At 53.7% G+C, this 140053-nt stretch overlaps 2 protein-coding genes across 5 annotated transcripts; one reads left to right on the top strand and one right to left on the bottom strand.

Annotated features, from left to right (window-relative positions):
- Positions 1-6334: 6334 nt before the first annotated feature.
- CSK (C-terminal Src kinase) lies at positions 6335-68711 on the bottom strand. Of its 3 annotated transcripts, none has more exons than XM_039492299.1 (13): positions 68327-68711; positions 22269-22346; positions 21526-21639; positions 19644-19756; positions 16257-16476; positions 12618-12711; positions 12439-12504; positions 11752-11851; positions 11289-11379; positions 10239-10312; positions 9034-9229; positions 8283-8369; positions 6335-7498 (listed from the first exon to the last, which is right to left on the bottom strand). In XM_039492299.1, the coding sequence occupies exons 2-13, from the start codon at positions 22281-22283 to the stop codon at positions 7316-7318; spliced, it is 1353 nt and encodes a 450-aa protein (XP_039348233.1). In that variant the 5' UTR covers positions 22284-22346; positions 68327-68711; the 3' UTR covers positions 6335-7315. The 3 variants fall into 3 exon arrangements, with proteins under 3 accessions (XP_039348233.1, XP_039348234.1, XP_039348235.1); XM_039492300.1 differs by lacking the exon at positions 68327-68711 and adding an exon at positions 27760-27937; XM_039492301.1 differs by lacking the exon at positions 68327-68711 and adding an exon at positions 25358-25382.
- A 15046-nt stretch (positions 68712-83757) lies between these two features.
- Positions 83758-118793, top strand: LOC120372863 (collagen and calcium-binding EGF domain-containing protein 1-like). Of its 2 annotated transcripts, XM_039490304.1 has the most exons (11): positions 83758-84235; positions 89560-89640; positions 108099-108151; positions 109168-109302; positions 109675-109812; positions 109974-110080; positions 111191-111311; positions 114058-114206; positions 114676-114711; positions 116471-116506; positions 117483-118793. In XM_039490304.1, exons 1-11 carry the CDS (start codon positions 84153-84155, stop codon positions 117690-117692), a joined length of 1149 nt encoding a protein of 382 aa, XP_039346238.1. In that variant the 5' UTR covers positions 83758-84152; the 3' UTR covers positions 117693-118793. The 2 variants fall into 2 exon arrangements, with proteins under 2 accessions (XP_039346238.1, XP_039346239.1); XM_039490305.1 differs by lacking the exon at positions 116471-116506.
- Positions 118794-140053: the final 21260 nt, after the last annotated feature.

Below are 140053 nucleotides of genomic sequence, written 5' to 3' on the forward strand. Positions count from 1 at the left end.
TAAAGAGGCAGGAATCCCCTCCCTGGAATTTACTAAACTAGTTTAACAAGGGGAATAATCTTGCGAGTTCAGGGCTGTTTGACTTGTAAGCAAGTGAGGGCCTGTGTGTGGCAGACACAGAAGGAGTGTGGGGACGTGCATACGCTGACTCAGCATTGCTGCTGTGCTAGAAAGCAGCAGCAGCACCCCAGGAGCCCTGCTCACCAACACCGGCAGGCACAGCGTACTTTGTAGCCCTTTGTTTCACTTGAAGGCCAGGCCCTTAGGCCAGTGCCTGGTCTGCCTCCAATCATGCTTAGCGCTTCCCATCCTCAAAGAGCTGGGCGGACACCGATGGAGTAATCCTCACAGCACCCCAGGATGGGACTTGGGGTGGGGAGCATTCTCAGCCCTCCTTTAGAGGGGGAAACTGAGGCATGGAGGAGTGAAAGCCCCAATCCTCAAAGGGCTTCAGGCTCCTAACTTCCATTGAAAGCAATAGACATTAGGAGCCTAAACCCCTATGAGGATCTGGGGCTAAATGACTTGGCCAAGGCCATTCAGTGAACTCAGGAGCTAGTCACCCCCAGCTAGTGCTGCAGCCCCCCCGGCAGTGATGTGCAGAGCTCGGGCGGGAAGGCAGGGTGCTTGTGCCGCAGTGCACTGTGGGAGAGCAAATGAGCCTGATGCAGCCCTTCATTTACCGCGATAACAGGGTCCTGGGGCTGGTGTGCTGAGGCTGGGCCTGCAGGCAGGTCACTATTAGTGCTAATTAGAGAAGGCCAAATTAGCCAGAGACTGGGGCTAGTGAGTCACTGAGCCAATGAGCCCATTCACAGGGAAGCTGGATAAGTGGTCACGGGCTGACATGAATGGGGGGAAGAGACAGACTGAACCAGAAGACTAGGAAAACCTGCCAAGGGGTCCTCGGAGTCGACACCTGCCCCGCTTTGGAGATACAGGGTGTAAAGGCATGGAGACGCTGCTCTGGATTGGTGGAGGGCTTAAAACCCTGTAAATAAACGACAGCGGGGTGTTTGCCAGCACATTGGCTCAGAGCAGTCTGTGCTCCTGGAAGAGGTGGGGGTGCAGCATGGCCGACCCCATCACCCCAAGTGCACAGAGCCAGGCTCCCTACCTGCAGCCAGCTCCAAGAGGATGGGAAAGTGCCCCATCATCCCTAAGGGCAGGAGAGCCCTCAGCATCCTCTTAGGGCCAGGGGCAGGGCTGGCTTGGCCAGCTGATGGAGTTCAAGCTCTGTCTGGGGAGAAAGCGGCCCTGGGCCTGTCTGTTCTTGCTCCAGCCAGGAGAATCAGCTCATCTCTGTCCATGAGCGATTCAGAATTGGGATCTAAAACAAACAGCTGCTAGGCCGGGGGCGGGAGAGAGGTGCATGTGGACAAGACAGGCCCACGGGCCTTCTGCATGGCTCACTTGCTGCAAGGATCCTACCGACACCTAAGTGAAAGGGGATTACTTGGGTCTCATAGGCAGCAGAAGGCAGCCCTGGCCCCAGCATGCAGCCACAGAGACACCCAGTGGTTACACTCATATTCCTCGCTGCCCTGCATGTCCTTCCAAAAGGCAGGTGATCATCCCCCAGTGAAGCGGCCCAGCTTCCGGCACAGCATCCCTGGGAGGCTCTTCCTCCGTTCTCTCAGCCCACCCCTTTCTACAGGGCTGTTTCTTCTCTTGCCCCCCCTGCTAGAACCTTGCCCCTCTCTCAAGCTGAGGGCTGGATTTTGAAACGACTGCAGCAGGTTCCAGCTTCCCAAAGGTGGTGCAGGGGAATGGCTGGGACTGGTTACATTCACCAGAGACAGACCTCAGCAGCACTGACTGTGGTAGGAACACGCTTGCTGCGACCACAGGCAGCTAGGCCAGCACTGGAGCAACCTGGCTGGCTTTTCCAGCAGCCCCAAGCACCCTGAAGCACGAGCTGTGAGGAGAACCCCAGGGCTTCTGAACCCCCTGGGTGCTGGAACCTGATGAAGATGCCAATGTCAGCTCAGCACCCAGCGATACTAAAATGTGACAGCTGCTGGCGTGCTGAGACCATTCGACTGCTCATGCTGATCAACAGTGTCTCATTGGGATCTGCCATCTTCTGTCTCCAACTGCTGCCTGGTCTCCTGGAGCGCTCGCTCTTCGGGGCAGGGACCTGTTCTGTGTTTGTTCTGTCATGACGGGGGTGCGGAGCTGCTACCACAATACAAATAAATAAAGACACCGGCACATTCAAAACCAGAAATTCGCCAAGCGTGGGAGCTGTTGCAGGGTGGTCAGGGATGACCCAGACCATGGCTTTTTAAGGCAGAAAACTTCTAAAAAAAAAAAATAGTTTGTCACAGCAGGCACAGCTGTGACCCAGCATCCTGAGAACACCCAGGCTAGAATTGTTCCTGCCTTGTATTCCTCTGGCTCAAGCAGATCTGGACCCTGCTATTATCCTACCTCAGGAGGGATCCACCTCAGCTCAGAGAGGACCCTCCCCATGGGTCCGGGGGAAGAACAGGGTTCCCTGCTTGATCTCCAGGAAAATACAAGCAAGCAAGTGGCCGCTGGAGGCCCCACGCTACCATTGGGCCAGCAGCGTACGTCTGCTCAGCCAGGGGACTGCTCAGCCAGGAGACTGAGCTGACTCCAGGCTCCCCCAAAGCCTCATGCCTTAGAAACCTGGTAGTGTCTCCACCCCCCACCAACATGGGCCCCAGGGGCATCTGTGCCAGTCCATCAGGCACATGGATTCTGCAGCCTTGAGTCCTCAATCCTGCCTCCACACCAGCCCTGCTTCCTCTCAGCCCAGAGAGCCTCCCGGCAGCACAGCTGACCCTGGCCTTTTCGTGAACCCCCAACTCCAGCAGCTCCCAACGCTCTCTTCCATCTCTCCTGCAGCTTCTAACTGAAGCCAACACGGCCACACAAAAACAGTGCCTTAGCCCAGATTTCCCAGCCCATCAGTGCATCTGCGCGGGAAGATCCCGACCTCACACACTGTTCTCTCAGAACCCAGCTGCAGGTAGAGATCTGCCTCAGCCTAGCTTTGCATTTCCCCTGGTTATGAGCTCAGCCTGAAGCAGCAGGAAAATGAGAGGAGAGGGGGAAGATCAAGAGTAGAGGCTACTAGGAGAGTGCATAGGAGGGAGGGATGGGGTTGGCTCAGGGTTTCAGCAAGGGGCTATGGTGCTGTTCATCACCCCTTGAGCTAAAGAACTTCTCTAGCTAGCACTAGTAGCAGTTCCTTTATCTTCTTTGTTGATCAGCCACTAGAGGGCACCATGACATCACAAACCAGAAGATCAAGCCGGGCTCCTCCTGAGTTTGCAACATAGCTGAGGAAACACTGGGAGGGTGTTATGTTATCCCTGCCCGGGCGGTGTTTGCCTTGTGTATAAAGGATGCCAGTTTCCAGGCGGGTTAGCTGTGTCCCTTTTATGATCACTAATGTACTTTGTATTTAAAACATAATTCAAGTGAAAAGCTGCAAGGAGACAAGCTAAAAAATGACTCAGGCGCAGGAGAGCCTGACGTAAGGCAGCTGCAAAAATAGAGGCTAGAATAGATGGTTAGCTTTCTCCATCCCCTCTCAGCCCCAGGACCTCGCAGTCCACCGCTCAAGCTGCCTGCAGCCAGAACGCTGCGGAGGCACCTGGTCAGGAATTTCCCAGCTAAACATTTTTCCATCAGAAAATGTCAATTTATACAAAACGGAACCCGCTTGGGAGAAAGGCGTGATGGTGCCAAATCTTCCCCTTCAGACATTTTTTTGGGGAAAATAACTGGGGCGGCCAATTTGAAAACTGCTACGTTTGGGTTTTGGTTTCAAAAGTTTAGTTCACCAATTATACTAAAAAGGTTAAAAAAAATAAATAGGTGAAAATTGAAAGGAAACATTTTGGTTGATCTGATCTGAATCCCCTCCACCTGGTTTATCAATTTGCAACACTTTTTGATCTGGACTCCCCCCCCTCCCCGCACGATTCAGAATGGGAACAAATTTCAGAATCTTGAAAACTGGTGGGACGAGAAAACCTTTCCCCATCCCGCCGTAGCTGCTGTTGGTCACTGTATCACTGCCACAAGGAAGCAGGGAAACCATAAGCCGAGACGTGGCTGGGGAGACGCACACAGGTAATTCCTGCAGAGACAGGGGAACTACAACCTTAGAAAGGATTGAGCAAAACTGGAGAGCTTAACCAGTCTTTAAACAGCCACCCTGTCTTGCACATGGGACTACGGTCCAAAGCCAGATCTGATCTAGGTGGGTTCAAACTCCCACAAGAATCTGGCTCAATCTCACTGCAGCCTTCGAAAGCTGGTGGAACAAGCTGGTCATAAAATGGCAAAGCTGTTCCGGTTTGTCCATTTACCTGGTGTGAGCAACGGGTGCAGCTGAGCTGGAGACGGACACATTTTCACTGCTCCCCGCAGCTAACCCCTTGCCTACACGTGCAGCTAAACCACATTCAGCCTTGATGCAGTTGCACCCATTGCTCAGGTAGTGTAAGAAACCGGTAACTTTATACCACAGACAAGGCATGAAAGCTTAAGAGCTGGCCTGGCTCAGTGGCTAGTGCACTGGACTAGTGCCTCAAAGCAGACCAGAGTTCTAGTCCCAACTCTGCCTATGACCTTGGGCACCCTGCAGAACACCTGTGGCCCTTATGAAAACCCCACTTTTAATGCAAAGACCACAGGCATGTCTCTGGCTCAGTTTGTCCAGCTGTGAAATAGGATTAATGACACTTAACTCCTTGGGAAAATACTTTGAGATCTAGGGCTGAGGAGAGCAAGGTGTTAATATTAATTCCCATCACACTTGCACTGGTCTATGCCCGGATTAACGCCAATGAGGTCAGCACTTACCCTGGTGGGAGAGAGACCAGAATCAGGCCCCAGGGCCACAGAAAGGGGCGAGTGCAGCAGAGAAGCAACTAACCAGGTGTAAAAATAAAAGCAACACTTCCCCACACACCTCTTCTTAATTGTGCCCTCAATATACCTGCAATATGGCCATTCCGTGGACAATCATCGTCACCCAGATGTGCCAGACAAGGGTAGATCTGCACAACTTCTAACCACAGATAACTCAGAAGGGAAACAGGCCTGGGCTTGTCAACGGAGCTCAAGGCACAGCCTTTTATCTGACTGTAGTTGGGGTGTTGATGTTCCCTACCTGGGAGACAGGCAGAGAAACACCGCCCAGACGGCTAAAGAAAACTAGACATCACAGAAGTATTTGAGCTAGAGCCCATCCCACCCAACAGGTGGGCTCCTAACGCAAACCCCTACAGCTTTGCCCATCTGCTCCTAGATGGCCCAAGTAATGGCCTGATCCGGCCATTGCCATCAGTGATCATCTCGACTAGCAAGTTTGATCGTTTCCCAGTTCAAATGGAGTCCTGTGCCACCTCTGCATCAGATTCCTTCAATGCTCATTCACTGGGGTTAGCTTCAGGGCTGCAACAAGATGCCTGTTCCATACACCTTGCCTGCCCCTCCTCTGAACATGTGGAGTATGGTACATTGCTGTGTGCTCTCTGCAAACCGCTGAAGAGCCAACCCACCCCACGCAGCCTGGCCCCCACTACCTGCGACGCCGTCTCCCCCTTTCCAGACCCCCTCTGGACCCCACTGGGGATTACACTGCGAGTCATTAGGTCTGACTTTTCAGGAGCCATTTTGCTTCCCCTTGCAGGACCGTTCGGATCCGAGGCTGAGGACGTCCCAGGGACAGTGCAACACCCAGCTGTTCACACAGGATTTTGCTTAACAAAGGAATGGCCTGGTGTTCAAAGTACCGGATCAGAACTCTAGAGCCCCGGGTTCAAGGGCCAGACCTGTCTTAGATGCCCTGAGCAACCAAGGGCAAGTCATTGGGAGGGGAGGGGAGGGCTAGCTCAGTGGTTTGAGCATTGGTCTGCTAAACCCAGGGTTGAGAGTTCAATCCTTGAGGGGGCTGTTTAGGGAACTGGGGTAAAAATTTGTCTGGGGATTGGCCCTGCTTTGAGCAGGGGTTGGACTAGATGACCTCCTGAGGTCCCTTTCAACCCTGCTATTCTATGATATCGCGTTGTGCCTCCATTCCCCATCTGTAACCCCCCACACAGAGATCTGCTGCTGAAAGGGGCTACGTAAGAGGCAGGTTTTTGTATACCTGGGTGTTCGTTATCGGATAAGCCATGCAGATGGCAGTTGGGTCCTGCGGGTGGTAAAATACCAGACGCGGGACACATCCCCATCATGACTCTCTGTCGACGTCTGGCAGTGCAGCGCCCTTCTCCCTGAGGCTGGCCTATGGCTGAGGTGCACCCCCTAGTAGGGAGGCAGAGAAAGACACCCGAGGAAGCATGGAGGTGTGTGTCCATATGGAATGGTTTTATTACAGTTTAATCTCACAGTTGGCAGCATTACATGAGAATAAAGCACTGGACAGGACTGGAAAAGGCCTCTGGAGACGGCATGCAAAACACTGCAACAAGTTAAAGCGAAACAATTCAACAATCGCCCTTGGTGTCTCAGTTACTTCACCCGGTCAGTTAGCAGACTTGGGATTTTCCTTCCTTTCGGGTGGGTCCATTTCTTTTTCTTTCTTTCTTTTTTAAACCTTTTTTTTAATATTTTTTTTTCAATTACATTAAAAAATAAGAGATTCGTACTTTAGTAAAACCCCAGCACTTGGCTGGCCCGTTTCCATTTGAAATAATAAAAAATAACCGAAAAAAACCCAGAGAAAACAACTGACTTGGAAGTTTTTAAGCAATCGCAGGACTCGTGTGAGGAGCAGGAAATACCCGCAGCAGTAGGGCACCCCCCATTTATCCTCTCCCCCCTTCTGCCCCCCCGGCTTCCCTCCTCAGTCGTCCCCACCCTGTCCCCTGCTGTCGCGATCCTGTGAGCTGGAGAAACAGAGATGTGATCCCAGGGAGAAATCAAGGAAGAGAAACTCTGTGGGGAAGGATCGGTGGTTGAGGGCAGGGAGGGAGTGTGGGGGTAACAACATGCCGCTAAAATAGTAGGATTCCCTTCCCGGTTTGGTTTCTACAGGGACAAGGCGGTGGGGGCAGCCTTGATCAATCCATCTCACTCCCGCATCTCCAGCCGGCCCAGCCTAAGGGACCCGGGGAGGGGGAGGCAGACCCAAGGGCGGGGATATGCACAAGTCCAATATGTCTCTCTAGGATAGTTCCATGGGTGGAGCAGGTCCAGCAGCTCGCTCAGTCCTTCTCCCCTCCCCCATCTGGCCCCTCCCCCACCCCCGCTACCTGAGCAGGGGGGTGGGGCAGGACCGAAGGGAGAAGGGGGGGGTGTCTTGAGGAAGCCCCGCCCCCCCGTCTCACAGGTAGAGCTCGTTGCCTTTGATATGCTCTAGCTGTTCCCGTAGTTGGTGGAAGGAAGGCCGGATGATGGGGTCCAGGGTCCAGCAGTTTTTCATCACCTCGTAGACGACCTGGGGGCAGCCGTCGGGGGCGTCCATCTTGTACCCCTTCTCCACGCGGGGAACGACATCCTTCAGAGGCTGCGAGGGAAAGGGAGGCTGGGAAGACGGCTCCTTAAGCCCCTGGCCCCATGGCCCCTACCTATCAGGATCAGGCCCCCGAGCGCTAGTGCTGGACACAGGCCATGTTCCCTGCCCTGGGAGCTCACACGCTTTCACCTCCTCCCCCACTTTGAGTCTCACCAGCGCAGACAGAGGGGTCAGGCCCCTCCCGGCTTAGCCCCCAGATCAACTCTCTTAGCCAGTCGTCCTCCTCCACCTTTGCCGGCTAACACTTCCAGCCCATCAGTCGGCTTCTCCCTCGGCTCCTAGGGACATTAACCCTCCCTGCTTCAGCCCTAAAGGCAACCTGACTAGAGCTCCGGATGGACCTCTGTGGGGGGCCGGTTGGGGCCCATCTCCTCCTGGGAGTTCTTAGGCCTTCCTCTGCAGCAGCAGCAGAGATGGGACGCTGCACTGGATGGACCTCGGAGCTGAGCCCAGCTGGCCACACCTAGGAAACCAACTCCTTTCTCCTCCTTCAGACACACCTCGGCCAGCCAGTAACAGCCCAGGGCGGGGGAACTACACCTAGTCAAGCTAGTCTACAGGAAAACATGCTTGTGGGGTAGATACCTTGGCCTCTCGACTCCTGCACTTCCACAGGACAGACACTGGGCTGCTCCGGCGAGCAGCACGTGGAAAAACCCAGAGCCTCCCCTCCGCCTGCCCCCTCTCCAAGATCAGGCCCAAGCGGGCTCAAGCAGCGGGGCTGGGGGAAGGGAGGGAGCTGGCAGCTGCCCCCCGGGGCGTTGCCCTCACTTACGATTCTCGGATAAGGCACTCGCCCGAAGGAGTAGATTTCCCAGAGGAGGATCCCGAAGCTCCACACGTCCGACTTGGTGGAGAATTTCTGCAGGGGAGAGAGCCGGCCGCAAAAGGGTCAGGAGGATGGCATGGGGTGTGGAGGGGCTGGCCAGCCTGGGGGCGGGAGGAGAGGAGCCACGACCAAAACAGGGAGGGCGTCAAACCTCCCCGGTTGATTCAGTGCTGCACTGCCCGCCTGCACATGCTGGAGAGACTGCCCTCTGCTGGGAGGAGAGGAGAATCCAGGCCCCACCCTGGCTTTCAGCTAACCGCCTTTGTTGCAGCCAGCAGCGGTGATTTATATCCCCATCGCAGCTCTCCAAGCAGCCTGGGCCTCCTGCAAATGCTGGAGTAGTTTCCCCAAATCCACAGAGGAGGGGGATTAAGAGACTGAGCCCCCATCTCCCTCCTGGGCAGCAGCGTCCATAACAAGGAGGAATATTTCTTTCCATGGACCCCTGCGCCCATGTCCTCTGAGCTGTGTGGGGGCAGAACAGTCCTGCCTGGCCCTGCAAGGGGAAGACACATCTTCCCAGCCGGGCACACCCAAGGAGGAGTAAGCCCCTGGGCAAGGCAGGTGACCAGCTCTCCTAGTCACTATGGCAGGCAGAATCTAGCCACTTATATAGAGCACAGGACCGTTGGCACTTCATCACTGGGGCAGCGCTTGGAGGGGGAGAGCTGGGGAGCCTGCCCCGTCCCCCACTCACCTTTTCTCTAAGTGCTTCCGGTGCCGTCCATTTCACCGGCAGCTTCCCCGTGTCCTGAGTGGACGACGCCTCCTTTGTCAGCCCGAAGTCGCTGACTTTGGCGATGTTGTCCTCTGAGACCAGCACGTTCCTCGCCGCCAGGTCCCGGTGGACAAAGTTGTTGGCTTCCAGGTACTCCATGGCTTCACAGACATCTCTGGGGGGTGGGGGAGAGCGCGTCAGGCTTAGGCACCCAGCGGGGCTCGGGGCTGATTGCTGGCTGTTTATCCACAGCAGTTACAGAGTGGGGGTGTCCCACCCCTGCTGGTGAGGCTGGAGGGACCCCCACCAATCATTCAATCCACAGCCTCCAAGGAAGCCAGTTCACGCCAATGACCGTGGCGGTTTGGTACCTTCTAGGAACTGGCCTGAGGCCCACGTCACTCATTTCACAGAAGCCACTGACCAGACATCCAATCATAACAACTAAGTCACTGGCTGGATATGAACCTGTGACCTAGGGGGGAATGTACATCAGAGTCCCATCAACCATCCCCACGTGGCACGGTCCCCCCGTTCGCTGTGAGCCCCACCTCTCCACCCATGGGTCTGCCAGTGAGTCACTCTACAGCACCAGAAACTCATCAGGCTGCTTGTGAAATACTCAGCCAGCTGGTGCCAGGGGGAGACGCTACCAAGGAGCAGCAAGCCCTGGGCAGGACTGGGCTAGCGGTGGAAAGGCAGACCTGGAACGTGACTGCAACGTCACGAGCTACCCTGCTGATGGAGGAGATGGGACAGAATGGGGCTGTACTGACTCTGCGGGGCCAGGAGGAGGATATTGCAGGACAGAAATCAGACTCCAGGATGCCCAGGGGGCAGATCTGCTGTGCAAGAAAGTGCCATTCACGCACAAGAGCTAGATCCTCACAGGGCAGAGTCAGGAGGGCTGGTCAGGATTCCTGGCGCTGCTACTGGATTCTTCGCGTGGCTGCGGGTCACCTACCTCCTGTTTGCCTGAGCTGCCCCATCACCCCCCACAGGAGGTGGGCTGGGAGGCTCAGCTCATAACACCTGTAAAGCGCTTTGAGATCCTCGCCGGGGAGGTGTGAGGAGAAGCACAGAGCGTTACCATCACCAGAGACTCAGGGGCATGCAGGGGCAGATCGTTGGTGAGAACCCCTGGCTACCCCACCATGCGCTCTGGGACCCAGCTGCGTACTTACAAGCAGAACTTCAGCAGGCAGTCGCCCCCCAGCACAGACCTCCCTCGGGATCGCAGGTAATCGACTAGGCTTCCCTGGCGAGAGAGTGAGACGGGACCATCAGAGCCCGCCTGCTAACCCCTGGCGCTGCCTCGACAGCCCCCTGGCGCCCTGCCCAAGTGGAGCAGAGCCTGGTTGGATCCGGAGGAGGATGGGAGACTCCTCGGCGGTGCTGGGCGGAGGAGGTGGCTTCTTTCAGTCAGTAACAGACCAACCCCCACAAAGCACCGGGGGCGCTTACTGTACGTGTCAAACAGGCAATTGCCCACGGGGCCTGTCCCAAGCTAGGGCCTCCCAGCTGAGTGCCCCCTGGGACGAAGGTGTCCTGCCGCCTCTCTGCATCGCCCCTGGTCTAAGCCGCTGTGGGGCGATGCTCAGTGGGGACCTACCCAAACCTGCCCCCAGTAGGTGCCCGTGCCGGGGCTTCCTGTTTGTGCCCAAGCACTAGTAACACCAGGCCCCACCCCCAAGCGCCTGTGGAGAGACGACTGCAGCCAGCGCTCCAGGGGGTCCCAACCTCCCACTGCAGGGGGGCTGCCGGCTCCATTCACAGGACCCATAATGCACCAGGAGGTGCCCGGGATTTGCCAGGAGTCCCTGAAGCATCTTTCCCAGTGCCGGACACAGACGCGTCCTGGGGCGTCAGCGACTCATGGCTGCGCTCGGCAGGCGGGCGTTACCGTGGCTGTTGTAGGGTGCCAGGGAAGCAGCTTGGTGGGGTGCTGCAGATGCAGGCACGTGCCAGGGTCGAGTGAAGGGGCAGCTAAAGGGAAGGAGGAATCCAAGCCTGGGCAGCTGCGCTGCTTCCCACGTGCACTGGCAAACTTCTTGGGGCAGGTTGGGAGGTGGGAGCAGGGACGGCCAGGTCTGCTGGTGCTCAGCAGGCGAGTTCTGCTCTCAGTGCCAGGGAGGAGGGCTGTTGTATTTAGCATGGAGCCTGTTTGATCCCTGCTGCCAGACCTCACACAGGCTCCCGGGGACAGGCTGGCTCCCCCGGCCGCAGGGCCTCACCTTTGCCATGTATTCAGTGACGATGTAGAGGCCACTCTTCTCCTCCACGATCACTCCCAGCAGCTGTACCAGGTTGCTGTGTCGGAGCTGCCTGCAAAGCCACAGGGCGCTAGCTCAGAGCCAGGCAGCAGCGGGCAGATCTGCACTGGCCCCAGCCAGTGCCCACCCCCCAGGGCACAGGGACATCGCTGCAGACACAGGCTCTGGGCAGCTTGCCATTACCACGTGCCATCCACCCAAACCCCAATCACACCAGAGGGCTCTCCCTCCCCCAGAGCCACCCCACTCCACTGCCCTAGGCCTGCTCTCCACACGCCCCCCAGCCCCGCTTCCGTCTCCTGTCACCACTGGATGAGGGCTCCCTGTCCCCTGCCCCGCTCTCCCATCCGGGGGGGGGGGGGAGGGGATTTTCTCTCTCTCTCCTCCGGGAGCGCACGACCTCCCAGCCCCCCGCGACACTCACGTCATCACCGAGGCCTCCGCCAGAAAGGCCTGCGCGGTGGCATCGTGTTTAATGCACTTCACGGCGACCTTGTTGCCACGGTAATCACCCAACATCACGTCTGAGAGGAGGAGACACGGACTGAAGGCGCCTAAGAACATCGGCGCCCCCTCCTCCCTACATGGGGAACCCCCCAGACTGCCCCCCGCCCAGCCCAGGCCTTGCAGATTTACTCGCTGGGGGAGAATCAGTTTGGGATTCAGGCTCAGATTAAGAAATCCCGAGTTCTAATCCCAACCATGCGACCTCAGCCAAGTCCCCCTCTGCACCTCACTCTGCCCCAACCCGTAACATGGAGACAAGAGCAGCCTCTGACCTCGGGGTGACGTGGGTGTAAGAGCTAAGCCAGCCAGCCAAGACGCTGAACTCATCACGGCCCCGAAGAGCTTCGGGAGCCTCAGCCGGAGGTGCCGGTAATGGGCAAAGGGGTCACTGCAACCAGAGCCAGGGAGCAGCTGGACACCGACTGGATTCCTGCTGCCCCCCAAGAGCATCACCCCCTCAGGGTGGGGAAGGAGCCGGAGGGAGCCCAGAGCTAGAATGGCATGAGACTGGATCCTTCCTCTAGGGGAGGGAGAGGGGTTGGGCTCAGCCCCCAGTTCCCCTCCCCACCCCCAAAGCAGAGTACAAGGCCTGAGCCCGACTGACCTCCAAACTCCCCTTTGCCGATGGTCTGCAGAAGCTTCAGGTCCTTCATGTTGAGGGCCCAGCCGCCTGGAAGGGGAAGGGAGAGGTGAGCCGGCAAACAGACCAGCTGGGATGGATTGGGGGGGCGGGGGGGGAGAGAGCTGCTGACGGTGCTGCGCCCCGCTCGGGGATGCACTCACTTCTGGAGAACTCGTCCTGAGCCGCTATCGTCCCCTCCATGAGTTTGGGTTTGATGAGGCGTGTGCAGAGCCCGTCGGCGTCCGTGGTGTAATGCTGCCGGGAGGAGAAGGCAGGAGGTGAGACCCCCACCCAGCCAGACCTCGCTTAGGAGACCTGGGCTCTGATTCCGGCTCTGCCACCAACTGGCTGTGTGATCCCAGACACCTTCGCCCCACCTGATGCACAGTTAATAGCGAGGCCCAGCTCCTGCCATCCCTACGCAGGGCTGAGGGGAGTGGATACCCCAGGCCAGGTCTGCGGCTCCAGGGGAGAGTCATAGAATCATAGAATCTCAGGGTTGGAAGGGACCTCAGGAGGTCATCTAGTCCAACCCCCTGCTCAAAGGAGGGCCAAACCCAACTAAATCATCCCAGCCAGGGCTTTGTCAAGCCTGACCTTAAAAACCTCGAAGGAAGGAGATTCCACCACCTCCCTAGGTAACCCATTCCAGTGCTTCACCACCCTACTAGTGAAAAAGTTTTTCCTAATGTCCAACCTAAACCTCCCCCTCTGCAACTTGAGACCATTACTCCTTGTTCTGTCATCTTCTACCACTGAGAACAGTCTAGATCCATCCTCTTTGGAACCCCCTATCAGGTAGTTGAAAGCAGTTATCAAATCCCCCCTCATTCTTCTCTTCTGCAGGCTAAACAAGCCCAGTTCCCTCAGAGTCCAACATGGGGAGGACGGGGGGAGGCCAAATGAGCCAGTGAGATCTCCAATTCCCCTTCCTACGTAAAGGATGGGCTGGCCCAGGCAGACTGATTTCCCAAGGAAAACCACCTGGGTTCCTTCCCCCGCTGGCCAGGGCAGCAGTGCTGGGCTGCAGGGGCTCACTGAGGGAGGCTCCCATTTAACCCAGCTCTGCTACCACAGAGTTTGTCTGATGTTCCCCCCACAGTGATTTTTAGTGCTCACAAAGGCAAAGGAGCGATACTGGGGGGTCTGTCAGAGAGTGCCATGGGGCAAATGCCTGATCCATCTCGTAGCTCTAAAATCCAGACTGACAGACCTCCCCCCCCCTCACCGGTCTGGTCCCAACCCCCAGCTCTGCCAACGCCCCCGAGTCCTGATCCGCAGCCCCTGCCCTGCCAACGCCCCCGAGTCCTGATCCGCAGCCTCTGCCCTGCCAACGCCCCCGAGTCCTGATCCGCAGCCTCTGCCCTGCCAACGCCCCCGAGTCCTGATCTGCAGCCCCTGCCCTGCCAACGCCCCCCAGTCCTGATCCGCAGCCCCTGCCCTGCCCACGCCCCCCAGTCCTGATCCGCAGCCCCTGCCCTGCCAACGCCCCCCAGTCCTGATCCGCAGTCCCTGTCCTGCCCACGCTCCCCAGTCCTGATCCGCAGCCCCTGCCCTGCCAACGCCCCCGAGTCCTGATCCGCAGCCCCTGCCCAGGCCTGCCCACGCTCCCCAGTCCTGATCCGCAGCCTCTGCCCTGCCAACGCCCCCCAGTCCTGATCCGCAGCCCCTGCCCTGCCCCTGCCAACGCCCCCCAGTCCTGATCCGCAGCCCCTGTCCTGCCCACGCTCCCCAGTCCTGATCTGCAGGCCCTGCCCTGCCCACGCTCCCCAGTCCTGATCCGCAGCCCCTGTCCTGCCCACGCTCCCCAGTCCTGATCTGCAGGCCCTGCCCTGCCCACGCTCCCCAGTCCTGATCCGCAGGCCCTGCCCTGCCCCTGCCAACGTCCCCCAGTCTCACCCTGCAGCCCTCCAGTATAGCTATTCCACCCCTTCCCCCAACATTTGTGCTAATGGCTCCTCATTTTGGACCTGCGTTTCCCTTGGCTATTTCAGCCAGGCTGGCCTGTGCTGAACAGCTGGGCTGGTTTCTGTGGCCTGGCCAAGCATTTGCAGCACACATGGGGCAGCACACATGGGGCAGCACACATGGGGCAGCACATTTCCAGGGACTGGGAGGGGGAGGACTTGGCAGAGATACCAGAGTGGGTTCCAGAGTGTTGATCAAACGGTGCAGTGGCACAGTCTGCCCACCGGGGGGTAGCACGAGGACAAGAAGAGACCAGCCGGCCTTAGCACAAGGGCCTGCAGAGCAGCTTGTCTTGCAGGCTCCCGTCTGAGCCCTGGAAACAAGGGTGAATTGGGGACACACACGCTGGGCAGACAACCCCTTGCTCCCCACGTGCACCCAGCCCAGAGCCGCCTCCTTCCTTTGCGGCACCAGGCGTTGGCTACAGCAAGGACTCTAGGCGAGGCTGATCTGCGGGGTCTGCTCCAGCCAGGAGACGGCCACATCCTCTCCCCGCCGCCCCCCAGGGCCGTCTCTGCCCCAGGGAGTTCCAATGGGCACTCTGCACGGATGCCAGCAGAGCCCAGCCCCCACCCCAGAGCTAAGCAGCTGGACAGGGGATCACAGACGGGTGGCCCTTCACCCCGGTCGGCGCTGAGCGCTGGCCTGCGTGAGCCCAATGGAGCCCTGGTGACCTCAGATCCTGCCATGCCCATTCTGACCTGGAGGGCATGGAGTTGTTCCTGGCTGTGAAAGACAGGGCCGGCTCCAGGCACCAGCCCAGCAAGCAGCAGCTTGGGGCGGCCAACGGTGAGGGGCGGCATGTCCGGGTCTTCAGCGGCAATTCAGCGGTGGGTCCCTCGGAGCAAAGGACCAGCCGCCGAATTGCCGCCGAAGACTGAAGTGGCGGCGGTAGAGCTGCAGATCGCAATCGCGGCTTTTTTTTTTTTCCTCCTTCTCTTTTTGCTGCTTGGGGCAGCAAACACCCTGGAGCCGGCCCTGGTGAAAGATCAGGGTGCACAGGGCACCAGGACCCTGCCCACCTCCCAGCCATGACGCTGGGGCCTTTCCCATCACCCTGGGAGATGTGCCGGAATCCCCCTATGCTCCCGAGCTGTGCGCAAGAGAGGAACCAATGCAAATCTCCCTGGGCTCCCCACCCCCTTGGAGCCAGCCCCCTGCCCCAGCGCGCTCAGCTCCCGAGAGAGGCACGAAACTTTTGGATTCCATCACACAGCGAGGAGCCTCTTCCTGCCCGGGCTGGGGGGTGTGGCCCTGAGAGGCAGGAAGTGCTCAGCAGGTTTGTCTGAATCATTATCAGGGCAGAGCCAGGCTGAGCCCGGCTAACCGCAGCCCCGCAGCCTGCCTCCAGCGAGCGCTGTGAGGGTGGGGAGGGGAGCTGGGCTCCTCGGCAGGGGGAGGGGAGGGCACAGCTACTTGAGTGCAGCTGAGAGGTATCTGGCCCAGCGTCGGAGAAACTGGTGGCCTGTGTTTGCCGCCAAGGCCGGTGCAGCAGGAACCTCCCCACAACCCACTACCATCCTGATACACCATCACCCTGAGTGGCAGATGTCCTCTCTAGGGCTGAAAGAGAGGAGTTGAGTCTCTGTGATCCCCTCTGCAGAGTCCTGCCAGCAGAGCTCACCATGTGCTGGGGGGATGGAGCGGGGTGCCCAGAGAACAAAGGATTTGGAATGCAAATCTTTATGCAAACTCAGTGTTGCTAAGTGGGTGACTTGTGATGGTGGCAGCAGGGAGCGGGTGCTGGGAGCTCAAGGCTGTGGGCCATTTCCATGGAGGGCTGGGAGACCTGGCCAGGCCGAGCTTTTGGGGAGCCCTCCCCCACAGCTCACCTCCACCAGCTGCATGAGGTTCTCGAAGTAGACCTCCTCGTCGATGCTGAGCTTGCTGGAGGAGTAGATGATGCGGTAATGCTCCACCTTCCCCTCGCAGCTCACGCACAGGGTGTAGTCGCCCGGGTAGTTGGTGCTCTCCCGCACCAGGAAGAGGCCAGTCTCCGGGGGGTACAGTAGCCGCTCCGCCTGCTCCCGCGTGATCTTCCCATGGAACCAGCTGGGGCAGGGGGAGAGAGAGCAAAGAGGTAAATTCACTGCCCCAGTGTGTGAGGGACACAAACCTGGGCACAGCCAAGACAAGGGTTCTTACGCACAGCTCTGCCAGTGCCCCTCAATCCCGACCTGCAGCCCCCCTGCGATCCCAGCCCGGCACCCCCACAGCTCTGCCAGTGCCCCTCAATCCCGACCTGCAGCCCCCCTGCGATCCCAGCCCGGCACCCCCACAGCTCTGCCAGTGCCCCTCAATCCCGACCTGCAGCCCCCCTGTGATCCCAGCCCGGCACCCCCACAGCTCTGCCAGTGCCCCTCAATCCCGACCTGCAGCCCCCCGGTGGTCCCCGCCCGGCACCCCACAGCTCTGCCAGTGCCCTCAATCCCAACCTGCAGCCCCCTGTGATCCCAGCCCGGCACCCCCACAGCTCTGCCAGTGCCCCTCAATCCCCCTGTGATCCCAGCCCGGCACCCCCACAGCTCTGCCAGTGCTCCTCAATCCTGACCTGCAGCCCCCCCGTGATCCCAGCCCGGCACCCCCACCGCTCTGCCAGTGCCCCTCAATCCTGACCTGCAGCCCCCCTGCGATCCCAGCCCGGCACCCCCACCGCTCGGCCAGTGCCCCTCAATCCTGACCTGCAGCCCCCCCGTGATCCCAGCCCAGCACCCCCACAGCTCTGCCAGTGCCCCTCAATCGCGACCTGCTGCCTCTCTGCTATCCCCAGGGCCAGTTCCAGGCACCAGCTCAGCAAGCAGGTGCTTGGGGCGATCAAGGGGAAGGGGTGGCAGGTCGGGCTCTTCGGCAGCGGGTCCCTCGGTCCCTCTCGGAGGGAAGGACCTGCCACCGAAATGCCACCGAAGAAGAAAGCGGCGAATTGCCGCCGATCGCTTGGGGCAGAAAAAACCCTGGAGCTGGCCCTGGGCTATCCCAGCCCGGTGCCCCCACAACTCTGCCAGTGCCCCTCAGTTCCGACCCTCAGCCCTCCTGATGTCCCAGTCCCAATCAGAAGCCATTTTCCAAGAGGGAATTGTTCAGGGGACACTGCCAGTGTGAGCATCACTCAAGCCTTGGGGAGGAGCTGGGGCTGAAGGAGGAGGGGCTTTAAGTGGAATGCAGGAGAGCGACAGCACAGCTGTTAGAGAACAGAAACAGCTTCCTGGGCACGCAGGGAAATGGCCCTGTCCCCATCCACTTTGGCCATGTCCCACCCTTGGTGCTGCCCGTGTGAACACGACTGATTGTGCCCGTCACACATGATCAGGAACGTGCATCTTCCTGTAAGGCCTCAGACCAGTTCAGCCTCCGACACCGAGCCTCCGCTGCAGGACAGGAGGTGCTGAGGTGAGCAGAATGAGCAAGCCAGGCAAAAGGCAGGAGATGATAAGAAAGGTGCGCACACAGGAAATCCTCTGAGAGAGTAGGAAAGGGAGCTAGCTCGCTGGCAGTGCAAGTTTCCTGCCGGGGACCAGAGCATGCACAGGCTCCCAGGCAAGGAAGCAAGCAGATGCATGGAGCCCAACAAAGGCCTTAGGGTGCTAGCACAGCGTGGAGGAGCACTCAGAGGCAGAGAGACTGCTGGCACCCAGACTGCACAAGATGAGCACAGATCGAGGGGGCAAAACACCTTTAGAGAATTGTAAGCCATACGGGATCAGGGTACTGCCCATCTGCACTCATCTAGTGCTGTCTAAAGCCCCACACGTCCCAGGCCTGTGGGTGCTTCCTCCATCTCCAGAGACTCGTATCTGCCTAGGATGGCGGGACCAGCTGCTGAAAAGTGACCCCAGCTGTGGGACATGGATCTTACTTCACAGCGCTCCGACGGGAGGAGAGGTCAGCATTTCTGGCTGAGAGACGTGTCTGCAGGGCACTGGGAGCAGGAGACCCAGGCACCCCGAACAGACGTCCCAACCCCACGTGCACTTCCCTCTGGGTGAGGCGCTCCCGATCAGGAGGCATCGGCCACCCACAGCACCTGCAGCCCTTACAACCAGAGCCTCTTGTAACAATCGGCCAGGCCACACACAAGCCCTGCTGTGCCCAGAGCCCCAGTGACTGAGGGGTTAACCAAGTTAACCAGGAAATACACCCCAGAACACACACACACACACACACGCTGCTGAGACCGACACAGCCCCAACAGGTGTAAGCACTAGGAAGTGCAGAAACGGAGTCACCAGAGCATGTGCAGCTCTCCTGGCTTCAGCTTTCACTGCTGACCCTCCCCTTATACAAAAGACACTGTCCCTCACTCCACCCCCCAGGATTTCCTCTGCCCTGTGTTTCACACACTGCCTGCTGTACCCAGCGTGAACTGGTCTGCGACAGCCATTTGCTGCAGGCACTGTCACTATTACATCTAAACTGCATCAGATCTTCTGGATTTAAGCCATCATTAATTGCTCTTGCTAACTGGCCTGAGCACCCTCTACTGGTGAATGAGAGTATAATCCACCTGCCAACGGCCCCCATGCACCCAAAGGAACACTGCTAGGCGCAAGTCCCACACAAGGTTGCACTCGAATTTGGCAGCTATGGGTTAAGCAAGCCTAGGATGAGGCCACTGGACTGGTGACCCATGAAATGGGATGTAGCAAGCATGAGGGGCAGCATCACAGAGGCGTTTTTCCCCACATACTTTGGGCATTAGGGGGAGAAGCGCTCAAAAATACCATGTGCCTTCTCTCTTCTGGTCGGTGAGAAGCCTTTATAGCTGCAAAAAAAAAACCCTTCTAAATGTGACCCTATGCTGCATTTGTCTTCCTTAGTCTGCAGACAGATAGCTCCAGTGCCTCTGTAGATGTTCATAGCTCTCAGAAGCAGCCACAGAACAAAGTTAACAAGACTCTGGTCAGTTTCTCTGCTGTTATTCAGAGCCTCAGCAGTGAAACTGACAGAAACCAGGTCAATTTCCCTCTGCTGCTGGGAAAGCCATGAACCCAGGTACTGATGCTGTTGTATCTCTACTGGCTCTCTCTCTGGTAGGGCAGCTTTGGCTCTCTGGTTTGCAGGTCTTCAGTAAGTTTTTCAAGCCCTGTGTTAGGCAGCACTTCAAATCATCAGTCCAGCCTTGCTACAGATCCACCATCCTGCTGCCCATGGCCACAACAAGCAGCATAGGATCTGGGTGGCAATTGGTAAGATGGGTCTTGTTCCTTCCTCTGGATACTCACGGCATCAGACTGAGTTTGGTTCCGGCTTTCACTCCTTCCCGCTTCTGAACATAGTTGGCAGGGATGATCCCCTCACGGCCCACCTTGTTTTTGGCTTTGTACCAGTTAGGATCCTGGGAAGGGAAAGCAGAAGTGAGCCAAGCCCCGCCGTGTGCCTATGCCACCCACAATGCTCTCCCCTCCATCCCACTGAGCAATGCACTGCCATAGAGAGACTTACATCTACACAGAGCCTGTTGTCTTGGGGAATCCTAAAGACATATTATGCATGCAGCTACCTCTGAGGTGTCACAAGGCAGTTGTTTAATAGCTCACAGTAACGCTACACAACGCTTTAGCTTGGGCACTGAAGATGACAAGAGTCCAATTAAGGGATCGTTTACATTTGCAGAATGTAATCCCCAGGCCTGGAATCTGATCAAGATAACAGGGTTAAGAAGCCCGTCCTTTTGCAAAACAGAAAGAAAAGAAAGGCTCTGACACCCCGAATGAGCTGCAGCGTTTAGTGCGTCAGCTTTTCATCCCATCTGTAGCAAGGCACTGTTAATAGCCCAGCACCTCTTAGCACTTCAAGGTACTGCTCTCCCACTGACGCAGGAAGAGAAGCACCTCCACTCCGACTGAATGCCTGCAGCACCTCTGGTTTTCCTGGATGTCCCCCACCCGAGCACTCACCCAGCCCAACCCTGTTTAGCTGATGAGACAAAACCAGAAAAGGCCCAGGCCTACGCAGCAAAGCACCCATCCTGGGTGCTGGGACCAGCGCTGCCTGCTCACTGCATGATCTAGCTCATGGCCAGCCTGCCAGCCTAGAGCTCTGAGCTTGGGAAACGCGACAGTGGCATGGCTGCACTTCTGTGTAGACACAGCCTACGCCGACGGAGCGAGACGTACGCCACCTCCCTGAGAGGCAGCAGCTAGGCCAATGGAAGAGTCCTTCCCTCGACCTAGCGCTGCCTGCACCGGGGGTTAGGTCGGCTTCACTATGTTGTTCAGGGCGTGGATTTTTCACACCCTTGAGTGACGTTGCTAAGTCAACCTAACTTTTGAGCGTACAGTCTGCCTGCAAGGCACATGCTGGCCAGGCCATAGCTCCGTCATTGATTACAGAGGCCCAGCTAGGGGGCAGCAGGCACTGGTCAGCCCCACCTTCCCTCATGAAAAAGGCCCCCTCAGATTTACCACCTGACTGCCATTAACTACAGACCAACCCCTGGTCTCCGGGTGTCACTGCTCAGTTCACAGACCGGGTCTAAACACTACGCCCAGGCCAGCTCTTTAACCAAACGCAGGGCATCTGTGTGCACGGGCGATGCTGCCACCCGTCAGAGTCACTCCTGGCAGAGTCTCACTTTAAACCCACGTGACTGTCTCCCTGGGACCCGCCTGAGCAACTTACATTTTGGAGAGGTTTAAATAACGATCACGTTAATTAAAAAGGCAGCTGGGTTTCCTGTCCCTTCTGCTCCCCTATGGGAGAGAATCCAGGCAGGGCTCCTGCATAATGAGCGTACCCCAGTGGGCACTGGTGGCATCGCATCTCTCTGCAGTGGGCCCCCCTGTGACCCCAGAGCCGGCAAGAGGGTCTCCCAGTTTTTCAATTCGTGGATCACTTTCTAAGAGGAAGATTTAATCACTTCCCTCCCCCCACCTCCTACTATTTGGGTTCCCAAAACTTTCTGTCCAGCAGCCCACACCCCTCCTCTGGGTGTCTGACCCGGGGGGGGAGGGGGGGGGGCTATTCCGCCCCTCCTCCCTGGACCACAAGCTGAGAACCAGCGCTGTGAGGGCACTCCAAGATGGGCTCCAGAGACGCAATCCCTCCAGCTGCCTTCGGGGTCGCCCCAGGGAAGGCAGCGACTCGCCAGGCGGGGTGGGTTACCTTGGTGACGGCGACGATGGTGAGCACGTCCCCTTTGCTGAACGGGAGGTCCTGCTCGGCGGTGCCATGGAAGTTATACTTGGCGATACATTCCGTACCGGACGGCCAAATGGCCTGCCAGAGGGACAGACAAACAGGGCCTCAGACACTGACCGTACGCTGCTCCCAAACCTCGGCTACAGCTACGGCCGCGGGGGTGGGAAGGTGGGATCCTGGGCCCGGTGAGCGGGCAAGACATGCTAGCGGAGGGGCGGGGGTTATGGGCTGGTTATACGTGCTGGTTAATACATGCAGCCACCTTAGCTGTGGGCTGGCCCTGGCCCCATCGCTTGCCTTGAGAACTCCCAGGGGCCCTCGGCTACTGGCCGGGAGGTTTCGTTAGCAAAGCCTTTCCGGGCCAGGGCAGGTGCCATGGCTGATTCCCAGGATGGAGGGCACAAAGGGGAGGGGACAAGCCCTGATTTAACCCTTCGGCTCCTGAGGCTGGGAGAACAGAACACACTGTGCTAGTGCCCTGGGGGTGTGCAGGCAGACTGGTGCCAAGCGATTTACACCGGCGTCCAGAAACCAGCGAGCGCTGCAGAAAGGAGTGTCCTGCACCCGACCCCCAGACATGGCCCCGCCAGCCAAAACAGGGCTCCAGCCTTCGCCTGTCTCTCCTCCCGCCCCACACAGGCCTCAAGCAAGCCTGGCCTTTCCCTGTCCCCGACCCCCCCCAAAGCACAAGTGGCTCTGGCTGTTACCTGCATTCCTGACATTGTCTCAGGCGGGTCTGGGGATCGAGTCTCACAGGAGCGACACGTCACTTGGTACCATGAGACCTGGAGGAGTGAATGAGAGAGGATGTGATGAGCCATGTCACGCACCCAGCCCCACGGGCAGTGCCAGAGGCCCCCGCCCACGCCAGGAATAGCCATCTCATTCTTCAACACACAAAGCAGGGCTCGAAAAATGTTGCCAGACACCTACTACCCCGAGGCAAGGCGGGGAGCGGCGTCCCCAGGGAGGTTTCAGAGCAACACCCTGGCGGAGAAGGCCAGTCCCCACCCTCCAGCTTCCAGGAAGGTGGTGTCTACACACCCTGCATGGGGAATTCCTTGTTTGGATCAGCCTCTGCCTGGCAGGCGTCTGATGAATCCAAAGGCCTGACCCTCCGGCTCCTGGGTTACTAGAAGGAAGAACCTTGTACTCTCTCCCTTCCCCCAGCCATCTCACACCCATAGCCCTGACTACTGTATGCACAGCAGCTTTCTGCTGTCCTACCCTGACACTGTCTCCTGCATGCTCTTTGGGGATAGCTATTCTGCCCTTGTTTCATGAGTCCTTCCCAGCGCAAACAGCTCTAGGGCCTGTCTCTGCACCTAGGAGCTGCAGCAGGGTGAAACTGACACAATTCTTCCACTGCTTCTCCCAGAGATGGGACAGCAGCCCTGAAACTGACCAGGCATGTCCATTACATGCTTCTACCTCTTGCTGGAAGGGCAGGGCTGCATCAGGACAGATTCTGACTGTGGCAAAGATCAAGAAGGGCTGGTTAAGTTCTGTAGGAATGGATGGCTTAAGCCCCGCCTCCCTCTTCTCCACACGTGCCAGGAAAGCACCTTGCTCACTGCCAGGGAGCAGGTGAGTGGATTTTCCAGCTTCTCCCACTGCGGTGACACTGGGGGGAAGCAAGGGCAGAAGCCGTAGCTTCATGCAGGCGTCTGAAGTCTCGGAAGCCAGCCACTAGCACCAAGCCCTCCCCCATCCCGTCTCTGTGCTGCTCTGGTGCTGTGAGGACCCCAGGGCACCAGTGTGATTTGACAGAACAAACAGGAAGTGGTTGGGGTAGGCGGATGAGGCTGCTGAGCGCCATTCAGAAATACAGAGACCCAATTTGCACCCAAGCGAGCTGCTGCTGCTGGGAAGAGGCCTCCCTTGTGTGCTAGCTGTGAAACAAACCGGGTTCTTCTCTGGAGCACAAACAGCCTGGTGGGGGTTTCTCCCCACTCCCTGGGATGCTGCAGGGGGACAGACAGGGTGGGGATCATGCACGTTTCACTGCCCCTTCCCCCGATCTAGGTCTCAGCCAGGCAAGGGCGGGGAGGAGCACGTCTGGGAATTAGCACTGTCCCCTGGCTCAAGCTTTCAGACCATCGCTGGCCTGATGGAGCTCTGGGAAGGGGCGTGGCATGGCCTGTCTCAGCCCAGCTCTGTTGCAGCAACTCCGTCTGGTGGGGGGAGGATCCAAACCTGAGAGAGGATTTTGGCTTCATCCACTTTGAGCTGCTGCAGGTCCGGGGAAAAAGGGACGTGGTTTCAGTCCCCTACCTCCCTGGCTATCCATTGGGGGTTGGGGGGTGAAGCCAAGCCCAGCATACACAGTAGGGGGGGGGTCTCAGCTCGACTTAACCTGCTTCTCATTCAGCTCTTGGGCCAATGAGATGAACAGCTGCCCCCCGCCCCCCGGAGAGATTCCTCCCCCAAAGCTGGGCAAAACAAACTGATCCACGCGTACCCTGCCCCTGCACTGGGAGAGGGCTAGAGAACACACTTTAAGGCAGGTCCGGAAGGGGAAGGACACCCCCCCACAAGGGGACACCACTTACACACTCATAAGAGGGCTTAAGTAGCAAAAAAAAAAATTTTTTTTTAACTAAGCCAGATACATCAATTAAATTCCAAATCATTCAAACACTCTATGAACTGCCACCTCCAGCTGACAGGTTGCTAGTCACCGAACTATAGTTTATGAAGGCTAAAGGGATTACTGCGATCCTCACTCTTCTGCACGGCACGGGCCAGAGAACCTTGCCTGGTCATTTCTGCACCAAGCCCGTAACTTCAGCACTTCTGTAGGAGCCAGCAATGCAATTCACAGCCCGCCCCTCTACGGGTGGCGGTGATTGGCATTCCCGGTTTGTGCACTGAGGGGATGCATTGTACCCACGGCACTCGAGTCCCTGCTTGAGCATCCACTCTGCATTTACAATTGCTGGACCCAGGTCTCCCAGCCGTGCTAACGCGTCCGTATTGCTCTACACCGACCTTCTGACTCGGATTTGCAGCTTGACCTGCCTCCACACTGCAAATGACAGGGCTTGAGCAGGTCTTGAGCTTGGCGCCCACACTCCAGGCGGGTGCTAGGACCCAAGTGCTGAGCGCTTGCAGACCCGAGTCAGAAAGATTTGTGTGGGGACAGTGGGAAGGGGGGTTGGGCTCAAACCGGAGTCTCAGCCCAGGTTTACAATGCAGTGTAGACAATCCCTTAAAGTAACAAGGTCACTGCTATGGGAAAACCTCGCTGGGGGAACTTTTGTGGGGACGTTGGCCCCGGTGGTGCAGCTTGGGAGGTAATTTTGCAGGTAGCTGGGTGTAAACAGCAGTTAGTTCTACTGTTTCCAGTGCAGCACAGTACCCACAGCCCCGTCTCCTGCTTCCTGGCAGTAACGGATCCCTGGGTTCCCCCAGAGCAGTGGTTCTCGACCTGCGGCCCACTTGTGGCCCAATCAGCACCCAGCTGCGGCCCCTGTGACAGCCTCAGGGCCACACAGGTAGCATTGGATGCGGCCCACAATGGTAAAGAGATTGAGAACCTCTGCCCCAGAGGGGACACACACACCCCTACAATTACCAAGCTTAGCCAATCCTCGGTGATACAACTGGTGCCGCTGGTTAGCGTCAACCAGCCACCATGTGGGCTTGGATCCTTCAGAAGCTAACGGCTGGCTCTTCCTTCCAAGCGAGGAGGAAAGAAACTGGCTGTGTGTGTCCCCTCCTCCCTGTCCCTGCTCGGGGACAGTTATTACAGCAGGGAAGGGCAGTTCTGGGGACCTTTCTCCCCAACCCCCACCTCAGTTGTGTCCAAGGAGTGGGGGTTGTTGGCGCAGTATCTAGGCCCCAGTACAAGCCTTCATGCTGTTTGCCAATTCCATCACTTCCTGGGCGTGTGGGTGGCTGAGTGATTATCATTTATGTAGCATTAAAGCATCATCCAGCCATCAAATCATGCCCCACAGCTCCTGCGAGGCAAGAAGGTATCAGCCCCATTGTTCACAAGGGGAAACTGAGGCACAGAGTCAGCGGCAGAGTCGGGCTCAGAACTCAGAACCTCCCAGTTTCTTACCCAATCCACTAGGTCACAACACTCCCTGGCCCACATCACACGCCAATCAACAGAGCTGGACTCCAAGCACAGCCCCTCATGCACTGTCAGCAGCTCCAATCAGGAAACTGCTCGCCCGCACGCTTACCACACACACTAATGCTATTCACTAGCTAAGGGCTCAGCTGACACAGGTACCTGTGCAGGCAAGAGGCATAGACAGCTACTAACAGGTGTGTAACTGGAGACCAGAACGGAGAACATTTCTCTGCATGCCCTGCTCCAGATCTGGCACCCAGTGTGGCAGAGGGCTGGTTGAGAGTCATCAGCCTGGGATATGGAGGAAACTGAGGGCACAGGCAGCCTTGGGGGGCGGGGGGGGGGCTGAGAACCGCCTTAGGTTCATGGCAGCTTTGTTGCCAGCCTGTTTTGTTTTTCCTCAGCATTTGCAGAGGACGTGCTGTTCTAAGCGATCACTCCCCCGGTTCACCAATTCACAGAGCCACACATGACACCTGTTAGGTGACCCCCTTCCATTCCATTGCCAATTGTTCACGTTGCAGCGGTAACTAGGGACTCCCTGATTGAGATCAGCACCCCTTGGTGCCAGGCACCGTACGGACACACAGGAAGAGACAGGTAGAAAGAGGAAGTGGCCTGCCCACACCGCTCAGTGGCAGAGCCCTGGTCTCCTGAGCAACAGACCAGTGTTTCATCCATTGGACCAATGCAGGATAGAACCCAGGAGTCCTGACTCCCAAATCCCATCTCCCACCCTGCTGGTGCTCTAACCACTAGATCCCGCTTCCCTCACGAAACCAGGAACAGAACCCAGGAGCCCTGACTACTAGTCCCTCCTGCTCTAACCACTAGACCGTGCTGCCTTCACAAAATCTCAGGTCGGTTTCCTGTGCTCCTTTTCTCACCATGCCTGCCTACCAGGGCTGTACGTCTATACTAACATCTCTGTCCTGTATGTCCCAAACTCCCCCTTCCGGCCCAATTCAGGGATGCCATAAGCCAGCCTGCATGGGGTTGCCATTTGGCTTAAAAAAAAGAAAGGAGACATTTGCTTTGGAAATGCAGTGACTGCTTCTGGACTCTCCCCCGACGTACGCTTTGTTTTATCGCGCCCAGAATGGTGTTCCTGGTTACAGATCAGCCCCTTTGGGAAGCCCTGAGGCTCGGCAAGAACAGATCCCGGCGAAAGCCAGACAGAGGAATCCTATAAGTCACTGCACCCTTGGTGAGAAGTGGGATTCCACAAGCTTTGCAGAGCAACATCTCCACGGAGGTGCGGCTGGAGTTTGCTACCAGCCAGCAAAGGAAAGAACAAAAGACTTGAAACACCTTATTGTTCTGGTCAGATGCTCATTCATTCCAACACCAAGTGGAAGAGAGAGAGGGGAATGATGGTCCAGTGGTCAGAACAGTAGCCTAGGAGACCCAGGTTCAAGTCACTGCTCTGCCACAGACTTCTTGTGTGACCTTGGGAAAATCTCTTAGTCTCTATCCGTCAGTTCCCCATCTGCTCAATGGCCCTACCCCATGGGGATGTTGCAAGGACAAACACATTACAGGTCAGGATGGGCTCAGATAAGAATTAAAACAGGGCTTTCAATTCAATGCTTTGGGCTGCAGTCACCCAGGCCAGTTCTCCATCCCAAGAGGAAGCACAAAGCCTGGTTGAATTCAGTTTCACAAGTCTAGGCTGATCACAGTTTGTTTGATATCTAAGCAAGAGTGGGACAGGGCCCTTTTCATACCTTGACCAGGGATCTTCACCTAAGCAAAGTCGGGCTAATTAATATTTAATTTATTAAAGCTTTTCTAAAACCCCGGAGATCATGTTTCTTTTCAACTCACGACCAGCCACTGGAAAAGTTCACTGGCCTAAAACCACATGTACTGATTCCTACCAGATCACCATTGTTAAATGTATTTATTTGTATGTTGGCAGCAGCTTGATTAACAGCTCTAGATGTGATGGTGCGAGGTATAGCACAAGAGACAGTCCCTGCCCAAAGAGCTCTCAGTGCAAACAGACACCACAGATGCACAGCGGGAGAAAAGCATTATCCTCCTTTTCCAGATGGGGCTCTGAAGCAGAGAGAGAGGACGATACTGAGTGCCGGAAACCTGGGCATTACCTTAATTGATTAAAGCTTCGTTACATGCTGAGGAGCGACTGTGATAATGCCCTTTTGTGAGTCGAGGGTTGTTTTCTCTAACCAAACAGCTCAGTTCCTTCTAAGTGCCAGCCCCGCACACTCAGCTTGGGTCAGGCTGGCCTCTTCCAGGCTCATGCGTCGCCAAGGATCCAGATTCTACAACTGGCATTTAGTGAACAATGTTGCAGCCGATGCAACAGAATCCAGAATTCTGCAACAGAAGAGAATTCTGGAGCCAGCGTAGAATCCAGCTCCCTCTCCCACTGCTGCGTCCGCTCTACACTCGGCACCAACGTCATTCATCACTCAAGTCAGCAAAGGGTGATTCTGAGTTGACACAGAGAGCAGATCTGGGGAGTGACAAATAAAGGGGGACAATTCTACTTTTAAAATCACATCCTTCTGGCTGCCATCTTGTTTCGCCAACTCCCACTTCAAAGCTGGCATCATTTTGGCAGCTGGTATCTTGTGACCACTCGAGTTGGAGATTGGAATTTAATACCACTTGAAAGCTATGAATCCCAGCTGCTTTCAGATGATATAAAACACCAGTTTCTAGTCCTATCTGTTCCCTAGATAACAGTTCCCACGTTCAAGCTGGAATTGAACTGGTGGAGAAATAACAGACAAGAAGATAACCCAGAGATCATTTAAGATCTCACATCTTACAGTACTGCAAGGGCTGTACCACTGAAAAGATAAGAATCCCAGATTTTCAATGCTGTACAGCGTTTGTTTCCAGCACTGGGGGGGGGGGGGGGGTCACTAGGTATCAGAGCTTGAACTGTCACTGGTCCCTCAGAAGGAGCAGTGCTATTTGGAACCAGTCCAGGACTTTTCATAGCAAGTCCCAGAACTCCGAGCCCCACCACTGTGATCCCTGCTAGAACTGATAAGTAGAAACCTTTTCATTATTAACAAGACACAAACCAAACCAAAATAAAAACAGAGGCGTTTACTCAATTCCTACAATGTCGGCAGAGATGGAGATCAGCCCTCCTTTCTCCCATCCTTTGTCTTGTCTATTTGGATTGCAAGCTCATCAAGGCAAGGACTGTCTCTTACTAGGGGTCCGTACAGCACCCAGCCTAGGTGGGGCCCCGATCTCGTTATAGCCTTGAGGGGCTACAAGCGCTAATAAGTCGTCATCATCACCACCACCCCCGCAAACCCTGCAGCACTCCGCTAGTGCACAGAACCGGGAAGTGTGGAACTGACCAGCTGGATGTCTCTGCTTGGAATGACTCAAGGACAAAGACTAAAGCAGCGCAAGTGATGAACTGCTCATTAAATGTTTTAAACCCTTTCGTTCCGTTTAAACCATCTCCGGCGTTGCCGCGGACAGGGCACACTAGGTTCCTTAAATATGACTTTACACCTGGCAGCGACACTTTACGAACATTTCGGAGCCTTTTACTTTCAGTTCAGGTGATGCCTTTAATGACTCAGGCTAATGCCGAGGGGCCAGAGCCACAGCTGCTGGAAACAGGGAACTAAGGTGATGTACACACGCCGAGAATACAGCCCGTGGTGTTTAACACCCTGGGGGCTAATCCATTTCCACTTTGGAGGCAGCTGCTGGAGGACGCCGAACTGGGGCGGAAGGACTGACAGCCTCATCTGCCCATGCTCCTGGCTTGACTGTGTCCCTCTGGCCATTGACCAGCAGGATGGGAGCAGGACCCAGAGCACAGAGGAAGCAGCCTCTGCTGGCAGCAGCGCAGAGGCAGACAAGGAAGACAAGCATAATGTAGGTGGTTAAGGGCTGGGAGTGCTGCAGTGGGTTTCAGCCTGTGCAGGCGGGCGTGTTTAACAGAGGTGTCAGACTCACAGAGGGCGGGAAGCAGGGCAGCGGGGTTTGTAAAGATCACTGGGGAAGGCAACCCGAATACACAGTTCCAGGAGTCACGCTACAGCCTGCTGAAGTGAAAGCTGGCGGGGGCGCCTCCAGCAGCACGGGGGCGTGCAGCTCTTCTGGCCATGGGAGAAGGAGCCTGTGTTCCCCCATCACTTGGTGGGGGTGGAAGAGCGCACACACAAGCCTGTGTTCTCCCACGCCAGCATCACTGCAGCAGACACAGTCAGTTCAAGCAGCCTGCGGGAGGCCAATATTTCAACAAGCTCTGGGGGTTGGATCCTTTTCTCCTCCTCCTCCATTTCTGGCAAAGAAGCAGCCAACAGGGCAGAGAACACCACCACCTACTCTTGCATAGCGCCTGCCCCTCAGTAGATCTCAGGGCACCTCACAGAAGAGGTCAGCTTCATTTGGCACATGAGGGCACAGGGTGCTGAAGCAATTTGCCTGAGGTCACCCAGCAGGCCAGTGGCAGAGCCCAGGTCTCCTGAGTCCCAGTCCAGCTCTCTTGCCACTAGGCCACACTGCCTGTACTGCTCACTCAAACGCAGGACTCGAACCCAGCAGCCTGAGAGTGAGTCTCATGCTCTGCTGACTGAGCCAGCCCGGTGGAAACTGAAATAGGCCAACAAAGCCCAAGCAGAAGTTTCTTCTGAGTTCTACCCACATAGTATGACTCCACCCTCACGTGCAAGGGGTGCTCTGTTCCAGCTGGGGGAACCCCTAGCACTCTATCTGGTGGGGCATTTCCCTTCCCTCCCGCAGAGTGGCATATTATCGGTATTTCCCTCCCTCGCAGCTACAGCTGGAGCATGAAGGTTGCCCGAGAGAGTTTCCATTATAACTCCCCTTTCTCAGTCACTCATAACTAACCCAAATTCTCATCTTTCGGGCTGACATTTTCCAGATCTGGTCTCTGACTGAGGGGGAACGGTCTTGGGAAGTTTGAGTTAAAACCTATCTGGCTTTTTGTGAGATCTAGACACAGGTGCCGACTCCGTGAGCGCTCCAGAAAAAAATTAGCGGGTGCTTAGCATCACCTGCAGCCAGCTCCCCCGTTGCCCCCAGCACCTCCTGCTTGCGGCCCCCCTGATCAATTCCTTCCCCTCCCTCCCAGCGCCTCCTGTACACCACAGAACAGCTGTCAGTGGTGCTGGGAAGGAAGGGAAGGAGCAGGGACGGGGTGTGCTCAGGGGCGGGAAGAGGCAGGGCAAGGGCGGGGGCTTGGAGGAAGGGGGAGTGGGGACAGGGTCTGTGCTGGAGGTGGGGGTCGAGCACCCCCCGGTCAAGAGGAAGTCAGCACCTATGGATCTAGCTGAGTTAGGATGGTGGGGAACACTAATTTTCCCATAAAAAAATTATCATCAGCTTTATAGGGCAGGGACTGTCTTTTTGTTTTGTGATGTACAGCGCCTAGCACAACAGGGGGCTAGTCCATGACTGTGGCTGCTGCAGTAACACAAAGAATAAATTCTAACAAATGATGGCAGCTCTGTCTATCCAGCCCTACGCACATGCTCAGGGAGCGACTGCTGTAACCAACGTGGCTCAAGGCTGTGTGGCCCGGACTCTCCACTCCTTAGATTCGCAGAGGATGCTCTCATGGCAGGAGAGCTCTGGAACTACTCCCGGGGGGGTGGCGGGGGTGTCACTGTGGGGGCGCTCCATCCTGGGAAGCAGCGACTAAGATTTGGGGGTCGTGGTAAATAATCGGCTGAAATGAGCTCCCAGTGCGACGCGGTAACCAAAAGGGCGGCTGCAATCCTGTGATGTGTAAACAGAGAAACTCGGGAAGCAACAGAGAGGTTACGTTACCTCTGGACTTGGCACTGTGGTGCCACTGCTGCTGGGATACTCGGTCTGCTTCTGGTGCCCACAATCCAAGAAGGATGGTGATAAATGGCAGAGGGGGTCAGAGAAGAGCCACGGGAATGATTAAAGGAATGGAAACCCTGCCTCGCAGTAAGCCTCGAGGAGCGCCATCTGTTTAGCTTAACAAAGAGGTTAAGGGGTGACTTCATTACAGTCTATAAGTATCTACATGGGAACTAATATTTAAACAGAGGGCTCTTCCATCTAGCAGAGAAAGGTCCAACACGATCCTATGGCTGGAAGCTGAAGCTAGACAAATTCAGACTGGAAATCAGATGTAAGTTTTTAACAGTGAGAGTCATTAACCACTGGAACAATTTACCAAAGGTCACGGTGAGTTTTCCACCACTGACAATGTTTAAATCCAGCCTGGCTGTTCTGCTAAAACCCTGCGCTAGGGATTATTGTGGGGCAGGTCTCTGGCCCGTGCTGTACAGGTCAGACTAGATGGCTCCTTCTGGCCTCGGAATCTGGGACTATGAATCTTGCTGCATCTCAGCTCACCAGCCTCCTCCTTCCTCTTCAAACCTCCTGAACCTGAAGTGAGCTGCTGGTGCAGGATTTCAGTGTAATTGGAAAGGGCTCCCCAGGGCACTGCAGTTAGTGCTGAAGTGCGGGGGAGAGATGTTAATGACAGCACCACATGGGCCATTAGAACAAAGGGAGGCAACTGCGCCCCTCCCTGCGGAAGGGCTCAGTGAGGGGAGAGGTCATGCACCCCCACGGAGAGGGATCTGGATCCCTTTCCACAGTCACTAGGGACTGGAGCTAGGATCTCCCTTTGCCCTGGGGCTGCAGCAAGCCACTTGTAACCAGGCAGCTGGAGGTGGGGTGGGGCTGGACAGGGGATTGGAAACTCATGCCCCCAGTCCAGCCACATGAATGTTACCCTCCCATCGCTATGTAGCACCCCTCCCCTCCCCTCCCCCCCGCAGCATGGGAGAACCCTCCCTCACAATCAGCTCAGTCCAGTCCTAAACCCACACAGGCCTGGCAGGGCCCCTCACATGTCGGGGCAGACACTCACCCCCAGCAGACCAGAGCTCCGGGCTGCCCGGCTGGAAGAAGCCATCAGCTGCTGCACGGGTAAAATGAGAGACTACCCCCTGCTGGTAGCAGCCAGAACTACAGCCTCCATCTTGCACCTTGATCCCACCATTGGCCACTCAGCACAATGGGGAGAAAGAGCCACCTCCTTCCAACCTCCTGCCTGAACCACGGCAGCTCAACAGAACCCGCCACTCATCAGGGCAGCTTCGGTGGTTCCCCCCGCTCTCCACTGTTAACACTAGTCTGTCTAGTCCTGACCCATGCTAGAGAGATCGCTCCTTGCTGGCACTTGGAATTCTTTGAGCTTGGTCCACCCACTGAATCTCCACTTGCACAGACTGGTGCATGGGCACGTGCGTGCGCAGAAGCAGCAGGCGCTCTTAGAGAATGCTCAATGCACTATGGAAGAGAAGAAAGGACAGACCAGGCAGAGAGGGTTTTCCCTCGCAAGCCCCAAGAGCAAGGATGGCCCAGCGATTTGGCCTGGGGCGAGTGCTCTGGCCACGTGGCCATCAGAAACCACAGCAGTGGGCTGAGATTATACTGGGGTGCGTATGTGGGTGGTGGTGGGGCACGGGGATCTCAGAGAGATTCCTTCAACACAGAACTCTGGGAGCTTCAGCAGGTGCGGGAACAGCCATGCAAACCGATTGGTTCCTATAAGGATCCTTCTCCCAGCCCCTTACACTCCGACTCCATGCCCTGGGACGCCCACCTGACGCCTCACCTCCCAGACACCCCCCATACGGACCCTTCCGCTGCAAAGCCCAGCAGGCAGTGGAATCCTGAGACTCCAGCTTGCTGGGTGTCAACTGTGCAGGGATTGAAACCAAACAGGTCGGGGGGCGGGGCACTCAATTCGGGATCCCTTCCCCCACCCCCAGAGCTCTGTGCAAGTGAGACATGCTACAGGCCTCACGCCCTTAGAGCTCCAGGGTACACGGTCCTTGGACTCAACCTCAGCTAGAAACGCACCCTGCAGCCTGGCTGGGGGAGGCCGAGGGGACGGTGACGTCAGCTGTGCTCCGGCAAGCCTTAGGCCAGCGCCTGCCAAATACAGATGGAGAAAAATCCACTCATAATAGAAGAAACAGCTGCAGGAACTGGAGGGAGGCGGCAGGGGTGGGGCTGATCCATCAGGGGAGGAGGCAACTCCCTATAACCCCTCCCCCAAAGCCTACTGGGGAAAGGAGGGTGAATCCACAGAGCATACCTCCCTTAGGCGAGAATTTCCTGGTCTCCTGAGCCCCTCACCCCACTACACTGACTGCCACCTCTGCACCAAAGAGGCGCCCCATAGATCCAATAACCAAAGCTCACAACACCCCAGGAAGGGGGTTGGGCTACCACAGATCAATGCCATTACCCCCGCCCCCATCAAGGAACCTGAGTCAGGCACTAGTCTGACTGACATTCTCTGCATGACCAGTCGCACAACTGGAAATAGAATCCAGGTGCCTCAATTCCTAGCTCCCAAATGGAAAGCAAAACCACGGGCCAGTCCTCTTTATGATGCCTAGAGGCAGCCTCGGGGAGGGTCCTCCAGCTCCACTGCTTCATTTTTAACCTCACACTACCTAGTCTGGTGGCCCTCCTCTTTGTCCTGGGAGACTCTGGAGGCAAGCACAGAGCCACCAGCGCTTGAGGTTGAAGCTGGAGACACAGCTGAGTGGGTCGCGAGTGGGGAGGGGCTGCTGCGGCCTCAACAGTTTGAAATCCCCTAAAAACGGGGGATCTCCTGAGACGGGGCCAGGTGTCAGCTGCTGGCTAGGTGTTTATCTGGCCCCCCCATCGCTGCTGTATCTGAGCACCTCAGATCTTTGCTGTGTTTCCCCTCACACAGCCCCGGGAGGGAGGGCACTTCTATTCCCCCCATTGTACAGATGGGGAGCTGAGCCGCGCCGCGCCGCAGGGAGCCAGTATGCTGCCTCACCTTGAACTCCCACACTGGCTGCTGGGGCAACTTCCCCTTCCCTCCTCTGCCTGTGCATATCCGATGGCACCTGCCCTCCTTTCGCATCTCTGAATCCAGAGGGTAGATCAAACTTGCCCTGCCATTGGCTGAAGGCCACCTGACCAGAAGGCACAACAGGCTTGCCAGCTGCTTCTCCCTTTCCCACCCACAGCACCCGTCCCTCTGCCCCCAGTGGCTATACTTAGTGTCTCTGCAGCACGGCTGCCGCTCATCCAGGGGAGGTCCCCGGCAGTCGAGCTAGAACCTGCTATAAATAAATGTGGTGCTAGCAGGCATCTGCTTCACCCCCCAGACAGCTGGGAGGAGAGCTCCCCACTGCGGCAGGTGCATCGGCCCTGGGGCCGGACGCCAAGTGCGACTGACAATCAAACAGCAGCACAATTGGCATCTCGAGCACGTGGAGCCACCGAGCTTCCCGAGTGAAATGGGACGCCCATGGAAATGCTGCTTCGTGCCTGGGAGATGAGGTGACTGCGGTTCACAATGCCATGGACAGCAACAGATGGGGCATCACCTTAGGCTAAATCAGCGCCTGGGCTGGACACTGGCTTGCTGTATTCTACTGCACCGAGCCAATGCACAGCTAAGGAAGAGGGGCCACTGGGGCAGGAGATTAAGAAGTCTCCGCTACCCAGCATATACCAGACGGGGACTTCTCACCATGTGGGATTTCTCCCTAAGCCAGACGGGCAGGCAGCCCTTCAGAGGGTCCTGACTCTGCATCGGGCTGAGAGAGGCCCCTGCTGCGTGGGACTCGTAACAAGCCTTGCTTTGTTCCTGCCATCTTGACCCCTGGAGATGCATGATGTCATTGGCCAAAGCATCAAACGAGCCTTTCTCGCTCAGAGCCTCAGCGTCAGGGCGGGCGAAACGTGGGTGCCGAGCGGCAGCCGTATTGACTTAACACTGCCAAGGGCCCTGGAGCAGGGAGGAAGGGAAGACAGACCCTCTCTGAAATCTCATTCCCGGGCTACAATGGGCACAGAAATTAAGAGTTTTAAGGATCTACTTTAATATGAATCCTGCTAATTAACGACATGCGCACACACCCCTCTCGCCGTTTCATATTTTTGAAGCACTTAGAGGCAGTGGCTTTGAAATGCTCAACTCCAGGATTCACGCCAACTCCCACAGCTGGCCACAGCATGCCAGGGACTTTGCCACAAAGAGGGGCAGCAGGCAGGCGGCCTGCCCGGGAGCTGGAGGGCTGGGCCTAATTTGCAAGTGCAAACAGAGGCGTTTTAGGCAAAACCAATCCTCAACATTTGCTTGTGCTCCTATCTTCCTGGAGAGAAGCCCAGGGATCAGCCTTTAGAACCAGGTGCAAAACTCTCTGTGGCATTCACACAGCTAGGAACAGCAACAAGCAGGACTGAACAGCAAAGGAGAAGGCAGAGAAGCAGTGTGGTCCAGTGGTTAGGGCACTGGACCGCGAGTCAGGGGTGGTGGGTTCTAAACTCAGCTCTGCCACTGGCTTGCTGGTGAGTCACTCTTTTCTGTGCGTCTCTTGCCCCTGTCACCCTTTGTCTGGGGACAGCAACACTTAATACAGCTGCATTGCTGTAGCATTTCAGCCTAGACACTACCTACGCTGACAGGAGGGGCTCTCCCATCACCGTAGGTAATCCAGCTCCCTGAGAGGTGGTAATTAGGTCGCTATAGCTTGGGATGCAGATTTTTCACACCCTAGAGACGTATAACAATGCTGAGGTAAATTCCTAGGGTAGCCCAGCCCTCGGCCTTGTCTAGATTGTAAACTCTTTGGGCCGGGGATTCTCTCTCATTATATACAGCGCCTAGCACGATGGGACCCTTACCTCAGCTGGGGCTCCAGGAATACACCTAAGAACAGGGTTGTGGCAGGAGGAAGGAGGGGGAAGAATATCAAAACCCTGGCGGGAGGAATATTAGGCCCTTGGCCTTTCTGGGTTCTGAACTCTGCCACACTCAGATACTGTAGCGATAGGTGCAACCTACAAACCCAGCTAGAGCGTGTGTGTGTGTCCCTGGGGCTTGCCTGCACTCAGTACAGCTCTGCGAGTCTAGACAAAGCCTGGTGTTTAGCCAAACACCTGTCAGGGCTGCTCGAGGTACACTCAGCCCTGCCTCAGCGCAGGGGGCTGGACTAGATGACCTCGCGAGGTCCCTCCCAGCTGTACATTTCTAGGCGTCTGAGGTCATCAGCTTCAGTGCCCACAGCCAGCAAAGCACCTCTGTACGGCCACTAGCCACCTTTTGCCGCCAGGGGGCAACAAACCCATCACCATAAGGGAAGATGCCAGTGTCCGGAGAAAGGCGGGGAGGAGAAGGAGCCGCCCAGGCCCAGAGAAAGAACCAGCAGCACCCAGGGAGCAGCCAGACGAAAGTCAGCTGCTGCGCGCCGCTATCAGAGGGGAAGAGGAAGCTTCCAGGCAAGTAAGGCAGAGGGGCACTCACTGTAGCCTCAGGCGTCACTTCCCCTCTGTGAGTCAGTTTCCCCCATCTATAAAACAGAGACGACTCTGCAAGCTGCTTTAAGAGCTAGGGTGAAGAGTGCTAGGCGGGTGCCATGCAGAGCTAATCTCCCAACTGCCTTTACGGGACCCTCCTCCCCATTGCATCAATCATCCCAACAGGGTGGCTCGTTACAGGCGAGAACACCACTGTGCAGTGCCACCCTCTGTCCCGCTAAGACCACTCAAAAGCCTGGCTCCTTTCCCTAGTGTTACATGCACACAGCTACCTCGCAGGTTGTGATCATGGCACACACATGCCCAAGGGGCAGGATTGAGACAGGTGCTTTAACAATACATTGCCCTCCCGCCCCACTTCATTGGTGGCTCTCCAAACACGGTCACAAATACTCACTACGGGCTTTTGGGCGTGGGAATACTGACTGGCTCTGGGAGAAGAACTATGTGAGCAGTGAAATTATTCCAGAATAGTGTGTCCACACAGGAAGTTATTCCTCTGTAGCTAGAGAGTTAATGACACTGACCTTTCACATGCCAGACTAGAGGATCATAATGGTCACTTCTGGCCTTAATCCATGGATAGTTATTCTACTACATCGAAATCAGTCACTTTCCCTCTGTAGACAAGCCCTAGTTCTCACAGCAGCTCTGGGACGTGGGGAGATAGCACCCTTCATTTTACAAAGAGGGAAACTGAGGCCAAGAGACTTGCCCATGGTCACACAGTGAGTGGGTGGCAAAGCTGGAAATAGAATCCAGGAGTCCTGGCTCCCGTGTCTATGCATTAGTCAGGTAACACCTCCTTCTCCGTCATTTGGCTTGAATTAAATGGAGTTTTTGGAATAAATGAGTTGAGAATTTAAAGATGTTTTTTACTGGGAAATAAAACGGAGACGGGTGGGGAAACGTGGATTCAGACAGCTTTGCCTGTCTGTCACAAGCTCACGTGGCTCGAGGTGCACACACAAGACTGACATGGAGAGCAGAGAGGCGTTGGGCTCTTGGGCAGCGTAGGTAATGGGGCGTGGAATTACCCCGAGGTTAAATACAAGCTAATTCCCTCTTCCCGGGTTCTGCTGACCTCAATGGGGCAAAGCTCAGTGCACGTCTTTCCATGGAATGGCAGGGCAACCCCAGGCTACAGAGGGGACAGGCCATGACAACCCCAACTGCCCCCGAAATGCAGACGCCCCCGTTCCCTTCATGCCGCCTGCTGCGGGACACTCCCCTCCGCCCCCCGAATGCTCTGGAAGCCAGCGAGATGGGGAACAAAGGGCAGCGGCTGCACAGAAATAGAAAAGTCTTTATTAATTTATAGGGCAGATTTAAGGCAGTATGAAGCCTCCAAAGCAGCAGCTCCTCACGGCCCCGACGACAGCTGCTCTTGAGGGCTAAAAATACTAGGGAAAGGGGAACTGAGACAAGGGTTGTGAGGGGGGGCCAACCGCAGGGAGGAAGAGACTGGAGCCAAGGTGCAGGCGTGTGACATAACAGCCCAGTGCCCAGCAGAGACATTGCTTCATTGCTTACCCTGTTCCCATGCAGCACCCAGCAGGGCCAACATGGGGCCCCCTCATGGCATGGCACCCAGGAGCCAGCAGCACCCAGACATGCTTCCTTCCTGCTATGGCAGACAGCCGCACCGAGATGCAACCCCATCCCCTACACCACTTCCCACGCTGTGTCACAGCGCCGCACCCAGGAACTGGCAGTGCCAAGAGGCGGCTTCATCACCCAGGCAACGGTGGCATCATCTGTGCTGCGGCTCAGTGCACTCCTCAGGACCGCAGCCTTCTGATCCGGCTGCAACTCCTCCTAGGAACACAGGAGCAAGCACAGCATGGGGACGCCAGCCCGGCGCAGGAGCAGCATGGGAAGGAGAGGCCTGGAGGTCTCTTTGCTTGTTGGGGTGGCCAGGCTCCAGCACGGAGAGCTGGAGCAGCAAGAGACGGAGCATTGAGAAGTGTGCTGGAGGACACGCTCCCCCTCCCTTCCCAGTGTCCCCTCTGTGTGAGGCAGTCCAGGTTGGCCCGGCCCATCAGATGCTGGTCGGGTGAACCAACCCCTCCCCATTCCAGTGGCTATTCTCAGGCTGCAGGCATGTCTCCGAGCCAGCCTGGGAGAAGGGCTGAACACACAGCTCCAGACCGAGAACCAGGCACCACAGGGCTGCCCAAGGGGGACCAGATTCTCGATTGTGGGTCGATCCCCAGGAAATGCTCCTCGCCCGCCCTGTACCAGTTTGGAGCCTGCAATTTACTGCCAGAACACTCAGAGCTAGTGCGGCATCAAAGCACTGAAATTTACCAACCTGGCAGTGCCCCTATGCAGGGCAGGGGCAAGTGTAATCATCCCCACTCTGCAGGCATGGAAACCAATGCACAGAGGGAGAAGCGGCTCCTCCTCAAGGCCCCAGGATCCTCGCACCCAGGGCTGTTCTCTCACCATTGTTCAACGCTGCCCTTCTGGGGAACAGCAATTTTGGCCATTTCCAATGTGCCTCCTGCCTTGGTCTCCAAGTGCCAAACGCAGGCAGCGTGGTCTACCCACGCCCCACGAGCTGGAAGGCTCCAGCCCAGCTGCCGCCAGACTCTGGGTGCATTTTGTGCTGCCGGCATCATTTTCACCCAGCCTGCGTCACTGCCCAGCGCTCTCCTCTGGAGATAAAATCGCGCCCGCCAGCTCTTGCCTGTTCACAGAGCCCACGTTCAGAGCCGGGGAAGGAGCCAAGCAGCAGCTTCACACCCACTCCTCTCAGCCCGTCTCCGCTTATAAATGGGCCACAGTTTAACACATCAGCCAGCAGCTCTCCCCCTCCCCCACTCCCCGGCTATCCTGGGCAGCCTGGCAGTGCTCACCTGGCCTAGTTTAGCCCTAAGGGTGGATTTTTTCAGAGGGGGGAGAAGGCGGGAGAGGAAATGGGAGAGGCTGGAATTTCTGTAACTGAGCAGCGAAGTTCTCAAGCTCCTCACCTCTCCAGAGCAGGGCAGGCTCTTCTCAGACACCAGCTTCCAGTTCCTACGGTTCCCTGTGGATCTCTCCCCACTATGGCCTGGAACCCCCAAGAGACAGCAGGGTTGGGAGTTTGGAGAGGGAGGGCAGGGGGGTGTCAATGTGGGGACACAACCCTGGTCTCGGCATGTGGAGGAGTCACCGCTCACAGCCCTTCACACAGATGAGGTGATTTTCCCCCACCCCAGGCCCTCTCTGCCCTTCTCCTCTCCCCAGCAGCGAGGAGCCATGCTACCGAACCACAGCAACTGATGCTAGCTGAGGCCAGCTTCCCCTGCCGTGCGATGGAGGGAGCAGGGAGCTCAGAGTCTGGGGGAGAGCAGGCAGGTTTCTGAAGGGATCCAGAGCACAGGGAAGGCGGCAAAGACCCCTTAGTGGTGGGTGTCCAAAAGAAATCCAGGAACAGAAGCAGCAGAAGATGCGGGGAGGAAAGGGATCAGCTGGAGGAAGGAAGGTCACAGCCACTGGGTGGGATGGGAAAGTCTAATGCAGAGGCCCAATGAAGCTTGTCAGACAAAATGGCAGCATCAAGCATGATGCGACCCCGACTGGGGCAATGCGGGGGAGCCATTAGTCACAGCTGGGAGGGCTCACGGGTGATGCCCTGCGACCTGACCCGAAGAGGAGAGAGAGCGTGTAACCAGCCAGGGAGAGGTGGGAAGAGGATGTGCTGTTCACAGGCACCGCCGACTGGAGAGCTGTGGCTCTGGAGGGCCCGTGACATGAGCCATGAGGGGCCAAAAGGCCCATGGAAAACGTGCCCCAAAGGAAGGAGCACAGCAGGGAGCCCCGCTGCTTCCTGGAGGGAGAAGGCAAGTGACGTGATCCGGGGCTGGGGGGAATTTATCAGAGAAGATTAAAAGAGCTGAATGTCTTAGCTGCATGCTGCCAGCTAAAGGGGGGGAGGGCAGGGAATCATTTACGGGGCTGCACAGGCATGTTACTTAGGTGCAATGTGATGGAATTTGTTGAATCTCGGGGAGGGGAGGGGGGAAGAGACACGACTTGCTAGCTGCTGTGGCGTGGAAGCCCCGTTGCTTGGGACTTCAAGCCCAGAACATACCCGGAGGGGGACGAACCCACACTGGCCCTGAGACACGGCCTGGCTGATCTGATGCCTCTCTTCTATAGGAAAGTCATGAGGATTTCAGCCCCCTTTCCCCATCTGAGCACAGTCCAGCTGCTGCTAGTCCTCTGGGAGCATTGCTCAGAAGGCTTTGCTTCTACCCTCCTCTCTGTCCAGTCTCTCGGCAGGGGCCAATATCAGCACAGAGAGACCATCGTTAACCTCCTACTGAGGCTGGGGCCATTGCAAGGGATCAGCTGCATCTGGAAGGCAAGATGGCAGCTGTGGGGACTCGCTGGAGCCACCAGTTGCTAGGTGCAGCAGCAGGTAGATAAAGGAGCCGTTCCCCCCGCTGGCTGGTCTGTTACGCTGCAGCCAGGCAGAGGATGGGACAACGGGAAATACCCAGGGATAACGGAGCAGGTCTTTCCAGGCTGATCAGCGTGGTTGGGGACAGGCTGGGGAGAAAGGAAGGACTCCTACTAGATAGAGAGAGAACATAAAAAGACTTCATTGAGCAATGTGTGCCTGGGAAACAGACACCGCCTCGGAGGGGCCATACCTCAGCCAGATCAGGAGACCCACTGTGCTCGGTGCTGTACAGACATACAGGAAGAAATACCCTTGCGTCAAAGAATTTGCAAGCTAAGGCCCCCATCCTGCAATCAGATCCAGGCCTCACACCCAGGCAGAGCTTCAGTGACCTAAGCTTGTCCATGTAACGTATAAACCCCAAGACCATGTTTACGCTAAAAAACAAAAAGATGCGTTAGTTAACCTGCCTTAAAACCTCAATGTAGACGGGCAAGATGTAGTTTTAACACATTAGCTAGTCAAGGAAAACCTTCGGCTCCCCTCTGGCATTGGCCCCTACCTGCTAACAAGTGCTAAAATACCAACCATCCTGATCACACTGCTAGCGAACACATGGTCAAAAATCCACCAGCTTTCCTAACGCAGACAAGCCCTAAGACTTGAAGAACCCGCAGGCTGCTAGTTTGGCAGGAATCTCTGTCACTTAATGAGACTAGAGGAAATTCCCTCTGCACTTCAGTGAGTGGGAGAAGACAGACTCAGAAGAGTTTGTTTTCATTGTGTATTTAAATCTCTCTCCCTCAAAAAAAGACAGCCACTGTCAGAGACAACCTGGGCCTGCCAATGGGGAGGTGGGGGGCGGACTGAGGGCGGCCCGCTTCAGCAGTGTTACGGACTGAGCATGCTCAATCTGTGTGAGCATGCTCAGTCCAAGCCAAGCAGCAAATCTAAGGGGGGGGGGCATGACCCTGCATGCCCCCCTCCCCATGCATCACCTCTGGCCACTGTCCCCATATAAATGGACTGCATTGCTTTTCTTTGCAGCCCATGGCCAGGATTTTTCAGCACTAATTCACTGACCAAAAGCCCTTCGTGAACAAAGAGGTAACGTTGCCCTACCACAGCATCCAGCTCAAACGTCGGAAAACAAGGAAATGAAGAGTTACGCTACACGCCCACACTGCTTTACCTCTGCCCCACCGGAGCTGGCAGTGCCACTGGGAATTATTTACATGCATTGCAGCTGCGACCGCTGTGTTAGGTGTAGCTAGACTGCAAGGAGGAGGAATTAGCTGGAGCAGCTTGGAAGAGCTGTGGCTGTGCCCCTCTAGGGGCGGTGAAAACCCCTCTCCCTGACACCTGTGTGTGTGATCATGGAGATGCATGTGTACCTTGAGAAATGCAGACTGCCCTTTCCAGCACTGTGCTGTGGAGAAGGCTGAAGGCTGCAGAGTGCAGTGGTTTGGGGATGTCACTGCAGGCTAAATGGACACAAGTCAGATATTAGGAATGGCAATATACAAAAACCTGTAGGAGAACATTTCAATCTCCCTGGACACACAATAGCAAATTTTAAGGCGGCCATCCTGCAGCAAAAAAACTTCAGGACCAGACTTCAAAGAGAAACTGCCGAGCTTCAGTTCATCTGCAAATTTGACACCATCAGCTCAGGATTAAACAAAGACTGTGAATGGCTAGCCAACTACAAAAGCAGTTTCTCCTCCCTTGGTGTTCACACCTCAACTGCTAGAAGAGGGCCTCATCCTCCCTGATTGAACTGGGCCTCATCCTCCCTGATTGAACTAACCTCGTTATCTCTAGCCTGCTTCTTGCTTGCATATTTATACCTGCCTCTGGAAATTTCCACTACATGCATCCGACGAAGTGGGTATTCACCCATGAAAGCTCATGCTCCAATACGTCTGTTAGTCTATAACAGTGGTCCCCAAACTTTTCCGGGGGGCGGGTGCCGGACAACTAGGCGCTGAGGACCGTGGCCGCCGGACAAGCGGCCACCAAAATGCCGCCGTGAAGCGGCAACGTCAAGAGACGTCGCCGCTGAAATGCCGCCATGAAGGAGCGTCATCACGAGGCGCCGCCACCAACATTCGGTGGGATTTAGGTGGTAGCGCTTCTTGACGTTGCCACTTATCGGCAGGATTTTGGTGGCTGCTTGTCCGGCGGCCAGTAGGCAGGCACACATAGATGCCATGGCGCCCGCGGGCACTACGTTGGGGACCCCTGGTCTATAAGGTGCCACGGGACTCTGCTGCTTTTACAGATCCAGACTAACATGGCTACCCCTCTGATACTTGACTGCAGGCTTGATAACTTAACAGGATGCTAACTTGGTAACTTCACAGGGTGCTAACAGTAGACAAACAGGGAGCACAAATGGTCTCCACCTTTTCCTATGTATTGAAAGCAAGCAGTGACAGAATAGCAGTGAACGTGACACTCAAAGTGTCCTGCCATTAGGCGACTACTAGCCAGTTAGTAATATACATGCTTGCCAGTTACTATCTTTGTACGCAGACATGTCGGTCCCAAGACATTAGAGACAAGGTGAGTGAGGCCGTAGCTTTTATTAAACCAACTTCTGCGGGTGGAAGGGACAAGCTTTCGAGCAACACAGAACTACTATTCTGGGAGAGAGCAACAGGGTGTGGGAATCTGTGGAATCAGACAGAAGTGAAATTCTTCCCTTCCGGCTCACGGGTGCCTTTTACATTAACGATCTCTGAACTCATCTCTTACACCTAATGTCAATCGTTTTCCTGAAGTTTCGTCTACATTCAATCTTGCACCTGTTTAACTTTCAGTTAGTTTAAAACCAGATTTTAGTTAAACCAGCCCCAAAACTCTATTGTGAACACTTAACTTTAACTGGACTTGAGCCGAATTAACTCAACAAGGAATCCATTTAACTCAAATCGATATATGCCAGGTTTAAATTAGAGTGTCCACAAAGGTCTTGCACTGGTTTAAATTAACTGGTTTAAAGCTCTGCCTTTAATTGAACTGGTGCAACTTTAGGCAGGGTCTTACTTGCCTCCATACTTCAAACACGGGTGTAAAGGAAATTAACTGCCCCAAAACTGCAGTAGACTCAGATCTACACACTGCTTTGGAAATATGCAGATTACAACCAGCTGTTCTCCAAACAATGCTATTTAAGGAGTTTTAAAAAAAAATTACCCACAGAAAATCTAAATAAAAGTCACTGGAGTTTCTCTATTTAAGTGTATCCCTGCAGCTATAGCAACCCAAACATTACAACACGATGAGACGCAGGAGGTAAAATTGACCAGTCTAGTGTCCCCACCCAAGCAGCAGCATGAATGCAAAAACCACCACATTATCATAAGTGCAAACACTAAGGGCTTGTCTCTGGCCTGGTCTACACCTAAAACTTAGGTTGATCTAGCTACATGGCTCAGGGCTGTGAAAAATGTAATGCTCTGTGCAACATAGTTAGGTCGACCTAACCCCCATGTCTGTAGATGCAGCTAGGTTGATGGCGGAATTCTTCCGTTGATCCCGCTATCACTTCTTGGAAAGCTCGATTAACTGCATTGATGGAGAAACCCTTCCGTCAATGGAGGAAGCTGTGCCGCTGTAGTACAGACACGCCCTCAACTTAAAATGTTTCACTAGAACAGCAATGTCAGTAGAGGGTGTGGGGGTTTTGCCAACACAGCGATGTCAGCAAAAGTCCTACTGTAGAGACAGTTATACTGGGATCAAAGCACTTTTGCTGATCTAGTTTATTTCACTCACCAAACTGGTAAAAGCTACACTAGCAAAAGCACTGATATGCTGGTACAACTGCAATGTTTAAAACTTATCACCAATTTATAAAAAAAACAACCCACCACATCCCCGAGTCAACAAAGCTATGCTGGCAAAACCCCCAGTGCAGACGCAGCTACACCAACAGAAGAGCGTTTGTGGCATAGTTAATGTCATTTGGAGAGGTGGGGTTAGAAAACGTGTCCACACTGGAGGGTTTGCCCCGTATAGCTACACGTGCAGAACTCAAGTGTAGACAAGGCCCAGAGTCAGAATCCAAGGACAGACGGGAACAGCAGATGATTCTGTCAGACCACAGGCCACCAATGCCAGGCCCAGCACCTGCACACAAAACCCAACACCGGAAATCAGACTGACATATTACATCCCACAGGAGACTAGACTATTCTGTACCACAGGCAGCGAGTAGGAGGGATCCAGGTACACCAGTCCCCGCAATGACAAGGAAATGATTATGTGAGAGATACTCAGATAATCCTGGCACGTGACTAGCACCCACACGCTGCAGAAAAAGGCAAAAGTCCCCAACGTCACTGCCATTCTGACCGGGAGGGAGGGAGGGAGAGAGATTCTCCAGTTTTAATCACTGCAGCCATCGGGGCACTTGAAAATAGGATTAACCCCGCAGGGTCCCTAGAACTACCCTGGGGCCTGCCCTCAGCAAGAGGGTCACTCAGTTCGACTTCCCCCTTATTATCTGCACTGCAGCAGCGCCTATCAGCTGCAGCCAGGGATTGGGATCGCATGGCACTCTCCAAACACAGACCACAAAGACAGTCCCTGCCCCAAAGAGTTTACAGTCGCGGAGGCTTTGTTCTTTCCATTAGCAGTGCTTAAATAATGTTGCCATTTAAATGCTCTCCCATCAGGTGTGGGCATTAACACTCGGAGGAGGCGCTCTATGCCCTCGACTCCTGCAGGCGTTGGGCACTCGGCACCTTGCAGGATCAGCACTGCTGCAAGTGAAGAAAGTAGAACATGGCGCATGCACGTCTGTTGCTGCTCATGTTTGGAGACAGTTTTCTACGTGGCCATCTCACCAAGCAACCATTACAACAGCCAGCTTTAGGGGAGACCAGCTCCTTGGCTAATAGAGCCACACACATTTGGGTGGCATTTACAGAAAGGTTCATTCCGTCAGAAGCAGAAAAAAAAATGCAAATATCTAAAAGATTTGGAATTTCTCCCCTCCCCCCATAGCCAGGACATTCCAACCACCAGGCTCTGTGTGCCCCTGTATGGTTACCATGCTCCTCAGCAGGTTTTCAGAATAGCTGTGCAGTGTTTGATTGCATGATATCTTCTCTACTGCTCTCATTCAGCTCCCATAAGTCCTTGCATCTGCAGTATCTGAGATCATGGCGTGGTGCAGGCCAAGAGCTGCCACTATTAAATGGGCCAGTCCCCATGACTTTTACACTGTGCTCATGGACAGCAAGGTGATGGTGTAAAACCAGCATTTTACTGAACAGGTCTGCTCCTTGCCTGGATTCAAGGTTACATCCAGTTACTGCTGTGCCCAAAGTAATTTTTAACAGCAAGCTGGACTGTTGACAAGCTTCTGTCTGCAGCATCTTTCTAACTAAAGACAGTGCACAAACTATAAAGATCACACCTTGAATTTGCAAGTTAAAAAAAAAAAAGTTTGTCTAACTGCAAGCCCTGCAAACTCAACCTGAGACCTCAAACCGAGCAAGCTTGATCTGAAATCACGTAGGCACGATCGCTGCGGAAGCCCACGGTGCCTTTTGCACAGAGCAAAACTGCTCTTTGAATGCAAAGATCTACGTTGAGTTTACAATCTGACCACACAGGCATCAGGAAATGAAAAGTTAAGTCTCCCATAGCAGCACTAACCTCATCCACGCTGCAAGTACTAAATATATTCAGGGTGTCCTGTTTGCAAGGGTTTCCCCCTGATTTTAGGCTAATTATGGCTCATTTTTATGAGTTAAAAAAAGCTTTTAATTAACAATTTTTAAAAAAGTTGGTTTCTTTAAAAGATTCCAAATCTGTCACTCAGCCCCCTCTGAAGACACCAATTCCCCCAGATGATCTCCTAGTGAAGGTGATTACAGGAGCATTACTATGGGCTAGTCTACACCGGCAGTGCGAAAGCACTGCCGCGGCAGCACTTTAACGTGCCTTGTGGCGCTCTAAAAAAAAAAAAAAAATCACTTCAACAAGGGGTGTGGCTCCCAGCACTGGGACACTGTTTACACTGGCACTTTATAGCGCTGCAACTTGCTGCGCTCAGGGGGGTGTTTTTTCACACCCCTGAGCGAGAAAGTTGCAGCGCTGTTAACTGCCAGTGTAGACAAGCCCTATGGCTTGGTCCACACTACAGAGTTAGGCTGATGTAAGGCACCTTACATTGATTTAATTATGTCAGCGTCTACACCAGAATGCTGCTTCTGCCAAAGTAAGTGGCCTGCTACACTGCCATAACTCCACCAGACCTTATGTCAGTGTAGTTAGGGCAATGCAGTGGCTTTGTAGAGACTGTTACTTACATCAGCTGTTGACTGTCATTCTTGTCAGTTTCACAGCTGCCTCTGGCTCAGAGCAGCAGGTGGGGCTCACAGCTGGAGCTGTGAAACTGACAAGAATGTCAATTTCACTACTGGTAGGCTCCCTGATGTGAAAATGGAGCTGCGGCTGGGCTCACAGCTATCCCCCCCGCAGCTGTCAGCTAGGCATGGGGCTCACAGCTGGAGCCCCCACCCTCCGCCCCGGGGTAAGAGCGCAAGCTCAAGAACTTACACAGAACAGAATCAGGTCACCAGTGCGTCCGGTTCTGCTCAAAACACAAAATAAAAGGCCAGTCAAACCACCGAGCCACCAGCCCCACCACAAAAAAACAACAATTTGTCCACACAGCAAAAAAATTGGAGATGTTGGGTATTTGATAAAAACCTTCTCTTGGTTTTTTGGTGTGTGGGGGGAGGGAGGGTGTGTATCCCTGTTTTAACATCAGAGTGAAAATCCTGGCTGGGCTTTTCAAAAGAAACCAGCAATTTTGGGGTGTGCAGCTTCAGACAGCATGAAGAGACCTGATTTTCAGGAAGCGCTACGCAGCTGTGGTCTGAAGTTCAAATCAGAAATAAGGCACAGAGTTTGGAAAGGGAGAGTGATTAGCCAGCAGAACTGACTCCCAAGGAAAGTAGTGGATTCTTTCTCTCTTGATGCCTTCAGATCAAGACTGAATGCCTTTCTACAAAATAGACTTCAGCCAAACACAAGTTATTGGGCTCAATATGGGGGTGAAATTCGATCCTTTGTTTAGGTCAGACTAGGTGATCTAATGGTCACTTCTGGCCTAAAAATCTATGATATTATAAATCTATGAAAATCAGATCCCTTTAAAGGTGCCACCAGTTGGGTGCCCAAAAAACGGAGACTCTCAAAATCACGGGTCACAGTGGAAAACCTCGAACTCTGCACACATTAAAGCAATACATTTAAGATGAGAGTTTCAAAAGCGCTCAGCATTGTGGGTTAACGGGGGTTTTACCACAGCCTTCAATGGGAGCAGAGTCTGGCCAGTCTCAATCACCTCTGAAAATCTAGTAATCTAACATTCACAGAGTGCACGTGTGTGCTGGACCCAGCACATATGGCTACAAGAACTTTCATTCTTGTGCGGGTGCTGTAGTGTAATTCATCACAAACTGTGCTTTTGGCATTTAATTTCCTTGTATTTTGTTACAACTGAAAGGACAAGCAGAAAAAAACCTCTGATAATTGCAGGAACCTGATGCTGTGGGATTGTGTCTCACCGATCACTGCAGCTTTCAAAGTACTCCACTCCTCAGAAAGGCACACAAACCCTCACTGTGGCTGACATCACAAACAGGGAAGCAGAATACAAATCTAAAAGCTTAACTATTGCCAAAACTTTGCTACCCATTCCACATTCAGGTTTAGACCTAGGCACGCAATCGTCACTAGCCTTTTAGGGCAGTGGTTTTTAAACTTTTTTTCTGGCGACCCAGTTGAAGAAAATTGTTGATGTCTGTGACCCAATGGAGCTGGTGACGAGGGGTTTGGGGCATGGGAGGGGGCTCAGGGCTGGGGTGCGGGAAGGGGTCAGGGCTCTGGGCTGGGTGTGCAGGCTCTGGGGTGGGGATGAGGGGTTTGAGGTGCAGGAGGGGGCTCAGGGCTGGGGCAGGTGTGGGGGCCGGGGTCCGGGCTCTGGGCTGGGGGTGTGGGCTCTGGGGTGGGGCCAGGGATGAGGGGTTGGGGTGCAGAAAGGGATTCTGGGGTGGGGCTGGGGTATGGGAGGGGTCAGGGCTTGGGGCTGGGGGTGTGGGCTCTGGGTTGGGGCCAGGGATGAGGGGTTGGGGTGCAGAAAGGGATTCTGGGGTGGGGCTGGGGTATGGGAGGTCAGGGCTCTGGGGTGGGGGTGAAGGCTCTGGGGTAGGGATGAGGGTTTGAGGTGCAGGAGGGGCTCAGGGCTGGGGCAGGTGTGTGGGACGGGGTCAGGGCTCTGGGCTGGGGTGTGGGCTCTGGGGTGGGGCCAGGGATAAGGGGTTTGAGGTGCAGGAGGGGCTCCAGGTTGGGGGCTCAGGGCTGGGGCAGGTGTGTGGGACGGGGTCAGGGCTCTGGGCTGGGGTGTGGGCTCTGGGGTGGGGCCAGGGATGAGGGGTTGGGGTGCAGAAAGGGATTCTGGGGTGGGGCTGGGGTAAGGGAGGGGGTCAGGGCTTTGGGCTGGGGGTGTGGGCTCTGGGGTGGGGCCCGGGATGCGGGGGTTGGGGGGCAGAAAGGGATTCTGGGGTGGGGCATGGGAGGGGTGGGGGTGTGGGCTCTGGGGTGGGGCCAGGGATGAGGGGTTGGGGTGCAGAAAGGGATTCTGGGGTGGGGCTGGGGTATGGGAGGGGGTCAGGGCTTTGGGCTGGGGGTGTGGGCTCTGGGGTGGGGCCAGGGATGAGGGGGTTGGGGTGCAGAAAGGGGTTTCAGGTTTGTGGGGGGGACTCAGGGCTGGGGCAGGGGATTTGGGGCATGCGGTTGGGGCGCGGGCTTACCTCCAACGGCTCCCGGTCAGTGGTGCAGCGGCAGGCTTCCCGCCTGTCCCAGCACCACGGACCGCGCTGCGCCCTGGAAGTGGCCAGCAGGTGCGGCTCCTAGGCGGAGGCGCGCAAGCGGCTCCACACTGCTCTCACCTGCAGGCACCCCACCACCACCACCTCCACCCCAGCTCCCATTGGCTGGGAACCGGCCAATGGGAGTATGGAGCTGGTGCTCAGGGCGGGGGCAGTGCCTACGAGCCGGACCTGCTGCTGGCTGCTTCCGGGTAGGGACTACTAGTTTTACTACTAGTTTTTACTGGCTGGCCGCCAGGGTCCCTGGGTGCTGAGCAAGGTGACTGGGTCATGACCCGAACTCTGAAAACCACTGTCTTGGGGTATGTCTACATTGCAATTAGACTCCCACGCAGGCCCGGGCCAGCTGACTTGGGCTAAGGGGCTGTTTAATTGCAGTGTAGCAATTCCGGCTCAGTCTGCAGCCCGAGTTCTGGGACCCTCCCATCCGAGCCTGAATTTCTGCCCTGCAATTAAACAGCCCTTGGCCCGAGCCCCAGTAGCCCGAGTCAGTCGCCACAAGCCAGTCACGAATTTTTAATTGCAGTGTAGACATACAGTCCCTTGGCATATTCTACAGAGGGTATTTCCCTCCCTTCCCCCACTCCTGCCGCTTTGAAGGCTGTAGAAGATGAGAGCACTGAAAACAGCTAGGATAGCTGGAAGTAACACAATCTGCCCAGATCCCCCGAGATTCTGAGTGCTTTCAACTACTGGATCTAATCTAATTTACTCCGCTATTTTCTGACATCCCTTCCCCCCAAAGCAGACTCTCTTCTCATCCCACTCATTGTGATCCACAAAGCAGCAGCTGCTTCTAGCTACTGCTAGGATGGTGGGGGGTGGGGAGAAAGGGATACAGAGGGCAGAGTGGTTGGATTACCAGTTTGATTAAAATTGAGACCGGCGACCCTGCAGCCCTTCTGACCAAGCTGCGAGCTAAGCAGGATCAGAGACCAAAATGCTGCTGGAAGTGCTGCTGATGATTTGTGGATAGCGCCCTGCTTTGTGAATAGGCACAGAAGCCAGTACACGAGGGAGCACTGTGCTGCCGGAGGTAATATCTTCTGAAGAAGACTTAAACCTACACTTCCTTGTGACTGCTAAGATCCCAGAGCGCTTTGTAGGAGAGTTCATCCATTCTGCCTGCTTAAAATGCCCCTTGCAGAGGAAGAGGAGGAGGAAGTAAAAGTGTTCTCAACGGAAACCCCCAGTGCTGCGTGCTTTTGCTGGCGCAAAACGACAGCTGCATTTCAGTGGCAGGCGATGCAATCCCGCCGCGCAGGGTCTTCAGATCGATCCCCTGGACTGAAAGTTATTACGGACAGGGAGTGAGCCCTCCCCATCCCCAGCCCGTCCTGATCCCCATCAGATCTCTCTGCTCTAGTCTAAATGCAGGTTTGGGGGTTTACAGATGGAGCAAGCTCAGAACGATCCAATGGCCATCTTCTGGGGGGCCGAGGAGGGGGGAAAGATACCCTGAAAGAAGCTGCTGCCAGCGGATCAGGGCTCAGCTAATTTGGGTGAACAGGGGGCATTAACTTGATCTGTGTTTTCTTAATAAGGGGACCCGAAAAGATAACAGAGGGATTTGGTGTGGGCAAGACAAAGAATGCAGTGAAAGCACCTGCACAAGTTCAAGGAAAGTGGTCTTAACCAACATCATCTTGTGACTAAGGCACTTGACTAGGTCTTAGGAGATCTGGCTTTGTTTCCTGCTCTATCACATCCCTAGGCAAGCCACTTACTCTCTCTCTGCCTAATAGCAATAACAGCACTCCCTTTCTCCCCCCCCCCCTTTGTCTGTCTTGTCTATTCAGACTGTAAGCTCACTGGGGCAGGGACGTGCTACGGATTGCAACAGCAACAGCACCCAATACAATGAGGCCCTGACCTCAGCTGGAGCTTTCAGGCATTACCCCAATGCAGAGCACAAACCACAGGGTGGAAAAAATTTTACTCCCTTGATTTATTTATTTTTAAATCATTGATCTGAGTCAGGTCGACACCTTGTAAAACCAATTTGAAAATCTGTGTTATCGCAATTCTTTTACTGCAAATTTATAATGAACTCACTTACAAATGCTTTATTTTTCTTTTTTTACCACCACTACTGTTGGGGTATCTTAACTGAATCTTACAAAAGCAGCATAGGTGGCACGTGAACCACCAGCTGGGGGAAGCTAGCCATCAGCCCCTGCCCCTGCCCCTTCTGTCTGAGACCTTGCCCCCTTTTGCACCCACCCACCCTGGATCCGAGAGCCCCGCCCCACCTCAGCCACTGGCCCTTGCCCCAGGCTAGTGCCCCACCATGGAGTACCTCCAGCCTCCGAGTGCTGGGAGAGCCCTGGGCCATCCCCAGGGAGACTGGACTCACTGGAGCTGGCTGAGCAGGAAGCGGGAGAGGGGGGGACCTGGGGGCGGAGTGTGGGCGGGGCCATACCTGGCTGTTTGGGGAGGCACAGCCTCTCCCAGCCTATGATACCCGCCACCCATGAAAACAGTATAATTATGTTACTGACATGACCCCCCCACTACCATAGTAACTGAACACCTCTCAACCTAACATATTTATCCTCACACACCCCTGGGCTGCAGGCCAGTGCTATTGTCCCCATTATACAGATGTGGGAAACTGAGGCACAGGCAGACTGAGGGCATGTCTACTTTGCAAGTGAAGGTGTGGACTGCAGCACAGATAGGCACATCTGTGCTAGCTTTCATCTAGCTAGCACCGGCGACAACAGTAGTGACAATGTGGCAGCTTGGGCTAGAAATCAGAGTACATACCCCTTGTCCCCAGTGGGTTTTTGCTCTGAGCATGTTCACTTGTGCTACAAGCATACCTTCACTTGCAGTGTAGACATACAGTAAGGGGTTCAGGCCCAACTTCTTAACAAGGAAGGGTGATTAACCACGGGAACAGACTACTAAGGGAACTGGCGAATTCTCCAGCTCTAGATGTCTCCAAATCCTGACTGGATGCTTTCCTGGAAGAGACAGTTTAGCCAAACACAAGTTACTGAGCTCAGTTCAAGGGTAACTGGGTGAATTCTCTGGCCAGTGTGTTATACGAGGTCAGACTAGATCTAATGGTCCCTCTGGCCTTAAACTCTATGAGTCTGAGTCACCCAGTCTGTGGAGTAGCAGGGAATAGAACCTGCGTCTTCCCAACAAAATCTTGACAGTAAAGGCCCTCATCCTATGAACACTTCAGCCTTTAGTCACATGAATTATCCCACTGATTTCAAAGGGAATACGCGGGTGCTTAAAATTAAGCACATGCATAAACATTGGAAGCATCAGGGGCTAAAATTGTATTTGTATTAACAGCTTCTTACAGCCACATAAAATCTTTGTCATTTTCAAAACAAAACTGAGCTATTTAGACTTTCCATTGGCACAATTACTGGGAACTGTTTTATACGCACAGGCTGAAATTTCAAAACCAAGAGCCTGAAGTTAGGATGTTACGCTCGTATTTAGGTTATCTATGTGCTTATGAAAATGTCACCTTACGTAGCGTGTTAGAACAAGAGGCCCATTGACTTCAGACTGCAAATCCTAATGGAGGAGCACAGCCCGATCAAAGCATTTCACCTTTCGCGGCTTGTGAAAATTCAGTGTCTCAGAAGATGATCTTGGTTACAAACATAGCAGGGGCTATTTGCTATCAGTTTTGTGCATTTGCATTTATGTAGTTCTCACACTAAGGCGGTTAATGAAGCTCTGGGCTTGTCTTTTTCAGCACAGTTGAGCAGGTAAAGTGTGAAACTTCATAGTAGAAAGAAAAACCTATGTAAAATCAAAAATCCCCACTCAACAGTTAGAAAACTAATTAAAGAATCAAATACAAAACTGATGTAATTTAAGACTATAAAATGGGAAGAAAGCAAAGACTTAGCAAGATGTACATTTTAAAAAAATCCGATTTAAAAAAAATAAAGAATTAAAAAAGAAATAACTTTAAAAAATTTAAATATTATCAATTATTTGTACCCACCCTGATCAACAGCAGCACCGCCTTGCCGCAGAGAGGGGGCTGTCACTTTTAGAGCTAGGTAAATACCAGGTAACATACCAGTGTGAGATCAAGTCTCTCTCATGGCTGCAGCATAAGCTGTCTCCTTATATTAACTTGCTTGGGCTACGAGCGTCGCTACCTTGCTCCCCACTAAAGGCTGAGATGTTTGTAAAGGTGTTACAAAAAGGTTTCAGCAGCTTTTTTATCTAAACTACTAATTGACTTCAGTTGCGCTCGCATTCGCTTTTCATTATTATACCCCGACCAAGTTTTACGAGCACAAATGCCTGAAGAAAGTGAATGTTAAGCTCACCTGCTCAGAGGCAATTGTAAAAATCACATTGTGTCCAGCATTTACAGCAGAAGCCTGGTTATAAGAATTACGCGGCCAGTGACTGATCAAGAACGATACAGCTCAAATAGCAAACCAGAGAATCAATGAAATTCAGTACACGTTTGGAATCTTTTCTAATACCTGTGAGAGAAATCATGATCTGCTTATTGATATTCTGTAAACAGAAGAGGTGGCAAAATGTATGGAATAAGCTCCTCAGTATGAATTATTTGCTCAGTTCAAGCTACTTTAACCCATCGGAACCCCCCCACATGTGCTCCTCACAGTGCCAGCTCCCAAAGCGCTTTGCACTGCGGATCACCTCAGCCATACTGAAATGCAGCCGCCTCACATGGAATACGGATGCTGTTTATAAGACCACACCAACACTGAGTGAACGGTTCAAGAGAAGGGGCCAACAAAACAGGGAATTTTAGCAGGCAGAATTTAATTACCCATTTTCTTACAAAAGTGCACAGGAACTCTTCGGGTATGTCTACATTGCAAAAAACAAACCCCCATGCTCTGAGTGTCCCCTAGCCTCTGTTGGCCACAAGCTGGGAGTGGACATGGGATGGATCATTAGATGATTGCCTGGTCTGTTCATTCCCTCTGAAGCACCTGGCATTGGCCACTGTCGGAAGACAGGATACTGGGCTAGATGGACCATTGGCCTGATCCAGTGTGGCCGTTCTTATGTTCTAACCCCAGGGCAACGAGTTTCGGAGTCCGGGTCTACAGACTCAGGGGATCATAGCAGCAGTGTAGACATTCCTGCTCAAACAGGAGCTCAACCTCTGAGATCCACCCCCACTTCTTGGGATTCAGAGCCCAAGCAGGAACATCTACCCTGCTATTTTTAGCCCTGTGGCAGGGACCCAAGTCTGGAGATCTGGGCTCTGAGAAAGACTTGCTGCGCTGGGGATTTTGAGAGGTTTTTTTTTTTTGTTTTTGTTTTTTTTTTTTTACAGTGGAGACAGCCTTAGGGTGACCAGATTTTCTAGGGACAGTCCCAATTTTTGGGTCTTTTTCTTATATAGGCTCCTATTACCCTCCCACCCACGTCCCGATTTTTCACACTTGCTGCCTGGTCACCTAGACAGCCTTGATAGGCAGAACGCGGCTTTTCCGGCTCATCTCTAAGATGGTGCCTCTAGCTGCACAGCACCCCCTGACACAACGCTAGGGAACTGCTTCTATACGGACAAAGGAAAGAGCGCCACCTGACTGACTGACTGCAGCAGCTCTGTTTTCCACCAATGTCTCCCCGGCAAGCAGCCCCCATAAATGATCCCATTTAGCTTAAAAGCACTGATGTGATCACAACTTGGCTGCAGGCAGATGCACCTTCCGCTGTGTCTCCAGCGGTTCTCTTTTCTTTTCTCTTCCAATTTTTATAATTGTTCTTCTTTCCTCCTTGCATTCATTTTCAGGATGCAGTTTGGCTCTAATCATTACTTAGCAATTTCATTTTCAACCCTGCGGCTCAGAAATTCAGGAGGGCAAAAGGGGGAAACACAGCAATTTAACCCTCAGATCAGAAAAGGTCGCAGCTCTGGGAGGGGTTAAATTGAAAGATCAGCCAACCATCAGCACCCTCTAAGAAAACTGAAGCCTCCCCAAGACACTGGAGCACAGACAGAATTCACAGGATAAAGGATCAGAGAGGGAAAGAGAATCCAGTTCAGCTCCACCACCGCTCTACAAGGCATATGTCCAAGACAGACCCTGCAACAATGGTTCTGAATTCCCCTGCTGGTAATGCAGCAGTGCCACTCGCGAGCACCATGTCACTCAGTCTCCTCTTTGAATCTCCATGAGGTCCTGCAGGTAAAATCCCCCAGTCAAATCAGACGTCACCCATTCTGCACTGAAGCTGTGAGAGCCACTTCCCCAAATGCAGAAATTGCAGTAAAAAAAAAGCCATGACTGGCTCAACCGCTCCTGTTCAGTGTGGTTGTGTCAGCTTTGGATACAAATTCCCCCACATATCTGGCCCTGCTATTCTTGGGCCTGCCTCCGTGGGAGATTCTGGAGCCGCGGATTCTGTCTGCGCTCATGTTGGAAACTCCTCTCCACTGAAACGCAGCTCTGCTGGATTCAGAGGAGGCAAACTCAACCCACAAGGCACTGCTGCAGAAGGAAGCAGAAATACAGCCGGAGCACGAAGAAGGAAACCATCGACCTTTTATCTTGCTGTGCCAAGGCTCAGCACCAGTTGCTTTCTCTCATCCACCCTGGGAGAACATGACGGGCAGTTTGATCCCAGAGGGCACAGTCCTGCCATAAATCTGTTGCATCCTTGCACTGGGGAGCAATCCACTCTATAGCACAGCAAATAGAGTATCTGCCAGGGAGCTCAGCAACCTAAAATCATTCCTTAAAACTCATTGGAAGTGGATTCCTTGCTAGCGAAAGATTGACAGCCCTGGAGGGCGAAGTCCCAAGAACAGGTGCAGCATGGAGACTGGCAGAGCAAGCATCCCCCCGAACCGTCCCCTGCCTGTATCCCTCACAGTCCTAACCTGTACAGGGGCACTCGGTCTCCACAGCCCATTCAAGGTCTTGGCCTGTATGAGACAGCTAGGCAGGAGGCCAGTTGTGACCTGGACACCATAGCTGGCTTTGATATAGAGACAAGACAAATCTCTTGCACGTGGGTGGCAACCAGGTTTAGAATGGGAAGCTAGTGCCACCCTTAACATGGAGAGATGATCCATCTCCACGATAAAGGGGATTCTATATAGAGGCTGAAGGACAGTGGTCAGCACCTGTGACTGTCCCTAGCTCCTTTGCTGTCTGCTCTCACCAGATGAGTCTAAGCTGTCGTGGAGCCAATAGGAACAGGACGTCAACTCACCAAATATCCCCACAGCCTCTCTAGCGGAGCTGAATGCCAGCATCGATACCAGCTGGCAGGACTGCCAAATGGTATTCTCTGTAGTGCACGATGGGCCCGATCCAAGGCCCAGTTAACAGAAAGCCCCCACTGATTTCAATGGGCATTGGATAAGGCCCTCTGACAGCAGAAGGAAGTGTGTGACTCCCATCAACACGGTTGAATTGAACAGAACTAGCTGCTCTTCAAGACTTGAAGCATCCCCCAGGGGCACCCAAATTCAACCCATCTTGCTTTGGCAGCTAAATCCCCCAGCTCTGCACCCCAGCACCTTCCATTCTTTAGGGCCCGCTCACCTATGTGGAAGAACCCTATAGGATCACCAGGTAGCAGACTGGGGCATTTTTCCTGGAAGCAATTTGAAATCTTTGTCAGTTTCACACCCTCACTCCCGCCCTCCCCCCCCCCCCACCAAGCAGGTCCCCTAGGAGAGCACTAATGCAGAAGAGCCCGGACCCAATCGCCTAGTACAGACATTTGGACATAAAGGAGACACAGACACAGGGAAGTGGGGAATGGGGGGAGAGAGGATGAGCAAAAACAGCTACCGGTGATAGAACTGGAGAGAAAACACCCTTCAAAATACAACCACCAGCAATTATTTTGGAGTCTCTAGGCCCCCATTAGGAAAGGGGATCTGCCAGACCAACCCAAAGAACAAAACCAACAGACACGGTCAAGATGAAAAAAAGGCAGCATGAACTAATGGACAGAGCACTGGACTGGAACTCAGGACACCTGGCTCGTATGCCTGGCTCTGCCACTGATTTGCTGTTTGGACACTGGGCAAGTCACTTCCCCTCTCTGTGTCTGTTTACTCACTCGTCCTTCGTTTTGTCTATGTAGACTGCATGATCATTGGGAAAGGGACTATCTCTCACTGTGTGTCCGTACAGCAACTGGCACAACAGAGGCCCAACCACTACTGTAGTATAAATATACTAAATCATTTACAAACTACCCCTCCCTTTTAATTCTGCGCCACAACCCAAGATAATTAAGATGGAATATTTCAGCTTTAACTTTTCACCTTTGGTGTTATTGGTTTACTGCTTGCGGTGGCTTGGAGACAGAGTAGGGCCATGACAATTTCACTGCTGGGTTCACACACCTTGGCCCGACACTATCCACTCAAATCTGGCCCAATGCTTTGATCTTTGTCCTCTGCAGAGGTCCCATCGCAAACACTGCAGAGCTGAGAACCTGACTATAAACAAGGGTGAAACTGATGGCATGGATTGGGTTGCCCAAGGTTGCCCACTGTCCCTCTCTGTGCCTCAGTTTCCCCACCTGTACAATAATACTACTGACCTCTTTTGCAAAGTGCTTTGAAAGCAGCTGATTAAAAGTGCTGCATGAGAGCAAGGTATTATGATGTATTGTCCAGCCGCTGCAGAAACGCAAACAAACTGCACAGAGTGCAACATGCACCGAGTTCTAAAAGGGTTTGCCGTTTTAATAGTCTCAACAGCCTTCAATAACACAGGAAATATGGTTATTTCTATTATTTTTATTAATATTTGGAGAGGCATGAAGACTTCCTGCCAGGTTAGATTTTACTACTCTCCTCCTCTCCCCCACTTTAAACCAAACTGTTCTAAAGCCGAAACTCAGCGGACAGTGCTCTGTCATGTCTTGGGGCCTGATTCTCCTCTCACTTACACTGCTATAAAGCAGGAACAGCACCACTGAAGTCAGTGAACTGCACGGATGTAACAGAGGAGGAAGAGGCCCACGGTGCGAGACCAGCACACCTTTGACACCAGGACGCTCCATAGACCAGTCACACCAGGTTTTGAGCCCTAAATAGCAGCAGCTGCATCAGGAATTTATAGTGCATGTCCTAGGCCATCCTCTGCCCTCCCCCGCACCTTATCAAGGTTCTTATACCACACCCACGGCCGGGATCTGCACATCGCCACCCTCAATTTTATCTCAAACGTTAGCAGCAGCTTTGTTTACATTTCCAGACTTTTCAGAGTTCCCACTGCACAGTCACTATTTATAATCATCTCACATTCATGCAGACAACACAAGCCTCCTTTGGAGTGGTACAGGTGGCTTTAAGCCACCTTTCTGCCATCTTGATTCTGGGCAGCTGTGGGGGCCCGGCTAGCCCCCAGCCTCCCCAAAGTTGCCTATGGATTGTATTTCAGCCGAGAATCCCCATAGCACTTAGTGCAATGAGCACATCCCCTATGCTGGGGCAACAGAGAGCTGCTTACATCAGCTCTCCGCTGCTAGGGGAATTCTGCCCTGGCATGCCACTGCAGCAGCATGCCAAGGTTGGGGCACGGCCCCGAATCAGCCCCGCCATACACACATCTGGACAAAATGGAGATCACATTGGAGGGTTGGGAGAAGCAGAGGGAAGAGCTGACTGAATTTAGATCACAGCCCGAGACAGCCATTTGCAATACAGGGATTTCTAGATCCTCAGCTATTCCTAGATGCCCAGGTAGCAGTTGCGGCCAAGAGCACATTTTCCACTTGCACCTAGACATCAAGGTGCAACCTCTTCTCTCCAATGCAGGGACCTGGCCACCACGACCTACGTCTACGTCACCTCAAGATTCGATTGCTGCTATGTGCTCTACACGGGCCTGCATGCTGAGGCCACCCTAACACTGTGGCAAGCGCATGGTGCCACTGCAGCCGTCTCGAGAGACGCTGCATGTCAGGACCACATTACCCCAGCGCTCTGGGAGCCGCACTGCCTGCCACCGGACGTCTATGTGGAACTCAAGGCATTGGCACTAAGCTATGAACCGCCGAACAATTTGGCACCCGTGACATCTCCTCTCTCTGCATGCCACGCTGCTGCGTCTCTGCAGATTGCAACTGACTGAGCTGGAGCGCCCAGCTGGCAGGACATTCCGAGAGGGATCCCTCAATTCACCCCAGCCCTCCAGGCGAGCGCTACCCTTTCTGTAGCATACATGGCCTCTTCCCCACCTCCCCGATTCTGAGCTACTTTCCCCAGCCCAGGGGGAGCTCCCTCGGATGGCAGTCTGCTCCGTAGGCATTACAATCGCAGCCTGGCCAGGCTTACACCTCGAGAACGGTGTGGCTGGTAGAATTTATGGGGCCCTCCCCAGCAAGCAGGCTGCCCCGGTGAAACCCCGCCAGCGGCTCCTTAACGCCGCGCACTGTCGCCGGGTGAAGGGATAGAGCTGGGGCTGTAAGGCCACAAGCGTCTGGTCTCCATTCAGTGCTGAGTCTCTGCAGCATGGGGCCCAGCCAGCAGCCTCTCAACAAGTGTCAATTATTTATGAATTTTAAAGATGAGGAGGGGAGAGGGGGGAAACTTACAAGACCGGAGCAGAAGCAAAGAAGCATCTTTCATTACATAACACCCCCTGCCCAGCCCCTTCTCGCTCATCCTCTCATCTTATCTCATGTGGTTCTTCCAGCCAGACGGGGAGGGGAACCAAAAGATGAAGAAGAGCTCAGTGCCTGCTGCAAGGGGAAATCCTGCAACAGCAGCCAAGGCTGCAGCAGAGGAGGCAGCAACCGCTTTCTCCTCAGTACATCAGCTTGTGTGCTTGGCATTCGGAGGCTATCAATTCCGAGCCCCACCACAAGGGCAGTGAGCGCAGAGGAAGTGGGGTGGAGAACGGCGCATTCTGATTTCAAACCCAATTAGCAACTTTGCTGCACACAAAAGGGAATTTGTTCCAACCATAAATGGTGCAGCCTTTGCTGAATCCACGGCCCCCGTTTCTAGAGACCTCCACTCAAGCTGATCCCTTGATTCCAGGAGAGGACAAAGTGCCAGCTTCTTCCATGTCAGGAGGATGGGGAAAGGTGGCACTGCATCTCACACAACTTGACTGGAAGCTGTGTGAGATCTCTGAAATTAAAACTAGATGAATCCTGGGGAATCATCTACAATCTACCCCCTTTGTCTGAAACAGCGTTGTACCCTACAATCTTTTGTCCAGCAATCTGTGCTACCTTTATAGACAGTCTACTTCTAAGTGTCCTGTAAACAGGAGCTCCCTCCCAGCTCCACTGGGAGAAACAGGCAGTAAAGATCTGTTAGCCAAAAAACCCACAGGCCAATTAAGAACATGAAGGGCAGCACTGCCAAGAAGTCCTAGGGTGATAAATCCAGTCCTCCTGCACCGCCAGTCACTCCCAACTTCTGGGAAGAGGGAAGGCGCTGGGATTCTTACTCAGGTGCTGTCCACAGACCCTGTTCAGCAGTGGATAAAACAGGAGAGGGCGCCAAGGAGAAGGGAGTGACACTTACCTAAGCCAGGGGGAGAGAACAGCTGATTCTTTGAACCATGAAGGTGGAGCTCTGCTCTCTCCCATTTACTTAACCTATTACACAGGAATCCATCTATTGTATCAGCCTCTGGCTAATGGGAGTCAATACATTTGATGTTCCCCCGCCCCAGGGCTGCTGGAATGAAGGAGCTCTCTCTCCCCCTTAGGCTACAGCCTCCTGCCACTCTGAATGGAGGGTTATCTGCTGCTCTATCCCTTGGCTGCTGCAAGGGGAGTGCTTCGCTCCTCTACTCATCTTCCAATAGCCATTTCTGAGTCCCCTCCGCCCAATCACTCCAGTGCCTGGCTCTGCTGCTGCACACAGGTTTTCCCCAAGAATAAGCAATGCAAAATTGACCGACTGTCCCTTTCACCACTTCTCACAAGGCCCTGAATAGCAAGGGGTAAAACTGACCAGAGTCTTGTCCATTTCAGACTGCCTTTCATGGCAAAGCTAGGAGCAGCCAGGGAGGCATAAGAGCTGTCTTCCTGAGTCTACAGACAGACACCACCATATTGTCTCATATTTGGAAGATTCTTCCTAAAAGAGAGAAACCTTTTCTTTGAACGAACGTTTAAATTGCTGTAGGAGGTGATGGCTAGCACCCCCCAACCCCCCCATGTAGATAATGCATCCTGCTTATCATGAACCATTGGGTTTGTCCACCCTGGAATCAATAAACTTCAGCATCAGAAACGATTCCTAACAGTCAACCCATATTTCCCCTTTCTTAAAGAGAGACTTAACTCTTAATAAAAATAGAAAACAACCAAGGAATCACATCCTCTCTGAAAGATTTTATCTACCTCTTTTACAGAAACCGCCTACAATTACCATAACTGAAAGATCAGAGTGAAAAATATGTTGTTCCTTGATCTCGTCAATGGATTGGCCGTGTTCGTTTAACAGCACTTTGAGTATATAGCCAGTTTCACTGCTTCTCTCCTGTTTAATCAGTCTGGGAGGGCCTTTCACACGCCAGCTAGGGTGAGAAGAAATATTTTTAAAAAGTTGTTGTAAAACCACAAAAATCTGCACTCAGGGGCAGGTGGGGGACCTGAACTATCTGAAACTTGGTTTTAGGGCCTCCTTGTACTGTTTGGGTGTTTGACCCAGTGTAACATGACCAGTGTGGATGCCCCTACACCTTAATCTAGAACAAGGGGCAGGCAGCCAAAACCCCAGTCCGCTCAGGGGTTCCATCCGCCGGCTCCTGCCAGCCGAGATCCCGGCTGCCAGACCCGCTCACCCCGCTGCCAGTCTGGGGTCCCGGCCCTGCTCACATACAGTGGGTACCTACCTTCTCCCTGGTTCTGGCCTTTCTCTTCCTCTCTATGCACTGAGCTGAGGGTGGGAGTGCACTGAGCACAGGGCTGGGGGTGAAGGAGCAGGCTGGGGGTTGGGGTGTAGGGTCTGGCCAGAAGCTAGAATGAGGGTGGGGGCTCTGGGTTGGGGCAGAAGGTTTGGGTGTGGAGCGCTTACCTGGGCAGCTCCCATTTGGTGCGAGGGGTGGGGAGTGCAAGAGTTAGAATGTGGGGGGTGCATGGGGTGGGGGGGCAGGGTATGTGTGGGGGTGCAAGAGTCAGGGCAGAGGGCTGGGGCATGTGAGGGGGGTGCAGGTGTCAGGGCATGGGGTGTGGGGGGCCTGGGTATGTGTGGGGTGTCAGCGTCAGGGCTGGGATCGTGGGGCGGGGTGAAGGAGTCAAGCAGAGGGCTGGGTGTGTGTGAGTGGGGTACAGGGCTCAGGGCAGGGGCGTGGGGTTTGCAGGGGTGCAGGGCAGGGGCCTGGGGGGTGCAGGGCTGCAGGGCTCAGGGTCGGCGCCTGGGTGTGTGTGAGGGGGGGGGGGTCAGGGCAGAGGGCTGCGGGTGTGGGTTGGGGTCGTGAGGTGCTCACGGCAGGGGCCTGGAGGGGATATGCCCCGATTCCACACACTCCTTCCCCAAGGCCCTGCTCCCGCTTCTTCGACTCCGCTCTGCCCCCACCCCCTCCCTTGCAAGGGCCATCAGCTGATTGGCGGGCAGGGAGGGAGGGAGGACAGAGAGGAGGAGGAGGGGCAGGAACCCAGCACACTGTGGGAAGAGGCAGGGAAGCTGGCAGGACCAAGCTTCTGCCCCCTGCCCCTTGCCTTCATGGGAGGGGGCGGAGAAGAGCGGGACGGGAGGGACTCCGGCAGGCAGCAGCGTGCCATTAAAAATCGGCTCGCGTGCTGTCTTTGGCATGTGTGCCATTGGTTGCCGACCCCTGATCTAGAAGCACACTGGAATAAACTGCACCTGTATAACCACATTTTTCACTCTGTCTCTACATTAGGGGTTAGCACCAGTTTAACTGCACAAACCCAGAGCCTATTTCCCTAAACTTCCCTCCATGTACCACTCCGATTCCTCCACCTCGGATATTTGTAGGTGCTCGTCATATTCCCAGCTCTTTAGGACTGGTTTACACACAGTTTGCGTGCTATTTTAAGAACATGGGTTAACCCCTAGTGTGTGCACTCTTAAGTCAGTGTAAGAACTGAAGTGTCATTGGTTTAGCATAAATTCGTTAGTAATTTAGTTAAGCGAACGCACAAACAGTAGGGCATAAACCAACCCCGAGGTTCAGAGCTTTACAAAAACAACACAAAGCTATAAAAGCCAGGACACAGAACTGAAACTGCACCTTTAACTCATCCTGCTAGGGCTGGGGATTGCAGCTCATACATGATCTCTAGCTCTGCCAAACACCATCCTGATCTGCAATACAAGGGAGGCAGCTCACAGCAGGAGTGGCTCTTTGTTTTGTACAATTAGCCAACCCATCAAGTTCCAAACAGGTTTTTTGTTTAACTTTCCTTTATTCCCAGCTTAATGCTTACCAGTAATCAGGACTCCTGTGTGCTAGGACAGCAAGTCGAGAGGGAGCACTGTACACCTGACAGTTGACATAGGTTAGAAAAGCATCCACCACCTCCACTGTTTCAACTACATTTTTCCAGTGAAGCTTCCTACCTACCATCAGCAGAACTGCACAGGTGTCAGTAACTGTAGAAGCGCTAGTATAGAAAAGGCATCTGCTGGGGACGGGTTTTAGCCACCTACACCTGCTCTGACTAGTTCCTGGAAAAATGCTACTGTAGTTAGACAATGGTGGCCAGTTGCATCCAGGTCTCTGCTACTGCTCCCAGTGCTGCTATAGGTTGGTGGAGATGAACCAGTGGGAAACTTTTGAGGGAGGGGCCAGAATAGACACAGCCTCAGACCATACACAAAGCATACTTGTGCAATGATTGTCCAGGGACGCACGCCCCATGAAATGAATAGGATTCATATGCAGAGGCAAATTCAGCCCTGGGGTAAGCGGGTGCAGCTCTGTCCAAGTCAGACACTGAATTAGCAGCCACGGCAACTGAAGGCCTCTGTTCATCTGCAGAACAGGCAGCAGCGCAAGCTTCCCCTCTACAACCCCACCACCATGCCTCACCACTGCTTCTTTAGGGGCGGGATCCGGCTCAGTGCCCCGTTTAATCTTTCGCTGTTTAGGGTACAACATATAAGCCCCTGCTCGCACTCACGCTCAAGCCAAAACCCCCCTTCTGTCTACAGACATTTCTGTCTGATTCAGGCCTGGGTCCCAGGACCTTGACGGGGTGCAGGGTTCGAGCTTGAGGCCTGGGGGCGGCTTGGGCTCATACTCCATTGTTTTGCAGTGTGGACGCAGCTCAGGCCCAGGCCCCCCCGGACTCGGGTCCTGAGAATCCGCTAACACTATCTCACAATCCCATGGGACAGTGTTCTTTGTCCTGTCTATCCCAAGACTGGCCAATCAACATCCAGGAAACAGAAGCAATCCCTCTCCCCCCCGCCCCGGCCGTTCAAGTACAGCTACTCAGTGTTTAACCCAACAAAGGGGGCAGCAGTGAGCGATTTTGCAGTAGAACACCTGCCCCTTTGAACTGGACTCACACCACCTAGTCCTTTCTCTCTCTTTTAGCTGCTCAACAATTTTACAGATAAAGATTTTTTTTTTTTTTAATTCAGGGAAAAGAACAGCCAATGGCAAACTGATCTTAATTATATTCAATTAGCTCCTTCAGCACCCTATCCCATTACACACTCGAGAGCTATGAACACTTGCAGAAAGGTTCTATAGCACCCAAAGGCTTTGAACAGGTGGGCTACAGATGTACTATACAACCACAGGAGGCCTGTGCTTGTGATCCTGCAGTCAGAGCTACATGGACACACACATGCATCTGAATGGGGTCCTGCTGACTTCTGTAGGGTCCCTATCCCTGTCCTGAGTGGGGTCTGCACAGGTGGAAGGATCCACTCACGTGGATTCAATTGCAAGATTGGGACCATCGCAAGATGCCTAAGAGACAACAAAGGGATTACTGAATCAAAACAAGTAACCCTGCACTGGGGTCAAAAATCCATACACCAAAGCTCCATCCCAATACAATTTGAATGAGCCAAGAGATGTCTTTGACATACAGAGTTAGTGATGGAAAAAAAAGGGGACAAGAGGAACATGCTAAATCTAAACATTGGTTCCACTGAGTCTGGTATCCTGCCTGCAGCATACATCGTGCTTCTGGGGAGCCCCCCTTGAGGTACACAGCTACAAGTGCAATTGTGTATGTGTGTGGAGCAAGGAAACATTCCTTCCTGACCCCTGAAGTAACCAGTTTATGCCATGGAGCATGAGATTTGATTCCTGTTCTATTACCAGGCAGAACTCTCCATGATAAATAGCCAGACAACTATTCAACTGGTTTTAATCCCAACCACACCATTCGGCTTTTTGATCTTCCACTGACAGCCTCAAATTCCATTGGCCGACTACACTGTGCGAGGAAACAGTTCCTTTTATGTATTCTCAATGCACTTGGCCATCGCTCGCAGCACCCCTTGAACCCATTTTGTAATGTGATATTAAAGTTTTCACCAGCCCCTTCATAACCTTAAATACCTCAATCAAGTCTGCCTTCCACTCACCTCCAATGAAAGTTAAATAACACTAGGTATTTTAAGAAATCTCATCATACCTCAAGTCCCATGAAACCTATGCTCAGAGCATCAACAAAGGCAGCGCTGCTGCGCTCGCCCATCAGGGTGACATACAATAATGGCTGCTAGGGGATTGCTCTACAATGGGAGTGAGGGCAATGATACAGACCTGCTGCTTGTCCTACAGACAGACCACTCAGTTTGTAGCAATATGACTCGCCTATTGTTGTGGGGGCAGAGAGGGGGGCGAGGAAAATCCCAAACTCTCCACATTCAATAGCTTTGTTGGTTTCCACAATGTGGCTCTGAAAGGCTAAGACTGGCGAGCGCTGTAGCACTGCTGTTGCTCTACATGGAAACGCACATTAGGTGACAGCAGCAGCCTACCATTCATACTGAGCCAACACATATTTCAACAGAGCCAGGAGTTCTAGGGCCCTTGATCCTTGGGCTTAGAGAAACCTCAGTGAATGGAATCAAACCAGCCTAAGGGCCCCGGATCCCCATCCACAGCCCCGAGCATATGAATCTTGGGTTAGAATGAGCTCTGCATAAGCAACCCCATTCTCTGGGCTCCCAGGCTCACCATGGAAAGGAAGAAACAGTGGTCAGTGTGGGGAGGAGGGAGTCCCCATTGTCTCAGCTGCTGTCATCTCGGGCACTGTCAGAATGGCTGTGAGAACCGAGTGTGATTGTCCCCCTGAGCAGCTACAGAAAGGGATGGGCGGCCATGGAAGGGTCAAGGTTTTATCCAGTGAATCTCCCCCTTCCCACCCATGCAGTTAGAAGCCTCCTAGGGCTGCAGAGGAAACTAGCAGTTTGACCCTCCATTTGTTTGGGAGGGAGGAGTAAACCGGTAACCCAACCATTCAAATCTACTTCAGCAACAAGCTGCCAGCCACAACACATTTCCAAACCCAAAGTACTGCGGTAACAAACAGATACATCTTATTCATGCCAAAATCACCTATTCAAACACACCCTGGTCTCATTATGGGAAGAAAGGAGATTTTATTTTGGGAAGAAGGGGAAGAGAGCACAGGCCTAGTCCAAATGGGAGAGTGACTGAAGCCCTCCAAAGATCCACACCCAATCTGAAAAGTCATTTCTCTCCCTGCCTCCCCATTCGGCAACCGGTGACAAACTGGGTCTAGGTGCCAAAGCTGGTACTGCCCCAGGCAGATCACTCCAGGGGGCATGGCCAGGAAATCATTCATCAGTGCCCGCACAGGGGTTATAGGCCTCCTGCGAAGTCCCAGATGGCTCTCTATGGCTCGGCTGGAGTCAGACGGCAGGGCTATGATCCCATCTGAGTATGGGGTGCACCCTGAGTGACAGAGCTCCCAGGATTATTCAGACCCACCAGAGGAATGGAAGTTGGGGCAAACTATGATCCTGGGGTACATCCACCCAGGTGCAGTCTGGGGGGGCTGTGGAATAGCGAGGAGGAGGATGCAGCCTCGGTCCCTACAGTAACCACTTCCAACCATCCCCAAAGTATGAGAGCGGTGGGGGTCTCGGGTACTCACCACTCTACAGGCTCCGAGTTGCCTCCGGCTCCGTTTCCCCGTCGGGGAGCCGGCTTCTCAGCGTGGGGCTCAGCCAGCTGCCGGATATTCCATGCGGCGGTGGGGGTCCCCGGGCGCTGCTGGGCCGGGGACGGAGGTGAGGGGAAGCGGGAGAGGTACAAAGGGGTGGGGTCGGGGTGGGTGTTCGGATAGCAGTGGGGCTGGGGGCAAGGGGGAGAGGGGGTGGGGAAGAGGAAACAATGTAGCAGCGGCCGAAGGGAGGATTCCAATTTCGAACGTTGCCGGCTTTCTTGGAACGCGGCGAGCGTTCGATCCCGGAACGCTGCAGCTCCCGAGGTTCGGAGCGCGCCGGGAGCACTGCAGAAGGCACGGGAAGGAGGGGGGGGGTTCAGCCCACTACCGGCCTGGAGGGAGCGGGGAGGCCCTGTGCGATCCCTGGGGAAGGAGGCGGTGCGGGGCTCGCTCTCTCCCCCGCCCCGCTCCCTCTCGGGCACAGTTCGAGGGGAGCTCGCAGGCCTGGTGAAAGGAAACAGAGCCCGGGCCTGGACCCGGATCCGTCCGCCTCTAGCACCGCGCCTGCGCCGCCGAGGCTCGCCCCGCTCTCAGGCGAGGTGTGGGCAAGGATGGTGCGCCACCTGCTGGGCATCCCGGCGCATTGCTGCGGGGGGGAAGGGGACTTACACATGGGACGAGGGAGGGAGAGGCCGGAGATAACTGAGTTAGTAAATAGAGGAGGCCGAGGGCAACAGGTTTGAGACGCCTAACTGGTGGTGGGTGGGGTGCTAATGTTTTGTCCTGCAGGCTGCGAAAAGCTTGCTCAGTGGTCTGATGCTTGTGCCGGGCATGGTGACATGATGCTAAGTCACGTTTGCGCAGGACTTACACGCATGGGTGCCAACTGATATGGGCTCGTGGGGTTAAAGCCCCAGGAATATTCACAATCAGGGGCTCTACTCCACCAATATTTGGAGCTAGGTTTCTCCCCTGCTTGGAGCGCAGGGGAGTCAGAGGGTTCTGGGCTGCCTGCAACCGCGGGGAGCCCAGAGCCCTTTAAATCCCAGCCGCGGCCGGGAGTCAGAGGGCTCTGCGCTGCCCGCTGCAGCGGGGAGCCCAGAGCCCTTTAAATCCCAGCCGCGGCCGGGAGTCAGAGGGCTCTGCGCTGCCCGCTGCAGCGGGGAGCCCAGAGCCCTTTAAATCCCAGCTGCGGCCGGGAGTCAGAGGGCTCTGGGCTGCCTGCAACCGCGGGGAGCCCAGAGCCCTTTAAATCCCAGCCGCGGCCGGGAATCAGAGGGCTCTGGGCTGCCTGCAACCGCGGAGAGCACAGAGCCCTTTAAATCCCAGCCGCGGCTGGGAATCAGAGGTCTCTGCGCTGCCGGCAGCCGCGGGGAGCCCAGAGCCCTTTAAATCTCAGCCGCAGCCGGGAATCAGAGGGCTTTGCGCTGCCTGCAGGGGCAGAGAGCCCAGAGCCCTTTGAATCCCAGCCCCTGGCCGCTGATTGCCCCCTCCCCAGACCCCTGCCCCAACTGCCTCCCAGGACCCCCACCCCCTATCTAAGCACCACTGGTCCTTGTCCCCCGATTACCCCCTCCCGAGACAACTGCCCCTTGGGACCCAGCCCCTATCTAAGCCTCCCTTCTCCTTGTCCCCAACTGCCCCCTCCTGAGACCCCACCCAACTTCCCCCCAGAACCCCACCCCCTACCTGTCCCCTGATTAAACCCCCTGGACTCCCATGCCTATCCAATTGCTGCCTGTCCCCTGACTGCCCCTCCGAACCTCTGCCCCATCCAACCCCCTGCTCCTTGTCCCTTGACTGCCCCGGAACCCCTACCCTTCTCCAACCCCCAAACCGCTTACTGTGCCACTCAGACCAGCGTGTCTGGCTCCATGCAGCTCCAGACAGTTGCTGCCATGCTCCTCCATGGAGCCCACAGCCCTCTCCCACCCCCAGCACCTGCCTTCCAGATTTGAACACCTCAAAATTCAGGAGTGCTCAAGCTCGGTTTGGGCAGCTTTTACTTCATTTCTCCCAAATCAAATATACGGATCTACTGTAACTTGCTGTAGAAAAAGTAGGATAAAATTGAGCAAGAAATGCTTATTAGGACTGGAATTGCTATTTTCAACAGCCATTGCCTTTTTGTTTGTTTGAAAGGAAGACAGTGATATTGCTTTGGCAAATTCCCCATAGAAAGAAAGAGTGGAACAAAATAATAATAAAGGCACCTCAACTTTTCCTCATTTATGGAGGACAGTCTTATGATATGCATCCAGATATCCTCCAGTCACAGAAGCTGAAAATTGTTCCACTTTACTGCAGCTCTGTAACCATATGGGAACCAATCCTGTCTGTGTTTTGTGCACATCCAAAATTCCTGCTGAATGACCCGCCCTGGGAGCGAGTTACCAGTGACCCAGGGCTGGGGCAGCAGGAGGTGTGGGGGGGCACTGGTGGGGGGGAGCCCAGGGCTGGGGCAGCAGCAGGGTGGAGGGAGGGCACTGGTGGGGAGGAAAAGGGGAAGCCCAGCGCTGGGGTGGCAGGGGGTGTTGGTGGGTTGGGGGAGAGCCCAGGACTGGGGCAGCAGGAGGGTACGGGGGGAGCCCAGGGCTGGGAAAGGGGTCAGCCAAATTTTTTTTTGCTTGGGGCAGCAAAAAACCTAGAGCCGGCCCTGCCCGGAGGTTCCCTGCCTGAACGTAAAGAGTGCGCAGCGCGCGTCTCTCTCCCTTGCTGCTGCTGCTGCCGCCGCCTAAGGGCTACAGCATAACAGCAGTGCAAGCTGCTGGTGCTGTAGCACCTCAGGAGGGGGAGGGGAGTGGAGGGGGCCGTGCCGTGCCCCCTCACCATAATCCCATCTAGGTTGTAATTAATTTTGACTGAGTTGACCAGGACAATATCCCTAAGACCGGCAGACTTGTGGCTGCTGCTCTGTGACTTTTAAAGCAGATTAAGCCACTTTTGATTACAGCTTAAAACAAAACGATGCGGGTGAGAGGAGGAAGTGACTGATTGGTTTCACATAGGACCTGGAGTAAAATTGCTATAAAGGATTGTCTGAAACTGGTGTACAGACAAACTAGTGTGTGGCAAAGTCTTAAAATGACTGAGAATTGAAATATTTAATTGTAATGTGCTCTTAAATTAATCAGATTGCATCGACAATTGGGAACCATTTTTATACAGTGATGGTAAAATGTATATTGAAGTAAGCAAGTGCTGCTTCTGACTTTCCACTTTTAATTGACCCTTGTAATCTTGTGGCACTGACGCGTTGTAGCTTCATTTTATATCGGCTTACAGGGCGGGAGCGGGAGGGCACCACCATTTTGGGCCCCACCAAAAATTATACAAACCTGCCGCCTATGCTTACACAACCTCAAATTGACTCTGGGTCCGTTTAATATTTCCCTAGGTACATCCGAATCCATCTAGGAGCGTCCTAACCTGCCCGTCCCTGTGGTATCTAGGCACCTTATACACACGTTTCCAACCACGTCGGGTCCATCTGAAAGGACTGTATTCTTCGTGGTTGACGCTGCTTCTTGAAGTGTGGTGTTCTCCCTTTGTCTCCACGTGGGAGATCAGCTATTCTACAGCTGTTGTCAGTGACAGGCGGCTTGCCCAGAGGACATGTCCTAATGGTGGCTCTCACTGATCTTTGGTGGTTGGGAATGCCACAGTCTGACTCCAAGTCCTTCATTCTGGACTCCTTCAACTACAGCACTTCTGCTGACCACAGCTGTCACAGGGGAGCAGTGAGAGACAAGCTCCCCCATAACCTTTTTTTAGCCTTTGAAGAATAATACCACGTCCTAGAGGCCAATACCAGGAACTGGCCAGGGAGCCAATACAGAGCTCAGCGCTGGTGTGACGTGCTTTCCTCAGTCTAGCGCGGTCCTGCAAAGCCGACCACTGTTGTTGGATTTACTGATGCTTCTGCCCAGCCTGGATGGTGACAAAGACATGGATCAGAGTGGCTAGGTCTGAGACTGCGAGGAAGAAGTGCAGCCTTTTAGCTAACTGGAAACAGGCATTTCTGGTTACACCTGCTATTTGAGCATGAAGGCTTCTTTGTTGTTATTATTATTATTGTAGCCACTGGAATGGGAGCCGCATTGTGCTAAGTTCTCTCCAAACATAGCATAACAGAGTCCCAGCTCCAGAGAGCTTAATAAACAGACCAGGGAGGGAAGAGGAGGGTACAACAGACAAGCAAAATATGTTATGAGTCGAGTAAGGTCACACCAAGATATTATGGTGATTAGCAATCTATGAGTACCTTAGCTACAAGGGATTTGCACAGTTCATAGCACAATGGGGCCCTGTTCTTGACTGGGGACTCTAGGTGCTACTGCAAATACAAATAAATAATAGTAGGATATTATTGTGCACCACCTTGGCAATCAGGTCAATCAGAGGGTAAATACCTACCACCACATCAGCTGTCAGAGCTGCTTCTATTTCCTCAAAGAACTTCTCCCTTCCTACCAGTATCATTTCTGTTTTCCCCGCACTGAGCCTGAGCCAGCTCCGCTTCTCACCCACAAACTTCCCTCACTCAGGCACAGTGAGTCCGCAACTGATGCACATGCTACAGGGATGGACGTCATCAGTGTATGGTTGGCAGAGAAGCCTATTGGCATTTCCATGGCACCTTGCATCTTCAAAGCACTATACTAGCATGGGCTCATGCGTGATTCCTGGGGTTGCCACATCATATCATAATATAGTGTCACAATACATTGCAACAGCCCACAATATATTTCAGGGTGCTTTAAAAGGTTTCTAAGCCCAACTTCAAGGTCATGGAACTGCCACCTCAAAATCAGGAGAATCCCCTCAACATCAGGACAGTCCAACAGACAACCTTGGCTCTCAAGCCCAGAGACCCTCCATAAGATGCCACAAAATCCAAAAAGTTACAAACACATTTAATCCAATTCCCAGAGAGTCATTTGACTCTGAAAAGAGCAAAGCCTGAAGCTGTCCCATCTCGTGCTGCATGCTCTCATAAGCAGCATAGTATCAGGCCAGGTCAGCATTTGGGATGTGAAACTCCCAGTGAAAAGCCAAGATGCTGCACGAAGTGGTGCTGGCAATTCAGTCACGGGGGAACTCATCCCTTGGATTCAGTACTGAACAGAAGCCCCAGCCTGATGCTAATGGGCATTGTGCTATGAGAGGCAACTTCTGACCCCATGTAATCAGCAGGGCGGCTCTAGGATTTGCGCCGCCCCAAGCAGGGCGGCACGCCACGGGATGCGCTTTGGCGGTCGCCGGTCCCGCGGCTCTGGTGGACCTCCCACAGGCACGCCTGCGGATGCTCCACCGGAGCCGTAGAACCAGCGGCCCCTCCGCAGGCACATCTGTGGGAGGTCTACCGGAGCTGCCTGCCGCCCTCCCACTGGGACGCCGCCCCAAGCGCGCGCTTGGCACGCTGGGGTCTGGAGCCGGCCCTGGTAATCAGTAAGGTTCCACAGAGCCCTTTGTAAAATTAGACCTGTTATCCCTTTTGTCCTGGCCAAGCTGCACCTCAAAGAAGTACATTGTGACATCCTAAATCATCTGTACAGATTCAATGCAGGAAAGTAAAGGGATCTGTCACTTCCTGTCCTAAATTGCAACATACTGTTGCTGTGTGCTGTGGAACATGAAATAACACATGTGCATTGTTTGCAGATTGTTTTTTCAAATTGCTTTGGACACATGCTGGGTTAAAGGCATTGTATATGTATAAAATGATTATTATGTACAGAATTTTGTTACTGATGTGATCAGACATAAACATGGTGTGGCTGCAACATGGGAGTTTAGATGAAATGGTTAAAGAAAATAACCTAGATTTGTCATAAGGTCAGGTTAATAACGATGAACCAAGCACTGGAATAAATTGACTAGGGAGATTGTGGAATCTCCATCATTGGAGATTTTTAAGAGCAGGTTAGACAAACACCTGCCGGGGATGGTCTAGATCAGGGGTTCTCAACCTTTTTCTTTCTGAGGCCCCCCTCCCCCCAACATGCCATAAAAACTCCATGACCCACCTGTGCCACAACTGTTTTTCTGCGTAGCCAGTAGATTAGAAGCCAGGGCTGGTGTTAGTGGGTAGCAAGCAGGGCAACTGCCCAGGCACAATGCCAAGGGGTCCCCGGCCCCCACGAAGCTAAGATGCTCAGGCTTTGGCTTCAGCCCCACATGGCAGGGCTTGGGCTTGGGCTTTCTGCCTTGGGCCCCAGCAATGCTAACACCAGCCCTGCTCTCTGGCTTATTTTGGTGGACCCCTGAAACCTGCCCTAGAGGACTCAGACCCTTGCTTGAGAACCGATGGTCTAGGTAATACTTAGTCCTGCTATGAGTGCAGGGGACTGGACTAGACGACCTCTCGAGGTCCCTTCCAGTCCTACAATTCTATGATTTACACTGAGGACCCTTTACACTCTGCTTTTGTTTTGTGTTTGTCCTGCGCCAAGCACTGGGGAGTCCTGGACCAAGACTAGGGCTCCTACGTGCTACCACAATTCAAATAAACAATAGTAATAATAATACTGGCTGCATAAAGAATCTTAAGTGGAAGTAAATTACAGTTCAATGAGAATCTGGCCCGATTAGCCTAGTCCTGGGCTCAGATATGAACAAATTGTCTTCCAAGGGAGTGACACAGGTTTGTCTTGGGTATATCAGAAGACGGGATTGGGACCGCAGTGCCTCAAAGCAGTACAAGAACTCACTGTTTTGGGCCTTACCATAGACCACTTTCTGGAAGGTCCATGAACAGCTGGCTAATCACATGATGCTGGCTTCGCCTCTTTGGTTCCAGCTGCTGTGTTGCATTACAAGGGGCACATGTACATTAACTACCTTCTTAATGTTACGTGTTCATAGCTGTAGTGGCCACTGGGTGTTATGTAACCATGTGGGAGGAGAGGAGGTTCACCCGATTGGGGAGGAGCAGGTGTGTGATCTGTGTTCTAGTGAATGGGAAGGGAGGTGTTCAGTTCGGGTCCACACTATGAAACAATTTGAGGGCTTCTCCCTTCTGCCTGATGCAGAAATTACTGGGTGAGGTTCCCTGGCCTGTTTTATGCAGTTTGGGCTAGATGATTGTAATTATCCCTTCTGCCCTCAGAGTCTCTGAGCTACACAACTGTCTGGAAATAAATTGTTTCTGGACTTCCCCGCATCAACTCAGACCCACTCAGCTGTACTAGCATTTCAGCTAACCTACCTTGGAGTCACTGGGGCTTCTTGCTCCAAGCGAAGTCAACACCATGAGCTGGGGAAGGGAACGCCTCCTGCCACTCAATAGTGACCTCTCCTGGCCAATGAAGAAGTTGCATTAATGGGCTCTGAGGAAGTTCTATCTGATCCATCACATATAGGAGGATGGAGGGGATGATGACTTGTTTTGTGGGGCTGTTTGATAGTGAGAGGTTCCGACAGCTCCAGACAAGAAGTGGAGACCCTCAGCCTATAACATTTAGTTTCTAGCTATTATTATTACTACAGTATTAATTATAATTATTTATTATTAATTATTATTGAATCATTAATGTGCATTACAGTAGCTCCCAGAGACCCCAGTTAGGATCCAATCACTGTGCTGGGTGCCCCACCAACATACAGTCATACAGTCCCTGCCGCAAAGAGCATTCAGTATAGAGAGAGACAAAGTACAACAGGGTGGTGGAGAATACAAGGGATGACAACAAAGGTAACTAATATGCTATAAGCTAAGGGCCAAATGGTAAAGCCCTGATTCATCCTGCTGAGCAGTTGCTCACTCGAGCAGGTCCCCTGAAGTCAGAGGATTACTCACATGAGTAAGTGCTCGCCAGTGTGAGTACAGACTCCACAATCTGGAAGTAAGTGTTTAACTAGCAGCTTCATTGGTTTGATTCTTTTAAATAAGCGAACAAAGGATATCAATGAGTCACTAACAAGCCAACCCAAGGCCTGCGCCGGCTCCCATTAAAGACAATGGGAGTCGGATCAGGCCCTTGTTGAATAGACGAACACATTCCAGACTTGCTGGTTGTGGCGTAATAAGGACACATCGAGGAACCAGTCAGTTGACTCTGTTTCCCAAGATGTATGATCAGGGAGTGGCAAAGGGCAGTAGGAATATCAGCAACCTGCTGCTCATCCCCCACCAGTAACAGCACACAGCAGCCAAAAGAAGAAGTAAAACCAGTACATGAGTCTATATATATGCTTACACATGCATGCGCATATATGGGCGGAACTATGATACTATGATTGGGTGATCAGTCAGTCAGGCTTTCGTCAGCGCTAGAGCAAAGAGAAGCTGAAATAACTCCAGCGGAAATGAAAACGACAAGCTTCTGGCTGTTACTCTGTAACCATCAGCTTCCTCTGTGGCAGGTGGTTCACAGAAGGAAACAGCCAAAAACGCAGTATCTGCTGTCACTGAACAAAATTTTTATGAATTGTCCACTCCCTGACATGCCCCCAAAGGCCCCGTTCTCCCTTTGAACAACCCCTGTATTGTGTGGGTTGTGACAATGGGATTTGGAGGCAGATCAGAAAGCGAAAGCGCAACAAGATTATTTAATAGACGAGACCATGGGCCTTCCACATCTCCAGCGGGGACAAAGTCTTTTGCAGGACAGGCACTGTAGAACAGCAGGCGCAGTTAAGCACTGACTACAGGGATTGAAAATGGCACTGATCCGAGGTTTAGGGATTGTTGTATTAAATACTGGACCATGGCTCAACAGCAGTCTTGGTCCAAGGCAGGGCTGAAAAAGACATAGGCTCTATAAGCTGGTGTCTAGGGCACCAGCTCCTGGAATCATGTGATAGTCAGAATTTTAGCTTTCATTAAAAATAAGAGAACATGTCTAGCCATCGTGGTTTTGAAGAAAAGCTGGAAAACGTGACCTGAGTGTAACTGATGCAGCAGTACCTGCCTGAGTCTGCAGACAGCCTCAAACAGTAGCTCTGAGAAGAGTGAGCTGACCCGTGCATCTCAGTAGGCTGTTACCTCCCATATTAACTGTTCGGGGCCCCACAAACAGCCCCCTATCAGAGGACTCTGTGGCAGGAGCTGAGGAGTGCAGCAGGCCCAGCCCAATCATCTAAGCAGAGACAGCCCAATTGCTAGGGTAAGTACTGGGTCTTTCCTACTCCATCCCCTCTCACTTAGCTGCTACCACACCTGCCTCACTGGGTGGGGAGGGGACTCTTGATTCTCCACAGGGCAGACCCTTCCAACCTTCCACCTCCCAGACTCCTGAGATTTGAAAGAGAAAGCAAAACAGGAGACACTACAGACAAGGATCTTCAGCTTTCTCCTTTCCTCCCTGGGCCCTGCAGGACCCAGTGCGTCTCCCCTCCCCTTTGATCTGTACACCCCACTCTATGAATTGGGACAGGAGCAATGTGGTGGAACTGACAAGTGTCCAGCTGGATCTCCCCCCCACCCCCACCCCCCCAGCCCCAGCTTCCCTCAAGGAACCAGGCCGGTCCCAGTCCCATCTCAGGAACCAAAAGAGAGCGAGAGAAGAAACCTGTTAGGTGAAAATCACAAAGGAAACAACCCCGCAACAAGATATTCAGTTGTCAAAAACAGTGCAGTCAGAAACACACAAGCGTCTTCCCTCCCTGAGCACCCTGAGCTGGCGTACGTCACAGACTACCAGCCCAGAGTTGACCTGGCAGTGGCTTCAGGACAGGAAAGTGACCCCCACATCGCAACATTTGCAACATGAGTGTGAGGGCATAGCACAGCGTGATCCCCACCCACCTGGGGCCTTTGTGCCTCCTCATTCAAAGCCGGTGATGGAACAAGCCCAAAACATGGACAGGTGCAAATAGACGTTATGGCCCACAGGCATTATAGAGGCCAATAGGGTGGGATCATGGGATAGATGTGACTCCCCACAGGGCCTGTCACATTTGCAGGGAATGCTGGGTGTGCCCAAAATGTGATGGCTGGCCTGGCCTGGATGCTCTGGTTCCTTTGGAGCTTGTGCTTGGTCAGTCACAGCGGTGCAATTGAGAACTGTGCCATTCTAGAGCCCAGATGAGACAGGAAAGGCCATTTGCAGTCCAAGTTTTGTTGCTAATCACCTTCAAATGGAACCACAATGGCCCAGGGAAGATAAGCTGAGAAAGTGGGGATGAGAATCTGAAACTGACATCACATTTTATGGCATTATTGAAGTTTCATGGTCCAGATTCTGAGCTGCCAATTATTATTATCATTATGATTTATTATTTGTATTGTGGTAGAACCTCAGAGCCCCAGTCACACAGTACCACACTGTGCCAGGCAGTGTACAGAACAAACAGAAAGTTCTTGCCCCGAAGAACTTACAACCTAAGTATAAGACAAGCAACAGGTAGAGACAAGCAGACAGACGGGGGAGTACAAGGAAACAATGAGCCAGTATGATAAGCAGTAGTCTCAGCACATCAGCAGCCTAACCACTGTCAAGTTTCTTGTGGGCATTGGCATTATGGCAAAGGAGGGATTTGGAGGAAGACAATGAGAAGGTTATGGGGCTCTCCACCCATGAGTGAGGGGCAGATAGAGAAAGAGGAGCTGGGGGAGGGATGCCAAGAGAGGGGTGACACGATCAAAGTGGCGAGCTAGGAAAATGATCCTTGCAACAGCATTCTGACTGGCTTTTGTCAAGGCCAGAGAACAGGATGTTGCAGGAACTGAGACATGAGATGATAAGCGCCTGGACAGGAGTTTTAGCTTTTTGTATGGAAAGGTCACGAGGCCGTATCTTAGAGATGCTACGCAGAAGAAATCGACAAGATGCGGGCACCTCCTGGTTGTGAGGATCGAGAGACAGGGCCGAGTCGAAGATGACACCCAGTTTATGGAGGTAAGTGGCAGGCAGGGTGGTGATGTTGTCTACATTAATGATCGAGAAAGGAGGGAGAGGGGAGAAGTTGGGAGGAAAGATTCGGACCTCTGTTTTGGTTGTGTGTGAGCTAAGCTGATGGCTCAACCGCCATGAGAAGTCAGAGAGACAGGCTGAGATTTTAGTTGGGACCGAAGGAGACAGGTCTGGAGTAGAGAGGTAGAGCTGGGAGTTGTCAGCACATGAGAAGTCAGAGAGACAGGCTGAGATTTTAGTTGGGACCGAAGGAGACAGGTCTGGAGTAGAGAGGTAGAGCTGGGAGTTGTCAGCACATGAGAAGTCAGAGAGACAGGCTGAGATTTTAGTTGGGACCGAAGGAGACAGGTCTGGAGTAGAGAGGTAGAGCTGGGAGTTGTCAGCACAGATATGCTGAATGTGAGTTTGCAGATGAGATTCCAAGGTGTCGAGGTGCCCAGTGGCTGCTCTAATTTACACTAACTTTGACTGACCCTTTATGGATTATTTCACCTGCCCAGGATAGCTGAAAATTTAAGCCTTGCATGCCCACACCCTGCCTGAGCAAGATCCACCCTCCTCCCTTCCCTTGGGCAGAACCTCATCATGCCCCTGCACTGGAGAACAGCATAGAACCCTTAGATTGTCTGTATGCTGACTTCAGAAATCCCCTGCACTGGGGGTGGGGGGAGAAATTCCCCAGTGGCAGTTATAGGTTTAAAAAGAAGCAGGAATCCTGAAAAGGAACTGGCCGAGAACTATGCTGCAAACACAAATATTTTGCAGCTCATGAGGCCTAGAAACATTTTTCGCAGGCTCAGTAAAAATACTTGCAGGATGTCTGTTGTTCTGAGCACTAGGTTTGGACCAGCAATCAGAAATCAAATCCTTTAAACTCCACCCCTTCATCCTACCCCTTCTCTGCACTACTCAGCTCTGCCAACAATGTACAATGAAAAGAACCATCTGGATCATTTTAGGCTTAAGAACTCATTCACCCACAAGCACCAGCCATCATCTGACCAGCTAAAGTCTGGGCTTTCCACAGTGTCTCTGCAGCATCTCTAGCTGGTTATTACATGATTGATAAAGACCTCTGGATAGCCCAGGGGTGCTTAGAAGTCAGCTCTTCCTCAGAAGGAAATGGGACAGCAGTGCCACCTGAAGTTAAGTTGAAAATTGCATCTCTGCTCTGGTATCCTGACTCCAAGGTTGCGCCACATCCCAGAAAGAAGGGACAGTGGCTGTGTGTGACAGCCAGCCTGCTGTGTCAGGCCAGACTGATTGCTCTCTGGTAGGCAGGGGCGACTCTAGAGCCCAGCGGGGCAAGCACCCGCCTGAGGCGGCCCTTTCCCAGGGGGGCGGCGGCGAACCGTTCGCAGCTGCGGAAGGTCCAGCTGAGCCGCGCGACCAGCGGACCCTCCGCAGTCATGCCCGCGGCAGGTCCGCTGCTCCCGCGGCTCGGGGGCGCCTCCCGGGCATGATTGCTTGGGGCGGCCAAATTTGTAGAGCCGCCCCTGCTGGTAGGGAATGGTCTCCAGAAAGCCCTGGTTTGAGTGTGTGTGTGTGTGTGGAGGGGGGAACATAAGCAGGAGAATTCTGCTGCAGACTGCAGAGGTTTGAGCTAGGGAGTGGAACGCAGGGATCCCAGGAGTTGGAGGGCAGCTGTCCTCTCTCTGTGGTTGGTAAAACCAGAACCTCAAATCCCAGACCCCTTCAAATTTCAGGGATGCAGGATTCAGATGCCAGGATCCAAATCTGTCCCTGCAGTTTTGGCTCCAAATCCAGAAAGGCCCTATTTTCCCTGTGAAGAGGGTGGGATTTTCAAAGGGGCTTAGCACTGGCTGAACTCTGCCAACTGTCTCTGGGGGTTTCACCATTGACTCAGTGGAAGCGGAGTTTGAGAAAACAGGGCTATTGATCTTAATGAGAACCCAGCGGGAGGCTCCCACCCATGCTTCTCCTGGCTTTGTGAAGCTGCTCTCCCAGTCCCAACCCAGGTTTAAATTTCACATGCCTACCTCAGAGCTGCCTAGAGCTGACGAGATCCAGCCTTAGCCCACAGACATGCAGGGTTTTGATGGAGCTACTACCCCAGTTTACTCCAGCTGAGGATCTGGCCCCAGACAGCTTTTGGCATTCCTGCCACCTGTGCTGCATCCAGTGCTGCAACTGAAAAAAACCCCACACAGCTCTGCCATCTGCTCCCCCCACCCTCCTTCATGCCCCGCATGCCCCTGTCTGACATGTGAACCAGGCACAAGTTTTGAGGTTTGTTTTTTAAGACCTGCATTGACTCCAAGATTCCTGGGCACCCAATCCTGCTTTGACTGACAGCCATTGACTACAACTGGAGCAGGGTTTAGATTTCACAAACAGCGCTTTCCCTCAGTATGGACACAAGGTCTCCAGACTCCGGGTTACTTGTCTTATCTATCTCAGTCTTGGGGGCTGCGACTGCATGAGGTCACAAAGACATATTGGGGGGCATGACCTCCTCCTATTCTTTATGGCTGGATGTGATGGGATAAAGAATTTTATGGAAGGGAAGTCTTGTAACTTTTTTCTGATGTCACCTGAGTGCATGGTATTGAAACAGTTGAGAACCACTGATTCATAACCATCTCTTACTGGCATTTATCCCGTGTCCAAATTTCTCTAATCTGGGAAGTGGGTGAGGTGCCTGGCTTAGATTTCTCACTCGTGAGATGAGTTTCATTTGTCTCAGGCTACAGTATCCCCTGGTGTTCCTGTGGTGGAGAGATATCTTTCATCCTACAAATGAATGAACTTGCTTGTGACTAGGGAGCTCCTTTTGTCTAATTTCAAAGCCAAGCAGATACTGTGAGCGTGTAGGTTCGATTTGATCACAGACTTGATCAGGCTTACATCCTACTTAAGCTAGACCATGAGAAAAGGAGAAGGGAGGGAAAAAACAGAGCCAAGAGTGGGCAGAGTGAGAAGCAAATATGGGGAAGGCTGAGGCGGGGGTGGGGGGGAGGTGCAGAAAAGGGCAAGAGAAAAATATCAGTGACCCAATCCGTGCAGCACCTCTGTTGCAGGCATTGCTCCTATGCACTGGGTGGCAGAATGTGTCCTGAATAGATAGCACAGGTTACTCCTTAGCTAGCAAAACAAGTTGGTTGGGCTTTTAAATTGAATCATGCTTTAAAGATCCCTGGGTTTAAATTACAGGGGAAGGGTTCATGAACTCAACACAGCTATGCCAAAGCCAGCAGCACGGTCAACAAGCACTGCCTCCGACACCAAGAGCTTCCCCAGTGTTGTTTGTAAGGTTTGGTTATGACCTTGAAATAGCTTCAGGTGTAAACTCCACATATATCACAATCAGCCTCTGGAAGGGGAGAGACTAGGGCCAGTTACTAGTGTAACTGACATCAGAATCTGGCCCATAAAATCTCAAGGGTCAGATCTTCAATTGGTGTAAATTGGCATCACACCATTGAAGTTTATGGAGCGAGGCTGAGTTACACACACTGTCAATCTGGCCCATGGACGGAAGGTCCTTCAGTTGATCTCCCTGCCAGCACAGGATTGTTCTCAGTGTTTTGTTATTTTAAATTCCTCCAGAGAGAAAACTTCTCCCCCTTCTCTTAGGAAACTGATGCTTGGAGGTGAGGGCGGGCTGGCAGCTGGCAGGGCATTCTCCATGAGGGCCCCAGGGGCTCTGGAATTCCCTGCCATCCCTAGTCCAAAAGACTGGTGGAGGGCAGGGCTCATTTGCTTCGGCTGGCCTTTGCAGAGAGGCAGGGGACCAAGGCTAGGCCATGCCATGGAGGTGTTGGTGTTTGATTGGGTGCCCCTGGCTGGTGGAAGGAGTGAGCAGATGTTTGCCATCCTGGTCTCCTAGTTTCAAATGATCGGCAAGGTGCTCCGAGCTGAACTTGGGAGTTTTGTATTTGTCCTGACTGGAGACAACATCAATCACCAGGATAATAATGCACCTCAGTTGCATGGGACCTCCCCCCTGTGCCCAGACAGGGGTGAAATTCCACCAACTCCAGGGGAGTTCGGCCTGATTTACACCCTTGGGAAAGGAGAATCAGGCCCCTCATAGCCCATTCCTCTCCCTAGTGCCATGCCCAATGCCTGTGCTGGGTAAATAAACAGGGCCTGACTCTCAGTTCCCCAAAGGTCCCTTTACACTGTTCTGGCAAGGGGCGCTAAAGGGGATGAAAATGTGCTACCGTTCCTCCCTCAGTGCTAGTCTCTACTCCCACTCTACATGGCTTTGGCGCCCATTTTAACTGTACATGCCCTGGTAGGGTGACCAGAGGGCAGGTGTGAAAAATCGGGACCTGGTGGGGGGTAATAGGAACCTATATAAGAAAAAGCCCCCAAAATCGGGACTGTCCCTACAAAAATCGGGACATCTGGTCACCCTACCGTTGGGGCCCATAACCTCTGGGCAGTTCCCCCCTGTCTGGCTGCAGGCCCATCACCGGTATCTCCGCACGGGGAGAGGGTTAAGATGTAGCAAGATCCAGGCACGATTCCGGAGAGCTCCTGGAGACTGAACAAGATCGGGGCTGGGCTGGCAGAAGACGGATGCTCCGGGGAGAGCTGGCGGGCCTGGGAAAGAAGCTGCGGGCGCTGGGCAGGTCTTGGTGGAGCGGGACGCAGCCTTTGGCACCAGGAGAGGGGGCTCTCGGCCAGGACACAAAAGGCGAGGGCGAAGCGGCGAGCGGAGGAGAAGGCAGGGATCCGGGGAGGGCTGAGCTCTGACTTCGGGCCAGGGAGCCTGGCTGCAGGGCGGCGGAGCCAGACGGGCAGAGAGACGAGGAGCGAGCGGAGCTGCGGACACCCTGCGCAGGGACTGGGAGCCGCGTCTGGGCGCCGGGCTGCCAGGCAGGGGGAGCAGCGGGAGGAGCCGAGCTGGCCCAGAGCCGCCAGCCCCTAGCGGGGTCCCGCATGGCCCGGCTGTGAGGGGTGCGCTGGGCAGGGAGTCCAGGGCGATGCTGCGCCTGCTGGAAGCCGAGCTGCTCTTCGCTTCCCTGCTCTCCGGCCCCTTCCCGCCACTCTCCGGGGATCGCAAGAGGTGAGACGCGGGGCGCTTGGGGCTGCGGGGCGAGGCGGCCGGGCCGGGCTCCCGCTGGGGAGCAGCGAGCCCCTGGCTGGGTGTGTGGGGCGGATCGGGGCCGGGGCGCAGCGCGGGAGCCGCCCGCCCCAGCGCAGCCGAGCCTGCTCCCTGCTCTGCCCTGGCGACCCCCCACCCCGCAGGTCTGCGCTCGGGCCCCGCCTGGGAAGCTCGAACGGCTCCTTCCCGTAAGGAGCGTGACGGGCCGGGCGCAGCTTCTCGGCCACTAGCCGGCACCTCCCGGCGCCCCAGCGCCAGGAGAGAGCCCGACGGGACTCTGCTTACACAGGTCTCTGGTGCCTGGCACCTGCCACTTGTCCTCAGAGCCACTGAGCTCCTGGGGCTGAGCCAGCACCTGCTATTCCAGTCCCGGTCTCCCCCCAGCTCTGCCAGTGCCCCCCAGTCCTCACCTGCAGCCCCCCTGCTATTCCAGTCCTGGGCTCCCCCCAGCTCTGCCAGTGCCCCCAGTCCTCACCTGCAGCCCCCCTGCTATTCCAGTCCCGGGCTCCCCCCCAGCTCTGCCAGTGCCCCCCAGTCCTCACCTGCAGCCCCCCTGCTATTCCAGTCCCGGGCTCCCCCCCAGCTCTGCCAGTGCCCCCCAGTCCTCACCTGCAGCCCCCTGCTATTCCAGTCCCGGGCTCCCCCCCAGCTCTGCCAGTGCCCCCCAGTCCTCACCTGCAGCCCCCTGCTGTTCCAGGCCCGGTCTCCCCCCAGCTCTGCCAGTGCCCCCCAGTCCTCACCTGCAGCCCCCTGCTATTCCAGTCCTGGGATCCTCCCCAGCTCTGCCAGTGCCCCCCAGTCCTCACCGGCAGCCCCGACCCCTGCGCTTCCAGTACAGGGCTCCCCCCCAGCTCTGCCAGTGCCCCTAGTCCTCACCTGCAGCCCCCTGCTATTCCAGTCCCAGGATTCCCCCAGCTCTGCCAGTGCCCCCAGTCCTCACCTGCAGCCCCCCTGCTATTCCAGTCCCGGTCTCCTCCCAGCTCTGCCAGTGCCCCCCAGTCCTCACCTGCAGCCCCCTGCTATTCCAGTCCCGGGCTCCCCCCCAGCTCTGCCAGTGCCCCCCAGTCCTCACCTGCAGCCCCTGCTATTCCCCTCCCGGGCTCCCCCCCAGCTCTGCCAGTGCCCCCCAGTCCTCACCTGCAGCCCCCTGCTATTCCAGTCCCGGGCTCCCCCCAGCTCTGCCAGTGCCCCCCAGTCCTCACCTGCAGCCCCCTTCTATTCCAGTCCCGGTCTCCTCCCAGCTCTGCCAGTGCCCCCAGTCCTCACCTGCAGCCCCCCTGCTATTCCAGTCCCGGGCTCCCCCCCAGCTCTGCCAGTGCCCCGAGTCCTCACCTGCAGCCCCCTGCTTTTCCAGTCCCGGTCTCCCCCAGCTCTGCCAGTGCCCCCCAGTCCTCACCTGCAGCCCCCCTGCTATTCCAGTCCCGGGCTCCCCCCCAGCTCTGCCAGTGCCCCCCAGTCCTCACCTGCAGCCCCGCCCCCTGCTATTCCAGTCCTGGGTCCTATTGCAGCTCTTTCACTGTAGGTCAATCCTTTGTGTGGTTTTGTTTAAAGGTGCATTTAGTGTTGGGCTGACAATAGCCCTGTAGATGACAGTCCTCCATGGATTTGTCTAGAGGGCAGGCACAGCATGGGCCCTGGCAGCAAGAGCTTCCCCACCTCTTGAGTGCGGAGAGAAGAAAGAGTTCAGTCTCCATTGTGCATTCAGTCCCTAGCCTCTCTTCTGGGAGGGCCACCAAGGGGTTGCCAATTAGCGTTAATTGCATTTGGCAGTTGTGCCCTAGGAACTAGACCCATTTCACACAAGCCACTGAGCAGCCCTCAGCTGGTAAATGACTTTCAGCACTTGCAACCTGGGCCAGCACGGAACTAATGATCTGTCAGCGAAGGGATCCAGTCCCTGTTACTAATCCCCAGAGCCCCTCCGCAGCTCAGAGCCCCGAGCCCCTATGCAGCTCAGTCTGGCCCTACAGCATCAGAATGCAGCACGGATTGACAATCGTGCCAAGGTGTGTGGTTGCTTTGTAATGTGGACAAGTGGGGGACAGCCCTTGCCCCAAAGAGTTTATCATCAAAAGCTACTGCAGCCTCCAGTGTCGGGATTCCCACACGCCTTTGCCCATCCCATGGAGGAAGAACCCCGGGGCCATGTGGTTCTTGTCCCCCGAAGGGGTGCTTGGAACAGGCTTTGCACACAAACACCTTTCCTTACCCCTTCACCATTTGTAACTGAGGTCAGGGAGCTGAGTTCCAGCCCAGTTTAAGAAGGACTAACTCTAGTGACCCCACTGACACTACATCTGCTTCCATCAGGTCTGAATCTGACCCCCTGGGAATTCTGAGGGAGGCAGGACTTCAGGTTTGGGCTCCGATTCTCTTCTCACTTACAGGAGGGAAAATCAGACATAACTCCCTTACAGTCAGTGGGGTTACACCAGTGTCAACCTGGGGATAAGAGCGAGGCCTCAAATCAGGCTCATCTGTTTTGTTAACATGTTCGGTGCTGCAGAACGAGAGAGAGAGAAAGATCCCACGCATCTGCAAGACAGACAGACAGACAGACAGCCTGTCTGAGCAGAATGATTTATAGCTAAGGACATAAGCACCAAAGTATTTGCTAAGGGCCAGATCCTCCCCTGGCGTAAACGGACACGCTCGCTCTGTTGACTTCAGTGGGTCTATGCCAATGTACAGCAACTGAGGCGCCGACCCTCAATCCCCTGCCGCACGTTTTGTGGAGCGGCCAAGTAAATTGTTTTTCCTGGTGTTGCATAATGGACTAACTGGAAGCAATGACACATCTCCTGATGTCTGTCAAAAAAATATCTGCAAAAGATGTTGCAGACACGCCAGTTGTGTTGATGGGGCCAATGCTGCCAAACCTCCTACCCACAGCAGCACAACTTCCTCTCCTCCCCATGACACATGAACACTCCGCCTTACCCAGCTCCCAAACCACCGCATGGCGTGAGTCGGTGTGGTTTTCCGGGCCACTCTTAGACCCCCCTTGGGGTTGTTACTGCTGCAGCTGGCTCAGATGTTACCAAGGAGTCCAGCCAGAGGGTTTAACAGTTGCCTGGGAGGGGGAACTCAATGACTGAAGAATGGAATGGGTTGGATGGAGTTTAGAGAGCGTTTCAGGGAGGTTCCTGTGAGCTGCGGAGGACGCATCACAGCAATGGAGTGACGCCAGGATGACTTTGGCCCAGTGCAGCTTTGCCAACTCTTGCAATATTGGATGTTTTGGTTAAAGCCCTAGTTCCCCTAGTCACGTGATCAGATGAGATTCTCAGCTTTTGTTTTTAAAAAAGTGAGATTGTAGCCCAGGAAAGTTTGAAAACGTGACTTGAGGGCAGCCCCCCAGGCTGAGAAACCAGAAGGCAGCTATAAAGAGCCACACATTTATTACTTTAAAAAAACTCATGATATTTAAGCCTCTCATCACTTTTGGGGGACGGACTCCTGCTTGTTTAACATTTGTGGCTGGCAACACTGCCAGTGCAACTCTCTCTCTCTCTCTCTCTCTCTCTCTCTCTCTCTCTCTCTCTCTCTCTCTCTCTCTCTCTCTCTCTAAGTCAAAGACAAGTTGCCTTTCCTGCCCTGCTTTTAGACACAATCCATACCCTGGGGACTCAAATCTCCCCCATACCCTAGGGGTTAGGTTTTATTAACCAAAAAACTAACAGCTACCACCTTCTCCCCAGGCTTGGCAGTTCTAATAATAGCAATAATTCACTTTGATTGTTCACTAGCCAGTGTAGCAACACCTTCATGGCCTGGTGATCACTAGCTATAACCTGCATGACGTTAGCTAGCGCTCACTCACTATCAAAGGCAGGCATGTGACTAGATCACCAGACAAAGCAGGTACGATACCACCTACGGCTGGAAGATCACTAAGCACTGAAGGGATGCCCTTAGCTAGGGCTAGAAGACTCTGGCTAGAGCGCTAGAATGTAACTTCCCAGTCCGAGCTGCATGTTGCTAGCAGATCATGTCAGGTCACTATGGGTAAGGGTAAGATTATGTCACGGAGGTCACAGATTCCGTGACTTTCAGAGACCTCGGTGACATTTTCCACCAGCCCTGGGGTGGAGGGCCAGAGCTGTCAGCCAGCAGGGACCCTGGAGTTCTGAGTTGCCGTGGGTGGTGGGGGGACCCTGGATCTCCCAGCCCCCCAGGCACTGCAGCCCCCGCAGCTCCGAGCTGCCGTGGGGTGTGAGGGGACCCCAGAGCTCCGAACCGCCATGGGTGTGGGGGGACTCAGGAATGCCCAGTCTCTGTGGGGGGGCCCCGCAACTCCAAGCTGCCCAGGTGGTAGGTGCTGGACCCCCTCACCCTTCTGCAGTGGGGCTTGGGCTCCCATCCCCCCTGCCCCTCCACTCGGGCTTCAGTTCTCCCCGTCAGCTCCATTTGTCGCAGTTATTTTTAGTAAAAGTCAGGGACAGGTGACAGGCTTCCATTCATTTTTGTTTATTGCCCATGACCTGTCCCTGACATTTACTAAAAATAACCTTGACAAAACCTTAACCTTAACTATGGGCTAATAGCAAGGTAAAGTCAGGCAGGCCACTGGCTAAGAGCCCTGGCCAAGAGCAGCATATTGTCATGAACTGGGTGTAACCTTGTCATGCCTTGGGTTAAAAACTCATTGAGGTTGGTAGGTGTGAACTCATCCTTCTGTTAACATAACTGTAAACATAAACGCCACCTAAGACAAAGGTGTGTGTGAGCCCGCCCGGGTGCTTCTGGGCTGAGTATTGCTTGGGGTAGGATTGTATGGTGTGCGAGAGATCACACTGAAACTGAGGACACAGCCAAGAACAGAGAGGAAAAAAACAAGAAAGCCTAGGGCCTGGTCTGCACTACAGAGTTAAATTGCCGTAAGCTGCCTTCTGATGACCTAACTCTGTAAGTGTCTACACTACAACGTTGCTCCCGCCGATGTAAGTCGCCCACTACACCCACCTACTCACTCCACCTCCGCAAGGTCGACGCAGTTAGGGCACCAACATTTGACTAGCCTCTCGGGTCACAAGTATCCAAGGGCACGTGCCTGTGATGTGGTCTGTTTGGAGGGACAGTTAATTTGGACAAATACAACCTTAAGGGCCTCATGTCACTCCAGACCCGAGGCCAGTGACCAAAAGCCACCAAACCATGTCTACTGACAGGTGCTTATGAGCTCAGGTGGGACAGGCTGATGTGGCTTTAGGAACCAAGGCAGCCTGCGATCCGATCTGGAAGGAACAAACTAGATTTAAACTCCTCCTTCATCTTTCCTGCAGCGAATCTTGTCCTGAGAATAAAATCCTGACCGTGGAATATTCCTGCGCAGGAGCAGGCGGGACGCCGGCCACATGCTTACGGTAAGTCATGTGCCTATCTGGAAGCTCAGGGCAGGAAAGGGGAGGCATCTGTAGCACCCCAAGGATTTTGAAATTGGGGGGCATCTAGAAGGCTTTTTCTTTGCTATAATGAGGATAAAGAAACAGTTCACAGCTCTCAGGATAGAGTGACTGAGACAGAGTGTAATTTAATGATTAAATCCAGGGAAACAGGAGCCAGGACACCTGGGTTCTATCTCTGGTTCTTCCACTCTTGCACCAAGGGCAAGTCCCTTCTGCTCTCTGTGCCTCCGTTCCCATAGCTGTACCACAAGGGGTCTGATCCTGCATTGCTTGCACAGCACAGCACCCAGGCAGAGTCCCAGCTGGTGTAAATCAGCTTTGCTCCAAGGACTCCAGTAGACCTATGCTGACTGTGGAGAGTGTTTGAATGGGTGAGGAATGCAGGATCAGGCCTGAGGGCATTCCAGGGCTTAATGACTTAATATTTGTAAAGTGCTTTGAGGCTCTCAGATAAAACACTCACAGTATTATTGTTGTTACCCAGAGCTTCTCCAGCGAAACCCTCCCGGGCATGACCCAGTCAGGGCTTTGTGCACTGAGGTGCCGTGTGTGATCTATAGCCCTACTGAGATCACTAATCCGGTACCAGAAACAGGAGGTCTGAAGTGGCCAAACCCAAACCATGTGTCTCTCCGAGGCAGCCCAGCTGAGCACCAGATGTGGCCAGCTTCCCTCGGACCGGCGTCATCTCCAGTCGAAAACGGTCTGGCAGCCTCCAGTCATTGCAAAGGCATTTTTTAATGCAGACGCTCCAGAATTTTTTGTGCAGCGCCAAGGGAATTCTTGAGCCTTTGGAGACTGGAGAAATAGAACAGCGTGGAGTTTTGGGAGAGAGCTGAATACACCCAGCCACTTGCTGAAAGAGAGATCGCAGACGCACATGGCAACTCTGTGCCCATTGCACTGAATCCTTGGGTCTCTCTTTGGCTATGTCCACACTTACGGTGGTGTGTCGAGTACCAACGTGCTGCAGTGAAAGGCAGGTTGCATCCCCACTTGTCACTGCAGTGTGTGTCTACACTTTGCAGTGAAAGGCTCTGGAAGGGTTGGGAGGCAGCAGGACATTGCATGGCTACAAACAGGCGTGTAGACGGGAGTCACTGCTTGGGTGTGCAGAGAGCCATGTAGGGTATGTACCTGGGGGATTCAGGCATGTAGGGCACTTGACCTGCCTAAGCCGCCATACCATCCACACACTATAGACACCCATGGGTGTGCAGTGTCCATACTCTACACGCCACCATAGACGTACTTATTGATCCAGCAGGTTTGTAGTTGCGTCGCCCCTGCAATACGCTAGGTGCTGTCCACACTCACACATAGAGACAGTATATTTTCAATGGCATCTGAGTGGCTTAGGAGCCTACGTCCCATTTCAAAAGTGACTTAGTGCCAGATTTTAAAAGGTATTTAGGTGCTAAACTCCAACTGAAATCAATGAGAGTTAGGAGCTTAAATACCTTTGAGGACCTGGGCTTTAGTACTTTGAGTTTTAATGAAAGTCAGTGACACTCTGGGCTTGTCTACACTTATATGCCACAGTAGCGCCTCAATATAGACACAGTCCACACTGACAGGAGGGATACTGCCACCGGCACAGGTAATCCACCTCCCCGAGAGGTGGTTGCCAGGTCGATGGACGAATTCTTCCGTTGACCTAATGCTGCCTACACCGGAGGTTAAGTCGTCTTAACTGCGCTGCTGTGGATTTTTCGCACCCCTGACTGATTTTGTTAGTTCGACCTACTTTTCTGGTGTGGACGAGGCCTTAGGCTCTTAAATCACATGTGTAAATGGGACTTGGCCACTAGGTCACGCAGGGCTGGTCGACACAGGGAACTGACATCAGCACAGCTACATCTCTCAGGGGTGTAAAAAGCCACAATGCCGAGTGACGGAGTTAAGCTGATGTAACCACTGGTGCAGACAGTGCTGGGTCAGTGGAAGAATTCTTCCATTGACCTAGCTACTGCCTCTCGCAGGGTGTGTGAATTAAGCAGCGGTTCTCAAACTGTGGGTCGGGACCCTAAAGTGGGCGACAACCCCATTTTAATGGGGTTGCCAGGGCTGGTGTTTAGTCTTGCTGGAGCCCGGGGCTGAAGCCCAAGCCCTGCTGCCTGGGGCAAAAGCCGCAGCCTGAGCTGCACTGCCCGGGGCCGAAGCTCAAAGGCTTCAGCCCTGGGGAGTGGGGCTTGGTCTTTGGCTTCAGCCCAGGCAGCAGGGCTCAGGTTACAGGCCCCCCACCCAGGGCTGAAGCCCGTGGGCTTGGGACCCCCTACCGGGGGGGGGGGGGGATCATAGAATCATAGAATCATAGAATTCAAGATCAGAAGGGACCATTATGATCATCTAGTCTGACCTCCTGCAAGATGCAGGCCCTGCCCCATGCGGAAGGCGAAAAACCTCCAGGGCCACTGCCAATCTTCCCTGGAGGAAAATTAATATGGCGGTCAGCTGAACCCGAGCATGCGGGCAAGACTCTGCAGCCAAACCCTCTTGAAAAGGTTATATCATACCATTGACCCATTGTACTATTTACCAGTGTGGCACTTAATTGACATATTGACTAAGCCCGTTATCCTATCATACCATCTCCGCCATTAACTTATCTAGCTTAATCTTAAAGTCATGGCTGTTCCAGTATTGCACTCCCTGATGGTTAGAAACAATTTCAAGCCTGAATTTCCTGACTGACAGTTTATATCCGTTTGTCCTCGTGTCCACATTAGCACTGAGCTGAAATAATTCTTCTCCTTCCTGGTATTTATCCCTCTGATATATTTAAAGAGTGTAATCATATCTCCTCTCATCCTTCTTTTGGTTAAGGAAAACCCTCAAGTCTCCTTTCATAAGGCCTTCCATTCCTCGGATCATTCTAGTGGCCCTTCTTTGTACCCGTTCTAGTTTGAATTCATCCTTCTTAAACATGGGAGACCAAAACTGCACACAATACTCCAAATGAGGTCTCGACTAGCACCTCCTTATCCCTACTAGAAATACTAATGCAACCCAAGACCGCATTAGCCCACATCACATTGCCTACTCATAGTCATCCTGCGATCAACCAGGACTCCTAGGTCCTTCTCCTCCTCCGTTACTTCCAACTGGTGCGTCCCAGCTTATAACTAAAGTTCTTGTTAGACATCCCTAAATGCATAACCTTACACTTCTCACTATTGAATTTCATCCTGTTACTAATACTCCAGTTTACAAGGTCATCTAAATCTCCTGGAGAATATCCCGATCCTCTTCCCAACTTGGTGTCATCCGCAAACTTTATCAGCCCACTCCTACTCTTGGTTCCCAGGTCAGCAATAAATAGATTGAATAAAATCGGACCCTGAGGAACTCCACTGGTAACCCTCCAACCGGACAGTTCCCCCTTCAATACTACCTCTGCAGTCTCCCTTTAACCAGCTCCTTATCCACCTCTGGATTTTCATTTGATCCCCATCTTTTCCAATTTAACCAGTAATTCTTCATTACTGAAATCCAGATATATTAGATCCACCGCATTTCCCTTGTCTAAAAATCTGTTACTTTCTCAAAGAAGGAGATCAAGTTGGTTTAATCCATGCTGTAATCTATCCCAGTTGCCATCGGCCTCATGCTCCGAACCACTCTCTCTTTTAAGATTTTTCCATGACTTTGCATACTACAGATGTTAGACTAACAGGCCTATAATTCCCCCTTCTTGAATATAGGAACTACATTAGCTAATCTCCAGTCAGTCGGTACAATCCCGAAGGGAAGGGCAGGGCTCCGGCCTGAGTCCCCCTTCCTGGCGTCGTGGAGTCATTTTTGTTGTCATAAGGGGGTCACGGTACAATGAAGTTTGAGAATCCCTGAACTCCAGTGACAGGAGAACCCCTCCCGTCGCTGCAGTGAGTGTCTACACGCAAACGACTGGTGCAGCAGCAGCCAGGAAGATGTTACCCCATGCTTTAGTTAAACTGCAAGTTATTGGGCTCAGCGTAGGAATCACTAGGTCAATTTCTATACTCTGTGCGGTGTAGGTCAGAGAACATATCCAAACAGTCCCTTCCGGCCTTACAGAAAATTGTATAAAGCTATATCCGAGGCTGCGTTAGGGAAGGGGATAGCGGATAGTCAAAATAGTTAGATTTCAGATCAATAAAGGAAATTAGTAACTACCATCGCCAAGTAGCCCTGTGCCAACATTGGTAATGTTATCCAGAGGAAGAAGCAGCATGTTTGGGACACCCCACAATGATGGGTGGGGCAAAGGAGAGGGGGAGGAGTCAAAGAGTACCCCAAGGCCTGAGTGTCAGATGGGGTTGGGGGTGTGATCAGTAAGGATAGAGGAAGCAGGAAAGGTTAGGGAGGGAAGATGGAGAGATCAGTTCAGAGAGGGCGAGATGTGGATTGGATGGAGAGAGGCAGGTCAGGAGAGGGGAGGTAGAGTTACTGAAGCCGTGTGGGTGGATGAGATCCCCCAGAGGCAAGGGGTAAAGAGAGGAGGACAGATCCTTTTGAGACACCCAGGCTGGGGGAGGAGAAGACCCCACTCAGTGAGCCACTGAAGGAACAGGAGGTAAGAGGAGAGGAGAGAAGCACAAATACTGAGTGATTATGTGGAGAGGTTCGTATGCCTGTTGTAACTAACTAGCCCCCTTGCAGGAGGAGAGGCTGAGAAGTTACTATTGCAAAGCACAAGGGTGTGCAAACTCCCCCCACCCCCTCCACCGTGGAACTGGAGTGGGGTAGAGTTGCCTCTCCCAGTTCAGTGTTCAGTGTCCCCGTCAGGCTCCCTTCTTATGACCCTTTGACCGCACTCCTGTCCCTGTTCTTTTATTAGTTGTCCCCTGAAATTAGTGGGTTTCTGAGGTCCTGTAGATCCTCCCCTTAGGCTGAGTGGGGGATCCTTTAGCATTGGGCGGGCCTCCACCAGCCCAATTTTCCCAGAAACCCAATAGATACAGTGTTCTGATCTGGGAGGGCAGCCCCTGGAATGGACCGAGTCTTGCTACCTGCTCTGTTGGGCAGCCCCCGAGGTTTCTGCACGCTGTCACCCGGGCTGGAACAGAAATTGGAAGCACAGTGGCTGGCTGAACCTTTGCCCAAGCTGCCTGCTGAGTCAGCGATGATTACAGGGCTGGCTGGGAGCAGGGCCAAATACCTTGCAGGGCCCTGCTGAGCCGAGCTTCCCCTGAACTCTTTCATTACTGCAGCAGCTGGGCTCCAGCATTTTAATTAGTGAAATTGTGCAGAGACGCAGAGTGGGAGCGAGGGTGGGGGGGTTATTCCATTGGGCATTTGCTGCTCCTCTCAGCATGGGCGTCAGTCACAGGCAGGGCTGGGCTTGGCTGGGGCTCCCCCCGAAGGCTGACTCGGGGGATGCTGAATCAGCGTAGTCTATGCTCCCCCAGTTGACATGCATCACATATTCTCGCAGTCCCCTCTTCAGCTCCAGCTTGACTGGCCTCAGCAGCCCCGATGCTGCAATCTGGAAGAGCTGCTGGGCCAGGTTCTTAGCCCCAGCCCCGCAGTACCCGGCGTAGCTGGGAGCAAGCAGCTAGAGAGGGATTTTTCTGCCAGTCCAGTCCCCAACACAAGACACGGTTGGTCCAAGGTGAGCTCATGCAGTGACTGCATCGCTGGTGCACAGCAGCTCAGGCCTTGGGTGCTTCTACCCCAGCCACACCCCTGTGCTGGGGTGGCAGGAGGGGGTAGCATAGAGCTGGCTCTACTGGCTCTTGCCCACACAGCGATTTCCCCTGTGCCAGGAAATTCTCCAGTTAATTGGTGAAACAGGCCTGGAGGCTGCTTTGTGCCGCCAGACTGGTGCCAAGTGGCTCAGTGGGGACCAAGATCTGGTCTTCAGCTAGGGCCTGATCCTGAGAAGAGCTAAGCATCCACGTCTCCCATTGGCACGTCTCCAGGTCAGACCCTTTCTTCTCAGCCTCCCCACTTTGCTCCACCAATAGCTCCCAGCCCTGCTTTAGAGAGACTATTCCTCTCCTGGAGCCAGAGGGCACTTCAGCCTCCACGTTCAAGCCAGCTCTGAGTGACGGGAGGCCTTGGTCCACAGGGTTTAGCCAGGAGTCTCTTCACAGCTGGATTGTGCACGTAGCTGAGAAGGGGCTCAGGTGAAGGGTGAGCTCCGCGGGCTCTAGCTGCTCCCTAACACTATCCCCAAAAGAAAGGCCTTGAGCATCCTCCCCTTCAGTTCAGGGCGGGGATTGGACTGTAGCCCAAATGCCGCTGATGTCCCTTCTCGATCCCACAGCACGTCCATGTGCATTACCCACCAATGCAGTAGAGCAGGGGTGGGCAAAGTTTTTGGCCTGAGGGCCACATCGGGTTTCAGAAATTGTATGGCGGGCTGGTTAGGGGAGCCTGTGACTCCCCAAACAGCCAGGTGTGGCCAGGCCCCACCCCCTATCTGACCCCCCCACCTCTTGCCCCCTGACTGCCCCCCACCGCCCCATCCAACTCCTCCTGTCATTCCTGAATGCCCCTCTGGGACCCCTGCCCCATCCAACCACCCTTTCTCCCTGTCCCCTGATCAGCCCCAGAACCCCAGCCCCCCCAGCCCCCCGCTGCCCCATCCCACCCCTCCTCTCATTCCTGATGGCCCCCCGGGACCCCTGCCCCCATTCAACCTGTTTCCCGCCCTCTGACTGCCCTGACCCCTATCCATACCCCCGGCCCTTGACCACCACCCCAAACTCCCCTGCCCTCTATCCAACCCCCCCTGCTCCCTGCCCCCTTACCGCGCTGCCTGGAGCACCAGCTGGAGCCAGCCACGTCACCGCACTGCACAGAGCACCAGGTCAAGCTCCGGCTCTGCAGCTGTGCTGCCCCAGGAGCTCGCAGCCCTGCCACCCAGAGCATTGCGCCGGCAGCACAGTGAGCTGAGGCTGCGGGGAAGGGGGAACTGCAGGGGAGGAGCCAGGGGTAGCCTCCCAGGCCAGGAGCTCCCATGGGCCGGATGTGGTCCACGGGCTGTAGTTTGCCCACCTCTGGTCTAGAGTTTCCATAGTCATGGTGGTCTCTGTGCCCAGCTGCAGCAACTTCTTCGCTCCTCCTGGCACAGAGTCAGATGACCCCAGCCCAGATCTCAGTAGGAGATGGGGTAGGGAGGTTGTGGCAGAGGGCAACTTAGCTAGGCAGCACCGTGCAGCCTCAGCAGCAGAACAGCCTTACTGAGATGGGCCCTTGCTGTGTGATTACAGAATGGGTGGAGGAGAGGAATGCAATGGATCTTCCCTCCCTAGTTCGGTATGACGCAGTTTGATGATATCCTAGGCAAGACAGTGAGACCTTCCGGAGCCATCACTGGGGTAGTCACAGTGTGAGCGTCGTGTGATGCTTTCATCCCAGAGGACAATGTTTGAAATGGAGCCATCCCAATTCTAGGCGGAAAGTTCAGCTCCAGGGAAGGGGAAGTACCGAATGACCGAGTCCAAAGGCAGAAAGTTATGGTTGGCTGGTGATCCGGGCTGGCCTGCACTGGGGGTGGAGAAGGAAGGAGCTGAGAAGGCCGCTCAGAGCCCAGCTTTATGGGCCTCTCCGCCTGGTAGCACACAGATGGGATCTGGAGAGAGGTCTGCTCCAGTCCTCCCTCCCTCGCCAGCCCGGAGGGGGCACCATGGCTGCAGCACCCATTCTTGAGGGGAGGCTCCGTATTCCCCCCACTCGGGGTGCTGGGCAGTAGATTTACACTGGAGCATTCCCAGTGATGTCAATCAGGTTGCCCCCCAGGGTGACAGCAAAATTCTTTTGCCTGGCAGAGAATGCAGAATGATCCTGTAGTTAAGGCGCTAGATTTGGACTGAGGGTTCCTAGCTCTGCCACAAGACTCCCTGTGTGACTCTGGTTCTGTCACTTAGCCTCACCATGCCTCAGTTTCCCCAGCTGTAAAGTGAGGCTAATCGCGCTGCCCTATCTTTGAAGTGTACTGTGAGGCTAACGGTGCAAACGTTCAGGAGGTGCCTAAAGATTTGGGGGATGAGGGCTGTATCCTAGACAGACAGACAAGCGGATCAGGAGCTCACACAATGCTATCTGGCTAAATGAGGCCCCACTGTAATAGGGGGATGGGGTTTAGAGAGCGGAAAGGCTGTGAAAGGCCAGGGTGTATCAACAGATAAACGCTGGGTGAAGCGCCCTTCTCTGGCCTGCACAGCTGCCTCAGGAACTTGGTCTCTGTGCGCAGTGTGGAACGCCGGAGTCCGGGTCTGCAGAGAGGAGACTCTTTGGGCAGGAACTGGGGGGAGCGACTGGGAGGGGCTGGGCCAGCGAGGAGAGATGCTCAGGGCCTAGGCTGTGGAGGCACAAAGGGTTAAAGCCATGGGTAGGCACCAGCGCCAGACCTCGAGGTGCATTGTGAGGCTGGGGGATGGGGGGCCTGGAAGGTCATTTTAATTAAAGTGTCTCCACAGAGGGTTTGAGAAAACAAACCACAGGCTCCTCCCTGCCCCCAACTCTGTGGGAACGCGGCTTTTGCTTTTAATTGAATTGCGCCACAGACATCTCCACTCTGCTGGGCTGTACCCTGCCTGGAGAGACACCCCACAGCTCGGCAGCAGCAGCCCAGGCAGGGCAAGGACCCGGCCCAGCAGGAGCCACAGAGAACGTAAAGCCAGAGCAGGGGGTTGGCATTGGGCAGTGGATCGTTCCATCCACAGGCTGCTGGCACTAAGCCAGCGATAGGGATGGCAGTGGGACCGGTCCAGGGTTCTTCACATGTGGTCTCCAGCCAGCAATCTCATTTTGACCCTCCCACCTGCCCCCTGGTTTTCATTCCACGTTCCCCAGGACTTAGTTGGTTTCTGAGCTCTGTGGCCACGCCCTTCCCCTAGTGGGCTCTGCACCTCTGCCCAGAATTCAGATTGGCTGGCAACGCCGCCACCACCAGCACAGCCCTCACCCGGACTGAGCCTGCGCAGCCCAGCAGCTAGGGGAGTGGCACTGACACGGATGCTGGAGCGCTGCCTCCCCAGAGATGGACGTGGCTATTTTCTGCCCCTCTCCGCATTCTGCTAGATGGGCACATGAACACACAGCTCCCAAGGGGCTGCTGGCCTAGCCTCCGCCCTACCAGGCTCTCGCCCGCCCCATGGCACACCAGGGGTGGGAGAGCGGGGTGCTAAGGGGATGGGTGTATACTGTGTATAAGAACAGGCCTCTTCAGCTGGGCCCCCTCTCCAATGCAGCGCAGGATGCATCTCAGCAGCCTTTGCTAAGCGTCTCCCCCAAGGACTCGGCCCTGAAGCGGCAACCCCTGCCCCACCAGCTGCTTTGCCTAGCGAGTTCTTTGCAGCTGACTCATCAGCCAGCCCTCGTCACTAACCTTCCCCTTCCCCCCATTCCATCACCCTGCGCAAGAGGGAAACTTGCCCCCAGCCCACTCCCCCTAATGGCAAGGACTAGACTTGCCCCTCCCCCTGTTGACTATGTGGGGTAGGTGCGGCCAATTCAGCAAACAGACCAAGCATCAGATCCACAAGAAATCAATGGACAGTGTCCCAGGCAAGGTCCTCAAAAGGCAGTGGCTCTCAACCCTGGGTACACTTACCCCTGGGGGTACACAGGGGTCATCCAGGGGGTACATCAAGTAATCTAGAGATTGGCCTAGGTTTACAACAGGCTACAGAAAAAGCACTAGCAAAGTCAGTGCAAACTAAAATGTCACACAGACAATGACTTGTTTATACTGCTGTATATACTGTACACTGAAATGTAAGTACAGTATTTATATTCCAGTTGGTTTATTTTATAATTATATGGTAAAAATGAGAACAGAAGCCATTTTTCAGTGATAATGTGCTGTGAGACTTGCATTTTTAGGTCTGATTTTGTAAGCAAGTGGTTTTTAAGTGAGGTGAACCTTGGGGGTACGCAAGCCAAATCAGACTCCTGAGAGGGGACCAGTAATCTGCAAAGGCTGAGAGCCACTGCTCAAAGGCATTTCAGCTCCTAACTTCCAATGGCACCTAAATACCTTTGAGGCCCAAGTGACTAGAGAGCAGTGCCTGCTGGGCCTTGTGCCGGGGCACGCCCTGCTCCTGTCCTCTTTGCTCGGCACAAGCACAGACCATCTCTTGTGTAGATACCACGGTGCAGCTTACGCACAATGTTTCACCCCATCACCTTCCCCGACTCGTGCTCGCACAGGATTTACAACGGCCTCTCGTTTTACCAGCCCTCCTCCAAAGGTGGGGGGCGAAGAGCAGGGGTGGCTCTAGGGTTTTTGCCACCCCAAGCAGGCTGCCTTTGGCGGTTTGCCTGCGGAGGGTCCGTTGGTCCCGCGGCTACTGCCAAAACCGCGGGACCACCGGACCCTTCGCAGGCATGTCTGTGGGAGGTCCAACGAAACTGCAGGACCATCAGACCCTCCGCAGGCACGCCGCCGAGGGCAGCCTGCCTGCCGCCCTCGCGGCGCCGGCAGAACGCCCCCCCACGGCTTGCCACCCCAAGCACGTGCTTGGCATGCTGGGGCCTGGAACCGCCCCTGGCGAAGAGGTGACTCCACCAGAGAACTCCCTTTTGTCAGGCCCGGCTTGGCTCGGCTCGCTGCCACCACCCTCCATGTACTTCCTTCCCCTGTGTTTTTATCCAGTCTCCTTATTTAATGGGCTAATTAACTCATTAGCTACCCCAGCCCCAATCTGAGCTGGTAATCAGCCTCCCCCGCAGGGCCCAATTGGTTAACCAGTGACCGGAGGGCTCGTTCAGTTGCTGATTCCCAGCACTCATGGTCAGAGAACATCCCTGAGTCACAGCGCTGGAATGCGCGGTCCTTATTCACCACTCTGGCCCTGTGTGATTCATCCCTGAGTGCTCAGCATCTGGCGGGGACACACACTTTAAAAATGCTTGAAAGAGAAATTCAGCAGGCAGTGTGGTCTAGTGGTTAGGGCAATGGACAGCAAGTCTGGGGTTCTGTTCCAGGCCCCGCCACTGGTCTGCCAGGTGACATTGGTGAGTAGGGTGACCAGGTGTCCTGATTTTATAGGGACACTCCCAATTTTAGGGTCTTTTTCTTATATAGGCTTCTATTACCCCCACTCCCTGTCCCAATTTTTCACACTTGATGTCTTGTCACCCTATCAGTGAGTCACTTCCCCTCTCTGCTTCTCTGTTTCTTCTCCCCTCCTGTGTCTTTCTTGTTTATTTTGACTGGCAGCTCTTAGAAGCAGTGATCTCTGCTGCTGCCTGTGTGGCCAGCACCTCTTGGCATCACTACAACAGCAATCGTAATGGTGCCCGTGTCGACTAGTTCTCTCCTGAAGCGCATCTCATAGACTCAGAGATTTTAAGGCCAGAAGGGACCATCATGATCATCTAGTCTGACCTCCCACCACGTCACAGGCCCCAGAGCCTCACCCACCCACTCCTGTAAGAGGCCTCTAACCTCCGGCTGAGTTACTGACATTCTCAAATCATGGTTTAAAGACTTCAAGTTACAGAGAATCCACCATCTCCTCCATGCTACCAGTTGAGTGTGTCCGCTTCTGGGGTTCTACGAGGCTTCTCCCTTCCAGTGAACCTTTCCCCTGCAGTTCCCCAATGCTCGCAGCTGCCTCAGATTTCATCAGCCCCCTTTGTCCCACCGTGGTTCACGCCATTGCCACGTGTAACGGCCCAGAGGAGGCAGATGCCAGGAACGTCTCAAACAGCCCCCCCCCTTGTGGATTAAAGTGGTTTTATGAAACATATTTCAGCAAAATCCCCTTGCTTTTTCTGTAATGTTCCCTGTTATTGCTGCAGCTCTGCAGCCCGGATGGTTTGCATGGAGCTTATGCCCTCATAAAACTCATCTCCGCATGCTGCTGCTCCCCAGGCCTGCAGCTAGATTAGCTTCCCTGTGTCGCTGAGACAAATGGCAGCCCGCACCCCTTTGCACTGACTGGCACTTCCTGCCTGGGGGCAGGGAAGACTGGGTTTGCAAGATGCTTGCAGTAGGAGTTACACTGGGAACCTTCTCAGGATCAGATCCTTAGACAGCAGCCAGGCCGCTGGTACATTGGTGACTTGATCCCACGATTAGCTCATTGCAGTATCAGCAGGTTTGTTTGGTGGTTTTTGGGAGTGGGGCATGGGATCCAGTGATAACTGGTTCCACAGCCAACGATTTCACTGGGCACCTTGCTAGTCTAACTGGTTTCTGCACCAGCTGGTGGAGCTAGGCAAGGATCATCCCTTGCTTCTCTGTTCAGCATTTTTAAAGTGCCCATCCCACCATAGAACGGAGGCACAAAGGGCCAAATTCATCCTGGCAGTGGAGGGGCGCTCATCACACAGACCTGCCTGGAGGGGGTGGTGGGGAAAGGTGGCAAGGTGTCTCCCCTATACTGAAGTTGCTAGGGGGTCAGTTTGGCTCTGGCCGAGGGCAGATCAGCCCCAAGACCTGCCCTCACTTGTGTCTGGCCTCTAAGGACCATTGCAACAGCTGGCAATAGCCAATGCACAGGAATATGCTGGCCATGACCCCTCTCTCCTCCAACATGCCCTGGTACCAGAGACTCACATGGGGGTATGGCCTAGACCAGGGCCGCCCAGAGGGGGGGGCAAGAGGGGCAATTTGCCCCAGGCCCCGAGCCCCACAGGGGCCCCCACCAGAGTTTTTTGGGGCCCCTGGAGCGGGGTCCCTCACTCGCTCCGGGGGGCCCGGCAACTCTTGTGCGGCCGGGCGCAGGAGCTTCTGCCACTGCCGGTCTTCGCCGGCGGGGGTCCTTCCGCTCCCCCCTGCTGGCGAATTACCGCCGAAGACGGAGCGGGACCCGCCGCCAAAGTTCAGCTCGGTCTTCGGCGGTAATTCGGCGGCAGGGGGCCCTTCCCTTCCGGGACCCGCCGCCAAAGTAGCTGCTATTAACTCTCCATATCTCACATAGTCAGGGCCGCCCAGAGGATTCCGGGGGCCCGGGGTCTTCGGCGGCGGGGGGCCCTTCCCTTCCGGGACCCGCCGCCAAAGTGCCCCGAAGACCCGCGGCGGGGCCCCCCTCCGCCGAATTACCGCCGAAGACCGGGCTGTGCTTCGGCGGCGGGTCCGGCTTCGGCGGTAATTCGGCGGCGGGGGGTCCCCGCCGGGGGTCTTTGGGGCTCTTCGGCGGCGGGTCCCGGAACGGAAGGGCCCCCCGCCGCCGAAGACCCCGGGCCCCCGGAATCCTCTGGGCGGCCCTGGCCTAGACCCCCCGATATGGACTCTGCCAAGATTCCCCCTATATAGGAGGAATTCCCCAGAGCAGCAAATACAGCTGGTTTAAGGGCCCTGTCACAGGGTCGTCTGGACTCTTATCCCCCCTGCATGGGAATTCAATTGACTTTCTTATCCAGACTCTCCCATCCTTGTTCTGTTCCCAGGGACGCATCACCCTGCTTCCCGTCTGGAGCACTAAGCTGACCTTGGCTGGTGGTCTCTGCTCTGCTTCCCTGCTCTCTCCCTAGAGGGCCGGGATCACTCTGTCTTGTCTCTGAGCCCTGGCTCCACAGCAGTTCCCAGGCAGTAGCAGCCTTTGTGCCAATCTGTTCCCACGAGGTCACCACTGCCCTGCTTCTAGCATCAGGCAGATGAAACTTACATACCCCTGGGCTCTCTCTCTCTCATTAGAAGCATCCACCCACCATGCAGAGGTGGTGATGATGGATGTACTTCCCACCTCCCCTGCCACTGATCTCCTGTTCCCTTTCACCCAGCCCACTGTGAAACAGACATCAGGAGAGAAATTGCATTGGGGGTGATGCTACGGCCTGTAGCAGCAAGGGAAACAAACCTCCAAGCTGGGATTTTTTCTTTGACAGGTATTAGCCAGCACATCAGCCCAAATGAATATAGCCTACCAAAGTAGGTGGTGCAAAGGAAAGCAAAGCCCTGGAATTGTGTGTGGCAGGGGCACGGGGGTGCAGAGTGAAGATCTAAGATACTCCAGGACAAGCCTCTGCTAGACTGAGCAGCGGTGGACTAAATAAGTGTGTGTGTTGGGGGGTGGGGGTTAAAATTGTTATCTCTAGCCTGCTTCTTGCTTGCATATATATACACACCTGCCCCTGGAAATTTCCACTACATGCATCTGATGAAGTGGGTATTCACGCACGAAAGCTCATGCTCCAATACGTCTGTTAGTCTATAAGGTGCCACAGGACTCTTTGCTGAAATTGTTGTTATTAGTCTCCAGCATCAAGGCCCCCCTCTATCAGAGCCAGGTAGCCTAAGTCTGGCCTAACTCCCACTGGCTTTACAGCAGTGTGGTGCCATTGACTTCCTTGGAACCGAGTTTACACGCAGACGAGTGGGAGCAGAAAGCAGCCCAGTGTTTGCCTGGCTGCAGACTCAGGCAGGCAGCACCACACCCCCAAAAGGTTTTCTCTGCAAGCAGAGGGGCGGGAAACTTTGTTTTAAACTAAACCTTAAATAACGGAGAGAAGGAGCCAAGTGAGAGGGTGGCTGACTGTCCTCCCTCCTCTAAAGCGGTAAATGGGGGTATGGAGTCGGTAGCGGAGGGATGGGGGATCTAGGCCCTCTGCCCACATATCCGGGCCAGGTCTCCCTTTGTGCAGCCCTAGAGACTGAAGCAGGCCCAGTAGCTGGATGGCCATTGCTCCCCAGCTGAAGGGCAGGAAGGCAGAACATGCAGCAGGAGCTAGTGTTGTTTCAGGCTCTGGGGGTGTTGCTCCTCCCCTCTCCTCCCCCTCCCATGCCTGGCTTCGTTTGCTTTAGATCTCAAAGCACTTTACAAAGATGGGAGGTGTTATCCCCCTTTTAAAGACTGGGAAACTGAGGCACAGAGAGGGGAAGAGGCTTTTGCGTAAGATTACAGAGTGAGTCAGGGGCAGAGCCAGGAATAGAGGAACCCAAAGGGCCTGGCTCTCAGGCCTGTGCTCTAACCCCTGGCACAGGCTGCCTCCGACTGCAATGGCCCCTCTTCTGTACACCACAAACTGTACTCCCACATGCCCCCCCCCGCCCCCTGCTCTTTCTTTGTCACTCTAAGAGTCCCGCTTCAGCCCCCAGCCGTTCTGTGACCTGGCTAGGAGAGGGAATCCAGTAACTTTACCCAGCATGGGGCGGAAGACTCATGGGGCGACTAATTAAGCTTAGAAAGGAAAATGTGACACACGGCAACAGGGGCAGATACAGGCGTAAAACAAACAAACCAGAGATGTGAGCAAAGCTGCCCTCTGATGAAAGGAAAGTGCCTGGCGTGAGCACAGGGCCTCCCCAGCACCCCGCTCCAGAACGAAAACAAACTGCTCAGATACAGCCCGAGGAAGAGGTTGGCAGCTCCAAGCCAAAACGCCTTTCTCCAGGGAAATCCCACCTGGGAGCAGGAAAGGGACGGCTCTCCCTGGTGGGCAGCACAGGAAGCTAAACCCACTGCAGTCCCAGTCTCTCCCAGCAGGAGGTGCTGCAGAGAACGGCATAGCCGCTAACCCAGCTACTTTCTCCATGGGAAAGCTACATGAAACAGAGGCCGATGATCATGTACATGATGCTCTGACTCTGGTCTGGGGACTGCAGTGCTGAGAACCAAGCAGGGAAGGGAGGGCAGGTCGGTGGAGAGTGCTAATGCTAGAGAGCTGAATACCGGGCAGCTCTCTGCAGCCCCTGCTCTGGTCTCCATCACCAGCTGCCGTTGACACAGCCTGTCATCTGTCCAAATCCCAGAGCAGGACACAGTGTAGAGCCCTGCAACCTGATCCAAAGGCAACGGGACCCGGCTACAAGTGTTGGGTCCACACCAGGTGGGCCAACAGCCAGGCGCTTGCAAGGCTAGGCCAGCTCTCATCCTTCTGCCCACGGGGTCAGCGTGGCAGTGCCGCCCCAGGTCTGGGGGAAGGGTCAGGGTGAGATGGGTCAAAACAATACAATTGAAGCATTTTGACTTTATCAAAACATTTTGTGTCGATAAAGGTCTAAACGAAACATTTCTACCTTATCGAACCAGCGTTTCAATCATTTCCCCTTGAAAATTCACCAGAAATGAGACAGTCCCAGGAAACATTTTGATTTAGTCAAATCAGCTTTTGCCAAACAGGGAGAGACGTTCCCACCGAAGCTTTTCTACTGGCTCTGGTTCCAGCGCTGGCGCTGTTCTCAGCTCCCTCTCTCCTGGGGCTGAACACTTCCTCTGGCACTGAGAGCCTAGCTAAAAGCAGGCGGCCTCGTTCCAAACCTTGCCGGTGTGCAGTCCGTCAGGGCACCACTCCACACGGACGTGTCTCGTGTTGGCAGCCTGCCTTGGCTTTAATGAAAGCACCGAGGGCGGGGGACAGGTTTCCTGTCTCAGCACATGGCTTCTGTAGACATTAACATTCAATTCGGCTAGAGCCTGGCCCTGGGGTACCATCCGCTCTTGCTTATTCTCCAGGCAGCCCATTCTTCCCCTGGGGAAGCAGGGCCCCATCACTAAAAGGCCCAGTCGTCAGAGAAATTAGCTTCTGCAGAGCAGCACGCTTGTGGCAGGTCGGACTCCAGCTTCAACAGCCTGCCAGTGCTAGCTGGGAATCCATCTTTGCTCTCCACAGTGCCCTGTTACACTCAATGCCATTGTGTTCTTGTTCACCCGTCCCGTCTAGGGCTTGAGACATGGCTTCGGGAGACTAGGGGCTCAGTCTGCAGTGGAAGGTTTTTAAGCTGCCGGTGAATCCCTTATTGCTGCCTCACAATCGACCGCTGAGCGCGTGGGAAGGGGAGTCGGACTCCTGGGTTCTTATTCTTGACTCTGCGACTGATCGCCTGCGTGACTATAGGCAGGTCACATCCCTGCTCCAATCCTCATATCCTAGGGGGCTGGGGCCATGGGATCAGAGCCAGCAGAGGCCCAGACTCACAGTGGGTCAACAGACTTCCTTGGGAGCCTCACAATGCCAGAAGTAACATGGAGAGTGGCCTCAGAGGAGACCCGGGTTTGGAGAAGTACGCCAGGCCAGACGGAGAGGGCAGGGGCAGAGACAGAGCAGGGGAGGGGAAGGGAGAGAGATGGGAGATGTCTCGCTGGATCCTCCTCCATGCTGTTTTTATTAACTAGAGTGCAGCAGAGCTAAGGGGACAGCATGCATCAGAGGTGGCGTCGAGCATGCTCCATTTCCCAGTTCCAGCACAATTGCCAGGGGTCAGGTGGGTGGCTTGAAAGAAAGGGCAGTGCTCTGGGCACCTGGCTGATCCTGCTTCTCGCGCCCCTTGATTCAAACACAGGGATTGGGTTCTTTTCTGCCATAAAGTAGATACAAGAGACACCGTGGTGGTGCTGCCCCCTTGTGGTACAGTGTGCAACTGCAGCCCTCTTTGGGGGTACAAAGGGGAGGGAACAATCAGTCCAGCTGTGAATACATTTGGAAAGGTCTAGGAAAAAAAAATCCTGTGCACGGGCTCCTCAGAAACAGCTGTGGTGCAGGTATCCAACAAAGTGACCCAATGTCATCCTCAGGCTCCGGAGTCAGCAAGAGTTGAGGCTGGAGAAAATGAAGGCACAGGGGACAAGTGGGCCCAATGCTTGTAAAGCACTTCAGGGCCAAAGCTGTTCTATATCTACTGGAGAGGTAGCATGGTCCAGGGGATAATGCACTGCATTGGGACTCGGGAGATCTGGGTTCTAATTCCAGCTCTGGCACTGACCTGCTGTGTGACCTTGTCTTTGTGTCTCAGTGCCTAGCACAATGGGACCCTGATCTTAGTTGCTGGGGTACAAATAATAAGCAATGTAAGAAATTCTAGATTACAATCTCACAGAGATGTAAATGATAGAATTAGGCCCAAATCCTAGAGTCCTCATTTCAGGCTTGTAAATCGCAGTGCCTGAATAAGGTCCTCAGCATTCAGCCAAGCCCCTAAAACTGCTGATGCATGGCCCTGAGTCATGCCTTTCACTGGCGCATCTCCACTGGTTTCAGCAGAGCGACACTGGCCTCATGCTGGAGCGATGCAGTGAGGAATCTGCTTGTTTCTGTGAAGTCTCCCAATTGCTTGTGACAGAAGCTAACTGCTTTTGGGCAGACGTTTGTTAGTCTCGTGTTCACTCTCGAGCTGGCAAGTGGCCCACGATGTGGCGTCCAGCGCTCACATGTTACATTTTCAAACAAGCCCCTCTGTGTTTTCTGCCAGGCTGCCCCTCACGTGCGGGAGGAGCTCCTCGTAACCATCAGCAAAGCCACCTCAGCCTCCTTCCAGTCTCTCCTCAAAATGCTCCTCTGCCACAAGGCCTGCAAAAAACTGCTGGTGTGCAGAGGCCACTGCCCGGCATGGAGGCCAAGAGTATCTCAATGTTCCCTTGTGCTCACCCATCTGTCTGTATCCATCCATTGTCTCTTGTCTTGTACTTAGATTGGCAGCTCCTCTCTGTTTGTTCTGTGTCTGAACAGCGCCTAACACAACGCGGCCCTGGGCCATGACTAGGGCTCCTAGGTGGTACAATTAAATAAATAATAGTCTGATTCTCTCTCTCCCCCAGGAGGAAGTGCTGTGAGGGCTATAGGTTTGTGATGGGCCAGTGTATCCCGGAAAGTAAGTATAAAAAGGAGCTCTCTCCCATTCTGCTCACTCTGTCCACACTTGTTCTCAGGTGGCACTAAAGCCACGGATAATGTCACCTGTGTGTGGATCATCTAGTCAGACAAAAGCCAGGATGATACCATCCACCTGGAAAGACCGTGGGAGACTTTGCTGCATGATTTGGGCAGCCTTCTCCACTGCCTGCTCCAAGGGTGAAAGCTCTTGAGATGTTGGCTCATGGCAGGGCTGCTTCTTGCACCACGTGATGGCAGTTCTCTGTTTTCACACATCACACCTTCAGCACCAAGCACATGGTTATTTCAGCAGACGAGGTTTTCTGCATTCTGCTTTGCGCTGGGTGGGAAAGGGTCCATCAGCTTCATTCTGGAGGTGGGTCCAGGTCACAAAGTTCTGATCTGGATCTTCCCCAGAGTTGGGGGTGTTTGGAACCGGGTTTGCTCCAGGCTCATCTCTAGTCTCTGTTGAACATGGGACCCTCCAGCTTCTCAGCAGAGTCCAGCACATGATGGTCTGGAGTCTGTGCTCTCGCTAGACAGCTGGGGTGCTGCTAGACAGAGGGTGGGGTGGGTCCATTGCGAGATGGGGCAGCTGTGATGCAGTTAGGTTGGGAGGCTTGGGAGAGGAATTGGGTCACTACCAGTTAGAGATGGGGGGAGGGTTTGGCAGCTAGGAGAGGGAGGTGGGGACTGGAGGATGCCAGGTGGAAGGGAGAGATTGGGTTGAGGATGCTAGTTACTGGGGAGTGCCCAGTCATGAATTACTCACACATGGAGAGGACACATAGGCCAGATCCTCCACTGGTGTAAATCTGCATCTTTACAGGAAAGTCAGAGCCGTGCTGAAGATTTGGCCCAGGGCAAGGCATTGTCCTGTGTGTGGGGGGGTCACTCTTAGTTGCAAGGCTGCACTGGCTACGGTCCAACCCACTGTGCTTGCCCCCCAGGGTGAGGCGCATGGGAGGGGTGGTCAGTACGGCAGCGCACGACTCCAGCTGCCCCTCTTTGCAGGCGTGGACGTGTGTGCCGACTTCCCGTGTGAGCAGCAGTGCACGGACAACTTCGGTCGCGTCCTGTGCACGTGCTTCCCTGGCTATCGCTTCGACAGAGAGCGCCACAAGACTCACCTGCACCCTTACTGCCTGGGTGAGTGCCCCCAAGGGTACCCGCCCTGAGCCTGGGCTGGTGGCAATGGCCTGGCTCCAGAATAGCTCCTGTGTGATAAATGGACACATCTTTCCATGGCCTGGGGTCAGTTGCAGGACTCTGTTGCAGGAGAGGCTACTCCAGGTAACAGCCATCCCTAGGCTCCAGCGTCCAATGTAGGAGTCTAGGGAAAGGTTCCCAGAGACCCACCTCAGGGTTGCCATCTCCAAGGGATGTGTATATCTCCTGGCCTGGCCTGCAGGATGATACGAATCTCCCTTCTGCTGCATTGGTTTCCCTGGCGAGGCCTACATGACCCCTGGCTCTCCCCTGGCTGAGCTGTGGCTGACATTTCTCTGTGTTCACCCCCAGACATCGATGAGTGTGTGGAAAGCGAAGGTGCCATCTGTGACCAGCTGTGTACGAACACCCCGGGCAGCTACCGGTGCCATTGCCAGCCTGGCTATTACATAGCGTCTGACGGGACAACCTGCCTGAAATCCAGCAACGGTGAGTCCTTGAATCAGGAGAGGGATCGTGCCCTAGCACTGTCCGACCCTGGGGCCATGCCAGCCCTGGCTCAAGCAGATGTAGCTCCATTGACCCGTGGCTGCAGGTCCACCCTCCCCATTCCTGCTGCCAACTGACACAGGTGTGTCATTCTTTTCCAGGCACCACAGTGGTCAAGTCGGAGACCCTGATGGGCACCAGGTCCTGCTCCATCACCTGCGAGGAGTTCACCAGTATGAAACAGACAGTCTCCCAGCTGAGACACAAGGTGGGACAATGACCTCTGAGCCTCTCCTGGTCAGCCACAGCTGGCAGTGCTCCTACACTGGGGCAAACCTGCAGAAGCAGCCCTCTACGGGCCCCTGGGGCTGCCACCCCACAACTGAATCTCACCAAGTCAGAGCTGAAAAGAAATAGGTAGTCCAGGAAGTGGGCGCCCTGATCACACAGGCGTGCTCAGTCAGTCCAGTCAGAGCCGGGGCAGAAATGGATCCAAGGGCCACATTCAGACCTGTGCAAAGTGGGCACAAGACCATGGAAGTCAGAACAGTTGCATCCACTTGTACCTGTGCTGAGTATGGCCCATGTGGCTTTTTTTCTTTTTTTTTTTTTTAAAGGATGTGCTGGGGTAGATGCCTCTCGAGCTACTCCCATTAGGGGAGGGGCCTGCAGGGGGTGGCATCATCTCTCCAGCCACTCCTATTGGGGAGGGGCATGCAAGGGGCAGGACCCTCTCCCCAGAGGTCCTCCCTCTTTTGGCTAATCTGAATACCCTTTGCAGCGGGTTCCCATTCCCTCCTAAGCCTGATGGGCATAGGCCATGAAGCCAGGGGGACCACCCAGGCCACGGCCTGACCACTTTTTGGCTGGACCAAACTTGAGTGGCTCTCAGGGGTGGCTCTCGGCATTTTGCCACCCCGAGCACGGCAGGCAGGCTTGCCTGCGAAGGGTCCGCTGGTCCCGCGGCTTCGGCGGACCTCCCGCAGGCAGCCTGCCTGCCGCCCTCACAGCGACTGGCAGAGCGCCCCCCGTGGCTTGCCACCCCACGCACGCGCTTGGTGTGCTGGGGCCTGGTGGCTCTGTGACCCTGTGCGCTAGGTTGTAATGCCGCTCACTCAGATTTGGAAGGGGTGAGCATAGGTGTTTATGGGCCAGGGGTCAGGCTGCTGGGGAGGCTGCGAGAGTAAAAGGAGGGTCAGATATGGGGGAGGATGAATCTATGCCCCCGCCCCCACTTTCAATGCTGCTCTCCAGCCCCTGCCACTGGGAATCACTCTGACACTCTATCCCCTGGGGCATGAGGCTGCAGAAGTTGCTTGACTCTCCCTCCTTACAGGGCTTGTCTGCACTTCTTTTCCTCCTCCCCCTCCCCCCCCAGCTGCTGCTCCCTGGCTCGGATAATGAGAGTGGGAAGTCCTGGATGAGGATTAACCGAAAACCAGCAGACCCCTCGCATCATCCTCCTGTTCCAGGGCCCCCAGGCCTCCCAGGGCCTCCAGGTACATCTTGGGGTGCTGGAGATTGCTGGGGTGGGAGACCCTGGATGCCTGTGAAGGTCTGACCCAGCACTGGTTTTCATTAGACCAGGGGTTCTCAAACTGGGGGGCGGGACCCCTCAGGGGGTTGTGAGGTTATTACATGGGGGGTCACAAGCTGTCACCCTCCACCCCAAATCCCGCTTTGCCTCCAGCATATATAATGGTGTTAAATATATGTTTAAAATGTTTTTAATTGATAAGGAGGGGTCACACTCCGAGGCTTGCTGTGTGAAGGGGGTCACCCGTGCAAAAGTCCTGCATTAGACCAAACGAGAATCCTGTTTGTCTGAAGGAAGTGACAGGGCCGGGTTGGTGCAATCAGCCCACTAGTGCAGGAGTAACACCTACAGTGAGCGAGCAATGGACAGTCTACATCGCCGTGGCACCTTTGCTAAGAGCGGGGCTGGGATTACCCTCTAGGCCTGGCTAATTTCTCAAGCCTGGATCCCCACTACCCTGGAAATACCAGGCTGCATTAACTCTCTGGGCCTGGCGCGGCTCACCCCTTTCCTGGGGAGACTAGCAGGGCCTAGGGCAGTGTGGCTGGTGCAGTGGAAGACACTGACCTTAATGCTCCAGGGATGATGGCGGAGGCCCAGGCAGAGCTAATCCTAGGGGGATAATTCTGCCCCCCCATCAGAATGTTACATCCTGCTCCCCTAAATTCGCCCTCTGGGTGGGGATGTTCTTTCCCCTCTTCCTAAAAATGGCAGTGTCGCTTGAGAAGGAGGACTGCTATGTTCCACCCCAGAGGTGGCTGCATTTCAGCAGTAAATGATCCCCTCCCAATACTTTGGCACATTTCAGGATGGAAGGTAGCTTAGGCCGTGTCTACACTACAGGTGCTACAGCTGTATTGCTGTGCTGTAGATGCTTCCTACAGTGACAGAAGAGGTTTTCCCATCGGTGTTGGTCAGTGGTTCTCAACCAGGGGTAGGTGTACCCCTGTGGGTACATCAGTTCATCTAGATAGTTGCCTAGTTTTATAACAGGCTGCAGAAAAAGCACCAGCGAAGTCAGTACAAACTAAAATTCATACAGACAATGACTTGTTTATACTGCTCTGTAGACAGGCCAGACTCACCCCTGCGGCGCCTCCTGCTGGTGACTCCTGGGAATTGCTCCATTCCAGCTCTGGAGCACCCTCTGCAGGCTGGTGGTCCACCTGTCCTCTGGCCCCTGTGTCCCTCCCTGGACCCAGTGCCCTTTTACCTGGGGTGCTGCCCCCGGCAGTAACCCCTTTCTCTCTGGGTCTCCCCTCCCCAGGGAACCCCCACCCTCTATCCCCACCTTGTCTCAGTATTGGCTACTGCCAGTCATTGTCTAGCCCCACGTCCTGGGGCAGGCTGCAGTATCAGCCTACTCATCACAGGCAAAGGGGTTTGGACCTGCTGCCTTGGCCTACCCCTGGGCTGCCCCCTGCAACCTCCAGTACCTGTTAGCCCAATGCTAGGCCACAGCCTGGGGCTTTCCAGGCTGGAGCTCCCCAGCTCCCCAGCCTGTCCCCAGCCCTGCTCCCCTCAGGTACCCAGTCTCTAGCTCCCTGCAGCCAGGCCCTTCTCCCTCTTCAGGCAGAGGAAGACTGTTTGGGCTTCTGGCTGCCCTGGCCTTCTTATAAGGCCCTGTGGCTCAGTTTGCGGTGTGGCCCCAGCTGCAGCCACTTCCCCCAATCAGCCCAGCCTAAAGGCTGCTTTCTCTAGCCACAGCCCTTCCCAGGGCTGTTTTTAACCCCTTCAGGGCAGGAGCAGAGGTCCACCCTGCTACATGCTCTATATACAATACACTGAAATGTAAAGACAATATTTATCTTCCAATGGATTTATTTTAGAATTCTATGGTAAAAATGAGAAAGGAAGCAATTTTCCAGTGATAGTGTGGCTGTGACACTTTTGTATTTTTAGGTCTGATTTTGTAAGCAAGTTTTGTAAGTTGTTTTTAAGTGAGGTGAAACTTGGGGGTACGCAAGAGAAATCAGACTCCTGAGAGGGGTACAATAGTCTGGAAACGTTGAGAGCCACTGGTGTAGGTGATCCACCTCTCTGGGAGGTGATAACTGGCTGCATCTACACTAGGCATTAGATCGGCTTAATTATGTTCCTCACGGGGGGTGGATTTTCCACTCCGAGTGACATAGCTGGGTTGATCTACATTTTAAGGGTACACCAGGCCTTAGCTGCCATCTGTCATGTGGCAGCATTTTTAGGTGGCCTCTCTCTAGCCAGCAGGAGCACTTCCCTGAATGCTGCCTGTTTGGCAGGTAGCGGTGGTGGAGGTTGGGGGCAGTGGGGGTTAGACACACTTCTCTTAACAAGCAACGGGCAAACCAGCCTAGACTGCCTCAAACCTGCAGCCTTCAGTTATCAGCCTCCTGGTCCCGGCTCCTGCCCCTGGGGAGGGAAGCAGCCCTGGCACTCTCCGTGCTGGGCTCACAGCTCTAGGGCTTCCCAGGGAAGGGGGAGGGGGGACGCTGGGCTGATATCCAGGTTGGATACGAACTGGAGATGGACCCAAGCAGAGGTTTCTGCTCAGGATCTAGATTAGAAACGCTCCATAATCTGGGAGTAGTGGGCTAGGCCCCCTGTAAAGATTGGATCCAAACCCTCTGGCCGGGGGTCCTGGGCCAGGGCCTTCTCCGGTATTAATGCTCTCAGTTGCTCTGCTTCTTTAAGGCCTCATTCAGAAATCAAACAACCTTTTCTGTGTTAAGGTGACCCAGGCGCAACAGGGGAGAAAGGGAGTCCAGGGGCAGTGGGACCTCCAGGGCCTCCGGGAACCCCAGGGCCCCGCGGGGACATGGGCCCAATGGGACCATATCCTGACTTTGCACATATCAAAATCGGACGGCGGGGACCAGTGGTGAGTAGCAAAAGCCCCATTCGCTGGGTCATGCATCCTGGTCCCACCCCCAGGGCGCTGGAGTCCAGCCCACCATCCCCATCGGCCAATGGCTCCTTCCCCTGCCCAGATCTGGCAGATGGGCCCCTCCCACACATACAACCCAACCCTGCCCAGTCAGGTTCAGTGACTTCCCCCTCTCCTGCAGAGACCCACTGCCCCCAGTGCTTCCTGCCTCTCCCCTTCTCTCCAAGAGACCACAGCCAGCAGCATTTCCCCATCACCAGATCCACTTGCTGGACCTCTAGCCACGAGCGCCCTTCCTCTGTCCAAGCCACCAGAGCAGGCTCCCCGCCCCACAGCTAGCAGGCACTCAGCCCCACCCAATGCCACACACGCTCTCCACTCTCCGGCTGCACTTGCTGCAGACCCAGAACTGCAATGATCTTGTTTACTACTGTGCTAAGCTCTGTGTTTGTGCTTCTCCTAGGGCGCTCCTGGGGCACCGGGAAGGAATGGCCAGAAGGTACCACGGCTTCCATTATTATCTGTATGACCTTCGAGGGCCCCAGGGGGGCTCCACAGTGCTAGGAGCTGTACCCATACACACAGGGGTTCCTGCTGCAAAGATATCAGAGGGGTAGCCGTGTTAGTCTGGATCTGTAAAAGCAACAAAGAATCCTGTGGCACCTTATAGACTAACAGACGTTTTGCAGCATGAGCTTTCGTGGGTGAATACCCACTTCTTCGGAGCTGCAAAGAGGCTCTCCCACAGCTCTGATTCCCAGTCCCGTGTCTCAGTTCCCAGCGAAAGGAACGTAATTCCTTTAGTGACCTACAGCCAAGAGAAAATGAGTCTGATTCTCCAGTGCCTTGTCTCTCTGGCCATTATCTACACCAGTGCAAACCAATTCTGATCCATCTGCACTAGCAAAATTAGGACCCTGGGGTTCTCTGCTGGGGTCACACACTGCAGTGGTAGCACACATGCACTTTTCTGACTGGCCCATTCTAGTCTCCAAACCAGCTGCAGTGGGCATGACGCATAGGGGGCAAGTACACGCCCCATTGTAGCTGCAGCCTCCTCTTGGGCAGCAAAACTTTCCGCACAAGTGGTGTCATGGCCCAATTGCAACCTGAGTGGTTACATCTTGTCAACCTGCTGTTGTTGTGCGGAACAGGTGAGGCGCTCCATCCCAGAAGTGGCTGCATTTCAGTGGTAGGTGAGCAGTCCCTGTGTCTGTACAGTTTGTTAAAACCCTGTGGGAGCCTGCAGGATGCAAGGTACTGTAGGAATAGGTGCTGAGTATGGGATTTGATTTACCTTTGCTCAGATGGCTTTATGTGTTTGAGGAGTGATGGGACCCATCTCTGTGCTTCCCCCTTGTGGCCTAGTCAGGCATTACTCACCCTGTTGCAGTGTCTCTGAGTCGGTCACTGCCTCTCGCAGGGTCCAGCGCAATGGGCTTCAGCCCTCCAGCTCAGGCATGCTTGAGTCCCACCCCTCTGGGTCTTGAAGTCCCAAAATACAAGCAAGCTATGAGCTCACAACAGGGCCATCTGAGGAGTCTTCATCAGCACCCCAGGCTTCTGCTCTGGGGCTGTCTTCAAACTGCCCCCCTTGGGTCAGTCGCCCAGATCAGCCATCCCATCCACAGGGAGACTCAGCCAGGCTGCCAGCTGTCCCTGACTCCTGGTTGTACCCAGGCTCCTCTCCCCAAGAGAGCAGAACTCTGATCTTCTGCCTGCTCAGCCCTGCGCTAAGCTGGGCCTTCTCCTTTGAACTCCCCTCTCCACACCTGACATTGGCTGCAGATGTGGGGCTCATTGGAGCCACAGACCCTCACTAAACCCCTGCTAGCCAGAGTGGGGCCTATATGCCCTAGCACAGAGGTCGTTTTATTCTCAGCGAGTACGAAAATATCTTTGGTGCACGTTGGTTTTGGGAGTGAACTCTAGCCAGCAACGCAGCTTGTTCTGAGGACAAACAACAGGCCAGACCCTCAGCTGGTGGCAATCGGCCTGGCGCAGGTCAGAGCACAGACTCTAGGCACCCTTACAACAGTTACATGCAAAAGCACAGAATATCCCCTGCCAGCAGAATCCAAGAAAACATTAACTTCCCAGCCTGTCGCTGAGAAATCCCACAGCAGCTTTATCCCCACCTGAAAGACCCTACCTTCAGCACAGATGGGTTTTTATAGTGATTTAAATCCCATCCCCTGCTCTGCAACAGAAATCATATTGCTGCTAGTCCCTGCTCTGACCTGTGCTTTCTGTTTTAGGGCGAACGAGGACACCCCGGTCCCCGAGGGCCACCGGTAAGAATGGAAAAACAATTAGCAGCACAGAGTATCAGGCAAAGCAAGGGTCAGAAACCTCCTTCTGGGCCCCAAGTCCCCACTGCCTTGCTCCTTGGGCAAGTGAGTGTGAAATTCAAGGGGTCTGATTCGTTCCCACTGTGTTTGGGTGTAAATGGCCGCACAAGGTTCAAGGCAGTGGAGAATCAGGCCCCAAGGGTCTGAGCAAGTATCTAAGGTTAGCCTGATGCTGGGTGCATCTCACAAGTGTGCACACCCCCCTACACACACACCCCCTCCCCACAATCCATCTAATTTTAGTAGGCGTTAAGCCCAGACAACATGCTCTACCCTGGACAGGACACAAAATAAAGACATTCCCCGTCCCAGTGGCTTACAATCCAATAGACACAATGGGAGAAGATGGGAAGCCTAGAGGAAGGAGTAATTTGTACACATATGGTCAGATCCCCCTCTGGCGTAAACTGATGCAGCGCCATGGATGTCAATGGGCCCTCCCCAGCTGGTATAAGTCAGTGCAGCTCCATTGACTTTAATGGCTAACAAAGACTCCTCTGACCAGGGAACTTTCTGTTCATAATGAGCAATGCCGGGCCCACAGAATCTGGCCGACTTGAGCCCACCCATGTGCATCATAGCGATGGTGCAACACTACCCCACAAGAGCGCGTTCTCAGCAAATCCATCCCTGAGAGGTGAGGAGGTACCTAGCAGCAATGCCCAGCCAAGTAGAGCCTCTCCTCCATGCAGCCAGCCCTTTCCTGCCACTCTCCCCCATTCCCCAAACACAACCTCCGTCAGGCTGGCATTGATCAGCTGTGACATGGTGTCATTGTTATCGCCGTGAGTCAGGGGCTGGGGTATGCTGAAATGAAACCCTGGACAGCTTTAAGTTTGGCCAGCTCTGGCCAGTCCGGTCTGAGCCACTGGGACAGAGCTCTGTGCTCACAGCGAGCCTCTCTTTTCTCTCGCCACAGGGCCCCCCGGGCTCCTTTGACTTCCTGCTCCTGATGATGGCCGACATCAGGAATGACATCATTGAACTACAGGAGAAAGTGTTTGGCCAGCGCCGGAGGATGGAGTTTGAGATGCCGTCTGCCAACAGCAGGGACTCTGAGATGCACGAATGGGGATCCGGTCAGGAGGAGCTGCTGCGGGGACCTAGACCCACGCGCTCAGCCACATGACCAGGTGGCAGACACCCGCTCCCCTGCAGCTGGACTCAGGAGTCGCCCACACCCCAGGGACATCACTTGGACACGTGATGCTCCAGGGATGTTCCGTGGTTGCCAGACACTGCAGCTGATTCGTCCCCTTGGGCCAATCTGATCCACCCATCACAGTCGCTGTCCAGAGCAGAGAGTCTATTTATTATGAATACTAAATGTTATATTTTTACACCAGACAGAATGGAAAAGAGGTATTTTTATAAAGGTGCTTTTCTGTCTCTTTGAAGAAGACGGGACATTCTCCAGATGCAGGGAGGAAGCCCTGGATTTGCTTCTCTGCAGCAGCTCAGCTTCTGCCAGCAATTTACATCCAGAGGAAATGTAGGGCAAATGAGCTGTAAGGAAGGAGTTAAAACCCAGAGGGCCTGATTCTCTTCTCACTCCAGTTTTATACCAGGGTCACTGTGTTGATTTCACTGAGGTTGCTCCCGGTTTACGCTAGTGTGAGCAGAAAATCAGGTGTGGATAATCTCAGATCCCTGCTGATGTGTCCAAGGGAGAATTCTTTACTGACTTCAGATCTGACCCTCTGTGTAACCTTGCTCCAGAAAGCTCGGAGTCACACCTACTCGGTATGATGCTCTGTCCCTCGCTAGCGATGGCAGGTTGATGAAGCTGCCACAGCTGGGTCTTTTAGCTCAGACAACAGAAGCTTATGGTTCCAGATCCCCACTGCCAATAACCCACTTGGTAGAAAGAGAGAGACAGACCACTAAGGGCAATTAGTGAAAGCTCACTGGGCATGCAGGGCCCTCCTCGCCTGGGGAGCTGGTGTCACTCTTAGCCCTGGGATTTCATCCTAAGGAACTGTGAGCACAGGTTACGTCCATAAATACTAAGGGGCAAATGCAGCTGTGAAAGCTGCTCTCATTTTTGCACCTCTCCTCTTGTAAATGACACGAATCTGGTCTTGCCTGCCCTTACCCTCACCTCTGACTTTGGTCTCTGTAGCAGGAGAGACAGCAATGGAAATAACTGCAAACAGAGGACAGTTAGCAGGTTCCTTCTCCAGCTCGCTGGACCTGGGGAGAATGTTGTCAGAACATGACCAAGGGAATGAGCCCCTCATACTCTCTAATAAAGGCCCGCTAACGGGTTGCAGTCTGTTACTAAACCGACAAGTGAATTGCATGCGTGGAGACCGAACTCAGGGGTTCCAGAGAACTCCATAGACAAAACTCTCCAGTAGGTGGCAGCTGGTGTTTTGAAATCCACCCTTGATTTTAGCGCAGAGGCACTGGAGACATGAACGCCTGTAATTCCTGCATAAGCGAAACTCTTGACAGGCTGCGCTGGCTCCCACAGAGCAAAGGCGGGTGAAGGAAACCGTAGTGCACTCGGTATGCACAAACAGAAGTCTAGGCTCTTACACAGACACACTGCCGCTCTAAGGGGGATGGAGGCTGCCTTCAGATGGATCTGTTATGCCTCTAACAGAGGAGTAGAGAAGCTAGTGGTGAGGCTTGGCCGGAGAGTGAGGAGTGCCGGGGAGTATGTGGCAAAAGCCCAACTCTCACCTTACGCTTACACGGTTATTCTCAATAGCAACAAAAGGGCCCAAATGAGATCAGGGCTCCATCATGCCAAGTGCTGCACAATCACAGAGATACAGTCCGTCCCCTCGAGAGCTTTCCAGCTGCATAGAAATGTGACTGGGAGGGGCACCAAGGGGAGGGTGTGACTGTCTAACCATCACACGGCAGAGCTGGGACTGCAACCCAGTTCTCCTGATGCCTAACGTGGTCTCCTATCTACTAGACTACGCCGCCTTCCAGTGGGATTTCATCCACTAGTGCACTGCAAAACCTTACCATAGACACCATTTATACCAATGCAGTGTGGCTCCAGGAGGGGATTGGTCTAGATTGGATATTAGGAAAAACTTTTTCACTAGTAGGGTGGTGAAGCACTGGAATGGGTTACCTAGGGAGGTGGTGGAATCTTCTTCCTTAGAGGTTTTTAAGGCCCGGCTTTGACAAAACCCTGGCTGGGATGATTTAGTTGGTGTTGGTCCTGCTTTGAGCAGGGTGTTGGACTAGATGACCTCCTGAGGTCTCTTCCAACCCTAATCTTCTATGATTCCCCCACCCCTCCTCGTGTCCATACACAAAACCCTCTCACCTGTATATGGTGGTGCTTTCAAGCTAGGCAAGCTGGCCCTACTGTGAGTGCAGTCTGACAAGCCGTGGGGGTGGGGTGGGGTAGGGGGAGGGGTGGAGCTGTTTTCACTCGGGCTGGTAACCCATGCACTTTGCAGCAAGGATGCAGGCTAACTCACCTGGAAACAGACAGTCCCCAGTGTCTTCCCACAATCCCCTGCACACATGCCCAGAAGGACCAGCAAGTTCTCCCACAATTCACTGGGAAAGAATCATAGAGCCAATCAGTTCACTGCAGAGCTAAGAACCATTGGATGTGCCCCCAGAAGTCTTAGCAACCAGCAGGTTAGCAGTGTGGACACAGTAATGCATTCAGGGCTTTGCCGTGGCTGCTCACAGGCAGGCTAGGCTAACCCAGGTGGTCAGACCTGGGTGTCAGGCACCTGGACTTAATCTGCAATGAAAACCCTAAGTGACTTGCCCAAGGTCACAGAGGAAGCCTGTGGCGGGGCAGGGCATTGGAGCTAGGTCTTATCACTGGGCCATCTTCCTCCGCCTAGGCCGAGTAGGGGGAGGAAGATGGTGGTGTTAGAATAGGGGGTGGGGGTTTTTTTGGCCCTCTTTACAAATGGTTTGTCCAACCAGGAACTCAATGCTGATGTGAGTGAATGCTCATGTTTAGGCCAAAAATTATGAAGCACAAAGTTATGTATCACTGCTATTCTCCACTAGCACCATGGCAGTGGGAGAATTAGAATATCAGGGTTGGAAGGGACCTCAGAACATCATCTAGTCCAACCCCCTCCTTGAAGCAAGACCAATCCCCAGACAGATTTTTATCCCAGTTCTTTAAATAGCCCCTCAATGATTGAACTCTCAACCTTGTGTATAGCAGGCCAATGCTCAAACCATTGAGCTATTATCAGATTTCAACATTGAGAACTGGATCATTGAAGACTATTAGACTTGGGTCATTGATGTGCCTGGGAGCAGGATTGGGCCCAAGGTGTCTGGCCAGGGGCGTATGCTGAAAAGCCCACAAAAGAGGAGATCCATAGGGTGCATCCCTTAAAGTGTGCAGGTGCCTTTCATCTAAGGCCAATCGAAGCACTGTCTAGTCATTCTCTGAGCCACACAACATCTTGGGAATTAGGAGCGTGCTAGTGCCTCTCCTAATTGGGGAAATCGAGGCACAGACTGGCTAAGGGACTTGCCCAAGGTCACCCAGCAAATCAGAAGCAGAGCAGAGAGAGTTCTTGCCTCCCAAGCCTCTGTTGGGTCCACTAGACCCTACCAGTTCTGCAAGGAGCTGGCGGAGACCTCTCAGCATGTGTCTTGTGAGCAGAAGGAGATGGGAATCCAAAGACAGAAGGCTAGTTCCCAACAACACTTCCTGTCCATATATCACTGGGCCCTAATGTGCCATCTGCAAGAAATGGGAAGGGGACCTGTTACTGGCAGCTGAGCTGAGAAGGGGCCCCAGAACCCTCCAGCTGGCTCCAGTCCACCAGCTGAGCCAGCTGCAAACACCTGTGTTGCCAGCAATCTGAGCCAGCCCTTCATTCCCACCAGGAGCAGTTGGTGTGGATGGATTATGGCCTGTGCCTGGTATTTCTTGGTGCCTCCTCCCTGGCTGCTGGACTCTGGTGGGGGTGGGGGGCTGGGGCACGCATCACCTGTGAAGGGTGTGCAGTGATGCCTCCTGGGAGACAGAAGGCACAGCCCACAACAAGAGGATTGTGAGCTGCGGCAGGGGCAGAAGCAGCTCTTGGACAAGTTAGAGGAGTCTTGGGGGCCATCATGGAGGGGCCACAGTCACCCCCTTGGCCTTTCTCCCCTCTCTCTCTTTCTCACCCTTCCACTTTCCCCAAGGCTGTCTCCTGTGACCTGAATGTCCTGCCATTGTCCCCCTCCCCTCTTGGCTGCACTTCCTCCCAGAGGGATCCAGCCATCAACTCCTCCAGTGTAATTTACACCCGTGCAGGAGGATATAAGGAACAGCTGTGCCAAGAGACTGAGAAGAAAGACAGGTTTGAGGGAGCTCTACCGAGCCTGCAGCTCTCTTCAGGCAGGTCTTTGCGTGCAGGAAGCTCTTATCTTTCTATCTGCCTTTCTTTCCTTCTTAACCTCAGGACAAACTCCATCCTCACGCTCTCTCTGATTAACATGGCACTTCATTGTACCTCTAATTACTTGGTGCATCCTATCAAAGCACCGCCTCCTCTCCAGAGGGCAAAGGAAGATAACACGGAATGGGGTGTTGGCTTTGGACCATGAAGAAATGTTAATTATTGCTAGACACACACAACAAATAACCCAGTGACCAGATGCATGAGAGGAGCTCAGTGGAACAATGGAGTTGAAATCAGTGAATGGCACCTTTCATGCCATCTACTATATCCCAGCTACACGGCTCAGCAGCCACTAAACTCAACGAGAAACATGTCTCAAAGCAAGAAACTAGAATCACACAATTTGGATCTTGATCCAGCTTTCAAACACTTCAAAGCTCAGGGGCACTTAGACCCTAATATTCTATGATTCTATGTAGGGTTTTGGTCTGTCACAAATACAAATAGGAGCCAATCATAATATTTGAATCTGGATTCAGGTTTAGATTCCAGTTCCCCTCTATTCCCTCTCCTCCTCCACACAGTCACAATGAACCAGATCCTTGCATGGTGTAAACTGGTGTAGCTCCATTGACTTCAGCCTGGATTGACACCAGATTAGGATCTGGCCCAATACTGGAGTGGGGAGAACTAGGTCTCTGATTCAATCCCCTCTCACTCCACGCAGTTATATCCAGCAGCCTGGAAACACCAGAGCACCTCTGTATTAGAAATGTAGATGGGTGAGTATCACATGGAAACATACTGGGGAATCTTCCTCCAAAAGGACGACAATGAGATACATGGGGATATTTTCCATTTGTCAGCCACTCACATGGCTGCAGTAGCCTGGAATGCGCTTTCTGTGGATGTATCATCAGTGACCGGTTCTAAACAGATGTTGCTGGGGACTAGTCTGCTCCAGGTGGGTAGGTGGGCCGGGGGGTGACTAGCCCTACATAGCAGAAATCGAGTGTGGATTGTAATTTGTGGCAGAGGAACCTCAGTAGCTTTGGGAGTCGGTTATGGGTGAGCATCCAAAAGGTCAGATTTAACTGGCCCACTCTGGTCTTGACATCAGGCTGAAATCTGTCAGAAAAATTCCAACAAAAGATTTTTTTCATTGAAATTTATTGATTTGTCAAAATTGAAATGTTTTGCAGAGAGGTTTGATTTTGACAACGTTCCTACTGAACCCACCTGCCAGACACAGCCTGGTTTCCTGTCAGTTCACCCACCTGGCATGCTGATGGCGATCTGGAAGCCTGAAAGCCATCCTAGCTTGCCAGTTCCCAGACTCATGGCTTCCCAGCAGCCTGGCCTCTCAGGGCTTCTGTGGCTCAGCAGGTTGACTGAGCCACAGCTGAGGCCCCATTCACTTTCATGGAGAATTTTAAAATGAAATGAAACCTGATTTTGAAATAATAAACTGCTCCACAAAACGGAATGACCTTTTCCTGCCCAGCTCTACTAAAACCCTGTGAGATTGGGTTCTCTGTGCAGAGGAGAGATCCGAAGTCATATCCTCAGACTGGAAATATTACGAGCACAGACTCCCTCATGCTAGGTCAATGTTCACTGGTCCATTCCCAGCTGGAACCCCAAAGTCAAGAGGCATGGAGGAAAAACGTGAAACGAGTTTACCAAACTTTTTACAGCCCTCAGGGTTGGGTCAAACATAGGGAGCAAAAGCTTGGGCTAGTTCTTTTCTGATCTGACCTGCTCAGCCCAAGTTGTGCTTGGCTGAAGGGATGCGAAACCACTAAACAGCTGTTATGTGTAACACACTCAAAGGCAGTGTCCTCAGCTCATTCAACGCCAGCTAAACATCTCTCCCCTCAGCACACTGACCACATTCATGGGGCAGGCCTGCTACTCACAGGTGTTTGCTGAAGAAGGGTCCCCCACTTCTTTCCATGTGGAATCTTAATTAATATTAGGATAGCTATAAAGATAGTGGAAGGCAAAAGTCAGGTATGGTGAGCGCAGAGAAATAGCACAGATCAGCCGCGGCTAAGTCAGGGTTTCCCAATCTTTGGGCACATTGCCAGTCCTGATGAGGGATGCTCTACGTGTCACATGAGGATCCCGCCAGGAGAATCAGCTTCGAAATGGGATCAGGCTATACAACTCAGACCCGCAGTTCAAACACCCCTGAACTGAGGGACATCCAGCCCATTGCAACCATCTCTAACTGGAATAAAAACGTACTCCGGGAAAGACAAATCTGTGTGTGTTATTACCAGGTGTTTTATATGCCACGCATTGTGTGCCTGGGTCTGCTCTGCTATTCTCTGTGTACCTGAGGGAAGTGGCATTCTCTGAAGTTGATTAATACAGCAGTGACGGGTGGCCCCAGGGGACAGGCAAGCGGATGAGAGGAAGGAGTTAGTCTGTCAGCACCTCCTCACTTTGTGTTACACAGGGACGGAACTGCCAAGAGTTCGGATCTTGTAGTAACATGCACTCGGAGATGGGGAGGAGTCTGGAAATACTACAGCCCGAGTCACCGAGGGCTCCCAGAGGAGCCAGCAGGATTAGCTCACACCTGTCCAGGAGAATCAGCTGCTTAGACACCATATCCCTTTGTGACGGGCAAACCTCAGAACGGCTCGGAAGCCCACAAAGGTTTGGGCTGCACATCCAGGGCTGCCCAGGAAACCCAGCCAGATTTCTGTTTATTTACTTAGCACTAACTTTCATCTTCCGTATGTTTTATAAACATTAAAAGAAGTTCATCTGCACGTGCCTACAGGAGGAAATGATACCTGACAATAGACACGTCCAGTGGAAAGAGACAGGACAAAAATCCAAGAGTTGGAAGACGAAGCTAGACCCCACGGTCAGGGGTTCCCACTCTCTGTGCGAGGCAAGAGGTCAGACTGGGTGTTCTGAAAGGTCCATTCCAATCTTAAAAATATATATATGTAATTTAATTCCCATGACTGCCCTGAGCAGCAGCCAGTGTTACAGTCCCAAGGGACAGGAAGACAGAGATTAAGGGTCTGGTTTTCAGAAACATTGAGCACCCAGAGTGGCCACTGAATTCAGATGGAATTCTGGCTGATCAATACCTGTGACGATCAACCCGTAGGTGACTGGACCAAAGTCAGAGTGCATCCCAGGGGAAGCGGCAAGATTAAGAGATTCTAAGGACAGAAGGGAGTGGACTGTTGTGATCACCTAGTCCCAGGGCTCTTAAATTTCATTGCACCACAACCCCCTTCTGACAACAAAAAGTACTACATGGCCCCAGGAGGAGAGACTGAAGCCTGAGCCAAAGGGCTTCACACCCAGGCAGTGGGGCTGAGGCTTCAGCCCTGGGCCCCAGAAAGTCTAAGCCAGCCCTGGTGACCCCATTAAAATGGGGTTGCAACCCACTTTGGGGTCCCAACCAACAGTTTGAGAATCACTGACCTAGTCTGACCTCCAGATGAGCACCTAGGAGGTTCTGACTCCCAGTCCCCTGCTCAGTCCACTCTTTCCCCCCAGCTATCCTGGCCTATTTCCACTTCCCATCTGGCCAGCAGCAGGATGTGTAGAGGGAGCAGGAAAAAAACCACACACACACACACACACACACTCTCTCTCTCTCTGTGGGTGAAGTTAGGGCAAACACTGGGGCTGGTTGTTATTCAGATTGGCCATCCCTCACTTCTCTGAGCAGGCACCGCAGAGCCAGGGTTATTCACAGGTCTTGCTGCCCTCTGAACTTCATACAGTTCTGAACTCCAGCTCTAAGCCCCTTATGGAGCAAGGCCTGAAGCTGCTCTTGGGTATTCCAACCTGTGCCTATAAAATCTGACATGCTGGAAGTGTGCATCCTTTCCACTAGGGCACCCCCACTTGCCCACACACAGCATTGCAGGGGACTTTGCCTCTCACTCCCTCTGGTGGCCACTCTGGAAACAGTGACCACTCCCACCAGGTGAATTCCCTTATTCCTTCTCTGGGTCTTCTGTGGCTTGTACCTCCCGCCAAGCCACACAACAGTTCAGTCCCCTTCCAGAGATCATCTCTAAACAACAGATCCTTCACCCCTCCTGGGCTTGACTTCAGCTCCCTTACCCTTGTAGGTCCCTTGTTCAGGACTTTTCTCCATCAGCGAGACCTGTCTCCTCCACAATCGTCCCCCTCCCAACTGAACTCCCTCAGTCTGCTTATATGGCTTAGCTCTGCCTCCTGTATCCAGGAGAGAACTAGTTACTCCCTCCTCCCTGGAGCATAGCATAACTAATTGGATCTGCAATTATAGGATCCAAGGTTTCATTTGCAAGGGCTCTCTCCACCTTCATAGAAATGTAGGGCTAGAAGAGACCTCGAGAGGTCATCTAGTGCATCCCAACATGCTGAATATAGACCAGCCCTGGCAGGTATTTTTCCAACCTGTTCTTAAAAATCTGCCATGACGGGGATTCCAAAACCTCCCTTGGAAGCCTGTTCCAGAGCTTCACCGTCCTGAAAGTCAGAAAGTTTTCCCTAACATCTAACCTAACTCTCCCTTGCTGCAGATTAAGCAGATTACTTCCTGTCCTACCTTCAGTGGATATGGAGAACAATTGATCACCATCCTCTTTATAACAGCCCTGAACATATATGAAGACTTAGCAGGTCTTCGCTCAGTCTTGTTTACTCAGAGTCTACACTACAAAGATAGGTCAGATTACAACTGTGAAAATTTTTACCCTGTCTGATGTAGTTAAGTCAACACCTCTTCTGTAGGCCTAGCTACCACCTCTCGGAGGGGTGGATTTACCACAGGGTATATCTATACTACCCACCGGATTGGCGGGAAGCAATTGATCCAGCCGGGGTCAATTATTCACATCTAGTCTAGACACAATGCATCAACCCCTGAGCGCTCTCCCATCGACTCTGGTACTCCACCGGCACCAGAGGCGCAAGTGGAGTCAACAGGAGCGGCTGCAGTCAGCTCACTGCAGTCCGCAGTGAGTAGATCTAAGTAAGTGAATAACATAGGTGAAGTTGCATAACTTAGATCGATCCCCCCGAGTGTAGACCAGGCCACAGAGACAGAAGAACCCCTTCCATCCCTGTAGCATCTGTGCTACAGTGGTGCAGCTGCAGCACTACACTGTGCTGCTGTAGCATCTCTAGCATATCTAATATCTCTCTGCCTGCATCTGTCACTTTCACTCCATGCATCTACAGAAGTGGGGTTTTTACCCATGAAAGCTTATGCTTATGCTTAGTCTGTTAGTCTTTAAGGTGCCACGAGACTCCTCATTGTTATTGTAGCATCTCTAGTGTAGACAAAGCCTAAATTTACCCTGTGTTGTAAATCTTCCTCACAGATCAGGTTTTCTAACCCATTCATCCTTTTTGTTGCTTTTCTCTGGACTCTCCAATTTGTCCCCATCTTTCTTAACACATGGTACCCAGAATTGGACACAATACTCCAGCCGAGAGCTCCCCAGTGCTAAGCAGAGCAGGACAGTTACCTCCTGTGCCTGACATAGGACACTCCTGTTCCTACACCTATGACAGGGCACTCCACTCACCACAGGGGCAGTACCTCCTCCTGGCCATTCCGGGGAACAGCTCCCAGGACAATGCCCCTTCCTGCAGTTGCTCTCTCTCTCTGGTCTGCAACCTGTCTCACCCCAGGAGTTACTGCATCCTCTTCATGACTTGGGCCTCCAGCCCCCACACTCTTCCAGGTCTCTGCCACCCCCACCGTGACCCGGTCAGTCTTCCCATTCACTACCCCACCAGGGCCACTTCCTCAGTGGCAGATAGGGGAGCCTGGGCCTGCCTGCTACTCTGGGTTCCAGCCCAGGGACCCTACAACATGCAGCCAAGTTCAGTTCAGTCCTCAAATTTGCTGCTTCCTCCCTGGGCTATGTCCTAGCCCAGCACTCCCTGCTCTCTGGGGTCTGCTGCCCTTTCTACTTCCTCTTCCCATGGAGCAACCATGGACTACGTCTCGCTATGGCCCCCAGCCACACCTCCCTTCTCCCAGGGAGTGACTGCCACCTCACCCCCTGCCACCTCCCAGCTCCCTGGCTTTACAGAAGCCCCGCCTGGCCTGTTCCCATAGCTTCCCCAATTAGGGCTTTCCTCTCAGCCTTCAGCCTAATAGGTTAATTGGCCCATCTGGCCTCCATTAATCCCTTCAGGGCGAGTGTGGGGTGGATGCCCCCTCACAACACCCAATGATATTAACCTTTTTCACTACTGCATCACACTGTTGGCTCATATTCAGTGTGTGACCCACCCTAACCCCCAGATCCATTTCAAGTGGTGCAGTGCTACTGCCTAGCCCTAGAAGAGGCTCAGTCCTGAAAATGCTTCTCAGCTCTGCTCAGCAGACATGCAGGCAGATTTTGCATCATCCCCCTGAGGGCGGAATCCTAGGGACATACCCAGCAGAATGGACTGTTGGTCCAGCTCCCAGACTGGGTGCTTGGCCCCTGTGTCTGAATTGCTACTTCCCATGAACACCCTTCTGTTGTTAGTAGTATCTCACCTCTGGACCCTGTCTTAGATCAGAGCCTCCGTGTGCTAGGTGCTGTACAGACTTATAGTGCCAGACAGTCCCTGCCCCAAACACCTCACAAATGGCACAGACAAGGGAAATACCATTGTGCCTGGTTTACAGGCAGGGAGATGAGGTACAGAGAGATGTGGCCACTTGCCCAAGGTCACACAGGAATGTGTGGCAGAGCCATGAATTTAACCTACATCTCCTGAGTTTATTTATACTGCAGGATTCCCTCATGGACCCACTGTGCTTGGTGCTGGCCAAACCCAGGACAAAAAGGCAGTCCCTGTCCCAAAGAGTTTGTGCTGTCTGATTGTCAGTGACCAGGGCATGGGCCATCTAACCTAGCAGTTAGAGCTGGAGCCTGCCCTAGTGGTTATAACCAGGAAAGGTGACTGGGAGTCAGAGCCAAAGATCAGAGCTAGAGTCAGGAACTAGGAGAGAGCTGGTGTCAGGAGCCAGGCAAGGGCAAAGGGCCACAGGAGACTGGAGCAGGGCAGGGGCAGGAGAGATTGCAGCCAGAGGCATAAGCATTGAGCAGCTGGTGACCTGCTGCTGAGCTTAAATGCAGACCCGTTGGCTCCTTGCAGCCAATGGGGTGAGTCTCCGCAGCCCAGCTGGGCTCATTCACCAGCCCCAGGCTGAGCTGCGGGAGGGCTCCAGGCTCCAGCCCATGGTACCTGACACTGTTGAGCTTCTATCCACTTCCTTCCTCAAGCAGGAGCATCTGGGAGGGAAATGGGGAGAAGCCGGCAAGAATAAGCTTCATTCCCACCTCTCCCAGCCAGGTGAGCAGCTCAGGTGAGGAGGCTCCACTTCAGCACGTAGAGGAGCGTGAGAATGACATTGCGTGCCTGGGAGACAAAGGTGGCGTGCCCAGCATTCCCGCCCAGTCCCGCCGCACTTCCTCCCCAGGGGCTGCTTAGAAATCAAAGCAGGAAAAAAAAAAGGGTGGGGCAAGATTAAGAAAGCTGCTGCTCCACTTGCAACGCCCTGGGAGTAGCGTTTGCCATGCACAGCCCTCTGCGTGCAAGCGGTGAATAAACAGCCGGGCAATCAGACCACGCAGGGGTGGAAAAGGCCCGGGCAAAGGATGACAGGAGAATCTGCCCTTCAGGCTCTCCCACGGCCTCTGCCCTGCGTGGCCCCCAGCTGGGCCTGCTCTGTAGATGTATTGGTAAAGGCATTGGGCTGGTACTCTGAGGGTCTGTCTACACTGCACACCGACCCCGGGTTCTGACTTAGGTTTGAGCCCAACCTGCCCTTCTGTCCACACACAAATCAGCCTGACTCGGATCAGCAAACGCTCAGGACTCGGGTCTTAGGTCTCTGCTGGTGAGGGGGTCAGAACCTGAGTCGGTGACTCAGGGCTAAGCGCTGTCGCTCGGCAGTGTGGATGCAGCTCAAGCCACACACCTGGGTCAGAAGTTCTGCACAGTATGGATGCGTTAGGACAGCTGTGAGACCCAGGTTTACAGTGCAATGTGGTTGCTCAAGTGCAGGCTTGGAAAACCAAGGTCACTAACCCAGGTCCCCCAACCCTGGGTTTGTAATGTGCTGTAGCCATATCCAGAGGGGCTGGTTCTCTGCTGCCTTGTGCATTTGCACTCCTGCAATGAGGGTGTCGACGGTGATTGTGATTGTTTATTTGTATTACCTTAGTGTCTGGGAGCCCCAGTCATAGCCTAGGGCCCCATTGTGTCAGGCCTTGTACAAATAGTTCCTGCCCAAAGAACTTAACAATTGTTGCCAGTCTGACTCACTTTGCATTGCAGCAAATAACCACACGAGATGCCAGCCCAAGAACTATGGGGTCAGTTCTCAGCGCTCCAACAGATTTCCTGTGTGACCTTGAGCTGGCCACTTAGTCCCCCTGGGCCCCCATTCCCCCACTGTAAAATGCGGATAAATAAGCATGATCCCTTTGCCTTGCCTACTTAGACTCTAAGCTTGTTGGGGCAGGGACTGTCTGGTACTATGTATCTGTTCAATGCCCAGTGCAGGGGTCTGTTTGCAGTTGGGGTCTCAGCACGCTGAGGCCCAGCTCCTCAGAGGTATTTCGGCTCCTGTTGATGTCAGTGGAAGTGAGGAGTCTACACACCTTTGAGGAGCTGGCCCTGAAGTAATACAAATCATTGATAAGACCTGCGGCCTTTGCTCTTTAGGGCTGTGAAGCCAGCACCCTGCACTGGCAAGACATTCACAGGAAGCATTTGTAGAGGGGGGTTTTACTTGCTGGGTGACCTTCGGCAAGCCATGTCACCTCTGCGTGCCTCAGTTCCCCCTCTGTGAGAACACAGAGACATAGGAATAGCCACAGCAAATCAGAGCCGTGGTCCAGCTAGTCCTGTATCCTGCCACGGACAAACCAGGCCTTGTAGATTTTCATGTGGCTCCTCTTTGGCTCAGAAAGAGACTCAGGAGCTTCCTTGGCATTGTGCTCCTCCTTGAGCCCCTCGTAGGGGATGATTTGGACTTAGCAGTGGCCAGCACCAGATGCTCCACAAAACTCCCTAATTGACAACTATGGAATGGCCTGCCCATAGGGGAAGTTTCTTCACGACCCCATCACTCAATGGTTCCCTTATTCCTTGAAGCATGAGGGTTTATATCCCTTCTAATTTAAAAAAAATTGAATTACTTTTTAACCCCTCTAGTTACACGTGGGATGTTCTCATTATTCATATAAACATATAATCTTGTGGCAATGAGTTCCACAGGCTAATTACAGGTTGTGTCAAAAAGAAGGCATGCTGAATCCTGCCCTGCTCCATGGGGGAGGTGGGTTTACTTTGTGGGGAGGCGGGGTGTTATGAGGGCTCTGAGACATTTACTTAGGGGCCAGGGAGTGTTGCCCTGTTAAGAGAACTTGGAGACGTTTCTATTGACTTGAATGATGATCCTCTATCAGCCAATTCATTTCAAAGCCAGCAGTAAAAGCAATCAGCCTTGGAGAGATAAGGGCTCCTCCTCCTTATCACAATGCCAGTTCCAGTAAAGAAATAATGGAGCTGGCAGTGTACACCAGGGATTATGGATTGAAAGGTTTAATGAGGAAGCTCACTAGGAAAAGACAAAGCCAGAGGGAGGGCATCTCTTATCTAGGAACAGTGACTGAGGCTTTCGTGAGAACAATCAATGGATTTGTTTATCTCAAGTCCCTGACTGAGAAGGTGGCAAAGGGCTAAGACCCTGGACTAGAGCGAGCAGAGAGCATCCTGGGAAATGGAATCCTCTTTCTAGCTCTGGGTACTAAGCCATCAGAAGCTGGTCTCTGCTGGGCTGGTGGAGAGAGCATGGGCCTTGACTGGGCAAGTATTAATTGCGGCAGTGTCTAGAAACCCACGCACAGATCAAGGTCCAAGTGTGCTAGGCGCTGTACGGACAAGCAGCAAAGACAGTCCCTGCCCAAAACCGCTAACGGTTACAACAGGTGAATGAAGCAAATGAATGGAGTAGCCAGGGTAAGCTGGAAGCGAGAGGGAGCACCACAGCAAAGTCACACCCCTCCCATGCAGCATGAGTAAAGGGATGTAAATGAAAATGTCCCATGGAGCAGGAGGGAGTATGGAGTCAGACCAAGGTCTGTCCATTTGTCTTGGGACCGAGGACGATGGCGGGTAAAACAGCCTCACTCTGCCCTGCCTCCTTCATTCCCGCCTAGGCTTCGCTCCCATCGCCGGGAAGCATCAATCCTTCCTGACCCCCAAACTTTCATTTCCCAGCCACGTTGTTGCAGAGGCAGCCAGGTCTAGCACGCTGGGAGGAGAAGGACTCCTGAGTCGAGCTTGTAAAGAAAGATTCATGCTGGATCTGGAAGTGAACTGTAAAGAACTGGTGCGAAGCTCAGGAGGGTTCCGAACACTTACCGCTGTGATCTGGGTGCTGCAAATAACACAGCCAGTTCTTTCCTTTATGCTTTGATCATTTACCACCCAGGCAGAGGGCCAGATTCTCTAAAGTGACCAGCACCCACTCTCGGGGCAGAGTTCCAGGGCAGCTCAATTCCCATTGACACAGCAACGTAAATATCCCTAGGCTGGCTATGGATAATAATGCTCCTTATAAAGTGCTATAGCAGTATATAGCAGAAAATGAAGCATCATTATTAACTAACAATACAAGACTCATCCTTATGCTATAGAACTAGTGGCATTATGGAATGCAGGGCACCTGTGAGTCATCAAACTATTCCATTCTGTTCTAGATCGGTTCTTATGCCATGTTCATCACTGTAGTATTTAAGTAGCTTCGAATGGTGCCTAAGCAACATGACTAAGATCTGTTCTACACACCATTCCGTACCACTATAACTATGTCTGTTAGGGGGGTGATTATTAATTGATATAGTTATACCAGTGCAACCCCCAGTGTGGGCACAGTTATACCAGTATAACGTGCCTTATAGATTTCCCCTTCCCATTCAGGAGTAGCTATACCAGCATAAATACCTTATCACCAGTATAACTGCATCCACACTAGGGAGGTTGTACGGCTTTAAGTCCTAACAGCACTCAGTTACCCAGCTCAGCAGGCATTGGAGACAATGTAAAGCCAGGGAAGGACTCCTTAGGAAATGACTCTTTTTCAGATTTTACAAAATCTTGGGCTCAGGTATCTGGAGGGAACCTGCTTGGGGTGTTGTAAGCCAAGTCTTGAGAACTGTGCTGGGCATCTGTAGCACCAAAAGCCATCAGTGCCGCACCTCTTACAATCAGCACAGCAATCGCAAGGACGGCTGCCCTGCCTGACCTCTGAGGACTAGCCCACATACATAGTGATGGGACAATCGGGCTGCTGGGATGAGGGCTGAGTTCTGATGGATCCCTTACAGCAGCAGATCCAGCCACTGGTGAGATCCCAGGGGCGTGTTTGGAAACTACAGCAGCACTTCCAAGCAGAAGCCCACATACCCTCTGACATTACAGGCCTTTGTAGCTAGGGCTGGTCTATACACCTTGAAAAGGAGCTACCCCCCACCCCCTCCAGCAAACCAGTGAGTGTTTGTAGTCTAAGGGCCAAGGGCAGTTAAGCACCATAATACCTTTAAAATACCCTTGAAATCTGGCCCTTAGTGTACCCCACATATCCCTGGGACCCTAACACCCTAAATCTGGCCTAAGTGTACCCCCCCCACAGCACTGGGCCCATTAACAAGCCTGCTGGAAACTGTATTGAAGCAAGGGCTGTGAGACTGGATGGGTCCCAGACAGCAATGAGTCGGGGCAGAAGAGCAGAGGGGAATGCAGCATTTGCTGGGCTAGCTAGGGCACCTCACTTGGGAGGAAGACCAAGGGCTTAGGAGTGAGCAGAAGACAAGGGTCCACCCAAGGGGAAAGGAGAAGCAGGAAGGGCAGGGGGGCAGTGCGCTCAGCTAGAGGGAGGAGTCTTGGGCAGGGCAGGGGGTGGGTCAGTGTTTTGGTGTCTCCAGACTCCATTTTGCCTTGATCATGGTGTTATTTGTGGTGGCCCAGAAGTACAAGCCACATGGAAATTCTGTCTAATTACTTCTCTGCTCCCCATCACCACAGTACCTGAGCACCTAGACACCAGGTCTGCAATGCATGGGAGAGGCCCCAGGCCCATCATGTGTGTGTAAATTGCCAGTTCCACACTGCAAACTCCATAGCACAGCTGGGCTCAGGTTCAGTCACCAACCAAAGCACCCGGCTCCGAATTTCAAAGCCTGCTTCTTGTCTGGGTGGTGGGCCCAGGGGAGTTCCTGCTTGGGACGAGATGGTCCTCACAATGGGACAGAGCGGTGGAAGGGGGCGTCTAGCTCAGGGATGGACGGGCGTAAGGGGGTTACACTGGCTCTCATGCAATCCGTGTCATTGGAGACTGAGCTTGTGTCTGGGTCACTGGCTCATCTCCTTGTCCCAGTGAGGCTCATTATTCACTCGTATGCCAACCCCACCAGTGGGCAGAGAACAACCTGGGAACGAGTCTAACCAGGAGAGAGGAGTCATGGTTCAGGGCTCATGCAACACGCCCCGTCTCACATCTCCCCAGCCATATCCGCACGCCCTAGCAGTTGGAGCCAGCGAGGGCTCCTTTCACATCCTTCCTTCCATCACTCAACATGCATTGCACAGACAGCTTCCTCGAACAAAGAGGAATGGAGCAACAGGGTGCGGGGAGGGAGTGTGGAAGCCAATAGCCCAGGACCCTAAGGAGATTCCAGACACAGGAGGAAGAATTTACACCCCCCTGCCTGCTCTGCTCCAGGCCCCAGCACGCCAAGCGCGCGCTTGGGGCGGCATTTTGCCGGCAGGGTGGCAGGCGGCTCCGGCGGACCTTCCGCAGTCATGCCTGCGGGAGGTCCACCGGAGCCACGGGACAAGCGGACCTCCCGCAGGCACGTCTGCAAGAGGTCCCCCTGAGCCGCAGGACCGGCGACCGCCAGAGCGCACCCTGCGGCACGCCACCCTGCTTGGGGTGGCGGGATTCCTAGAGCCACCCCTGCTTGGGGTGGCATGCCGCAGGGGGCGCTCTGCTGGTCGCCGGGTGGGCGGCAGGCGGCTCCGGTGGACCTCCTGCAGACGTGCCTGCAGAGGGTCCGCTGGTCCCGTGGCTCCGGTGGACCTCCCGCAGGCGTCCCTGTGGGAGGTCCACCAAAGCTGCGGGACCAGCGGACCATGGGACCAGCGGACCCTCCGCAGGGACGCCTGCGGGAGGTCCACTGGAGCCACCTGCCGCCCTCCCGCTGACCGGCAGAGCGCCCCCCGTGGCATGCCGCCCTGCTTGGGGCAGCAAAATGTCTAGAGCCGCCCCTGTCTGCATCATGCAAACCCAACCTGACCCAAGAGAGGGAAATGCTTTGTGCTCGGCAAAATCAAAGCCCAGGTGCAGCCTCTATGGCCTTGAGTACACTACCCAGGGTAGATGATGATTGGGCAGTTAAAATAAATGTACAGCTCACACTATTGCTACCATCAGTGGAGCTACCCCATGCCGGAGCAGCGCTGGGGATGTTGATAAAGAAGTCACAAGTTGGAAAGGGGGGAACCCTAAAGAGACCCAGGATTCTTCCTCAGCCCATGCCACCAATTGGTGGTGCAACATTCCAACACAAACTCCTCCAGCACGCTGCAGCTGAACTTGCCCATGCATGAGGTCAGCTCAGCAGGCCACGTCGCTTCACTGAGCCCATTCAGAGACCGGTCTTAACCATCCAGTGATGCAGCCTTAACCGTGCAGCATGGAAAACAAAGGACCCTCTGTAACTAAATGTAGTCTTTCAGTTCCCCTGTTAGGTCCCTATCTGGCTGCAAGGTGCTGGCTGCTCTCCAGCTCCCAGGGATCTGAGGGCACTCAATGCCTCTCAGGAGGCACTAAGAGACAGGCCTCATAAGAAATCAAATTTCCTCGGGCTGCAGTTCCCAGTGAAGCTGAGGCTGGATTGCAGTGCAGAAGCCTCCAACATGGGGGCAAAGAAGACTGAGGTGTGTTGGGATAAAAGGCCTTGTTCCTTGGAGCCAGTGTGCAACTTCACTTCATCTACCTGGCTTAGGTCAGATGCCTTCACTGAACCCAGTGCTGGTTGCATTTGCTGATAAGGGAGTCCAAGGCATTATCCCTCCCGCCTCTGGCCCCAGAGACACACGCGCAGATAAGGAAGAGGCTGTGTTCTTTGCTGGGAATGAGTGTTTTATTACTGCAGGCGAGATAAGCAAAGCAGGGCATGAATTCATGCTGCTGAAGTGAAACCACCCCTCACTGACAGAAGACTTCTCAGACTCAGGCTTATCGGACGCTGCCATTAACCCGCCATGAGATCACTGCTGTTGTCCTTCACACAGATGTGCACAGAGCAGAGGCCATGAGCACAACCTTCTCAGCAGAGGATGCGCTTGGGGTTAGACACCAAGAGCTAATCTAGAGCAATAGCCGACACACCAGGGACTGAACCAGGGACCTCCAAAGCTAAAAGTATGAGCTGCTACATCTTGGGCTGAAACTCCATGGCTGCCTACTTGGGAGCTGTAACAGACTCAGCCCCTCTGCGGATCGGCACAGAGGAAACCTGTAACCCACACTCACCTCTAGGTTACACACACGAGCATTGAGAAAGAGCGAGAGAATGGACATGCCTAGATGAAGGGGTTGCAAGCAGTTTTAAGATACTTCCCAGCCACATTTTGCCCTGTTGAAGGTCCATATCTCCCTTGGGCCCCCTAGCTAATGGCAGGGGGAAATGTACGGAGCTTAAAGGGTCAGAACCTCTGCTGGTGTGAATCACCATCACTCCTTTCACTGCAAGGAAGTTCCAGTGGGGCACAGCATGAGAGAGCCTGAGAACCCCTGGGCCATGCATTGTGATTCTGTCCCCAGCTAACACGCAGGAACAGCCACTGCAGACACTCAGTAGCTGCATTCAATTGCATCTCTTGCAGGCAGGCGCCTTCAGAAAGCTCCCTCTAGACAGAGCTATGGCCACAAAGCATAAATAACCAAACACCGATCAACAGACTGGAGATAATGCAAATACCGCAACATTGGGGCTGCTAGTCCTAGACACACTTTACTTTATGAAAACACAGTATAAACCTTTCTGTGGTTCGGTGCAGAGCTCCCTCATCTACTGTAACATAATATGCCCCAAACTCTTTAATAGCTGTTACTCTATAGCCAAAGGGCCAAAGTCTGCTCTCATTTACACCCTGGCAACCCCAAGTAACTTAATGAAGAAGACAAGGAAGACTTGGGCCTAGATACAATTAATTTAGGCCCCAGTTCAGCAGTGCATTTAAGCATGTGCTTAAGTCTAATTGAAATCAGTGGGACTTAAACACAAGCTTAAATGTTGTTGCTCAATTGGGCCTTAATGCAGCAGAACGGGGTTGGGAATACTCATTTCCTTCTTCATTCTGGTTTGGTTGAACAAGTGGAACATAATTTACATTTGAATTGCCAGCATCTAAACCCTGCTAAGCCCTGGGATGCACAGTGCAGTCTGAACTGTTTTATCTTTGCAAATTTCAATTATCCCCAATAAATCCTTATTATATTCATGAGGCTGCAGTTGCTCCCTCTAGTGGTCAGATGACAATTCCCGTGTTCTGGCTTTTTAAAGCTGTGTGGTGGAAAAAGTTCCTGGCTTACAACTGAAAACTCCAGGTTCAAATTAGGATGGGGGTTCATTTTCATGGAAACTGTCCTGTGTTAATATTATTTTGTCCTCCGTGTGCTGTGGATAAATAAATACTTGTCGCTTAGTTACTTTTCTAAACAAAACAAATATATCTGATCAAAAATATCTAATATGGGTAGAAAGCCAAGCCTGAAAAAGGAAAGGCCAGCATACTTCAGAGTTCTTTTTGTAGTAGGAACAGAGCCTGAGACATAAGCCTTTGTAGGAGAGGCCTGGTATGAGGCAGGAATTGCTCACAGAATCTGTCAAGAACAGGGCTGATATTGCAGAAATACACATTCCTAAGAAGCACTAGTCACAGAATACTCACACAAACACATCCTGATATCAAGTGATACCAGAACATCCCAATAGCTAGGGTGGTACAAAAATATTCCCCCAGGATAACAGGAACATGCTGACCCCTCCTAAAAGATAAGGTCAGGATAATAGTATGTAATAGAGAGGTTTTGACTGAACCAACATATACAAGGTGATAACTAGCCAGGGGGCAGTGGGGACAGTGACTAACTATGTCAGAGGCAGTATGTAAGTTGTTTGTATCAGTGTATAAAGATGTATCTCGGAGGGAGTATCTTTGCCCGGCCAAGGGAGGAATGGAAAGTCCCGCCATTCACTGAGCTGGTCCATTCTCACAGGCATATATGTCTTAGTATCCTTGTAGACAGGGCCAGTGCTACCATTTAGGCCAACTAGGCAGTTGCCTAGGGGGCCAAGATTTGGGGGGCGCCAAAAAAGCGGTGCCCCCCAAATTTTTTTTTAAAGTGTTTCAGTGGCTGCTGCGCTGGGAGGGAGAGGGAGTCTGAGCCGCCGCCGGCAGCCCAGAGGTTCCCCAGGGTCAGCGCGCTGCCAGCAGCCCAGGGGTTCCACCGCGCAGTCGCTGCTTCGCTTCTCCTGCCTCCCAGGCTTGCGGCACCAATCAGCTGTTTGGCGCCGTAAGCCTGGGAGGAGAATTAGAGCGGGGGCAGGGTGCTCGGGGAAGATGTGGAGCAGAGGTGAGCTGGGGTGGGGAGGTACCGCACGGCTCCCCGGGCCAGGGGGTGGGAAGCTGCCATGGAGGGGGCATCTCGGGGGGGGGAGCTGCCTCAGGGTGGAGGGCGGGGCGGGGAGCTGCTGCAGGGCTGGGGGGGCACAAGGTGGAAGTTTCGCCTAGGACACGAAACTTCCTTGCACCGGCCCTGCTTGTAGAGTCTACCAGGTGCTATTACTGTGCTTTGTTAACAATAAACCTGGCCTGGCACCTTCATACCTTAACGGATCTTGTGGTCATTGAGTGATTCACTCGAGGTCTTCTGTACTGGCTGGCTGTGCAAAGCTGCGGCAGCACACAGGGATAGGGTGACCAGATGTCCTGTTTTTAAAGAGACAGTCCCGTTTTTGGGGACTTTTTTCTTATATAGGGACCTATTACCCACCACCCGCTCTCCCGTTTTTTCACAGTTGCTATCTGATCACCCTACACATGGAGAACACACACACACACACAGTCAAACATCTAACCACACCTTTCACTGCAATAGCTAAGGTAGAAGGCAGTTTTTCTGGGTAAGTGGCCACTTAAGCTAATATCAGCTAGTCCGAAAAAAATACATCCTTGAGCAAAATGCTGGTCCTTCATAACTGATCTGGAACTATGAAGCCAGGGAAAGGGTGGTGGTATGGCCAAGAGCACAGGGCACCGGACTAGGAGTCAGGAGACCTGCATTTCATTCCTGGCTCTGCCACTGACCTGCAGTGTGACCTTGAGCAAACCACTTCCCCTCGCTGTGCCTGTATTTTTCATGTAGAGTACAAGTGCTTCAGGTGTGTAGGCACCTAAAGAAACAGATGGCTGCCTTGTAGGACTTTCAAAAGTGCATAGGTGACTAGCTCCCACAGGCAGCTATGCACCTCAATGCTTTCGAAAATCCCATTCAGTGCCTATGTGCATCTGTTGGCACCAAGATGGCTTTAAAAATCTGGCCTTGTCTCTTATTAGGTGTGTACAGCGCCTGGCACAAAGGTGCCCCGGTCTACGGTTTCTGAGTGTAACTGGAACACAAACAATCACAGTAATCTCTTGCACTAAAGTGCACCAGCAGAGCTGACTCTACCAGCAGGCAGAGTGAGAGACAACCTGTGCCTGCAGATAGTGTGGGGGGCAGAGTGAGGGCCGACAGCTTCAGTAGTAAAAACAACGTGGAGTCCTTATGGCATCTTAGAGACTAACAAATGTATTTGGGCATAAGCATTCATGGGCTAAAACCCACTTCATCAGATGCAGAGAGTGGAAAATACAGTAGCAGGTATACAGACATAGTACATGAAAAGATGGGAGTTGCCTTACCAAGCGGGGGGTCAGTCTACCAAGACAATTCAATTAACAGCAGGATACCAAGGGAGGAAAAATCACTTGTGTAGTGGTAATGAGAATGCACCATTTCAAACAGTTGACAAGAAGGGGTGAGTAG

Source organism: Mauremys reevesii, linkage group 10 (assembly GCF_016161935.1).
Source record: "Mauremys reevesii isolate NIE-2019 linkage group 10, ASM1616193v1, whole genome shotgun sequence".
NCBI lineage: Eukaryota > Metazoa > Chordata > Testudines > Geoemydidae > Mauremys > Mauremys reevesii.

Excerpts from the sequence above, each read along its gene's own strand:
- CSK (XM_039492299.1), bottom strand. Across the intron at positions 12,712-16,256 it reads ACCTCATGCAGCTGGTGGAG|CATTACACCACGGACGCCGA; the intron begins GTGAGCTGTGGG and ends TCCTCCCGGCAG. Across the intron at positions 9,230-10,238 it reads TGCCTGCTGAAGTTCTGCTT|AGATGTCTGTGAAGCCATGG; the intron begins GTAAGTACGCAG and ends CCCACCCCCCAG.
- LOC120372863 (XM_039490304.1), top strand. The coding sequence starts at position 84,153 with ATGCTGCGCCTGCTGGAAGCCGAGCTGCTCTTCGCTTCCCTGCTCTCC. Across the intron at positions 110,081-111,190 it reads TCTCCCAGCTGAGACACAAG|CTGCTGCTCCCTGGCTCGGA; the intron begins GTGGGACAATGA and ends CTCCCCCCCCAG. Across the intron at positions 114,207-114,675 it reads TCGGACGGCGGGGACCAGTG|GGCGCTCCTGGGGCACCGGG; the intron begins GTGAGTAGCAAA and ends TGCTTCTCCTAG.